Source organism: Ovis aries, chromosome 11 (assembly GCF_016772045.2).
Source record: "Ovis aries strain OAR_USU_Benz2616 breed Rambouillet chromosome 11, ARS-UI_Ramb_v3.0, whole genome shotgun sequence".
Lineage (NCBI taxonomy): Eukaryota > Metazoa > Chordata > Mammalia > Artiodactyla > Bovidae > Ovis > Ovis aries.
This window is the reverse complement of record NC_056064.1, coordinates 40,987,871-41,130,328: the sequence shown is the minus strand read 5'-3', so window position 1 is coordinate 41,130,328 and position 142,458 is coordinate 40,987,871. Positions and strand designations below refer to the sequence as shown.

Sequence of the window (142,458 nt, the reverse complement as noted above, 5' to 3'; positions counted from 1 at the left end):
GCTTCCCAGGGGTGCTAGTGGTAAAGAATCTGCCTGCCAATGCAGGAGACTTAAGAGACATAGGTTTCATCCCTGAAACGGGAAGATCCCCTGGAGGAGGGCATGACAACCCTCTCCAGTATTCTTGTCTGGAGAATCCTATTTACACAGGAACTTGTTGGGCTATTTAGTCCATAAGTTTGCAAAGAGTTGGACACGACTGAAGCAACTTAGCATGCACCCACTCAGGCATACAGTGTTAAACAAAAGAGACAAAACCTTAGATTATCCTGGAACAAGTAAGGGAAAAACCAATTTTCTAGTGATGAATAGATTCGTTTTTCTGTGATGTTCTTGAAAATATAACAATTGTGTTTTTTCAAAGCCATCTGCTTATAGACTGGCTGACCCGTAAAAGTGGGGGGAAGAGAAAGAAAACACTTGTAGATTAATACATAAGTGGTTCAGGATGGGGAACACGCATATGCCCGTGGCGGATTCATGTTGATGTGTGGCAGAACCAATACAACATTGTAAAGTAAAAAAAATAAATAAATAATTTAAAAATACATAAGTGGACATAATATGAAAGAGAGTAGTGGAAAATTAACACAACAATGTAAATCAACTATAATTAAATAGAAATAAGTTAAAAATAAAAAATGATAACATAATATATATGAAAAGTATGTTCCTTACATTCTCCCAATAAGACCAGTGAGCGGCTGAACAAGAATCTGAGTACTTTTCCATATGATTTTAATTCCCGTAACTAAGTGAGTGATAGGTGCTCAGTTGTGTCCGACTCTTTGCAACCCCACGGACTGTAGCCTGTCAGGCTACTCTGTCCATGGAATTCTCCAGGCAAGAAGACTAAGAGCTGTGGTCTTTCCTTCCTTTATAGAGATTTTATGGTTGAAGATAAAATCAGAAGTAAATAAAAGCACAATCTAAGAGTGAGTTTAGTAAAGAAAGTGCGTGCAGGCATGTTAAGTCGCTTCAGTCGTGTCTGACTCTTTGCCATCCCATGTACCTTATCCTGGCAGGTGCCTCTGTTCATGGGATTCTCCAGGCAGGAATACTGGAGTGGGTTTGGGTGCCTTTTTCAAGGGAATTTTCTCTCCCCAGGGATCTCTCATGTCTCCTGCATTGGCAGGCAGGCAGGTTCTTTATCACTAGTGTCACCGGGGAAGTCCAGTACAGAGAGTAGATAATATAAATTAGAAACATCTTAAAAAGGCACAGACACACTCATAAGAATGATAACATATGTTCATGCATTTCAATGGTATTTCATTCCACTACACCATAATCCAGTACATTTAGAATATTTAGAGAAAATATTTAGACTTAATCTTAACACTATAGATCTAGTTGGAAAGTTTAGTGACTGGGCCCTCAGGGAAACATGAACATCTGCAGTCTGTAGGGAAATGCTGGGCATTGTCCAAAATGCACCCTGGGAGGTGGGAAAGTACATGCCAGCGGTTAGTGTGAAACAAATGTGATTTTCCAGTGTGCATATCTTCTACCGGGGAGAGTACTGCTCAGTAACTGCTCAGTAATGCCACTCTGGCTGTCTAACAAGTGATCCCAATAAGCAAAAGATTCAGGAGACCAGGCTGGGAGGGGAATGGGGGATAGATGTTAACATAATCACTGTTGAGAGGAATGTCTGAAAAAGGAATGGGCTACTATGGAGACAAGATATCTCAACTAAACAGCCAGTTGGCAGTAGGAGTATTGTGTCTCTGATTTGCAGCTTCTGTGAGTTAATTCTAGCAGGAGACTATAAGGGTTTCTCCATTACTGAGTCTCTGTGAAGTCCCAACATTCTCTGTCTTGCTCAAACGATGTAACTGACATTGATTGCTGGCATTGCCGTCCTTCTCTGAAATCCACAAGCACTCAAAGGCATAACATTAAAATATTACATGGTGCCATGAAATTATGACATTCATTCACCTGGGCAAAATGTAGCTCTCCCTCCAAGTGCTTTCAAGTTGATTTCTATTATTTTGACAAATACACAGGGTCCAAAATTATTTTTGTAGACTCAGAAATCTGTTCTTATTTACATACAAAGGTTGAACCCCTCTCCTGAGGCATAACAATTTATCTATCCCATTATTTTATGCACATTTATTGATCACAATTATAATTGCAGGAACTATAGTTTTCATAGTTCATTTGATCAGTTATTTCTCTGTGCGTGAATACCTACACGTAAAGTTAAATAATAATCAGCAGGTCATTTTGTGAGCAATCAGAAGAAGTAAATGGAATAACAGAATGCTGAGTGGCATCTAATGCACTCAGGTCGATTATGTAGTCTTTGATAAGGGCGGGAAGACCCAGGTGCAGGGCCCCCTCCCCTGTGCAGTCTTGGTTGCACTGCCACCCTTGATTGTGTGCCTCTGCCGACTGAAATCCCATGGCTGACCACTCCAACCCCATTTCAAAAACACATGTTCATTTTTCAAATCCTTTCCAGGCAAGAGGAAATTCTGCTAGTCTTGATACCACAATTTCTCTATAAGTTCTTTTGTATAAATTGGTTCTAGTCCTACTTGCGTCTTATAAGTTAGACTTTAGAAGGGTCAAGCCATCAGCTGTAGTTGACAATGACTGTGCATGCAAAATTAAAAAGAAAACCCATCTATTGATAAACTATTGGAAGTAATGAGGAAGTTTGGTTATACTATATGAACTAATTGCTGTTTTACATGTCAGAAACAGGACTTTCCCAGAAGCCCAGATGGTAAAGAATCTGCCTGCAATGCAGAAGACCCAGGATCGGTCCCTGGGTCTGGAAGATCCCTGGAGAAGAAGATGGCAATCCACCCCAGTGTTTGTGCCTGGAGAATTCCATGGATAGAAGACCCTGGTGGGCTGCAGTCTATGGGGTCACAAAGAGTGAGACACACATACCCTTACATATGAAAACACACATACACATACATATGAAAACACATATATGCACACACATTTCACATATGTAGAAAACACACATATGCACACACATGTTAGAAACACTGAAAAATTAGCATTTTAAGTTGTACCCTAAAATATCATAAAGTATGAAACACTTAGAAATAAAATGGGAAGACCTCTACAGAGGTCAGTATAAATACTTTCACCAAGCAATTCGACTTGTAGCAACTTCGCTTTCACTTTTCACTTCCATGCATTGGAGAAGGAAATAGCAACCCACTCCAGTGTTCTTGCCTGGAGAATGCCAGGGACGGGGGAGCCTGGTGGGCTGCCATCTATGGGGTCGCACAGAGTCGGGCACGACTGAAGCGACTTAGCAGCAGCAGCATTTTGTAGCTGGGTCAGTGATCTGAGGTGAGACCTCCCACTTATACACAGATTTTTAAAAATTGAGTCAAATACAATGATAGCCAAGGTATATTTGAATTTGGCAATTTACATATTTTAACAGATGCTGAATGTGTGAGACATAATTTCTTAACTTTTTTCCTGTGCTATTCTCTCCTCTCTCTCCTCTAGTTACAAATGTAGGAGTGTAATTTCATGTCATAGGGAAAGAATATGGGCTTCCCTGATAGCTCAGTTGGTAAAGAATCCACCTGCAATGCAGGAGACCCTAGTTCGATTCCTGGGTCAGGAAGATCCACTGAAGAAGCATTAGGCTACCCACTCCAGTATTCTGGCCTAGAGAATTCCATGGACTGTAGAGTCTATGGGTGGCAAAGAGTTGGACATGCCTAAGCTACTTTCACACAGAGGGAAAGAATATAGTCAACAATATTAAAAAGAATAAAACAGTGTTTCAGCATTTCACTACCAGCAGTGTTATGTGCTCTCCTGTCTATTGTGAGCTTTCTGAATTCTACTGGCATGTGTCTCTCTTGTTTTTATAAATTTAGGTATAACTTCATAATACATTATATTAATTTTAAGTGTGAACATAATGACTTGATATTTTTATGTATTGCACAATTACCGCAGTAAGCCTAGTTAAACTCCATCACCAACTTCAGTTCCAAATGTTTTGGAGTGATGAGAGCTTTTAATATTTACTCTCTTAGCAACTTTCAAATATGTAAGAGAGTATTATTAACTATAGTCACGATGCTGTGCATTACCTTCCTCATGAGTGTATTTATAACTGGAAGCTTGTGCTTTTGACCCCTTTACCCATTTTGCCCACCCTCCACCACCCCACTCCAACTCTGCCTACCATTAATGTGTTCTCTCCATCTGAGAGCTCAGGGTTTAGATTTTTGGGTTTCTTTTGCATTCCAAATATAAGTGAGATTATATAGTATTTGTCTTTCTGTCTGACTTGTTTCACTTAGCATAAAGTCTTCTGGGTCCATTTATATTGTCACAAATGGGAAAGCAGCTCATATTTTCCTGCTGAATTGTATTCCATTGCATAATACATAACATATTTTCTTCATTCATCCACTGATGGACACTTTGGTTGTTTCCATATCTTGCCTATCGTAAATAATGCTGCAATGAACATGTGGGTGCTTATATTGTTCCCAGTTAGTGTTTTGTTTTCTTCAGATAAATACCCAGAAGTGGAATTGCTGGATTGGATGGTAGTTCTTCTTTCCATTTTTGAGGAACAGGCATAGTATTTCTCATAGTGACTGTACCAATTTATGCTCCTACAAACAGCCCACAAATGTTCTTATTTTCTCCACATTCTTACCAAGACTTGATGTAGCTCGTCCTTCTCATTATAGTCATGCAAAACTATGAGGTGGTAACTCATCATGGTTTTAATTTGTATTTCCCTGATGCTTAGTAATGCTGAGCACCTTTCTAGTACCTGTTGGCCATCTGTATGTCTTATAAGAAAAAAAATGTCTATTCTGAACGTCTGCCCATTTTTTCAATAAGATTGTGTTTGTTTTGTTTTTTTGTTATTGGGTCAAGTGAGTTCTTTATATATTTTAATATCAATCCTATCATGTATATGATTTGCAAGTATTTTCCCCCAATCAGTAGGCTGCCTTTTCATTTTGTTTCCTGTTCACTTTACTGTGTGGAAGCTTTTTCTTTTGCCATACCATGTGGCTTGTGGGATCTTAATTCCTGGACCAGGGATTCAACCCAGGTCCCCAGCTGTGAAAGCACAGAGTCACACTCAGTGGACCACCAGGAATTCCCGCTCTTTGGTTTGATGTAGTCCCACTTTATTTTCACCTTTGTGTTTAGTGTCTATTTTTTTTTTAAGCACCAAGAGCAATGTTAAGGTCTATGTTTCCTCCAGAAATTTGATGGTTTCAGATTCAGGTTTAATCCATTTTGAGTTTTCTTGTCTTTTTGCCTGTGTTGGTCTTCATTGCTGTGTGCAGACCGTCTCTAGTTGGGGTAAGTGGGAGCTACTCTCTAGTTGAGGTGTGCAGGCTTCTCGCTGTGGTGGCATCTTTCTGCAGAGCACAGACTCGAGAGTGCGGGGCTCCAGTAGATGTGGCAGGTGAGCGTATTTGCTCTGAGGCACCTGGAATCTTCCCAGACCAGGGATCAAACCCTGGTGGATTCTTAACCACCAGACCACCAGGGAAGTCCATTTTGAGTTAATTTCTGTGTATGGTGTAAGAGAGTAGCTCAGTTTTATTCTTTTGTAAGTGGCTGTCAGTTTTTTCAACACCATGTGTTGATAAGAGTGTATTTTCACCATTGTATATTCCTGGCTCCTTTGCTATAGATTAATTGGCTGTAGAATGTATGGGTTTATGTCTGGGCTCTCTATTTTGTTCCATGATGTATGTGCGTTTTTATGCCGAACCATACAGTGTTATTTACTATAGTTTTGTAACACACTTTGCTATCAGCAAGCATTATGTCTCCAGCTTTGTTTGACCTAGAGGGATGGTACGGGGAGGGACGAGGGAGGGTGGTTCCGGATTGGGAAAGCGTGTATACCTGTGGTGGATTCATGTTGATGTATGGCAAAACCAATACAATATTGTAAAGTAATTAACCTCCAATTAAAATAAATAAATTTATATTAAAAATAAATTCATATTAAAATTTTAAAAAGAAAAAAAAGATTGCTTTGGTTATCTGAGTTTTCTAAGCTTCCATACACATATTATAATTTTTTTTTCTTATTTTTGTAAAAATGCCATTAGACTTTTAATAGGGATTGCACTGAATCTGTAAATTACTTTAGGTAGTAAGGATATTTGAACAATATTACTTATTCTAATCCCTGAGCAAAAAATTTGTTTGTATTTTCTTCAATTTCTTTCACCAATGTATTATAGTTTACGGTGTTTACACTGTAGTTTGCAATGTTCTTTCATTTCTGATATTAAATTTGAGGCTTCTCTTTTTCTTAGTGAGTCTAGCTAAAATTTTAAGTTGCTTACCTTTTTAAAATAAAAACAGCTTTTAGTTTTGTTGATCTTCTCTCTTATTTTTTCCCCTTTTAGTCTCTGTTTCATTTATTTCCACTATGATCTTTATTTCCTTGCTTCTGCTCACTTGGGACTTCCTTTGTTCTTCTTTATCTAGTTCCTTGAGTGTAAACTTAGGCAGTTTATTTGAAATTTTTTTGTTTCTCAAGCATTCATTGCTATGAGCTTATCTTTTAGAACTTCTGTTTCTGCACCCCATACATTTTGGTATGCTGTAAATCCATTATCATTTGTCTCAAGGTATTTTAAAATTTCTCTTTTGATTTCTTCTTTGATTCATTAGTTGTTCAGTTGCATTTTATTGAATCTCCACATTGTGAATTTCCAGTTTTCTTTCTAATGTTGGATACTACTGTGGTTTCAAAGTATACTTTGTATACTTTCAATCTTTTTTAACTTACTACGAGTTTGTTTAGTGAGCCAACATATAATCTATCCTGAAGAATGTAAAATGTGTGTTTGAGAAGAATATGTATTATGTTGCCCTTGAAAGCAGTATTCTATATATGTCTGTCAAGATGGATTTATATATGGTGTCATTTAAGCCAATATTCCCCTGTTTATTTTTTGGTCTGGATGATCTGTCCAGTGGTGAAATTAATGTCCTCGAGTGGACTGTTAATGCCCTCAACTATTACCATATACTTGTCTACTTCTTCATTAGGTCTGTAAATATTTGCATTACATTAATATATTTAGGTTATCCAATAGCATAAACATTATGACCACAAAATTCTATAAACAATTCTATAATTAGTGTTTTGCAACAAAAATACAAATATATAAAAATCTTGTAAGTAAATATATATTTATATGTAATATTATTTATATATTTATTAAAAGACATACAAAAATATTTTTAGTTAAACTAGTTTAACATCTTTACTTTTTCAACTGTCTCAAACTGCAAACTATAGATATATGATATACATACATATATAATGGTTTTGGGGCAGAAGCATTTTATAGCTGCAATTTAGAATGCAAAGGGGTTTTTTTTTTTTTGGCTTAGGTGTTGTCCAGCCACTCATGCATTCATCTTCATCAAACGTTTGTAAGCATCCAGTGTGAGAAAGAATATCATCTAAAGAAAATTGTTCTTTGGCTTAAGAATGTGATGACAGAGTAGAAAGAATTAAGTAACTTCTTGCAAAATATATTATGCTCTAAAGAAGTCTCTGAACTGATTCTTGCAAACTCAGAAATCTGCTCTGATTCACATACCCCTCTTGAGGCATAATAATTTTATCCATTCCTTGGACTAATGCCAATTTATTCATCACAATTAGGCTTCCCTGGTGGCTCAACTAGTAAAAAACCCGCTTCCCAATGCAGGAGACACAGGAGACCTGGGTTCAGTCCCTGAGTCAGGAAGATCCCTTGGAGAAGAAAAAGGCAGTCTACTCCAGGGTTCTTGCCTGGAAAATGCCATGGGCAGAGGAGCTAGAAGGCTGTAGTCCATGGGGCTGCAGAGAGCTGGACACAACTGAGCAGGCGTGCACACACACACGCATTAACCACAATCATAACTGTAATGACGACAGTTTGGACAGTCTATTAGACCCGTCATTTCTCTCTGCAGGAGTATCTAAAGGGAAAGTCAAACAGCAACTAGAAGTTCCTTTTATGAGAGCAAAGAATCAAAATAAGTATTAGGAACAACAAACTGTTGAATAGTATCCCATGCACTCATGTCAAACACGTGGTCTTTCCTAAGGGGCTGGAAGACTCAGGAGCAGGGTCCCTCGTGCCTGTGCACTGCCAAACCTTGTATGTGTGCCTCTCCTGACTCTGACCTTCCATAGCCAGCTGTCCCATCCCCACTGAAGAAACACACATTCATTTTTCAAATCCCCTGCAAGCTTGAGGAAATTCTGCTAGTCTTGATATCACATTTTCTCTCTAAAGTGCCTTTGTATAAATTGGTTCTAGTCCTATTTATGTCTGTAAGTTCAACTTTAGAGGGGAAATCCTGTCAACTGCAGTTGATATGACTATGTATGTAAAAAAGATTTTTTAAGCCCATCGATTGGTAAACATTTAGAAATAATTAGGAAGTTTGGTTATAATATCAGCATACATAAATTAACTACTCTTATATATGTCAGAAATACTGAGAAATTAAAATTTTAAGTTGTACTCTATAATAGCATAAACTATCGAGTAACTAAAAGAAGAAATATAATAAAAGTGGGAAAGACCTCTACAGAGGACAGTATAAACACTTTGACCAAGCAGCTCTACTTGTAGATATTTATCCAACAGAAATGTTTATCTATGTGCACCAGAGGACCAGTTCATAACAACATTACTTTTATTATCCCCAAACTGCAACCAACCCACATATATATCAACAGTAAATAAATAAAATGTGTCATATTCAATCACTGGATGACTATACAGCAAGGAGAATGAATGAACTACCCGAAAATGACATGGATGAGCGTGACAATCATAATATAAAAGGAAAGTGACCGATTCTGTACTATTGAGAGTTATATTTGAAAGGGTTGGGCTTAAGTTCTGTTTCTTAACCTGATAATAGTGGCATGCGTTCACTTTGAGACAGTTTATCAAGTTGAAGATTTTCTCACATGAGAAATGGAAAAAATAATTTGTGGGGGATTGTATGAGCTCAGCCTTACATCATGAATTCTGTTGTTGTTTAGTGGCCAAGTCAGGTCTGACCCTTTTGCGACTCCATGGACTATAACCCTCCAGGCTCCTCTGTCTATGGGATTTCCCAGGCAAGACTACTTTGGAGTAAGTTGCTGTTTCTTTCTCCTGATGCTGTATCATAACCAAAAACACAGTATGGGATGAATAGTGGCACAAGATTTATTTAGAAAAAAATTCCCTGCATCTAGAGAGACAACTCAAAGTGATTATGAAAAAGAATAAAGTTAGATATAAAAATAATCAGTATATTGAAAAGATACATGATTATGGAGACTGTTATGAAGATAAGTATCAGAAACTAAAGAAAAAGTCATGAGGATTTTTCCCCTAAAATACATGTAGAGAGAAGGTGAAGATCTAGATTTCAAAGTCAAAGCCAAGATGCTCCATTATAATGATGCAGGAAGCTGGCACATCACCCACTCAGATAAGAAGGGGAGAATCAGGGTGAGGTCCTCTAAATTCCATCAAGCTGATTCATAAGCTTTTATATAGGCAGATGAACAAGAAAAAAAATTGGTAATAGACTGCTGGCTTTCAGCATCATTTGGAAGTGAATTTGTCCTAGGAACAGCAAGGTTGATTTGTGAGATGGTGGTTCTTCGGTGAGATTTTCAGCAGCAGGAAGGCTGGCAGCAGGTGGACACACAGCTGGGGTGGCAGCAGGTGGTCCTACAGCAGACAGGGCGGCAGCAAGGCTGGCAGCAGCTGGATCTGCTGCATATTTGTCCACAACTGCTGGACCCAAAGCACGTGGGCTGGCAGCAGATGGTCACACAAGTAGGTCTGCAGCAGGTGGTCTGACAGCAGACAGGGTGGCTGCAAGCCTGGCAGCAGCTGGATCCACAGCTCTGGGCTTGGCAGCCAGGCAGGCAGTAGCATGTGGGGTGGTAGCAGGTTCTATGGCAGTACACGGGTGCACAGGAAGCTGGCTGACAGCAGTTAGAACCACCGCAGGGTTGTCCACAGCTGCTGGATCCACAGCAGGTGGGCTGACAGCAGCTGGTCACACAAGTAGGTTTGCAGCAGGTGGTTTCAGTGATTTGACAGCAAGTTTGGGGGCAGGAGGGCCGACAGCAGCTGGACTCACAGCAGGTGGGCTGGCAGCAGGTGGTCGCACAAACAGGCTTGAGGCAGGTGGTCCTGCAGCTGGTGGTCTGACAGACAGGGTGGCAACAAGGCTGGCAGCAGCTGGACCCACCGCAGGTGGGCTGGCAGCAAGTGGTCACACAGGTAGGTTTGTAGCAGGTGGTCCTACAGCAGGTGTTTTCACTAGTCTGATAGCAAGTTGGGGGGCAGCAAGGCTGACAGCAGCTGGACTCACAGCAGGTGGGCTGGCAGCAGGTGGTCGAACAAATAGGCTTGAGGCAGGTGGTCCTGCAGCACGTGGTCTGACAGCAGGCAGGGAGACAGCAAGGCTGGCAGCAGCTGGGCCCACCACAGGTGGGCTGACAGCAGGTGGTCACACAAGTAGGTTTGCAGCAAGTGGTCCTGCAACAGGTGGTTTGACAGCAAGTTGGGGGGCAGCAGGGCCGACAGCAGCTGGACTCACAGCAGGTGGGCCGGCAGCAGGTGGTCCTGCAGCAGGTAGGTTGACAGCAAGGGGAGCAGCAGGAATGGGTCATGGTGTCAGGTGTGGAGGGGTGGCTTCTGAGCAGAGACAAATTTCTCAGAATCTGAATACCTCTTCTTCTCTACCAGACCTTTTATACTCCGGTTCCCAAATTTAGGACCAATGAACAGAATTTTCCTTGTTATTATTTATAACTTTTTTCATGATCCATGGAAAATTGCCTAAGGAGGATGTGTTCCCTAACTGTTCTGAAAATAGGATTATTCTCCTAGTTAATATTAAACCATAGGAACTTATTTCCAGAAACGGGAGAAACCATCAACATCCATACCCTTATTTAAGTGTGAATCATCATTTCTCAAGACAGAATTCATCCTTTTGTCACCAGTCAGTTGAGGATAATTTGTAGAAAATTTCAGAGCCGTTGTCCCCACCTACATTTTCCTCTTGGAGCTGCTTATATTGGGATTCACCCCTCAAGATAGGTGAAATAAAAGTGATGAATTCAACTCATATTTTAATACATTCTGAATTAAAGTTACTTTTTAACAAGGCTTTCATCTATTCCACACAAAATTCAATGATTGATAAATCTATGAGTAGGAAGCTTTTCCACTTGGTATCTCATTTCCTAAAAAAAAAGAGACTGAGCACAGAAGAATTAATTCTTTTTAACTGTGGTGTTGGAAAAGACTCTTGAGAGTCTCTTGGGCTGCAAGGAGATCCAGCTAGTCCATCCTAAAGGAGATCAGTCCTGGATGTTCATTAGAAGGACTGATGTTGAAGCTGAAACTCCAATATTTTGGCCACCTGATGCAAAGAGCTGACTCACTTGAAAAGACCCTTATGCTGGGAAAGATCAAGGGCAGGAGGAGAAGGGGATGACAGAGGATGAGACGGTTGGATGGCATCACTGACTCAATGGACATGAGTTTGAGAAAACTCTGGGAGTTGATGGACAGGGAAGCCTGGTGTGCTGCAGTTCATGAGGTCGCAAAGAGTGGGACATGACTGAGCAACCGAACTAAATTGAACTGAACTCACTATATTAAACATTATCTTTCCTTGCTTAACTCCAAATCTGTTGACAGACCCGATAACAAACTTGATCTGGGGACGCTATCTTTATTAATGTATTTAACAGCAAAGGGAAACGTTTCAAAGCTGTTAATTTGACAACTAAAATATTTTTCTTTGAATTGTAGTTTCAAAGAAAGGCTATGGAGGATGGCAAAGTGGGTAAAGTGGACAAATGTATGGTGAAGGAAACCATACCTTTGATGATGATCATTCCGTAGTGTATACAGAAATCTAAATATAATATGTTACAAGCAAAACTCAATGTTATAAGCCAATAAAATATACAAATGTCAATAAATTATACATGCAGGAACAAAAGGGACAACAATGACTCAGTGGAACAAAGCATAATATTTTGGATACTTAGCAATTTCCATATTCGTAACATTTTGAAAGAAAGAGCACATTTATTTCACTGATTAACACTGTGGCTCCTGATACTTCATTGGCTCTGACTTAACTGCAATTATGGATTTCTGATGCCTCTGCTGCTGGGCATCCTGGTCTTGGTGGCAAAGTTGTATAAACCCCCGGTTAGTAGATCCAGTATATGGGTAATAGCACTACCAGTTCATCCAGTCAAATAATCTGCTGCTGTTCATTCAGTCAGAATGGAATCATAGCAGAAGTGGGATGGGTTGAATATTATCTTTCCCTTCTGCGCCTCTGTCCTGAGAATGGCTCTTAAACGATGGGAATCAACATGGACTCACTTGAATAAAGGAGAACTCCACGTTTACTAGCTTGGAACTTGAACTAGCAGTAATTTGTAATAGGGCTGAGTAATTGGGATGTTGGGATGTTGGTTTGAAACAGTGACCACTTTTATTTTAAACAATCTGAAGCCATGTGCCTTAAATCCAGTTATATTGCTTAGCTTCTTCATAAGTTATGAGTGTGTTATATGCTGATTTTGCCACCAGCCACTTTGCTATAGTATATTGAGGTCTGAATTTTGGTGCATTAGCTTATCCATATTTGGATCTAAGTATTGTCCAAATAGCAAGAATTGTTATTGTGTGTCTGTTTTGGGTACAAGAAGTTACACGTCATTAAGGCTAAAGAATGATAATGTTCAGAGTATCAAATAACACATTTTGGAAAGTATAAGAGGGAGCAGATGGGATGAAGATAAAATAAGAAAAGAAAGGCAAATGCTCCTTTTCAGGCATAAATGATTAAATAAAGATAAGTAAGCATACTCTTTAAATACCAAAGCTAACCAGATGCCGCTTCAAAATGTCTGATAATTTCCCATTAAACATGATAAACAGCAGCTAGAAAATAATCTTGGGCATGATGATGACATCTCCTCATCAGGGTATACAGCAGGATTTGGGAAAACCTCACTCTCCTGGAAACCCAGAACCCACACCCTCTGACACCATGGTCAGCTCCTGTTGTAGCTCCATCTGCTCTGACCAGGGCTGTGGCCAAAGTCTCTGCCAGGAGACCTGCTGCCACCCCAGCTGCTGCCAGACCACCTGCTGTCACCCCAGCTGCCATGCATCCAGCAGCCGCATCTCAAGTTGTTGCTACCCCCTGTTGCTACAGTTCCAGTTGCTGTGTCCCCAGCTGTGGAGCTGGGGCCCAGCTGCTGCCCAGACTGCTGCCAGACTGCCTGGTGTCTCCCAACATTAAGGATTTTCTTGTTGTTGAACTTCATTCCTCACCCCAGCCCCGAGTCAACCACCAGTATTCCAGTGTATTCATCTTTTTTTTTTTCATTTCTTTTGACCACAGCATCTGGACTGGCTCTGATCTGTCGCTGTGTTTGTCCATCCCATTGATCGTGCCACCAAAAAACTGTTTTAAAAGAAGCAGTTTAAACTGAGTACCACAGAGACTCTCCAGATTCTGTGCCTATTACCTTGACATTCAGGCAGATGATCAAATGTCTACTCTAGTTCATGGGGACAAGCTCCTAATCTCACGACTGCTGTGCATGACCTGGCCTTTGCAGTGAGTTCTGTGTGATGGAACAACTACGTGGCCATAAACATTTGGTATCAGAAACATTTTTGGCCCTTTATTTTGTTAGTGTTGATCATGAACTGGAGATAAACTTGTATTTCTGTCATGTGAACAAAGAAAACTGACTTTACATAGCAATCAAACCCTGTATTAGAGAAAATGCTAAATAATGACTCCGCCCCCCACCGCCAAAAGTAGATTCCTCTCCTTGCCTGCAAGTTTATTGAGAGAAAACAAGAGCTTCCTTTTTACTACAGGACCACTCTGCAAGGTCCTTTTGGGAAGCATTAAGTCAAATGTGAACCAATTCCCATCACAATGTAACTCACAATGAAATCTTGGATTCAAAAGGAAGACACATGTCAGGCAGAGTGTATTGGTGATGTTGACGAGAAAGAGAAATCATTCTGTTGAAGACAGGTAAAGTATAGAGATTGATTCTTAGAAATAAAACGTGTCATGTATGAAAATTCACGGGATAGTGTATAATTTACAACTGCATAAGACAAAGTGATGGAGTGAATCAGAAGGAAGTAGAGTGTGAGTAATCGTATAATGTAATTATGATTTTAAAACTACTTCCTCAAAACACATTTTGATCATTCTAAGGAGGAGGGGTATTTCCTAGCTGTCTTCCTGCCTTCAGGCAGAACACCAGCCATCTCCAAACAAACAAATGGCTGTAGAACTGTGGCCCAATTAGATCAAAATCTCTAACACCTGTTCTTGTCTTCACTTTGTGACTTCTTACTGTATATGAATTTATGTCTATATAAATTGTAACTTTCTTTTTATCATAAATGCTTTCGAGCTGTGTTGAAACTAAGTGCAAAAAACCTTTTATACATAGTTAAAATTTATAAAACCACAGTTATAGCAGAGACTTTAACACCCTATTTTATTTAATTTATTTATTTTAGAATGGTCATTTGAAGGAGAAAAATAAGGAAATAGAGAATGTGAGTAGAACCATTATCAACTTAGGTGTAATTGATATTTATATGCACTCTCGGGTGACTCAGTGGTAAAGAATCTGCCTGTGATACAGGAACCACAGGAGATGCAGCTTCAATCCCTGGGTCCAAAAGATCCCCTGGAGCATCTTTTCATGTGTTTGTTAGCCATCCGTATGTCTTCTTTGGAGAACATCACTCATTATTAGAGAAATGCAAATCAAAACCACAATGAGGTACCACTTCACACCAGTCAGAATGGCTGCGATCCAAAAATCTGCAAGCAATAAATGCTGGAGAGGGTGTGGAGAAAAGGGAACCCTCCTACACTGTTGGTGGGAATGCAAACTAGTACAGCCACTATGGAGAACAGTGTGGAGATTCATGTTTGGGAATGCATGTAAGAATTAAAGATTTTAAAATTTAAAAAAAAAAAAATTGCAAATAGAACTACCTTATGACCCAGCAATCCCACTTCTGGGCATACACACCGAGGAAACCAGAATTGAAAGAGACACATGTACCCCAATGTTCATCGCAGCACTGTTTATAATACCCAGGACATGAAACAACCTAGATGTCCATCAGCAGATGAATGGATAAGAAAGCTGTGGTACATATACACAATGGAGTATTACTCAGCTGTAAAAAGAAATTCATTTGAATCAGTTCTGATGAGATGGATGAAACTGGAGCCGATTATACAGAGTGAAGTAATCCTTTTATTTTTTTAATATAAATTTATTTATTTTAATTGTAGGTTAATTACTTTACAATATTGTATTGGTTTTGCCATGCATCAACATGAATCTGCCACAGGTATACATGTGTAGCTCCTTCTTTTAAATCCCCCTTCTGGAAAAGATGGCGGAGGAATAGGACGGGAAGATCACGTTCTCCCTCACAAATTCCTCAAAAGAACATTTCAACGCCGAGCAAACTCCGCAAAACAACTTCTGTAGGCTGGCAGAGGACATCAGGCAACCAGAAGAGCAGACCATTGTCTTCAAAATCAGGTAGGAAAAAATATAAAAGACGAAAAAGGAGACAAAGGAGGTGGGGAGGGAGCTCCGTCCCGGGAAGGGAAGCCCGTCCCGGGAAGGGAATTTTAAGAAGAGAGGTTTCCAAACACCAGGAAACACTCTCCCTGCCGAGTCTGTGGCGAGCCTTGGAAACACAGAGGGCAACATAACAGGAAGGAAAAATAGATAAATAATTAAAACCAAGGGATTACAAGCCCACCAGTAACTCCCCCAGCGGAAAAGCAGCACAGACGCCTGCATCCGCCATTGGGAAGTGGGGGCAGGGCAGGGACGCGCTGGAGGCGCGGGCTGCAGAGCTTTGTAAGAATCGGGCACGAACGCCCCACGCTCCACCAGAACGATCTAACTTGGGCTAGCAAACCAGACTGTGGGATAGCTACCACGCGAAAAGCTCGAACATAAGACACCGCCAGGACCCAGCACAGAACAAAGGACGGAACGGAAAAGCCGGCTGCAGACCATTCCCCGCCGGGGACAGGCAGCCAGAGCCGTAAGGACTGGAAAGGGGCAACTGCAGACCCGGAGAGACTTTACTTACCTAACTGCAAGCAGGCTCCTTTGCTAAGACTTCTGGGGGTGCTGAACAGTCACAGTCTGCCTCACGGGGTGCGCCAGCGGTCCACCCAGAGAGCTGAGCAGCAGCGGCGGAAAGGTGACAAGCCGCGGCTATTGCGCTCGCCAAACTCCTGAGCTACTCGGACCTGGGAAGGGCACAAAGCGCAGTCCCAGCTGCATTTGTGCCTCTGAGGGCTGCCTGAGCGCCGAACCTGAGCGGCTTGGACCGGGAAGTGCACGCAGCCTAGGGCCGGCCCCAGACGGTTCCCGGCTGAGCATCGTAGAGCCGGAGCGGTTTGTGCGCCGCAAGAAAGGACAGGTCAAGCGGGGCAGAGATACTGTGTACACACGACAGGGCTATTTGCAGCATCCCCGCTCCCCACAGCGCGACTGAACTAGTGAGCCTAAAAACCAGCAAACAGAAGAAGTTAAACAGAGGGAACCACCTTGGAAGTGAGCCCACACGGCCCATAACATCAGAGAAGAGCCAGATATATTTTTAATTTTTAATATTTTTAAAATCATTCTTTTTTTTTTGCCTTTTGCATTTTTTTTCTTTTTTTCCGAGCTTTTTTTAAAATTGTTAAATCTTCTATTTCTCCTCTAATTTTTATTTCTATAACCTAGTATTACTATTTTTTAAAAAAAAAAAGACTTTTTTTTTTTTTTTTAAGGCAAACACCATATATACTCTTTGGATGGTTGTTGGTGTTTTTTTTGTTTGTTTGTTTGTTTTTTAATAATTCTTTTTTTTCTTTCTTCCTTTTTCCTTCTGCTTTTCTTTAATATTGTATCTTTGAAAATCCAACCTCTACTCCAGATTTTTAATCTTTGTTGTCAATTTTGTACATTTAAAAACCCAAACTTTACTACCCAAGTTTACCTGAGAGCAAGATTACTGGCTTGTCCACTCTCTCCTCCTCTGGCCTCTCCTTTTTCTCCACCAGGTGGCCTCTGTCTCTTTTCTCCCCCATCTCTTCTCTATCCAACTCTGTGAATCTCTGTGTGTTCCAGACGGTAGAGAACACCTAAGGAACTGGTTACTGGCAGGATTTGTCTCTCTCCTACTCATTCCTCTCTCTTATCCTCCTGGTCACCTCTGTCTACTTCCTCCCTCTCCTCTTCCCCGTATAACTCTGTAAATACCTCTGAGCGGTCCAGACTATAGAGCGCACATAAGGAAGTGACTACTGGCTAGCTTGCTCTCTCCTCTCTTGATCTCACCACATCTCATTCCAGTTACCTCTAACTACCCCCTCCATCTTCTCTTCTCCTTGTAACTCAGTGAACCTCTCTGAGTGTCCCTCAAGGTGGAGAAACTTTTCATCTTTAACCTAGATGTTTTATCATCGGTGCTGTATAGATGGAGAAGTCTAGAGGCTACTGTGAAAATAAAACTGAAAACCAGAAGCAGGAAGCTTAAACCCAAAGCCTGAAAACATTAGAGAACTCTTGAATTCAGGGAACATTAAGCAATAGGAGCTCATCAAAAGCCTTCATACCTACACTGAAACCAAGCTCCACCCAAGGGCCAACAAGTTCCAAAACAAGACATACCACGCAAATTCTCCAGCAACACAGGAACACTCCCCTGAGCCTCAATATACAGGCAGCTCAAAATTATCCCAATACCTTTGATGTCTCATAACCCATTATGGGTCACTCCACTGCACTCCAGAGAGAAGAAACCCAGCTCCACCCACCAAAACTCCAACACAAGCCTCCCTAACCAGGAAACCTTGACAAGCCACTGATAGAACCCCACCCAAAGTGAGGAAGCTCCATAATAAAGAGAACTCCACAAATTATCAGAATATAAAAAGGCCACCCCAAACGCAGCAATATAACCAAGATGAAGAGACAGAGGAATACTCAGCAGGTAAAGGAACAGGAGAGTTGCCCACCAAATCAAACAAAAGAGGAAGAAGTAGGGAATCTACCGGAGAAGGAATTCCGAATATTGATAGTGAAAATGATCCAAAATCTTGAAATCAAAATGGAAACACAGATAAATAGCCTAGAGACAAGGATTGAGAAGATGCAAGAAAGGTTTAACAAGGACCTAGAAGAAATAAAAAGAGTCAAAATATAATGAATAACACAATAAATGAGATCAGAAACACTCTGGAGGCAACAAATAGCAGAATAACAGAGGCAGAAGATAGGATTAGTGAAATAGAAGATAGAATGGTAGAAATAAATGAATCAGAGAGGAAACAAGAAAAACGAATTAAAAGAAACGAGGACAATCTCAGAGACCTCCAGGACAATATGAAACGCTCCAACATTCGAATTATAGGAGTCCCAGAAGAAGAAGACAGAAAGAAAGATCATGAGAAAATCCTTGAGGAGATAATAGTTGAAAACTTCCCTAAAATGGGGAAGGAAATAATCACCCAAGTCCAAGAAACACAGAGAGTCCCAAATAGGATAAACCCAAGGCGAAACACCCCAAGACACATATTAATCAAATTAACAAAGATCAAACACAAAGAACAAATATTAAAAGCAGCAAGGGAAAAACAACAAATAACACACAAGGGGATTCCCATAAGGATAACAGCTGATCTGTCAATAGAAACTCTTCAGGCCAGGAGGGAATGGCAAGACATACTTAAAGTGATGAAAGACAATAACCTACAGCCCAGATTACTGTACCCAGCAAGGATCTCATTCAAATACGAAGGAGAAATCAAAGCTTTACAGATAAGCAAAAGCTGAGAGAATTCAGCACCACCAAACCAGCTCTCCAACAAATTCTAAAGGATATCCTCGAGACAGGAAACACGAAAAGGGTGTATAAACCCGAACCCAAAACAATAAAGTAAATGGCAACGGGATCATACTTATCAATAATTACCTTAAACGTAAATGGGTTGAACGCCTCAACCAAAAAGACAAAGACTGGCCGAATGGATACAAAAACAAGACCCCTCTATATGCTGCTTACAAGAGACCCACCTCAAAACAAGGGACACATACAGACTGAAAGTGAAGGGCTGGAAAAGATATACCACGCGAATAGAGACCAAAAGAAAGCAGGAGTGGCAATACTCATATCCGATAAAATAGACTTTAAAACAAAGGCTGTGAAAAGAGACAAAGAAGGCCACTACATAATGATCAAAGGAACAATCCAAGAAGAAGATATAACGATTATAAATATATATGCACCCAATATAGGAGCACCACAATATGTAAGACAAATGCTAACAAGTATGAAAGGGGAAATCAACAATAACACAATAATAGTGGGAGACTTTAATACCCCACTCACACCTATGGACAGATCAACTAAACAGAAAATTAACAAAGAAACGCAAACTTTAAATGATACATTAGATCAGTTAGACCTAATTGATATCTACAGGACATTTCACCCCAAAACAATGAATTTCACCTTTTTCTCAAGTGCTCATGGAACCTTCTCCAGGATAGATCACATCCTGGGCCATAAATCTAAACTTGATAAATTCAAAAAAATCGAAATCATTCCAAGCATCTTTTCTGACCATAATGCATTAAGATTAGATCTCAATTACAGAAGAAAAACTATTAAAAATTCCAACATATGGAGGTTGAACAACACACTTCTGAATAACCAACAAATCACAGAAGAAATAAAAAAAGAAATCAAAATATGCATAGAAACGAATGAAAATGAAAACACAACAACCCAAAACCTGTGGGACACTATAAAAGCAGTGCTAAGAGGAAAGTTCATAGCAATACAGGCATACCTCAAGAAACAAGAAAAAGTCAAATAAATAACCTAACTCTACAACTAAAGCAACTAGAAAAGGAAGAGTTGGAGAACCCCAGAGTGAGTAGAAGGAAAGAAATCTTAAAAATTAGGGCAGAAATAAATGCAAAAGAAACAAAAGAGACCATAGCAAAAATCAACAAAGCCAAAAGCTGGTTCTTTGAAAGGATAAATAAAATTGACAAACCATTAGCCAGACTCATCAAGAAGCAAAGAGAGAAAAATCAAATCAATAAAATTAGAAATGAAAATGGAGAGATCACAACAGACAACACAGAAATACAAAGGATCATAAGAGACTACTATCAGCAGTTGTATGCCAATAAAATGGACAACATGGAAGAAATGGACAAATTCTTAGAAAAGTACAATTTTCCAAAACTGAACCAGGAAGAAATAGAAAATCTTAACAGACCCATCACAAGCACGGAAATTGATACTGTAATCAGAAATCTTCCAGCAAACAAAAGCCCAGGTCCAGATGGCTTCACAGCTGAATTCTACCAAAAATTTCGAGAAGAGCTAACACCTATCCTCCTCAAACTCTTCCAGAAAATTGCAGAGGAAGGTAAACTTCCAAACTCATTCTATGAGGCCACCATCACCCTAATACCAAAACCTGACAAAGATGTCACAAAAAAAGAAAACTACAGGCCAATATCTCTGATGAACATAGATGCAAAACTCCTCAACAAAATTCTAGCAATCAGAATCCAACAACACATTAAAAAGATCATACACCATGACCAAGTGGGCTTTATCCCAGGGATGCAAGGATTCTTCAATATCCGCAAATCAATCAATGTAATTCACCACATTAACAAATTGAAAAATAAAAACCATATGATTATCTCAATAGATGCAGAGAAGGCCTTTGACAAAATTCAACATCCATTTATGATAAAAACTCTCCAGAAAGCAGGAATAGAAGGAACATACCTCAACATAATAAAAGCTATCTATGACAAACCCACAGCAAACATTATCCTCAATGGTGAAAAATTGAAAGCATTTCCCTAAAGTCAGGAACAAGACAAGGGTGTCCACTTTCACCGCTACTATTCAACATAGTTCTGGAAGTTTTGGCCACAGCAATCAGAGCAGAAAAAGAAATAAAAGGAATCCAAATCGGAAAAGAAGAAGTAAAACTCTCACTGTTTGCAGATGACATGATCCTCTACATGGAAAACCCTAAAGACTCCACCAGAAAATTACTAGAGATCATCAATGAATATAGTAAAGTTGCAGGATATAAAATCAACACACAGAAATCCCTTGCATTCCTATACACGAATAATGAGAAAGTAGAAAAGAAATTAAGGAAACAATTCCATTCACCATTGCAACGAAAAGAATAAAATACTTAGGAATATATCTACCTAAAGAAACTAAAGACCTATATATAGAAAACTATAAAACACTGATGAAAGAAATCAAAGAGGACACTAATAGATGGAGAAATATACCATGTTCATGGATTGGAAGAATCAATATAGTGAAAATGAGTATACTACCCAAAGCAATTTACAAATTCAATGCAATCCCTATCAAGCTACCAGCCACATTTTTCACAGAACTAGAACAAATAATTTCAAGATTTGTATGGAAATACAAAAAACCTCGAATAGCCAAAGCAATCTTGAGAAAGAAGAATGGAACTGGAGGAATCAACTTGCCTGACTTCAGGCTCTACTACAAAGCCACAGTCATCAAGACAGTATGGTACTGGCACAAAGACAGACATATAGATCAATGGAACAAAATAGAAAGCCCAGAGATAAATCCACACACATATGGACACCTTATCTTTGACAAAGGAGGCAAGAATATACAATGGAGTAAAGACAATCTCTTTAACAAGTGGTGCTGGGATAACTGGTCAACCACTTGTAAAAGAATGAAACTAGATCACTTTCTAACACCGCACACAAAAATAAACTCAAAATGGATTAAAGATCTAAATGTAAGATCAGAAACTATAAAACTCCTAGAGGAGAACATAGGCAAAACACTCTCAGACATAAATCACAGCAGGATCCTCTATGATCCACCTCCCAGAATTCTGGAAATAAAAGCAAAAATAAACAAATGGGATCTAATTAAAATTAAAAGCTTCTGCACAACAAAGGAAACTATAAGCAAGGTGAAAAGACAGCCTTCGGAATGGGAGAAAATAATAGCAAATGAAGCAACTGACAAACAACTAATCTCAAAAATATACAAGCAACTTCTGCAGCTCAACTCCAGAAAAATAAACGACCCAATCAAAAAATGGGCCAAAGAACTAAATAGACATTTCTCCAAAGAAGACATACGGATGGCTAACAAACACATGAAAAGATGCTCAACATCACTCATTATTAGAGAAATGCAAATCAAAACCACAATGAGGTACCACTTCACACCAGTCAGAATGGCTGCGATCCAAAAATCTGCAAGCAATAAATGCTGGAGAGGGTGTGGAGAAAAGGGAACCCTCCTACACTGTTGGTGGGAATGCAAACTAGTACAGCCACTATGGAAAACAGTGTGGAGATTCCTTAAAAAATTGCAAATAGAACTGCCTTATGACCCAGCAATCCCACTTCTGGGCATACACACCGAGGAAACCAGAATTGAAAGAGACACATGTACCCCAATGTTCATCGCAGCACTGTTTATAATAGCCAGGACATGGAAACAACCTAGATGTCCATCAGCAGATGAATGGATAAGAAAGCTGTGGTACATATACACAATGGAGTATTACTCAGCCGTTAAAAGGAATTCATTTGAATCAGTTCTGATGAGATGGATGAAACTGGAGCCGATTATACAGAGTGAAGTAAGCCAGAAAGAAAAACACCAATACAGTATACTAACACATATATATGGAATTTAGGAAGATGGCAATGACGACCCTGTATGCAAGACAGGGAAAGAGACACAGATGTGTATAACGGACTTTTGGACTCAGAGGGAGAGGGAGAGGGTGGGATGATTTGGGAGAATGACATTCTAACATGTATACTATCATGTGAATTGAATCGCCAGTCTATGTCTGACGCAGGATGCAGCATGCTTGGGGCTGGTGCATGGGGATGACCCAGAAAGATGTTATGGTGAGGGAGGTGGGAGGGGGGTTCATGTTTGGGAATGCATGTAAGAATTAAAGATTTTAAAATTTAAAAAATAAAAAACTAAAAAAAAAAATTATAAAAAAAAAAAAAAAAGAAAAGGAAGCCAAAAAAAAAAAAAAAAAATCCCCCTTCTGTCCATCTATATGAATAACACATGTTTTCAAGGTCAGTGTGTCTTCTTGGATGGTCTAGACAAAATCTTCAGTCATTACACAGACATCTCCTTTATCAAAAACTCAACCCATTTCAGTCCCTGAAGATATGAAGATGAGTAAATCGGAGTCTTCATACAAATGGAGTTTATATTCTAGAGTGAGCCAGATACATAAGTGCATCTCTGGTGGAGAATTATATGATAGAGCCCACGAATACACAAAGCACAGCAGAAGTGCAGCAGAGGAAGGACTTGACTTTTTGTGGCATCAGGGAAGATTTTGGAGAAAGATGGCAGCTGAACTCACTGGTAAAAGGTCACTAGGAGAATGCTGAACTCACAAGATTTTGCAGGAAGAGGGAATATCAAGAAGATTGCCTTCTCTTTCCTAGAATGATGTTTTTCTTTAAATGTCTGTGGCACTAAAGAGACCTCTAATTTAGCAGCCTAATCATATCTGGTTTTGGTTATAAAGCTCTTTATGGATGCAAGTTCTACATAAGCATAGTAAGATAATGAATGTTGTTTATATTCCTCTTAATGCATCTAAGAATATCTTAAGCATAAGTAATACTACAAAAACTGCTAGGCATTTTAGCTCAGAATATTTGAAAAGATTTTAGTAAAATGTCCACAAAGCATAACTATGACATATTTTGATTCAAAACTATTGTGTCAATTACTGTACCCTAGCCTAGAAGACACGTCTGAAGATCAAAGACATTTCTGATTAATCTCCGATGACTGTTTGCTACTTAAAAACACTGAGTCACAGCTAACTGTTTCCAAGTCCATCAGGGTGATGAGAAATAACACAGTTTGGAATGTCATTAGCTCAGTGACCATCCAGAATACACACAATGAATCATAAGTTTTGTCACATTCAAAAAGTAGAGCTTGCTTCCATTTTCTCGACAAATATGCCATCTGATTGAAATGTGAAATTTCCACTAGAGATCCTAATATCCTCAGAAACTCCCCCAAAATCATATCAAGGTGAGAAATAAACAAGGAACAGAGGCCCACCAATGTCACATGATACCCAGGGACTGAAGTCTTGTAACCTTACAAACTAAAGAAGAAACAGAAGAGGTGATTCATCTGAGAACACTGGGGAACTTGAGAAAAGGGAAATGATTATTTTCTATATATTGCCAGATTTTACTAGAAAAACACATATGACTTACTAATTGCATTTTAGTCATATAAACCAAAAGGAGGAACTAGTCTCTTCATAATCACAGAAATCCCTCAGCTGGGTATAAAAGAGGAGATGTGTAAGAGAAACTTCCAAATTTGAGAAACTCACTCTCCTGGAAACTCACCCAGAACCTCCACCCTCTGACACCATGGTCAGCTCCTGTTGTGGCTCCGTCTGCTCTGACCAGAGCTGCGGCCGAAGTCTCTGCCAGGAGACCTGCTGTCGCCCCAGCTGCTGCCAGACCACCTGCTGCAGGACCACCTGCTACCGCCCCAGCTGCGGTGTGTCCAGCTGCTGCCGCCCCGTCTGCTGCCAGCCCACCTGCCCTCGCCCCACCTGCTGCATCTCTAGCTGCTCCCGCCCCTCCTGCTGTGTTTCCAGCTGTGGTTCCAGCTGCTACAGACCAACCAGCTGCATCTCCAGCTGCTGCAGGCCCCAGTGCTGCCAGCCTGTGTGCTGCCAGCCCACCTGCCCTCGCCCCACCTGTTGCATCTCTAGCTGCTACCGCCCCTCCAGCTGTGGCTCCAGCTGTGGCTCCAGCTGCTGCAGGCCTACCTGCTGCATCTCCAGCTGCAGGCCCCGGTGCTGCCAGTCTGTGTGCTGCCAGCCCAGCTGCCCCCGCATCTCCAGCTGCTGCCGCCCCTCTTGCTGTGGCTCCAGCTGCTGCCGCCCGAGCTGCTGCCTGCGCCCAGTGTGCGGCCGGGTCTCCTGCCACACCACTTGCTATTGCCCCACCTGTGTCATCTCCACCTGCCCCCGCCCCGTGTGCTGTCCCTCCTCTTGCTGCTGAGCCACCTCTCTGAACCCACTCTCTCCTCTTTATCCATCTTATCACAGAAGCAGACTCCATGCATCACACAGACACCAGAGGAGAGGCCATTCCCATAGTTTGTGTGTCCACATCCTGGCCTCAGGCCAGACTCTCTCCTTTGTTGGCCTTTTCCTTACTAGCAAATGAAACTAGGTGGTATTTATAGAAATAAATTAGCAGAGTTGCCCCAGTTCTATACTTGACCTTTTGATTTGGGGGTATTGGGTCTTCCAGTCTCAAACATGAAAATTCCCACAGGGCATATAGGGGCCCTGGTGTCACAGCCTCAGATTTGAAAGTCTGGGGGCTACATCCTATAATGCTTTTACAGTGATATTTTTGTATCTTGTTTCTTCTTCTGAATAAAGATCCACTTTCCTGGCCCATACAATGTTCTTGTGTTTGCTGCTTTATAATGATTGTCCTCTTTTCCTGGGAAATGGTATTCAACATATTAATACAACTTTATCAGGCTTACCAATTTCTGCTCTCACCTTTAGGACAAATCCAACATGCAGTGACATAGAAGAAAACAAACAAACCCAGAAATAACACAATATGTAATACAATGTCTCCAAGAGAATTGAAAAATAATAATTTCTTTAAAAAATTTAAGGTTATGGAGGAGAAGGATTATACCCCACAGCAAACTTTTCTTAAATATTTTTAAAGCGTGTGCTGTATGCCCAATTGTGTCCAACTCTTTTCGACCCCGTGGATTGTAGCCCACCAGGCTCCTCTGTCCATGGGATTCTCCAGGCAAGAATACTGGAGTGGGTTTCCATTTCCTTCTCCATTTTAAAGCATATATTTCCCTCAAATTCCACTCCTCTCTTAGTTGCCTCATCCCTCCATTTTTCTTGCTTCTTTCCTTTATTTTCCTTCCCTCTCTCCAAATACACTGCTCTGCCCTTGCTCTTCTCCTTGGAAAACTGGAGTCCTCCCTTGGGTTTATCTATCCCACATGTAACCCAATTTATTACTCTCTTAGACTTCTCATTTCCTCTCCATCCACTGACAACAAAATAATTGTTTTGGGCAAATCAACCTTCCTGAGAAGCTGAGGGCTAACAGAATACTGAAAATATTCAAATTTTAGTATTTTATTACCTTAATGACTTTTCTAGGATGTGTATTTGACAGCATGGGTCTGAGGTACCTTGTCAACATATCCTATAAGAAATGTGGAAACTAGTAGGGAACCCAATTAAAGGACCAATTTTGATCTTAGGTTAACTCAGAACCCTCCCAAATTCCTATGAAGTCTATCCTAGGAAAAAAAGATAAAAACGAATTCCTGATGAATTTATGCTAGTGAAAGTAGGAGAGATATATAGAAAGCTTTGTATATGCATATTCTAAGAGTTATAGGGTAAATAAGTAATTCAATGGTAATGAACCATGAATGTGTTTGGCTTCCATAAATTCTACACATAAATAATAATGAGGTAATACTTTAAGTTGTATGGGGCATTATTGCTCACTCTTTCTCAAAGCACAGAATTCCGAATGGATCTGAGATGGTAGATGAGAGGGGATTGGTTGCACCTTCTCATGGTCTCAGCATAGGAAAAATTTTTTGTTTTATTTTTCTCTGGAGTGAGGGGCTGTTTCAGTACTTTTCTTCACAATAAAGAAAGATTTACTTATTTAATTATTTTTGTTAATTTATTTTTAATTAGGGGACAATTGCTTTATAATATTGTGTTGGTTTCTGCCATATGCTAAGTCACTTCAGTCGTGTCCGACTCTGTGCAACCCCATAGACGCCAGCCCACCAGGCTCCCCCATCCCTGGGATTCTCCAGGCAAGAACACTGGAGTGGGTTGCCATTTCCTTCTCCAATGCATGAAAGTGAAAAGTGAAAGTGAAGTCGCTCAGTCGTGCCTGACTCCTAGCGACCCCATGGACTGCAGCCTACCAGGCTCCTCTATCCATGGGATTTTCCAGGCAAGAGTACTGGAGTGGGGTGCCATTGCCTTCTCCTACATCAACATAAATCAGCCATAGGTATACATATGTCTCATCCCTGTTGAATTTTCCTCCCAGAAACAGAATATGTGAAAAATTGGAAAGAAAATAAACCAATAAATCTATCATTCTTTGCAAATAATGTGATTATCTTCATGGAAAACGCAGTAGACTTTCACAGACCAGGAACTGGTATGTGTATTAGTTACCTAATGTTGGTTAACAAGTTATCCCCCCAAAAAACATTTATTAGCTCCTTGACTTTCTGAGGGTGAGAAGTCTGGAAGTGGCATGTCAAGATCTCTCATGAGGTTGCAGGCAAGTGGTTGGCCAGGACTGCACTCTTATGAAGAGAGGGAAATCCACTTCCAAGCTCACTCACATGGCTGTTGGCAGGAGGACTCAGTTCTTCACTACATGGACTGATCACTCAAGGTAGCTGTCCTCCTTCAGAGTGGGCAACCTGAGAAGGATCAAGAAACAGAAAGAAAACCCAAATCTTACAATAGCCTAGTCTGGAAAGCCCTATGTCCTCATTGCTGCTGTATTCCATTCATTTGAAGTGAATCACTATGTCCAGCCTACACTCAATAGGAAGGCATTACACAGGACATGAGTCAGAGAAGGTGGGGTCCTTGAGAATCATCTCAGTGTCCTTCTACCACAGTCTGCAAGGGAGGCACTTACAAATCTAAAATGCAAACCCTGTACGCGAGACAGCAAAAGAAACACAGATGGATAGAACAGTCTTTTGGACTCTGCGGGAGAGGGAGAAGGTGGGATGATTTGGGAGAACGGCATTGAAACATGTATAATATCATATAAGAAATGAATCGCCAGTCTAGGTTCGATGCAGGATACAGGATGCTTGGAGCTGGTGCACTGGGATGACCCAGAGGGATGGTACGGGGAGGGGGGTGGGAGGGGGGTTCAGGATGGGGAACATGTGTACACCCATGGTGGATTCATGTTGATGTATGGCAAAACCAATACAATATTGTAAAGTAGCCTCCAATTAAAATAAATAAATTTAAATTAAAAAAAATCTAAAATGATTTCTAATGTCATGGGCCATTAGGTGTTTTCTTGAGTCATAAGAAGTTAGATGTCTAAAGAGAGGATACATATGGCCCAAGCTAATGGAAAACATCAACATTTGTAAGTTGAAAGAGGAGCAACAGCAACCACAAGAGAATGGAAAGGGATAAACAGAGAGGTAAAAAGACAACTAGTAGACTGCAGGGTCCAAAAGAGAGGCTTCTTGCAAAATTAAAAGACAGAATGTAACTTCCAGCTATGACAAAGCAGATATAAGACCAAACCTCTCGATGAGAATGGCTGTGAGAAACGGATAAAGTTAAGAAAATAGTCATGTACAGTTGTGAGAGCTGGATCATAAAGAAGGCTGAGGGCTGAAGAATTGATACTTTTGAATTCTGGTGCTGGAGAAGACTCTTGAATTTCCCTTGGGCTGCAAGGAGATCAAACCAGTCAATCCTAAAGGAAATCAGTCCTGAATATTCATTGGAAGGACTGATGCTGAAGCTGAAGCTCCAATACTTTGGCCACCTGATGCAAAGAGCTGACTCACTGGAAAAGAGCCTGGTGTTGGGAAAGACTGAAGGCAAAAGGAGAAGAGGGCAGCAGAGGATGAGACAGTTAGATAGCATCACCAAGTCAATGGACATGAATTTGAGCAAGTTCTAGGTGATGGTGGGGGATAGAGGAGCCTGGCACGCTGCAGTCCATGGGGTCACAAAGAGAGGGGTGGTGTATGACTTAGTAACTGAACAACAACAATTCTTTGGGAGTTGACTTATGCAGGCAGGTAGTATTGAGAACCCACAGTCCAAAGAAGAAAATTAAATCTGTTCCAGGTAGAAGATAAAAAAAATCACCTCAAGCCTCTACATCTTTTTATATATGTTTGGCATTCAATAAAAATAATTACCAGGTATATAAGAATCAAAGGACCAAATTATTAAAAACAAGGAAAAGACAAGAGAAATGGACTCAAGGATTTTTTGTGGGGAATATTTTGTAACATTTTTCCTTTTGGGTAACTCATGAAGTCTATGTGTAGTCTTAGAAGCTTATTTCTATTCACAGTTAATGTTATTTTGTTTTTTAAGGGATTATTTCTCTGTGCTATAATTTCCGCTTTTTGTCTCTTTTGGCCTTTTTGTCTCTTTTGTCCTTTTTCCAAGGATATTCACTATTTTGTTAGAGTTTCTCAACTTGAGATTCCTCCCCTATTCATTTAGTGCGAACTGGAAAGCTTGGTGATACTGCTGTGGTTTGGATGTCCACAGGCACTTTGATTACCACTTACAATTCCTAGTGGGGAGATAAGGTTTTCTTGTCCTCATCTTGCGAGGTTCCACTTTAAGAATGCAAACTATGGATAGAACTCTCCCTTTCCAGACCTTGTCTTGTGAAAGTTTAAAGTCATTTCTTGCACCTACCAGGGTTTCAACTACCAGTCTCCCATTTTGAAAGCTTATAACTAGAGACCAAACCTTCACAGTCCTGGACATCAGCTGTCATATGCAGTTGACATTCTCTTTTTCTTTCTGGAAAATGAGAATTTTTACTTCCCTTTAAGTTTGGCTATGCAATGGAAATATTTAAAAAATATTTCTCAAGCATTTCCATTTGCTTGATCTAGAAGGTGGGTCTGTTAGCATCAGCTTGATCTGCCAGGTTGTTAAAAGTCCTATATTTTCAGGGACCCAAGAAGATTAAAAAGATTATGACATTTGTTAGAAATACAAGAAAGGCTTCTTATAATAGAAGCTCCTATTAAGTAAGATTTATCATATACTGTAATATTTCCTTCCAAAGACACAAACTACTTCCTCTTAATATACTAACACTGCAGGAAAAGACTTTTAATCTTAATTCGTTTAAATATTTTTTTACTTTTTATTTTTTTCACATACCTCTGTTTATTTACTATCATTTAAATAGGCACTTGCTTATTTACCAGGGATGTTGGATTATTTTGTCATATTTTCTTTTTCTTTTAATTAATTAATTTATTTTAGTTGGATGCCAATTACTTTCCAATATTGTGGTGATTTTTGCCATACATTGACATGATTCAGCCACGCGTGTATATGTGTCCCCCATCCCAAACCCCTTAACACCTCCCTCCCCAAAACGCAAATTGAAACCACAATGAGGTACCGTCTCACGCCAGCTAGAATGGCTGTTATCAAAAAAATCTACGTTTTATTTTTAAAAGTATTTCAAATTTACAGAATAGTTCAAAGAGTAATACAAAGAACTTCTTTATACCATATGGTTTTTACCTATATTCAAAACCATGCCACATTTTTTTCCTCTCAGAGATGGATGTAGGTAGGTAGGTAGGTAGGTAGGTAGATGACAGGTAGATATAGATAGACAGATAGATTATGATATGATTTAGATAAAGATAGAGTTAGGATCAGGGCTACATGAATCAAATTTTACTATGAGGATGGTAGACGGTGATTGTTAACTCCCTTTTTATTTCTGTATTTATTAGTTGACATTCTACTGTCATGGATAACTTTCTCTTATGTTTCTACACAATGGGCCTCAGTATAGACTCATGGATTTCTATTTAATAGGTTAAAATTCTTTACTGCCATTTATTCATTGTGTTGTTCAAGTTGCTCCTTATTGGGTCAGTGAGAGTCCCTTCAAGGTGGCTCCAAATACTTTTTAATACTTAAAAAAAATGAGTCATTGGTAACAGTTTCAAATTGGATACAGGAAGTAGTACCTGACACATCCTTTGAAGCACCAGAGGCAGTCCAATATCTAGTCAGCATTCATGACTCACAGATTGGATCTGTCTTCCTCATGGCATACAGGTAACTCACAAGGATGACCATTTTTCTCTCCGTTTGCCTACAATAATTCTGCTTCTCTTTTGACATCAAAAGAGATCTTGGCATCATGAGGACAATCCATCCAAACAACATCGTAGAGTCATACACAGATCACAGGTAAATTCTAGTGATGGAGTCCATGACAAACAGGGAAATAGTAAAAACAATTCTGTACGAAAGGCTGGACTGGAAAATTTTAACACACTGGGAAAAGGAAATCTTATTTTCCTTCATTTTAAAATAGTTAACCAGAAAAACATGATAATCTAACATAATGACTAATGTTTCTTTAGGAAAATGAACTAGGAAACAGTCTAGGACATGAACACAGCAGTCTCAGTAGGGTATAAAAGAGGACAAGCAGCAGAGAAACTTCAGATCGCTAAGTTCACTCTCCTATTAACATCAGAACCTCCACCCCCTGACACCATGGTCAGCTCCTGTTGTGGCTCCGTCTGCTCTGACCAGAGCTGCGGCCGAAGTCTCTGCCAGGAGACCTGCTGCCGGCCCAGCTGCTGCCAGACCACCTGCTGTAGGACCACCAGCTACCGCCCCAGCTGTGGTGTGTCCAGCTGCTGCCGCCCCATCTGCTGCCAGCCCACCTGCCCTCGCCCCACCTGCTGCATCTCTAGCTGCTCCCGCCCCTCCAGCTGTGGGTCCAGCTGTGGCTCCAGCTGCTGCAGGCCTACCTGCTGCATCTCCAGCTGCAGGCCCCAGTGCTGCCAGCCTGTGTGCTGCCAGCCCACCTGCCCTCGCCCCACCTGCTGCATCTCCAGCTGCAGGCCCCGGTGCTGCCAGCCTGTGTGCTGCCAGCCCACCTGCCCTCGCCCCACCTGTTGCATCTCTAGCTGCTACCGCCCCTCCAGCTGTGGGTCCAGCTGTGGCTCCAGCTGCTGCAGGCCTACCTGCTGCATCTCCAGCTGCAGGCCCCGGTGTTGCCAGCCTGTGTGCTGCCAGCCCAGCTGCCCCCGCATCTCCAGCTGCTGCCGCCCCTCTTGCTATAGCTCCAGCTGCTGCCGCCCGAGCTGCTGCCTGCGCCCAGTGTGTGGCCGGGTCTCCTGCCACACCACTTGCTATCGCCCCACCTGTGTCATCTCCACCTGCCCCCGCCCTGTGTGCTGTCCCTCCTCTTGCTGCTGAGCCCGCTGCCCTGTGACCACTGTCTCCGTTTACCCCTGTCCCCATAGATGCAGACCCTCCTTTGGGGTTGATGTTGCTCAGATAAACAGGGCTTCATAATTGAAGCAGATGGATAAGGCATGGAGCATTTCTCCAGTAACAGATTTTCCCCTTTCACCTGACAATTGGTAAACTCATTCTTCTAACTTCTTTTCCTAAGACTTTTCTATAACCTGATCTATTTCTGTACCAAAATAAAGTGATGCTTTCTGTATTAAAAATTCATTGTGATTTTTTTCTCCTTTAAGATTTTGTCTTTGGTTGCTAGACAAGTGTATTTGAACTGCACCAGCAGGACACATAGAAGAGCCTTGCCACTTCTCAGTGAGAAGTTCTATTATTCACTGTCTAATTCTTTCCTAGGTGCCTGCTAATTTCATGAGCATATCAGCTAACACTATAAATCCTAGCTCTAGGAAAAGAACAAAAAAAGTGAAAAGTAGTTTGGAGAACTTCTTGTATGTAAAAGCAAAAAGAACACAGTATATGGTTCAGGCATCACATCAGCTATGATAGCTACACAATGTGCTATTGAACACAGTCTGCAAGTTTATATTCAGACTTGCACTCAATGCGATAGGTGTCATCCACGCAGCAAACCAAGTGTGCACTGATTCTCCCCTATTTACAATAGGACCTCAGTTGTGATTCTTTTTTTTTTTTTTTTATTGAAGGAAGTTTCAAATCCACACGCACTCAAAGGACAGATAGGTGACCTAGACAAGTGAAGCAGGTCTTTGATAAGACAGCATGTTTGGTGGAAACTGGCAAATTGCCGTCTACGTGACTACATCTGAGAGTAGCATTGAGCTTCTGTCCACTGTTTCTGTAGGAAAATGGGAGCCAATATTTTCGCTGAAAAGTTTGTCTGCTTTCAGTGGTTCCTTCCAAACGTCATTCTCTTCTTCCGTTCATTATTGAATATTTATTAAATGTGAGACGCTGTTAAAGGCACTGAAGTATTTGGGGAAAACAACACAGAACAAACTCTCTGCACTAATGGAGTGACATTGAAGTGGACTTTCTCAGCAAAAATCACTGTTTGATGTGTTTACTTGTAAATATTTTTTCTATACATTTATCCACTCTAATTTATGCATAGTTATTTTCTCTATGCTTTTACTTATACAAATAAGATGAGCTTTGGAGCCATTCTTTAGATGCAGGTATTAGTGTTACAAATGGGGACAGAGTCCCCTTTTAAAAGGTTTTCTGAAAGTAGAGAATCAATGACAGTAGCCTATAAATTGGGCTCATAGAATATTATATAAAGATATTTATATAAAGGCAGTTGTCAGTGCAAAATACATACTTTCCTAAATATTAAAAGACATACTAAGAGAGAAAGAAAATAAAACAAATAAAGAAAGATTATATATAAAGATACAGAGATACATGTGTTAATATATACATTAAATATATATATATAATTCACCGTACATTATACATCACCATTCGTTATATATTTTGTTGTTGTTCAGTTGCTATGTTGCATTTGACTCTTTGTGTCCCCATGGACTCAGCACTCCAGGCTCCCCTGTCCTTCACTATTTCTGGGGCTTTGGTCAAATTCATGCCTATTGACTCAGTGATGTTATCTAAATATTTCATCCTCTGCCACCCTCTTCTCCTTTTCCCTTCAATATTTCCCAGCATCAGATGACTCTTTTCCAATGAGTCAGCTTTTCTCAATCAGTGGCCAAAGGATGGGAACTTCAATTTCAGCATAAGTCCATCCAGTGAATATTCAGGATTGATTATCTTTAGGATTGACTGGTTGAATCTCCTTGCAGTTCAAGGGACTCTCAAGAGTCTTCTCCAGCACCACAATTCAAAAGCATTAATTCTTCAGTGCTCAGCCCTCTTTTTTCTTCAGTGCTCAGCCCTCTTTATGGTCCAACATTCACATATTGAAAAAATCATAGTTTTCACTATGTGGACCTCTGTCAGCAAAGTATGGCTCTACTATCTATTAATAATACACTCTCTAGGTTTGTCATAATTTTCCTTCCAAGGAGCAAGCGTCTCTTAATTTCATGTCTTCAGTCACCATCCACAGTGATACTGGAGCCCAGGAAAATAAAAGCTGTGACTGCTCCACTTTCCCCTCTTCTATTAGACATGAAGTTATGGGACAAAATGCCATGATCTTGGTTTTTATAATGTTGAGTTTTAAGTCAGCTTTTTCACTCTCCTCTTTCACCTTCATCAAGAGGCTCTTTAGTTGCTTTCATCTTCTGTCATTAGAGTGGTATCATCTGTATATCTGAGGTTGTTGTTATTTCTCCCTGCGATCTTGACTCCAGCCTGTGATTCATCCAGCCTGGCAATTTGCATGATGTACTCTGCGTATAAGTTATATAAGCAGAGTGACAATATACAGCATTGATGTACTCTATTCCCGATTTTGAACTAGTCTGTTGTTCCACGCCCAGTTCTAATTGTTGCTTCCTGACCCTCATACAGGTTTCTCCAGAGATAGATTATGTGGTATGTTTTTCTCATCTCTTTAAGAATTTTCAACAGTTTATTGTGATCCACACAAAGGCTTTAGCATAGTCAATGTAGCAAAAAGTAGATGCTTTTCTGGAATTCCCTTGCTTTTTCTCTGATCCATAAATGTTGGCAATTTGATCTCTGGCTCTCCTGCCTTTTCTAAATCCAGCTTGTACATCTGGAAGTTCTGAGTTCACTAACTGCTGAAGCCTAGCTTGCAGGAGTTTGAGCATAATCTTGCTAGCATGTGAAATGAACACAATTGTACAGTAGCTGGAAGATTCTTTGGTATTGCCTTTCTCTAGGGTTGGAGTGAAAATGGAACTTTTCCAGTCCTGAGGCCACTGCTTTTTCCAAATTTGCTGGCATATTAAGTGCAGCACTTTAACAGCATCATCTTTTAGGATTTGAAATAGCTCAGTTGAAATTCCATCACCTCCACTAGTTTTATTCATAGTAAATATTCTTAAGGCCCACTTGTCTTCACATTCCAGGAGGTCTGACTCTAAGTGAGTGACCAAACCATCATGGTTATCTGTGTCATTAAGACTGTTTATATACAGTTCTTCTGTGTTTTCTTGCCACCTCTTCCTGAATCTCCTCTGCTTCTGTTAGGTCCTTACTGTTTCTGTTTTTATCATGTCCATCCTTGCATGAAATGTTTCCTTGATATCTCCAGTTTTCTTGAAGAGATCTCTAGTCTCTCTCCTTCTATTGTTTTTGTGTGTTTTCTGCAATGTTCACTTAAGAAGACCTTCTCATCTCTCCTTGCTATTCTCTGGAACTCTGCACTCAGTTGGGTATATCTTTCCCTTTCTCCCTTGCCTTTCACTTCTCTTCTTTCCTCAGCTATTTGCAAAGTCTCCTCAGACTACCACTTTGCCTTCTTGTATTTCTTTTTCTTTGGGATGGTTTTGGTCATTGCATCCTGTACAATGTTACAAACCTCATTTCACAGTTCTTCAGGCACTCTGTCTACTGGATCTAATCTCTTGAATCTATTCATCACTTCCACTGTATAACCATAATGGATTTGATTTAGGTCATTCCTGAATGGCCTAGAGGTTTCCCCTACTTTCTTCCATTTAAGCTTGAATTTTGCAATCAGGAGCTGATGATCTGAGCCACAGTCAGGCTCCAGGTCTTGTTTTTGTTGACTGCATAGAACTCGCTGCAAAGAATATAATCAATCTGATTTTGATATTGACCGTTCAATGATGTCCATGTGTAGAGTCATCTCTTGGGTTGTTGAAAAAGGGTGTTTGCTATGACCAGTGTGTTATGTGTTCTCTTGACAAAACTCTGTTAGCCTTTGCCCTTCTTCATTTTCTACTCCAAGGTCAAACTTACTCCCGGTATCTCTTGACTTTCTACTTTTGCATTCCAATCCCCTACAATGAAAAGTACATCTTTTATTTATTTATTTTCTTTTTGGTGTCAGTTCTAAAAGGTCTTATAGGTCTTCATAGAAAGAGTCAACTTCAGCTTCTTTGGCATCAGTGGTTGGGGCAAAGCCTTGGATGGTTTGCTTGGAAATGAACAAAGATCACTCTGTCATTTTTGAGATCACACCCAAGTACTGCATTTCAGACACTTTTGTTGACTATGAGGGCTACTCCATTTCTTCAAAAGGATTCTTGCCCACAGGAGTACATATGATGGTCATCTGAATTAAATTCACCCATTCCCCGTCCATTTTAGTTCACTCACTGATTCCTAAGATGTGGATGTTCACTCTTGCCATCTCCTGCTTGATCACATTCAATTTATCTTGATTCATGGACCTAACATTCCAGGTTCCTATGCACATTGTTCTTTACAGCATCAGACTTTACTTTCACCACTAGTCACATCCACAACTGAGTGTCATTTCCACTTTGGTCCAGCTGCTCATCTTTCTGGAGCTATTAGTGATTGCCCTCTGCTCTTCCCCAGTAGCATATTGGATACCTTCCCACCTGGGGTCTTAATTCCAATGCCATATCTTTTTGCCTTTTCATACTATTTGTGGGGTTCTTCTCATAACAAGAATAATGGAGTGGTTTGCCATTTCCTCCCCTGGCAGGCCATATTTTGTCAGAACTCTTCACTATGGCCCGTCTATCTTGGGTGGCCCTGCATGACATGGCTCATAGCTTCATTGAGTTATGCAAGCCCCTTCACCATGACAAGGCTGTGACCCATGAAGACATCAGTATATTTTATATATATTATACATTATATGTTACTGTATATATTATGTATATAGTAAAAACTACTTGATTAAAGCCAACAAATTGATCAATTGATGATACCAATATATGTAACAGGCTAAATAAGCCACATTATGTCCAGAGAATGGGCTACTTTGTGGCTGAGAATGGAATGAATATCTGAACATACTACTATAAAGTAATCTCTGGGATAAATTGTTAAATGAGAAAAAGCAACTTGGAGTTAAGTGTGTATATTATATAATCATTTATCTAAGAAGCAAAGGAGCTACAGATATGCAAAAATGTTTTTGAAATAGCATAAGAAGGAAAATTTTAAATTATAAAAATGACTATCTATGGGGAGCAAGGGAATGCATAGAGGGATTAGGAATAACTTCCTTGGATAAGCCTCGCTTTGTAGAATTTACTTTGGAGCCACACATACTTTGTGTAATTACATAAATTTAGAAAGTGATTCCTAGAAATGCAAAAAAAACACTGGTGATGTGCTCCATTCCCTGCATGTTGATGATGATATATGGTCCAAGTGTTCACCTCAGGTAGTTACTGTCCAGCTGGAGACAGACATTTAGGTATAGTTCGATGTGCGAAACTCTAGTGTTGCAAATGTAATCAAGTAGAATGGAGGAGCAGATGATTTTTCTTTAAATGTGTCAAGGAAAACCATAAGAAGAGACTTCTAACCTTGAACTCAAAGGAAAAATAAAAAGTCCTGAGTTGTTATAGGAAAAGGAACATTCTAAGGAGATACAACAGCATGATCAAAGGTGTGGAATTAGTGCTATGTATACTTCATAGACTGGCTTCCACCGTGGCTCAGCTGGTAGAGAAACTGCCTGCCAGTGCAGGAGACACAAGAGATGTAGCTCAGTCCCTGATCAGGAAGATCCCCCGGAGAAGGCAATGGCACCCCACTCCAGTACTCTTGCCTGGAAAATCCCATGGGCGGAGGAGCCTGGTAGGCTGCAGTCCATGGGATCGCGAAGAGTCAGACACGACTGAGTGACTTCACTTTCATCTTTCACTTTCATGCATTGGAGAAGGAAATGGCAACCCACTCCAGTGTTCTTGCCTGGAGAATCCCAGGGATGGGGGAGCCTGGTGGGCTGCCGTCTATGGGGTCGCAGAGTCGGACACGACTGAAGCGACGCAGAAGAAGAAGAAGAATACTTCATAGACTGGCTTCCACAGTGGCTCAGCTGGTAAAGAAATTGCCTGCCAATGCAGGAGGCACAAGGGAGGTAGCTCAGTCCCTGATCAGGAAGATCCCCTGGAGAAGGAAATGGCACCCCACTCCAGTACTCTTGCCTGAAGGATCCCATGAACAGGAGCCTGGTGGGCTACAGCCATGGGGTCACAAAGAGTTGGACAAGACTGAGTGTTCATGCACACATACACATACTTTATAGATGATTAATATTATAGGATTTGCAACCTTCATTCATTCTTATGTGGACTCATAGAGAATACCAAGTACCTCATGGTGTCTTTGAGAAGAAAAATCAAGATAATAATTGCAAAACATTCAGCAGAATATTGGGCACATGGCAAGCACTTATAAATAGTAGCCATCTATATTATCTCATTTTTCATTAAAAGTATGTAATGCTTGTTTTATTTATTTTTGGCATTATTCTGGCCTTTTAATAGATGACATATTATTGGAAAGAAAGAAATAACAAATATAAAATATATAATTTTAAGGCAAAAATAATATTTTAAGATTTAATGAGGTACCACTTCACACCAGTCAGAATGGCTGTGATCCAAAAGTCTGCAAGCAATAAATGCTGGAGAGGGTGTGGAGAAAAGGGAACCCTCTTACACTGTTGGTGGGAATGCAAACTAGTACAGCCACTACGGAGAACAGTGTGGAGATTCCTTAAAAAATTGCAAATGGAACTGCCTTATGACCCAGCAATCCCACTTCTGGGCATACACACCAAGAAAACCAGAATTGAAAGAGATACATGTACCCCAATGTTCATCGCAGCACTGTTTATAATAGCCAGGACACGGAAACAACCTAGATGTCCATCAGCAGATGAATGGATACGAAAGCTGTGGTACATATACACTATGGAGTATTACTCAGCCATTAAAAAGAATACATTTGAATCAGTTCTAATGAGATGGATGAAACTGGAGCCGATTATACAGAGTGAAGTAAGCCAGAAAGAAAAACACCAATACAGTATACTAACACATATATATGGAATTTAGAAAGATGGTAATGATGACCCTGTATGCAAGACAGCAAAAAAGACACAGATGTGTAGAGTGGACTTTTGGACTCTGAGGGAGAGGGTGGGATGATTTGGGAGAATGGCATTGAAACATGTATACTGTCATGTAAGAAACGAATCACCAGTCTATGTCTGATGCAGGATACAGGATGCTTGGGGCTGGTGCGTGGGGATGACCCAGAGAGATGTTATGGGGAGGGAGGTAGGAGGGGGGTTCATGTTTGGGAACTCATGTACACCCGTGGTGGATTCATGTCAATGTATGGCAAAACCAATACAGTATTGTAAAGTAAAATAAAGTAAAAATAAAAAATGAATGCATGTAAGAATTAAAGATTTTAAAATTTAAAAAATAAAAAAAAAATAAAAAAAAAGAATATGACTGAAAGGAGAACAGCATGCCTAACTCCCTCATAAATACAAAAAAATAAAAAAAAAATAAAAAAGAGTAATCAGAGAACTGTTTAAGCTAAGGCCAAGGATCTATAACTATTATGAAAAAGAAATATTAGTTCCAATATATTGGGCAGAAGGTTTTCCCAGGATATTTTTATTATAATATTTTATTGAAGTATAGTTGATTTACATTGTGTTAGCTTCTGTTGTACAGCAAAGTAAGCCAGTTCCACATACACTTACGAAAGTGAAAGTAAAATTCACTCAGTCGTGTCCAACTCTTTGCGACCCCTTGGACTATACAGTCCATGGAATTCCCCAGGCCAGAATACTGGAGTGGGTAGCCATTCCCTTCACCAGGGGATCTTCCCAACCCAGGGATCTAACCCATGTCTCCTGCATTGCAGGTGGATTCTTTACCAGCTGAGCCAGTAGGCAAGACCAAGAATACTGGTGTGGGTAGCCTGTCTCTTCTCCAGCGAATCTTCCTGACCCAGGTATCAAACCAGGGTCTCCTGCATTGCAGGCAGATTCTTCATCAACTGAACCATCAGGGAAGCCCACACATACACATATATCCACTCTTTTTTAGATGCTGTTTCCTTACAGGTACTACAGAGTATTGTGTAAAGTTTCCTGTGCTATTCAGTAGGTCCTCTTTATGTTAGTTATCTATATACAGTAGTGTATATGTAACAATCTCAATTTCCCAGTTTATCCTTGTTTTAAACACATAATGCTTGTTTTGGAAACTCATGCTTTGGTGTTTTGACTACTTGTCAAAATCTTGCCTTTTAACATATTTGACTGTCTGTAGGATAATGAGCATGGAGAAGAAAATGGCAACCTACTCCAATAATCTTTTCTGGAAAATCCTATGGACACAGGAGCCTGGAGGGCTACAGTCCAAAGGGTCACAAACAGTTGAACATGACTGAGCGACTAAGCTTGAGCAGGAGGATAAAAAGCAAGGCTTGCCTATTTATAGCCTCTTTAACCAGAATGACTTGAATTCAAAATTTTGAAAGAGTACAAGGAAAAGATGCTTTAAATGAAACCTTCTGTATCATGCAGAATTCATTGTATATGTTGGCTTATGAAGACAGGTCAAACCCACTTGCTTTTGGCACACTATAGGGAAAAGTTCTTACCACTGAAAAGGAAAAATTAGAAGCTAACTCTTGGGGCAGTCATTACAATGAGACTGGAAGTCTTTTGTAACCCCTGACTCTCTAATCAGCCAGGAAACACATCCTAGTCTTCTCTCATTGTACAAAAGTGTGTCAATAAGCCTACCTCCCCACCACAGTCTCCCCACACTGTACATAAACTCCCAACAAGAGTCTTTCCTCTTATTTCCTTATCAGCACTCTACCTGTCAGTAGTGTGCATTATTTCCACTTTGACATAAAAAGAGACAGGGCCATTCTCAAAGTAGTATCATAGAGTTATACACAAAGAAGGAAAAAACTTGACACATAAAAACTCAGTGATAGAATATCACATGATGTTTCCAACTTAGAAGGCACATTAGAGGAAGAAAAACAAAGTGGTTACGCACGGTTTAACAAGATTAGAAACAATACAACAATTATAACAGTAGGAAAAGGAAATGAGGCTTTAGATATTGATGCTTAGATATTGGCATAATTAACTTCATAAACACAATTATGAACTTAGTAGTAATGTTAGTTGATTATCCAGTAGGAAAAATAACAAGGAAAAAGCATTGCTCACGGTAAGACCAGCTAAAAGCAGAGTATAAAAAGAGACAGGGGTAAGGAAACAGTCAAAAACAAGAAACCACCCTTTCGCAAGCCCACTCGTGAACACCACTCCTTCCATTGACACCATGGTCAGCTCCTGTTGTGGCTCCGTCTGCTCTGACCAGAGCTGCGGCCGAAGTCTCTGCCAGGAGACCTGCTGCCGCCCCAGCTGCTGCCAGACCACCTGCTGCAGGACCACCTGCTACCGCCCCAGCTGTGGTGTGTCCAGCTGCTGCCGCACCGTCTGCTGCCAGCCCACCTGCCCTCGCCCCACCTGCTGCATCTCTAGCTGCTCCCGCCCCTCCTGCTGTGTTTCCAGCTGTGGTTCCAGCTGCTACAGGCCGACCAGCTGCATCTCCAGCTGCAGGCCCCAGTGCTGCCAGCCTGTGTGCTACCAGCCCACCTGCTCTCGCCCCACCTGCTGCATCTCTAGCTGCTACCGCCCCTCCAGCTGTGGGTCCAGCTGTGGCTCCAGCTGCTACAGGCCTACATGCTGCATCTCCAGCTGCAGGCCCCGGTGTTGCCAGTCTGTGTGCTGCCAGCCCAGCTGCCCCCGCATCTCCAGCTGCTGCCGCCCCTCTTGCTGTGGCTCCAGCTTCTGCCGCCCGAGCTGCTGCCTGCGCCCAGTGTGTGGCCGGGTCTCCTGTCACACCACTTGCTATCGCCCCACCTGTGTCATCTCCACCTGCCCCCGCCCCGTGAGCTGTCCCTCCTCTTGCTGCTGAATCTCTGCTTTGAACATACTGCTTCCTCATTTCCTCCCTCCCCACAGCTGCAGAGCTTCTCTTTAAAATGCGGAGGGTTCAAGAGAACTGGTCTCTTGAATTTCATAAGTAAACATCAGGCATACTGAGCACACGTTCTAACTTCTCTCCAAACTTCCCCCACTTCTAAATGTAATCACTCAGAATCTCCCAGCAAAGTATTTCTCCCAACAGTCCTCCCTTTTTCTTCAGCACATCTATTTTTCATGCTTAAGGAACTTGTCTAAATCACTTGTGAGGCCACTGAATTTATCTCTCTGACATGGAAATCCAGTGAAGATTTTTTGGTGATTTTCTTATGTCTTGTTATTTCCATGAACCTAAATAAATGTCCTCCTACTGGCACTGAAAATTGAATCTGATTGTTACTCTCTTTCTTTAAGGATTTACATTTTGATCCAAAGTAATTGTATTTTGCCTGCACCTGCCAAAGAACACAAATTAATCAACTTTCAGTTCAGTTCAGTTCAGTCGCTCAGTCGTGTCCGAATCTTTGTGACACCATGGACTGCAGCACGCCAGGCCTCCCTGTCCATCACCAACTCCTGGAGTTTACCTAAACTCATGTCCATTGAGTTGGTGATGCCATCAAACCATCTCATCCTCTGTCGTCCCCTTCTCCTCGCACCCTCAATATTTCCCAGCCTCAGAGTCTTTTCAAATGAGTCAGTCAGTCCATCACATCAGATGCCCCAAAGGATTGGAGTTTCAACTTCAACATCAGTCCTTCCTATGAATATTCAGGACTGATTTCCTTTAGGATGGACTACCTGGATCTCTTTGCAGTCCAAGGGACTCTCAAAAGTCTTCTCCAACACCACAGTTCAAAAGCATCAATTGTTCGGTGCTCAGCTTTCTTTATAGTCCAACTCTCACATCCATATATGACTACTGGTAAAACCATAGATTTGACTAGATGGAACTTTGTTGAGAAAGCAAATTTCTGCTTTTTAATATGCTGTCTAGGTTGGTCATAACTTTCCTTCTAAGGAGTAAGCGTCTTTTAATTTCATGGCTGCAATCACCATCTGCTGTGATTTTGGAGCCCCAAAACAATAACATCTGCCACTGTTTCCATTGCTTCCCCATCTATTTGCCATGAAGTGATGGGACCAGATGCCATGATCTTAGTTTTCTGAACGTGGAGCTTTAAGCCAACTTTTTCATTTTCCACTTTCACTTTCATCAAGAGGCTCTTTAGTTCTTCTCCACTTTCTGCCATAAGGGTGGTATCATCTGCATATCTGAGGTTATTGATATTTTCCCGGCAATCTTGACTCCAGCTTGTGCTTCATCCAGCCCAGCGTTTTTCATGCTATACTCTGCACAGAAGTTAAATAAGCAGCGTGACAATATACAGCCTTGACGTACTCCTTTTCCTATTTGGAAACAGTCTGTTGTAATACTGGTGTGGATTGCCATTCCATTCTCCAGGGATCTTTCTGCCACAGGGTTCAAACCCAGATCTCCTGCACTGTGGGCAGATTCTTTATCTCTGAGTCACCTTGGAAGTCCCTACACATACAGGGGAGTTCTGCTTTATTCTGGTAGCCAGAGTTTCAGTACATTTGGTTTTCTATTTTTATTCAGAATATTCAGTTTATTCTGCCTTATAGAGGGGCTACCTTCAGTGCCGAGCAGATGATATAAATGAATGAAACAGCCTGGTGACAGTTCCTAGGTATTCCTGGAGACTGTGATTTCATGTTCAAGACAAAAAGGGACCTTTCCAGTGCAACTTCTGCTCACTTCCCTTCCCTTTCCTTCTAGAAGTGCTAATCCCGGGAACACTTCTCAATAAACATCCTGTTTGCTAATTTTTACCTCTGGGTCTGCTTGCTAGGGATCTCAAACAGTCCCGAAAAGCAATTTGTAATTCACAACAGTTAATCTAAGAGCTGGAAAGACTGATTGAAATTTATTTTTCATCTTTAGTGTATAATAAGTAGGAGCTTAAACATAAACATAGAAAACTTACGGAAATGAATCTGTAGAGAGAACTGTGAATTTTATCTAAAATACATTTATTCTTTGCTAAGGATTTTAGGTCACTTATACATCAATATCTGCTTTATTTAAAAATTTAAATAACACAAAAGAATGTGTTCAGAAGTGGGTTTCCTATTATTAGTTTTTGCCGATCCCACTGAAAACCTATTTATACAAACAGAGATACATTCTTATTGAATACATTTGTATCACATTTATGTCTTTATTCACAAACCTAGCTTTAGTTGCACAATTTTTTTGTTCTGATGTTTATTCAAATATTATTTTTTGGCCTTCAGGCAATGTTACATCCCTCCAATACAAGGGAAGTATATTATTTGACAGATTTGCTTACATATTTTTTATATTTATTGTTGAGAACTGTGAATACATGTTTCCCATCAGTTTTTATGAAGAAATCTTGCTAAGTGCATAAGAAATCTATCACTTTTCTAAGTCAGCCAACTTCACTGTTAAAAATAATATTCAGGTGATTCTTGGGATTTTCTAGACATATAATCATGGTGGTGAATAGCCTCCAGCCTCAGGTATGCCCCAGATTAATTCCCCAGTTACCCAGGTGGTAATCGCATTATTAAGTCAGACTTATGGGTATTCTTTCGTCCCTGCCTTGCTTTCCCACTTCCTCATGTGTACCTCCCAGAATTTCCCCCCACTCCCAAGTGAGCTACTTGCACTCACATCTTTGTCTCAGTATCTACTTTGGGTGCAATTCAAACAACAACGATAGATGTTCAGCAAATATTTTTAGCTGATTGATACTACCTTGACGGTGGTTACTTCTCACAAAAGAGGGCTAACTTGGGATGTCTGCAAGTGAAGAGAAACAGTGTCAACATATGTGTTCACCTCTTTTCTATCATATCTGTTTCTGTGTTTATACAGCACATGTATCCATGGTGTCCTACAGGTAAGTTCCACGCTATGGATCAAATTTGAACTTCCACAAATGTGTTCTATCAGGTGACACGTTGCTTGCCACATGAGCAAATGTGGTTTTCCTCAAGTGTAACTTTGTTTGGAATGTTTCTCCCACTTTTCTCAACCAGGCAAAACAGATGTATTTTTTAAAGGACCATTACATACCCTTAAGTCATCCAAAAGCCTTCATTTACTCGACAAACATTCGTCACTAATGTGCTCTGTCTCAGTGACACAATTAAATTGTATAGTTCATGCCTTCAGGGTATCTGCATCCCAGAACTGAAATGACACAAAGTAACTGTGGTACAGCAGAGAGTGCAAAATTCGGAGCACAATGCAGGGACAAATTGTATTTGAACAGGGTAGTTAATCACTGGGAGGAAGCATCAGGGGAAACCTGGGGTATTGATAGAGGAATATAGTTTGCAAAGATAACGACAAAGATGAAACATTCCAGGAAGATGGAACAGCTTCAGCAAAGGCTTGCAAGCTTTATTCTCCACCTCTTCCTCAGCTGTCCTAAAACAGCTTGACTTCTGTTTAATCTTACACAAGTTTTTTTTTTTCTTTTTTCCTCAACAGTTCTATGCTTCTTTGGCCTATTGCTTAAAGAAGTATTAAGAATATACACTGTATTATATGCTGTATTAAAGATTCAAAACAAATATAAGATATTCAGCATAATGCTTAGTGAACTCAGCATAATGCCTAGTGAATTTAGCATAATGCATAGTAAATACAAATGATAAATATCATTATTCCTCAGATTTTATTGAAGATGTATGGAACATATCCACATACTATATATGCTAATTCTACTTCAGTTAAAAATAACATATGAAGCTCAATCTGGTGCTCAATGAAATCCTAGAGGGGTGGGATGGGATTGGGGTGGAGGGCAGATCAGAGGGAGGGGACATATATATTTATGGCTGAATCATATTGTTGTACTGCAGAAAGCTACACAACCTTGTAAAGGATTTATCCTCCATTTAAAAAATAAAGACTTAAAAAAAATAATGTTGATGTATGGCAAAACCAACACAATATTGTAAAGTAATTAACCTCCAATTAAAATAAATAAATTTATATTAAAAAAATAACTGTCATTCTTTTGAAAATGAAAGTCGCTCAGTCGAGTCCAGCTCTTTGTGATCCCAATGACTACACAGTCCATAGAATTCTCCAGGTCAGAATACTGGAATGGGTAGTCATTCCCTTCTCCAGGGGATCTTCCCAACCCAGAGATCAAACCCAGGTCTCCCACATTGCAGGTGGATTCCTTTCCGGCTGAGCCACCAGGGAAGCCCTTCTTTCAGCTATTGCCAGACTGTTTCTTATGCATGCGTCTCATTCAAGGATCTACAGGAAAAAGATGAGGAGTTATCGGTCAGGTTCTCTTACTACCCAACAGAATGTCTTGGATGCATATTATTGGAGGCTTAATAACTCCAAACATGTTTGTAATTACTGAATGCTTTTGTAATGAAATATCCTGTGTACAAGTTTGACAACTAAAAGATAAATCAAAATATCCCATTCTTGTTTCCAAGCCTGGGAGACACAGTAAAAATGTGTTTCTTCTACTTAAAAGCTGTGACTATAGCTAAGTGCTTCTGACAGTAAAGCCCAAACAGACACAGAATTTGAAAACTTGTTGTGGTCTAACTATCTTCCTGACCATCAAAATGCCTACAGAGTATCACAATCATCCCTATTATTTGTGGGACAAACTCCCCACAAACATCTTTCTTTCCATATCCTTTCTAGTGCTTCACCTTATCAGCACATGTTCCCCTCACCCTTGACACCAAAATATACATGAGTCATATAAGAAACTTTTTCTCTCTGATGTTCAGAGAGCAGTGACAGGAGAGAATATCACATTCAAACAAAAATGTTGGAGTTATATGACTAATGCTTTGTTAAGACATTGAACACACCAAGAGCAAAACTGACACCCACTAAGGAGAATTTGGATATGGCTTTCAATTGGACACACAGGAGCAATATCAGGAAAAGGAAAAGTTTTATTTTCTCCAATTTGTAATACTGCATGATAAACACACAATTATGTAATTAAATGATCAATTTTCCTAGGAGGGTAAACAATAACAAGGAAATAATGATGTCATGATAGCAGCTCTTCAGCAGGGTATAAAGGGAGCTGTGGGCAGAGGAGACACTCAGACTCAAGAAACTCACTCTCCTGGAAACTCACCCAGAACCTCCACCCTCTGACACCATGGTCAGCTCCTGTTGTGGCTCCGTCTGCTCTGACCAGAGCTGCGGCCGAAGTCTCTGCCAGGAGACCTGCTGTCGCCCCAGCTGCTGCCAGACCACCTGCTGCAGGACCACCTGCTACCGCCCCAGCTGTGGTGTGTCCAGCTGCTGCCGCCCCATCTGCTGCCAGCCCACCTGCCCTCGCCCCACCTGCTGCATCTCTAGCTGCTCCCGCCCCTCCTGCTGTGTTTCCAGCTGTGGTTCCAGCTGCTACAGGCCTACCGGCTGCATCTCCAGCTGCTACAGGCCCCAGTGCTGCCAGCCTGTGTGCTGCCAGCCCACCTGCCCTCGCCCCACCTGCTGCATCTCCAGCTGCTACCGCCCCTCCAGCTGTGGGTCCAGCTGTGGCTCCAGCTGCTACAGGCCTACCGGCTGCATCTCCAGCTGCTACAGGCCCCAGTGCTGCCAGCCTGTGTGCTGCCAGCCCACCTGCTCTCGCCCCACCTGCTGCATCTCCAGCTGCTACAGGCCCCAGTGCTGCCAGCCTGTGTGCTGCCAGCCCACCTGCCCTCGCCCCACCTGCTGCATCTCTAGTTGCTACCGCCCCTCCAGCTGTGGGTCCAGCTGTGGCTCCAGCTGCTACAGGCCTACCTGCTGCATCTCCAGCTGCAGGCCCCGGTGCTGCCAGCCTGTGTGCTGCCAGCCCAGCTGCCCCCGCATCTCCAGCTGCTGCCGCCCCTCTTGCTATAGCTCCAGCTGCTGCCGCCCGAGCTGCTGCCTGCGCCCAGTGTGTGGCCGGGTCTCCTGCCACACCACTTGCTATCGCCCCACCTGTGTCATCTCCACCTGCCCCCGCCCCGTGAGCTGTCCCTCCTCTTGCTGCTGAATCTCTGCTTTGAACATACTGCTTCCTCATTTCCTCCCTCCCCACAGTTGGAGAGCTTTTTAACATGTGGAGGGTTCAAGAGAACTGGTCTCTTGAATTTCATAAGCAAATACCAGACATATTGAGCCCATGTTCTAACTTCTGTCCTAGCTCCCTCTCTTCTAAATGAGATCACTCAAAATCTCACAGGAAATTACAGTCTCCCAAAAACTCCTCCCTTTTTCTTCAGCACATCTATTTTCTGTACTTAAGGAATTTGTCTCCATCGCTTCTGGGGCCACTGATTTTTCTCTCTCTGACACAGAATTCCAATGAACTTTTTGAGTATTCTTTCTTATGTCTTCTTATTTCCATGAACCAAAATAAATGTCCTCCTGGAACTGAGAATTGAATCTGATTGTTACTCTTTTTCTTTTTGTTTAAGGATTTACATTTTGATCAAAAGTGATTGTATTTTACCTGCACCTGAGAAACAGCACTAATTAATCAACCTTCAAGAGAGGTCAAATGACATTGACCACTGCCTACTTATATCTAGAAAACAGATAAATTAATCATTTTCTAGTCATTAGCGGGGAAAGGAGTTAAACAGAAGTGATAGAGCATCTATGAATATATTAACAAGAGGAAAGTTTTGAAAAGACTTAACACAATTTATGATTTTAACAATACCAGCTTTCAGAGTTTTTTCACCTATAAAAGCATTGCATAGATAGTTTAGTAAAGTCTATGTATATTCTACTTCGGGTCACATGCAATGATTCCTTCATCCATATACAGAGTGAAAATGTTAGTCATTCAGCTGTGTCCAGCTCTTTGCGACCCCATGGATTATAGCCCACCAGGTTGCTCTGTCCATGGAATTCTGCAGGCAAGAATACTGGAGTGGGTTGCCATTCCATTCTCTGGGGGATCTTTGTGCCCCAAGGATTGAACCCAGGCCTCCTGCACTGCGGGCAGATTCTTTATCTTCTGAGCCACCCTGGAAGCCCCTACATCTACAGTAGAGTTCTGCTTTATTCTGGTAGCCAGGGCTTCAGTACATTTGGTTTATTATTATTACTATTCAGAATATTCAGTGTATTCTGCCTTATAGAGGGGCTACCTTTAGTGCCAGGCAGGTGATATAAAGCAATGAAACAGACCTGGTGACAGTTCCTAGGTATTCCGGAGACTGTGATTTTATGTTCAAGACCTTTCCAGCGCCATGCTTAGATGTCCGCTGAAACTCTATCCCAGCTTGATTTCTCCAGCTGTCCACTTCTGCTCATTTCCCTTCCCTTTCCTTTCCTTCTAGAAGTACTAATTCCAAGAGCACTTCTCGATAAACATCCTGTTTACTAATTTTCATCTCTGGGTCTGCTTCCTAGGGAACTCAAACAGTCCCAAAAAGCAATATGTAAATCACAACAGTTAATCTGAGAGCTGGAAAGACTGCCTGAAATCTAGTTTTCATCTTTTAGTGTAAAATAAGTAGGAGCTTAAACATAAATGTAGACAACTTATGGAAATGAATCTGTAGAGAGAACTGCGAATTTTATCTGAAGTACTTTTATTCTTTTCTAAGGATTTTATGTCACTTATACACATACACATGCTTTTTCTGAAAATCTAAATAACAAAAGAATGTGATCAAGTGAGTTTCCTATCAATAGTTGCCAGTCCCATTCAAAACCTATTTTTACAGAGATACATTCTTACTGAGTGCATTTGTATGACATTTATGTCTTTATTCATTAACCTAGCTGAATATTCATTAACCCAGTTGAATATTATTTTGTTCTGATGTTTATTCAAATAATAATTTTTGGCATTCAGGCAATGTTAATGCATTTCTCCAATAGCAAGTAAGTGTATTATTTGACAGATTTGTTTACGTGTTTTTTATATTTCTCATTAAGGACTGTGAATACATGTTTCCCGTCACATTTTATGAAGAAATATTGCTAAGTGCACAGGAAATCCACCCATTTTCTAAGCCAGCCAACTTCACTGTTAACAATAATATTCAGCTGATTCTGCGGGATTTTCTAGACATACAGTCATGGTAGCTAATATCCTCCAGCCTCAGTATGTCCCCATATTCATTCCTCAGTTACCCTGGTGGTAACTGGTAACCACATAATTAACTCAGAGTTGAGGGTTTTTCGTCATTGCTGCCTTGTTTTCCAACTTCCTCATGTGTACTTCCCAGGATACCTCCCCGCAAAGTCTCAATATCTACTTTGGGTGAAATTCAAACAAAGACAATGGATGTTCAGCCAACAACTTTAGCTGATTAACATTAAACCAGTCGTGGTGGTTACTTCTCACAAAAGAGGGCTAACTTGGGATGTCTGGAAATGAAGAGAACCATTGTCAATACTTGTGTTCACCTCTTTTCTATCATATCTGTTTCTGTGTTTATACAACAAATGTGTCCATGGTGTCCTATAAGTAAATTCCATTTTATGGATCGAATTTGAACTTCCATAAATGTGTTCTATCAGGTGACACGTTGCTTGCCACATGAGCAAATGTGGTTTTCCTCAAGTGTAACCATGATCCCTTTGTTTGGAATGTTTCTCCCACTTTTCTCCACCAGGCAAAACAGACTATTTTTTAAAGGACCATTATATACCCATAAGTCATCCAAAAGCCTTCATTCACTCGATAAACATTTGTCACTAATGTGCTCTGTCTCAATAACAAAGTTAAATTTTATAGTTCATGCCTTCACGGGATCTGCATTGCAGAAGTGGAATGATAGATAGTAACTGTGGTACAGCAGAGAGTGCAAAATTCAGAGCACAATGCAGGGACAAATTATATTTGAATGGGGCAGTTACTCACTGGGGGGAAGCAGTCATGGGAAACCTGGGGTATTGACAGAGGAATAGGAGTTTGCAGAGATAACGACAAAGATGAAACGTTCCAGGAAGATGAAACAGCTTCAGCAAAGGCATACAAGCTTTATTTTACACCTCTTCCTAGCTGTCCTAAAACAGCTTAACTTCTGTTTAATCTTACACGAGTCTTTTTTCTTTTTCCTCTTAACATTTCTATGCTTCCTTCCCTACTGCTTAAAGAACTAGTAAGAATGCACACTATATTATATGCTGTATTAAAGATTCAAAACAAATATAAGATATTCAACACAATGCTTAGTGAACTCAGCATAGTGCCTAGTGAATTTAGCAAAATGCACAGTAAATACTCTACAAATGATAAATATCATTATCCCTCACTTTTATTGAAGATGTATGGAACTTGTCCACATACTGTATATGTTGATTTCAGTTCTTCAGTTAAAAAAAAACATAGGAAGCTCAGTCCGGTGCTCTATGAAAACCTAGAGGGGTGGGATGGGATTGGGTTGGGAGGGCGGATCAGAGGGAGGGGACATATATATACTTATGGCTCAATCACATTGTTGTACTGCAGAAAGCTACACAACCTTGCAAAAGAATTATCCTCCAATTAAAAAATAAAGACTTAAAAAAATAACTGTCATTCTTTCGAAAATGAAAGTCACTCAGTCGAATCTAGCTCTTTGTGATCCCATTGACTACACAGTCCATAGAATTCTCCAGGTCAGAATACTGGAATGGGTAGCCGTTTCCTTCTCCAGGGACCTTCCCAACCCAGAGATCAAACCCAGGTCTCCCACACTGCAGGCGGATTCCTTTCCAGCTGAGCTATCAGGAAAGCCCTTCTTTCAGCTATTGCCAGACGGTTTCTCATGCATGCGTCTCATTCAAGTATCTACAGGAAAAAGATGAGGAGTTATCGGTCAGGTTCTCTTACTATCCAACAGAATGTCTTGGATCCATATTATTGGAGGCTTAATGACTCCAAACATGTTTGTAATTACTGAATGCTTTTGTAATGAAATATCCTGTGTACAAGTTTGACAACTAAAAGATAAATCAAAATATCCCATTCTTGTTGCCAAGCCTGGGAGACATACAGCAAAAATATTTTTCTTCTATGTAAAAGTTGTGAGTATTGCTAAGTGAAACAGTGGAATGAAATCAGACACAGAATTTGAAACTTCCTTGTGGTCTAACTATCTTCCTTACCATCCAAGATGCCCACATAGGATATCAGTCGTCCATATTATTTGTGGGACATCATCCCCCCAAACATCTTTCTTTCTGATTCATTTCCAGTGTTTCACCTGACCAGCACTTTTTCTCCTTGTCCTTGACAACAAAATATACATGAGCCATATAAGAAAATTTTTCTCTCTGAAGTTCAGAGAGCAATGATAGGAGAGAATGTCACATTCTAAAAAAAAGTGTTAGAGTCATACGACTAATGCTTTGTAAGACATTGAACCCAGCAGGAGGAACAGAGACACCCACTACGGAAGAAGTGAGATAGGGCTTTCAATTGGACACACAGGAGCATACCAGGAAAAGGGAAAGAACTATTTTCTCCACTTTCAAATACTGAATGATAAACAATTATGTAATTAAATGATCAATTTTCCTAGGAGGGTAAACAACAACGAGGAACTAATGATGTCATGATAGCAGCTCTTCTGCAGGGTATAAAGGGGCCGCGGGCCAAGAAGAGTCTCAGACTCGAGAAACTCACTCTCCTGGAAACTCACCCAGAACCTCCACCCTCTGACACCATGGTCAGCTCCTGTTGTGGCTCCGTCTGCTCTGACCAGAGCTGCAGCCGAAGTCTCTGCCAGGAGACTTGCTGCCGCCCCAGCTGCTGCCAGACCACCTGCTGCAGGACCACCTGCTACCACCCCAGCTGCGGTGTGTCCAGCTGCTGCCGCCCCGCCTGCTGCCAGCCCACCTGCCCTCGTCCCACCTGCTGCATCTCTAGCTGCTCCCGCCCCTCCTGCTGTGTTTCCAGCTGTGGTTCCAGCTGCTATAGGCCTACCGGCTGCATCTCCAGCTGCTGCAGGCCCCAGTGCTGCCAGCCTGTGTGCTGCCAGCCCACCTGCCCTCGCCCCACCTGCTGCTTCTCTAGCTGCTACCGCCCCTCCAGCTGTGGGTCCAGCTGTGGCTCCAGCTGCTACAGGCCTACCTGCTGCATCTCCAGCTGCTGCAGGCCCCGGTGTTGCCAGTCTGTGTGCTGCCAGCCCAGCTGCCCCCGCATCTCCAGCTGCTGCCGCCCCTCTTGCTGTGGCTCCAGCTGCTGCCGCCCGAGCTGCTGCCTGCGCCCAGTGTGCGGCCGGGTCTCCTGCCACACCACTTGCTATCGCCCCACCTGTGTCATCTCCACCTGCCCCCGCCCCGTGTGCTGTCCCTCCTCTTGCTGCTGAATCTCTGCTTTGAACATACTGCTTCCTCATTTCCTCCCTCCCCACAATTGCAGAGCTTTTTAACATGTGGAGGGTTCAAAAGAAATGATCCCTTGAACTTCATAAGCAAACACCAGACATACTGAGTCCATGTTCTAACTTCTGTCCAAACTCCCTCCCTTCTAAATGAGATCACTTAGAATGTCCTAGGAAATTACAATATCGCAAACACTCCTCGCTTTTTCTTTAGCACATCTGGTTTTCATACTTGAGGAATTTGTCTCCATCACTTCTGGGGCCACTGATTTTTCTCTCTCTAACACAGAATTCCAATGAAGACTTTCTGAGTACTCTTTGTTAAAGATTTTCTTATGTCTTCTTATTTCCATGAACCAAAATAAACCTCCTCCTACCAGTACTGAGAATTGAATCTGATTGTTACTCTCTTTCTTTTTTTTAAAGATTCACATTTCAATTCAAAGTAATTGTATTTTGCCTGCACCTTCCAAATAAAACACATTAATCGACCTTCAACAGAGGTCAAAGACATTGATCACTTCCTAGTTATGTCTAGAAAATAGATAAACTAATCATTTTCTAGTCTTTATGGGGGAAAGGGGTGAAACTGAAGTGATAGAGCATCATGACTATAATGACAGGAGGAAAGTTTTGAAAAGATTTAACACAATTCATGATTTTAAAGAGCACCAGCATTCAGGGTTTTTTTGTTTTTTTTTTTCACTTTTATAAAAGCTTTATTCTTAAATAAATTGTGTTTGAGAGTATTTTATTCACTGTTATCAGGGATCCAATACAGTATTGTAAAGTAAAATAAAGTAAAAATAAAAAATAATAATACAGGGACATTTCCCTATGAAGATGATCCTGATGTACCATATAATATTGCTTGAAAATATAGAACAAAATTTTTGTTTGTTTGTTTGTTTTTTTACCTATAAAAGCATTGCACAGACAGTTTAGTAAAGTCTGTGTATTTTCTACTTAGGGTCACATGCAATGATTCCTTCATCCATATACAGAGTGAAAATGTTTCTCACTCAGCCGTTTCCAACTCTTTGCGACCCCATGGATTGTAGCCCACCAGGTTCCTCTGTCCACCTAATTCTGCAGGCAAGAATACTGGAGTGGGTTGCCATTCCATTCTCTGGGGGATCTTTCTGCCCCAAGGGTTGAACCCAGGTCTCTTGCATTGAGGGCAGATTCTTTATCTTCTGAGCCACCCTGAAAGCCCCTACATATACAGGGGAGTTCTGCTTTATTCTGGTAGATATTTGGTTTATTATTATTATTCTTATTATTCAGAATATTCAGTTTATTTTGCCTTATAGAGGGGCTACCTTCAGTGCCAGGCAGGTGGTATAAAGCAATGAAACAGATCTGGTGACACTTCCTAGGTATTCCTGGAGACTGTGATTTTACGTTCAAGACAAAAAAGGGACCTTTCCAGTGCCATGCTTAGACGTCCACTGAAACTATCCCAGCTTGATTTCTCCAGCTGTCCACTTCTGCTCACTTCCCTTCCCTTTCCTTCTAGAAGTACTAATTCCAAGAGCACTTCTTGACAAACATCCATCCTGTTTGCAAATTTTCATCTTTGGGTCTTCTTCCTAGGGTACTCATACTGTCCCCAAAAGCAATTTGTAATTCACAAGAGTTAATTTGAGAGCTGGAAAGACTGACTGAAATGTAATTTTCATCTTTAGCGTATATAAGTAGGAGCTTAAACATAAATGTAGAAAACTTATGGAAATGAATCTGTAGAGAGAACTGTGAATTTTATCTATTTATTCTTTTCTAAGGATTTTATGTCACTTATTAATGTCAAGGTATGGCAAAACTAATACAGTATTGTAAAGTAAAAAAATAAAATAATAATAATAATAATTTAAATAATGCAAAAGTATGTGTTCAGAAGTGAGTTTCCTATTATTTAGTTTTTCCCAATCCCATTGAAAATCTATTTATACAAAGAGAGATACATTCTTATTGAATGCATCTGTATCACATTTGTCTTTACTCACAAACCCAGCTTTAGTTGTACATTTTTTTGTTCTGATGTTTGTTCAAATATTATTTTTTGGCCTTCAGGAATTGTTAATACATTCCTCCAATACCTGGTAAGTATATTATTTGACAGATTTGTTTATGTATTTTTTATATTTATTGTTGAGAACTGTGAATACATGTTTCCCATCAGTTTTTATGAAGAAATCTTGCAAATCTATCAGTTTTCTAAGTCAGCCAACTCCTCTGTTAACAGTAATATTCAGGGAATTCTTGGGATTCTTTAGACATATCATGGGTGAGAATAGCCCCCAGCCTCAGGTATGGCCCATATTCATTCCCCAGTCCTCTAGGTGATAACCGTATTATGAAGCCAGACTTCCCGGTTTTTCTTGCATTCCTGCTTTGCTTTCCCACTTCCTCATGTGTACTCCCCAGAATTCTCCCCTACTCCCAAGTGAGCTACTTACACTCACATCTTTGACTCAGTAACTACTTTGGGTGCAACGCAAACAACGACAATAGATGTTCAGCTAATATTTTTAGCTGATTGATATTAAACCAGTGATGGTGGTTTCTTCTCACAAAAGAGGGCTAAATTGGGATGTCTGCAAGTGAAGAGAACCAGTGTCAACATATGTGTTCACCTCTTTCCTATCACATCTGTTTCTGTCTTAATACAGCATATGTATCCATGGTGTCCTATAGGTAAGTTCCACGCTATGGATCACATTTGAACTTCCGCAAATGTGTTCTATCAGGTGACACGTTGCTTGCCACATGAGCAAATGTGGTTTTCCTCAAGTGTAACCATGATCCCTTTGTTTGGAATGTTTCTTCCACTTTTCTCCACCAAGCAAAACAAACATTTTTTTAAAGGACCATTACATACCTGTAAGTCATCCGAGAGCCTTCATTCACTCGACAAACATTCGTCACTAATGTGCTCTGTCTCAGTGACACAATTAAATTGTATAGTTCATGCCTTCAGGGTATCTGCATCCCAGAACTGAAATGACACAAAGTAACTGTGGTACAGCAGAGAGTGCAAAATTCGGAGCACAATGCAGGGACAAATTGTATTTGAACAGGGTAGTTAATCACTGGGAGGAAGCATCAGGGGAAACCTGGGGTATTGATAGAGGAATATAGTTTGCAAAGATAACGACAAAGATGAAACATTCCAGGAAGATGAAACGGCTTCAGCAAAGGCTTGCAAGCTTTATTTTCCACCTCTTCCTTAGCTGTCCTAAAACAGCTTGACTTCTGTTTAATCTTACACAAGTTTTTTTTCTTTTTTCCTCAACAGTTCTATGCTTCTTTGGCCTATTGCTTAAAGAAGTATTAAGAATATACACTGTATTATATGCTGTATTAAAGATTCAAAACAAATATAAGATATTCAGCACAATGCTTAGTGAACTCAGCATAATGCCTAGTGAATTTAGCATAATGCATAGTAAATATAATGATAAATATCATTATTCCTCGGATTTTATTGAAGATGCATGGAACATATTCCATACTATATATGTTGATTTTAGTTCTTCAGTCAAAATAACATAGGAAGCTCAGTCTGGTGCTCTATGAAAACCTAGGGAGTGGGATGCGATTGGGGTGGAGGGCAGATCAGAGGGAGGGGGCATATATATACTTAAGGCTGAATCATATTGTTGTACTGCAGAAAGCTACAAAACCTTGTAAAAGAATTATCCTCCAATTTAAAAAAGAGACTTAAAATAATAACTGTCATTCTTTTGAAAATGAAAGTCGCTCAGTCATGTCCAGCTCTTTGCAACCCCAGGGACATGGAATTCTCTATGTCAGAATACTGCAATGGGTAGCTGCTCCCTTCTTCAGGGGATCTTCCGAAGCCAGGGATCAAACCCAGGTCTCTGACATTGTAGGCAGATTCTTTACCAGCTGAGCTATCGGGGAAGCCCTTCTTTTAGCTGTTGCCAAACTATTTCTTACACATGTGTCTCATTCAAGCATCTACAGGAAAAAGAAGAGGAGTTATCTGTTAAGTTCTCTTACTACCCAATAGAATGCCTTGGATCCATATTTTTGAAGACTTAATAATTCCAAACATGTTTATATATAATGAATGCTTTTGTAATGAAATATCCTGTGTACAAGTTTGACAAATTAAAGATAATCAAAACATCCCATTCATGTTGCCAAGCCTGGGAGACACAGTAAAAATGTGTTTCATCTACTTAAAAGCTGTGACTATAGCTAAGTGCTTCTAACACTTAGAGAGTGCTTCTAACACAGTAGACCCAAACAGACACAGAATTTGAACATTTGTTGTGGTCTAACTATCTTCCTGACCATCAAAATGCTTGCAGAGTATCACAGTCATCCATATTATTTGTGGGACAACCTCCCCACAAACATCTTTCTTTCCATATCCTTCCCAATGCTTTACCTTATCAGCACATTTCCCCCTCACCCTTGACAATAAAATATACATGAGCCGTAAAAGAAACTTTTCTCTCTGATGTTCAGACAGCAGTGATAGGAGAAAATATCACACTCAAAGATAATTTCAGAGCCACATGACTAATGCTTTGTTAAGACATTGAACACACCAGGAGCAAAACTGACACCCACTAGAAAGTATTGGGATAGATCTTTATACTGGACACAAACAAACATATCAGAAAAAGGAAAACTGTTATTTTCTCCAAATTGGAATACTGCACGATAAACACAAATTATGTAATCAAATGATCAATTTTCCTAAGAGGGTAAACAATAACAAGGAAATAATGATGGCAATGATAGCAGCTCTTCAGCAGGGTATAAAGGGGGCTGTGGGCCGAGGAGACTCAGACTCAAGAAGCTCACTTTCCTGGAAAATCACTCAGAACCTCCACCCTCTGACACCATGGTCAGCTCCTGTTGTGGCTCCGTCTGCTCTGACCAGAGCTGCGGCCGAAGTCTCTGCCAGGAGACCTGCTGCCGGCCCAGCTGCTGCCAGACCACCTGCTGTAGGACCACCTGCTATCGCCCCAGCTGTGGTGTGTCCAGCTGCTGCCGCCCCATCTGCTGCCAGCCCACCTGCTGCATCTCTAGCTGCTCCCGCCCCTCCTGCTGTGTTTCCAGCTGTGGTTCCAGCTGCTACAGGCCTACCTGCTGCATCTCCAGCTGCTGCAGGCCCCAGTGCTGCCAGCCTGTGTGCTGCCAGCCCACCTGCCCTCGCCCCACCTGCTGTATCTCTAGCTGCTACCGCCCCTCCAGCTGTGGGTCCAGCTGTGGCTCCAGCTGCTGCAGGCCTACCGGCTGCATCTCCAGCTGCTGCAGGCCCCAGTGTTGCCAGTCTGTGTGCTGCCAGCCCAGCTGCCCCCGCATCTCCAGCTGCTGCCGCCCCTCTTGCTGTGGCTCCAGCTGCTGCCGCCCGAGCTGCTGCCTGCGCCCAGTGTGTGGCCGGGTCTCCTGCCGCACCGCTTGCTATCGCCCCACCTGTGTCATCTCCACCTGCCCCCGCCCCGTGTGCTGTCCCTCCTCTTGCTGCTGAATCTCTGCTTTGAACATACTGCTTCCTCATTTCCTCCCTCCCCACAGTTGCAGAGCTTCTTTTTAAAATTGGAGGGTTCAAGAGGACTGATCCCTTGAACTTCATAAGCAAACACCAGACATACCGAGCCCACGTTCTAACTTCTGTCCAAACTCCCTTCCTTTCTAAATTAGATCACTCAGAATCTCATAGGAAATTACATTCTCCCAACACTCTTCCCTTTTTCTTCAGCACATCTATTTTTCATACTTAAGGAATTTGTCTCCATCACTTTTGGGGCCACTGATTTTTATCTCTCTAACATGGAATTCCAATGAATATTTTTTTGAGTACTCTTTGTTAAAGATTTTCTTATGTCTTCTTATTTCCATGAACCAAAATAAACCTCCTCCTACCAGTACTGAGAATTGAATCTGATTGTTACTCTTTCTTTTTTGTAAGGATTTCTATTTTGATCCAAAATATTTTGCCTGTACCTTCCAAACAACACACATTAATCGACCTTCAAGAGAGGTCAAAAGACATTGATCACGTCTTAGTTATGTCTAGAAAATAGATAAATCAATCATTTTCTAGTCTTTATGGGGGAAAGGGCTGAAACTGAAGTGATAGGGCATCTATGAACATAATTACAGGAGAAAAGATTTGGAGATTGAACACAATTCATGGTTTTTAACACCACCACCTTTCAGGGTTTTTTAACCTATAAAAGCATCACACAGATAGTTTAGTAAAGTCTATGCATTTTCTACTTAGGGTCACATGCAATGAGTCCTTCATCGGCATACACAGTGAAAATGTTAGTCACTCAGCTGTGTCCAACTCTATGTGACCCCAAAGATTGTAGCCCAGCAGGCTGCTCTATCCACGGAATTCTGCAGGCAAGAATACTGGAGTGGGTTGCCATTCCGTTCTCCGTGGATATTTCTGCCCCAAGGATTGAACCCAGGCCTCCTGCACTGTGGGCAGATTCCTTATCTTCTGAGTCCCCATGGAAGCCTCTGCATATTCACTGGAGTTCTGCTTTATTTTTGTAGCCAGAGCTTCAGTAGATTTGGTTTATTATTATTATTCAGAATATTCAGTTTATTCTGCCTTATAGTGGGGCTACCTTCAATGCCAGGCCGGTGGTATAAAGCAATGAAAGAGACCTGGTGACACTTCCTAGGTATTGCTGGTGACTGTGATTTTATGTCCAAGACAAAGAAGGGACCTTTCCAGTGCCATGCTTAGATGTCTACTGAAACTCTATCCCAGCTTGATTTCTCCTGTCCACTTCTGCTCATTTCCCTTCCCTTTCCTTCTAGAAGTGCTAATCCAAGAACACTTCTCAATAAACATCCTGTTTGCTATTTTTCATCTCTGGGTCTGCTTCCTAGGGAACTCATACAGTCCCCAAAAGCAATTTGTAATTCACAACAGTTAATTTGAGAGTTGGATAGACTGACTGAAATGTAGTTTTCATTTTACAGTGTATAAAAAGTTGGAGCTTAAACATAAACTTGGAAAACTTACGGAACTGAATCTGTAGAGAGAACTGTGAATTTTATTTAAAGTACACATATTCTTTTCTAAGGATTTTATGTCACTTATACACCAATATCAGCTTTAGTTAAAAAAATTTATATAACACAAAAGAATGTGTTCAGAAATGAATGAATGTCCTGTTATTGGTCTTTGCCAATCCCATTCAAAACCTATTTTCACAAACAGAGATACATTCTTACTGGATGCATTTGTATGACGTTTGTCTTTATTCATTAACCCAACTTTAGTTGTACATTTTTTTGTTCTGATGTTTATTCAATATTATATTTTGGCCTTCAGGAAATGTGAATACATTCCTCCAATACCAGATAAGTATATTATTTCACAGATTTGTTTACATATTTTTTATATTTATTGCACAGGTCTTTGAATTCATTTTTCCCACTACATTTTATGAAGAAATCTTGCTAAATGCATGGGAAATCCTTCAGTTTTCTATATCAGCCAAGTTCACTGTTAACAATAATATTCAGTTGATTCTGTGGGATTTCCTGATGTACAATCATGGCAGCTAAGAGCCCCAGCCTCAGGATGTCCCCAGATTCATTCCCCAGTTACCCACGGTGGTGACCGCATTATTAACTCAGACGTTTAGGTTTTTCTCTCTTTCCTGCCTTCGTTTCCACTTCCTCATCTGTACTTCCCAGAATCGCTCCGCAAAGTGAACTACTCGCACTCACATCTTTGTCTCAATATCAACTTTGGGTGAAATTCAAACAAAGACAATGGATGTTCAGCAAATATTTTTAGCTGATTGATATTAGACCAGTGAGTGAAGTGCTCAGTCGTATCCGACTCTTTGCGACCCCATGGACTGTAGCCTATCAGGCTGCTCCGTCCATGGGATTTTCCAGGCAAGAGTGCTGGAGTGGATTGCCATTTCCTTCTCCAGGGGATCTTCCCGACCCAGGAATCGAACCCGGGTCTCCTGCATTGTAGGCAGACGCTTTACCGTCTGAGCCACCAGGGAAGCCTGGTTAATTCTCACAAAAGAGATCTAAATTGTGATATCTGGAATTGCTGAGAAGTGTCAACACTTATGTTCACCTTCTTTCTATCATATCTGTTTCTGCGTTACTATACCACATGTATCCATGGTGTCCTACAAGTAGGTTCCATTCTATGAATCAAGGTTGAACTTGCACAAATGTGTTTTATCGAGTGACACGTTGCTTTTCACATAAACAAATGTGCTTTCCCTCAAGTGTAACCATGATCCCTTTGTTTGGAATATTTCTCCCACTTTTCTTGACCAGGAAAACATACATATTTTTTAAAGGAACATGACATACCATTAAGTCATCCAAAAGCCTTCGTTCACTCGACAAACATTTGTCACTAATGTGCTCTGTCTCAGTAACAAAATCAAATTTTATAGTTCATGCCTTCAGGGTGTCTGCATCACAATAGTGGAATGACAGAAAGTAACTGTGGTACAGCAGAGAGTGCAAAATTCAGAGCAAAATGCAAGGACAAATTATATTTGAACAGGGTAGTTATTCATTGGGAGGAAGCATTCAGGGGAAACCTGGGGTTTTGAGAGAGGAGTAGTAGTTTGCAAAGATAACGCCAAAAATGAAACATTCCAGGAAGATGCTTCAGCAAAGGCTTGCAAGCTTTATTTTCCACCTCTTCTTCAGCTATCCTAAAACAGCTTAACTTCTGTTTAATCTTACAGAATTTTTTCCCCCTCTTAATGTTTCTATGCTTCTTGGCCTATTGCTTAAATAAGTAGTAAGAATACATACTATATCATAGCTGCATTAAAGATTCAATACAAATAAAAGATATTCAGCACAATGCTCAGTGAACTCAGCACAATGCCTGGTAAATTTAGCATAATGCATAGCAAATACTCTATAAATGATAAATGTCATTATTCCTCACCATTTACTAAAGATGTGTGAAACTTATCCACGTACTATATATGTTGATTTTAGTTCTTCATTTAAAAATAGCCTAGGAAACTCAGCCCGGTACTCTAAGACAACCTAGAGGGGTGAAACGAGGTTGGGGTGGGAGGGCGTATCAGAGGGAAAGGATATATATATAGTTAAGGCTGAATCACATTGTTGTACTGCAGAAAGCTACACAACCTTGTAAAGGAATTATCCTCCATCTAAAAAATAAGGCTTAAAAAATAACTGCCTTTCTTTTGAAAATGAAAGTTGCACATTCATGTCTAGCTCTTTGCGACCCAATGGACTATACAGTCCATGGAATTCTCCAGGTCAAAATACTGAAATGGGGGGGCCATTCCCTTCTCCAGGGGATCTTCCCAACCCAGGGATCAAACCCAGGTCTCCCATATTGCAGGTAGATTCTTTCCCAGATGAGCTATCGGGGAAGCCCTTCTTTTAGCTTTTGCCAAACTGTTTCTTAGGCATGTGTCTCATTCAACCATCTACAGGAAGAAGATGAACAGTTCCATGTCAAGTTCTCTTACTACCCAACAGAATGTTTTTGCTCAGTTGAAGCCTTATTAATTCCAAACATTTTTATATATAATGAATGCTTTTGTAATGAAATTTCCTGTATACATGTCTGACAGCTAAAAGATAAATCAAAATATCCCGTTCTGGTTGCCTGACCTGGGAGGCATAAAGCAAAAATGTGTTTCTTCCATTTAAAAGCTGTGAGTACTGCTAAGTGCTTGAGACAGTGGCGTGAAATCAGGCACAGAATTTGTAACTTCCTCATGGTTACCATTCAAGAGGCCCACAGAGGATCACATTCATCCATATTATTTGTGGGATGTCCTTCCCCCAAACAACTTGTTTTCTAATTTGTTTCCAGTGTTTAACCTCGCCAGCACTTGTTCCCCTCACCCTTGACAGCAAAATATACATGAGTCATATAAGAAACTTTTTCTCTCTGAAGTTCAGAGAGCAGTGATAGGAGAGAATATCACATTCGAAAAATAAGTGTTGGAGTCATATGACTAATGCTTTGTAAGTATTGAACCCACCAGGAGCAAAGGTGACACCCACAACAGGAGAACTGGGACAGGGCTCTCAATTGGACACACAGGTGCTTACCAGGAAAAGGAATGGTATTGTTTTCTCCATTTTCGAATACTGAATGAGAAACACACAATTATGTAATTAAATGATGAATTTTCCTAGGAGGGTAAACAATAACAAGGAAATAATGATGTCATGATAGCAGCTCTTCAGCAGGGTATAAGGGGGTCTGTGGGCTGAGAAGACTCTCAGACTCAAGAAACTCAATTTCCTGGAAACTCACCCAGAACCTCCACCCTCTGACACCATGGTCAGCTCCTGTTGTGGCTCCGTCTGCTCTGACCAGAGCTGCGGCCGAAGTCTCTGCCAGGAGACCTGCTGCCGCCCCAGCTGCTGCCAGACCACCTGCTGCAGGACCACCTGCTACCGCCCCAGCTGCGGTGTGTCCAGCTGCTGCCGCCCCGTCTGCTGCCAACCCACCTGCCCTCGCCCCACCTGCTGCATCTCTAGCTGCTCCCGCCCCTCCTGCTGTGTTTCCAGCTGTGGTTCCAGCTGCTACAGGCCTACCAGCTGCATCTCCAGCTGTAGGCCCCAGTGCTGCCAGCCTGTGTGCTGCCAGCCCACCTGCCCTCGCCCCACCTGCTGCATCTCTAGCTGCTACCGCCCCTCCAGCTGTGGGTCCAGCTGTGGCTCCAGCTGCTGCAGGCCTACCTGCAGCATCTCCAGCTGTAGGCCCCGGTGTTGCCAGTCTGTGTGCTGCCAGCCCAGCTGCCCCCGCATCTCCAGCTGCTGCCGCCCCTCTTGCTGTGGCTCCAGCTGCTGCCGCCCGAGCTGCTGCCTGCGCCCAGTGTGTGGCCGGGTCTCCTGCCACACCACTTGCTATCGCCCCACCTGTGTCATCTCCACCTGCCCCCGCCCCGTGAGCTGTCCCTCCTCTTGCTGCTGAATCTCTGCTTTGAACATTTAAGAAGCGAATTGCCACTCTAGGTTCAATGCAGGATACAAGATGCTTGGGGCTGGTGCACTGGAATGACCCAGAGAGATGGTATGGGGAGGGAGGTGGGAGGGGGGTTCAGGATTGGGAACTCATGTACACCCATGGCGGATTCACGTTGATGTACGCAAAACCAGTACAGTATTGTAAAGCAAAATAAAGTAAAATTTAAAAATAAATAAATAAAATAATAAAAAATAAAATAAAATGTGGAGGGTTTAAGAGAGCCGGTCCATTGAATTTCATAAGCAAACATCAGACATACTGAGCCCTTGATCTAACTTCTCTCCAAACTTCCCCACTTCTAAATGAAATCACTCAGAATCTACCCAAAAATTACATTCTCCCAACACTCTTCCCTCTTTCTTCAGGACATCTCTTTTTCATACTTAAGGAATTTGTCTCCATTACTGGTATGGCCACTTGATTTTTATCTCTCTGATATGGAAATCCAATTAAGATTTTTTTGCTGTACTCTTTGGTAAAGATTTAGTTATATCTTGTTATTTCCATGAACCTAAATAAACGTCTTCCTACTGGTACTGAAAATTGAATCTGATTGTTACTTTCTCTCGTTTTTTAAAGGATTTACATATTGATCCAAAGTAATTGAATTTTGCCTGCACCTGCCAAACAGCACAAATAATCAGCCTTCAAGAGGAGGTCAAGTGACGTTGACCACTGCCTAGTAATGTCAAGGAAATAGGTATATCAATCATTCTCTAGTCTTTATGGGGGAAAGGGGTGAAACTGAAGTGATAGAGCATCTCTGAATATATTAACAGGAGGAAAGATTTGGAAAGATTGAACACAATGCATCATTTTTAACAACACCAGCTTCCAGGGTTTTTTCACCTATAAAAGCATCGCATAGATAGTTGAGTTAAGTCTATGCATTTTCTACTTCGGGTCACATGCAATGAGTCCTTCGTCCACATACACAGTGAAAATATTAGTCACTCAGCCGTGTCCAACTCTATGCAACTCCGTGGATTGTAGCCCACCAGGCTGCTCTGTCCACGGAATTCTGCAGGCAAGAGTACTGGAGTGGGTTGCCATTCCGTTCTCCAGGGGATCGTTCTGCCCCAGGAATTGAACCCAGGTCTCTTGCACTGCGGGCAGATTCTTAATCTTCTGAGCCACCATGGAAGCCCCTACAAGTATACAGTGGAGTTTTGCTTTATTCTGGTAGCCAGAGCTTCAGTAGGTTTGGTTTATTATTATTATTATTCAGAATATTCAGTTTATTCTGCCTTATAGTGGGAGAAGGCAATGGCAACCCACTCCAGTACTCTTGCCTGGAAAACCCCATGGATGGAGGAGCCTGGTAGGCTGCGATCCATGGGGTCGCTAAGAGTTGGGCACGACTTGAGCGACTTCACTTTCACTTTTCACTTTCATGCACTGGAGAAGGAAATGGCAACCCACTCCAGTATTCTTGCCTGGAGAATCCCAGGGATGGAGGAGCCTAGGGGGCTGCCGTCTATGGGGTCACACAGAGTCGGATGTGACTGAAGCGACTTAGCAGCAGCAGCAACATAGTGGGGCTACCTTCAGTGCCACGCAGGTGATATAAAGCAATGAAACGGACCTGGTGACAGTTTCTAGGTATTCCTGGTGACTGTGAGTTTATGTCGAACAGTAAAAAGGACCTTTCCAGTGCCATGCTTAGATGTCCACTGAAACTCTATCCCAGCTTAATTTCCCCAGCTGTCCACTTCTGCTCACTTCCCTTCCCTTTCCTCCTAGAAGTACTAATCCCAAATACACTTCTTGATAAATATCCTTTTGCTAATTTTCATACCGAGGTCTGCTTCCTAGGAAACTCAAACAGTCCCCAAAAGCAATTTGTAATCCACTATAGTTAATTTGAGACCTGGGAAGACTGACTGAAATGTAGTTTTCATCTTTAGGTGTATAGTAAGTAGAAGCTTAATCATACTCTGAGAAAACTTATGGAAATAAATCTGTAGAGAGGACTGTGAATTTTATCTAAAGTACATTTATTCTTTTCTAAGGATTTTATATCACTTATACACAGACACATGCTTTAAAAAAAAAATGAATAACACAAACAATGTGATCAAAATGAGTTGCTCATCATTTAGTCTTTGCCAATCCCATTCAAAACCAGTTTTTACAAATGGAGATACATTCTTATTGAACATATTTGTATAACATCTATATCTTTATTCACAAACCCAGGTTTACTTGTACATTTCTTTCTGAAATTTATTCAAATATTATTGTTTTGCCTTCAGGCGATGTTGATACATTCCTCCAATACTTGGTAAGTATATTATTTGACAGATTTGTTAATATATATTTAATATTTATTGTTGAGAATTGTGAATACATTTTTCAGATTAGATTTTATGAAGAAATATTGCTAAGTGCATAAAAAATCTATCAGTGTTCTAAGCCAGTCAACTTCACTGTTAACAATAATATTCAGATAATATTATCTGAATAAATATTTGGATCAGATAACTCAGATAATAAGATTCTTTGGGATTTTCTAGACATGTAATCATGGCGGTAAATAGCCCCCAGCCTCAGGTATGTCCCCAGATTCATTCCTCAGTTACCCACAGTGGTAACCGCATTATTAACCCTGACTTAAGGGTTTCCCTTTCATTCCTGCCTTGCTTTCTCATTTCCTCATGTGTACTTCCCAGAATCCCCAAGCCCACCCCCCCAAGTGAATTACTTGCACTCACATTTATGTTTCAGTATCTATTTTGAGTGCAACTGAAACAGAAAACAGATGTTCAGCAAATTTTTTTTTTTTTTGATTGATAGTAAACCAGTGGTGGTGGTTACTTCTCAAAAAAGAGAGCTAAACTGGGATGTCTGGAAGTGAAGAGAACTAGTTTCAGCATTTGTATTCACCTCCTTTCTATCATATCCGTTTCTGTGTTAATACAGCATATGTATGGTGTCCTATAAGTAAGTTCCATTTTATGGATCAAATTTGAACTTCCACTAGTGTGTTTTATCCGGTGACACGCTGTTTGCCACATAAACAAATATGGTTTTCCTCAAATGTAACCATGATCCCTTTGTTTGGAATGCTTCTCCCACTTTTCACTACCAGGCAAATGAGGAATAATTTTTAAAGTTCCATTACCTACCCATAAGTCATACAAAAGCCTTCATTTGCTCGATAAACATTTGTCACTAATGGGCTCTATCCCAGTAACACAATTAAATTTTATAGTTCATGCCCTCAGGGTGGTCTGCATTGCCATAGTGGAATGATAGAAGGTAACTGTAGGACAGCAGAGAGAGCAAAATTTGGAGCACAATGCAGGGACAAATTGTATTTGTACAGGGTAGTTAGTCATTGGGAGGAAGCATTCAGGGAAACCTGAATTTGCTGTACAAAGAGTACACCCAAATATCTTAATTGGATTTCCATGTCAGAGAGATAAAATCGGTGGCCCCACAAGTGATGGAGACAATTCCTAAAGCATGAAAAACATATGTCCTAAAAAAATAGGGAAGAGTATTTCTCTGTATTGACAGACAAATAGTAGTTTGCAAAGATAATGATAATGATAAAGATGAAACATCCCAGGAAGATGAAATGGCTTCAGCAAAGGCTTACAAGCTCTATTTCCACCTCTTCCTCAGCTGTCCTAAAACAGCTTGCTGCTGCTGCTGCTGCTAAGTCACATAAGTCGTGTCCGACCCTGTGCGATCCCAGAGACGGCAGCCCACCAGGCTCCTCCATCCCTGGGATTCTCCAGGCAAGAACACTGGAGTGGGTTGCCATTTCCTTCTCCAATGCATGAAACTGAAAAGCGAAAGTGAAGTCGTGTCCGGCCCTCAGCAATCCCATGGACTGCAGCCTACCAGGCTCCTACGTCCATGGGATTTGCCAGGCAGGAATACTGGAGTGGGGTGCTATTGCCTTAACTGCTGTTTAATCTTACAGATTTTTTTTCTGCTCCTCTTAATGTTTCTATGCTTCCTTAGACTATTTCTTAAAGAAGGAGTAAGAATACACACTATACTATATGCTGTAGTAAGATTCAAAACAAAGATAAGATATTCAGCACAATGCTCAGTTAACTCAGCACAATGCCTGGTAAATTTAGCATAATCCACAGTAAATACTCTACAAATGATAAGTATCATTATTCCTCACCTTTTATTGAAGATGTATTAAACTTATCCACATACTATGTATGTTGATTTTAGTTCTTCATTTAAAAATAGCATAGGAAACTCAGTCTGGTGCTCTATGACAACCTAGGGGGTGAGATAGGATTGGTGTTTGAGGGCAGCTCAGATGGAGGGGACATATATATATATATACTTATGGCTGAATCACATTGTTGTACTGCAGAAACCTACTCAATCTTGTAAAGGAATTATCCTCCATTTAAAAAATAAAGACTTAAATAACTGCCATTCTTTTGAAAATGAAAGTCACTCAGTTGAGTTCAGCTCTTTGCGACCCAATGGACGATACAGTCCATGGAGTTCTCCAGGTCAGAATACTGGAATGAGGGGCCTTTCCCTTCTCCTGGGGATCTTCCCAACCCAGGGTTTGAACCCAGGTCTCCCACGTTGCAGGCGGATTCTTTCCCAGCTGAGCTATCAGGGAAGACCTTAGTTTAACTATTGCCAAACTGTTTCTTATACGTGTCTCATACGAGCATCTACAGGAAAAAGATGAGGAGTCAAGTTCTCTTATACCCAACAGAATTCTTGGATCCATATTTTTGAAGGCTTAATAATGCCAAACATGTTTGTAATTAACGAATGCTTCTGTAATGAAATACCTGTGTACGTGTCTGACAACTAAAAGATAAATCAAAACAACCCATTCTGATTGCCTAGCCTGGGAGACATACAGCAAAAATGTGTTTCTTCTATTTAAAAGCTATGAGTATTGTTAAGTGCTTGAGACAGTGGTGTGAAATCAGACCCAGAAGTTGAAAATTCCTTGTAGTCTACCTATCTTCCTGACCATCCAAAACGCCCACTTAGGATCACATTCATCCATATTATTTGTGGGACACCCTCCCCAAACATCTTTTCTTTCTAATTCCTTTCCAGTGTTTCACCTGACCAGCACTTGTTCCCCTCACCCTCGACAACAAAATATGCATGAGCTGTATAAGAAACTTTTCTCTCTGAAGTTCAGAGAGCAGTGATAAAAGAGAATATCACATTCAAAAAAAAAGATGCTAGATTCAGATGATAAAAGCTTTGTGAGACATTGAACCAATCAGTAGAAAAGGTGATACCCAAAGGAAGAACTGGGACAGGGCTTTCAATTGGACACACAGGCACTTACCAGGAAAAGGAAAGGTATTGTTTTCTCCATTTTGGACTACTGCATGAGAAACACACAATTATGTAATTAAATGATCAATTTTCCTAGGGGGTTAAACAATAACAAGGAAATAATGATGTCATGGTAGCAGCTCTTCAGCAGGGTATAAAGGGACCGCGGGCCAAGAAGAGTCTCAGACTCAAGAAACTCACTCTCCTGGAAACTCACCCAGAACCTCCACCCTCTGACACCATGGTCAGCTCCTGTTGTGGCTCCGTCTGCTCTGACCAGAGCTGCGGCCGAAGTCTCTGCCAGGAGACCTGCTGCTCCCCCAGCTGCTGCCAGACCACCTGCCGCAGGACCACCTGCTACCGCCCCAGCTGTGGTGTGTCCAGCTGCTGCCGCCCCATCTGCTGCCAGCCCACCTGCCCTCGCCCCACCTGCTGCATCTCTAGCTGCTCCCGCCCCTCCTGCTGTGTTTCCAGCTGTGGTTCCAGCTGCTATAGGCCTACCGGCTGCATCTCCAGCTGCTGCAGGCCCCAGTGCTGCCAGCCTGTGTGCTGCCAGCCCACCTGCCCTCCCCCTACCTGCTGCATCTCTAGCTGCTACCGCCCCTCCAGCTGTGGGTCCAGCTGTGGCTCCAGCTGCTGCAGGCCTACATGCTGCATCTCCAGCTGCAGGCCCCGGTGCTGCCAGTCTGTGTGCTGCCAGCCCAGCTGCCCCCGCATCTCCAGCTGCTGCCGCCCCTCTTGCTGTGGCTCCAGCTGCTGCCGCCCGAGCTGCTGCCTGCGCCCAGTGTGTGGCCGGGTCTCCTGCCATACCACTTGCTATCGCCCCACCTGTGTCATCTCCACCTGCCCCCGCCCCGTGTGCTGTCCCTCCTCTTGCTGCTGAATCTCTGCTTTGAACATACTGCTTCCTCATTTCCTCCCTCCCCACAATTGCAGAGCTCTTTTTAAAATGTGGAGGGTTCTAGAGAACTGATCCCTTGAATTTCATAAGCAAACATCAGGCATACTGAGCCCATATTCAACTTCTGTCCAAATCCCTCCCTTCTAAATGAGACCACTCAGAATGTTCAAGAAAATTACGTTCTCCCAACACTCTTCCCTATTTTTTTAGGACATACGTTCTTCATGCTTTAGGAATTGTCTCCATCACTTGTGGGGCCACCGATTTTTCTCTCTCTGACATGGAAATCCAATTAAGATTTTTTGGTGTACTCTTTGTTAAAGATTTTCTTATGTCTTGTTATTTCCAAGAACCTAAATAAACGTCCTCCTAGTGACACTGAAATTGAATTTGATTGTTACTCTCTTTTTTAAGTATTTACATTTCATTCCAAAGTAATTGTATTCTGCCTGTACTGCCAAACAGCACAAATTAATCAACCTTCAAGAGAGGTCAAATAACACTGATCACTATTAGTTATGTTAAGAAAATAGATAAATAATCATGTTCTAGTCTTTCTGGGGCAAAAGGGTGAAACTGTAGTGATAAAGCATCTATGAATATAATGACAGGAGGAACGTTTTGGAAAGAATGAACACAATTCATGATTTTTAACAACACCACCTTTCAGGGTTTTTTCCACCCATAAAAGCAGTGGATAGATAGTTTAGTAAAGTCTATATATTTTCTGCTTCGGGTCCATGCCATGAGTCCTTTGTCCACATACACAGTGAAAATATTAGTCACTCAGCTGGCTCTAACTCTATGCAACCCCGTGGATTGTAGCCCAGCAGGCTCCTCTGTCCACAGAATTCTGCAGGCAAGAATACTGGAATGGGTTGCCATTCCGTTCTCCAGGGGATCTTCCTGCCCCAGGGGTCGAACCCAGGTCTCCTGCATTGCTGACGGATTCTTTATCTTCTGAGCCACAATGGAAGCCCCTAGATATACAGTGGAGTTCTGTTTTATTTTTGTACCCAGAGCTTCAATAGATTTGATTTATTATTATTATTCAGAATATTCAGTTTATTCTGCCTTATAGAGGGGCTACCTTCAGTGCCAAGCAGGGGATATAAATGATTGAAACAGACTTGTGACAGTTCCTAGATATTGCTGGAACGTGTGATTTTATGTCCAAGAGAAAAAAGGGACCTTTCCAATGCCATGCTTAGATGTCCACTGAAACTTTTTCCTAGATTGATTTCTCCAGCTGTCCACTTCTGCTCACTTCCCTTCTCTTTCCTTCTAGAACTGCTAATCTCACGAGCACTTCTCAATAAACATCCTGTGTGCATATTTCAATCTCTGGGTCTGCTTCCTAGGGAACTCAAACAGTCCCCCAAAGCAACTGGTATTTCACAATAATTAATCTGAGAGCTGGAAAGACTGCCTGAAATGTAGTTTTCATCTTTTAGTGTATAATATGTACGAGCTTAAACATAAACATAGAAGGCTTATGAAACTGAATCTGTAGAGAGAACTGTGAATTTTATCTAAATTACATATATTCTTTTCTAAAGGTTTTATGTCACTTATACATAAACACAAGGCTTTTCAAAAAATTTAAATAACACAGAAGAATGTGGTCAAAATTTAGTTTCCTATCATTAGGCTTTGGCAATCCCATTCAAAACCTAGTTTTAAAACGTAGATACATTCTTACTGAATGCATTTGCATGACATTTATGTCTTTATTCACTAACAAGCTTTAGTTATACATTTTTTTGTTGTGATGTTTACTCAAATATTTTTTGGCCTTCAAGAAATGTTAATACATTCCTCCAATACCAGGTAAGTATATTATTTTACAGAATTATTTACATATTTTTATATTTATTGCTCAGATCTGTGAATTCATTTTCCCATTACATTTTATGAGGAAATCCTGCTAAATGCGTAGGAAATCCATCAGTTTTCTATATCAGCCAACTTCACTGTTGACAATAATATTCAGTTGATTCTGTGGGATTTTCTAGACATACAGTCATGGCGGCTAATAGCCCCCAGCCTCAGGTATGTCGCCAGATTTATTCCCCAGTTACCCACAGTGTAACAGCATTATTATAGACGTATGGGTTTTTCTTTCATCCCTGCCTTGCTTTCCCACTTCCTCAGGTGTACTTCCTGGAATCGCCCCCCAAAGTAAACTACTTGCACTCACATCTTTGTCTCAATATATACTTTTAAACCAGGGATGGTGGCTAATTCTCACAAAAGAGAGCTAAATTGGGATGTCTGGAAGTGAAGAGAACCAGTACCAATATATATGTATTCACCTCCTTTCTATCATGTCTGTTTCTGTGTTAATACAGTATATGTATCCACGGTGTCCTGTAACCATGATCCTTTTGTTTGGAATGTTTCTCCCACTTTTCTCCACCAGGCAAAACAGACATATTTTTTTAAAGGACTATTACATACCCTTAATTTATCCAAAAGCCTTCATTCACTCGACAAACATTTGTCACTAATGTGCTCTGTCCCAGAAACAAAATTAAATTTTATAGTTTATGCCCTCAGGGTGTCTGCATTGCAGAGAGTGCAAAATTCAGAGCACAATGCAGGGACAAATTGTATTTGTACAGGGTAGTTAATCATTCGGAGGAAGCATACAGGGGAATCCTGGGTTTTGAGAGAGGAATAGGAGTTTGCAGAGATAACGACAAAGATGAAACATGGAATGAAGCAGCTTCAGCAAAGCCTTGCAAGCTTTATTTTTCACCCCTTCCTCAGCTGTCCTAAAACAGCTTAACTTCTGTTTAATGTTACAGAAGCGGTTTGTTTTTTTTTTTCTGTTAACGTTTCTATGCTTCTTTGGCCTATTGCTTAAAGAAGTAATAAGAAAACACACTATATTCTATGCTGCATTAAAGATTCAAAACAAATATAAGGTATTCAGCACAATGCTCAGTGAACTCAGCACAGTGTCTAGTGAGTTTAGACTAACGAATAGTAAATATTTCCCAAATGATAAATATTATTATTCCTCACCTTTTATTGAAGATGTGTGGGACTTTTCCACATACTATATATGTCGATTTTAGTTCTTCAGTTAAAAATAACATAGGAAGCTCAGTCCTATGCTCTATCACAACCGAGAGGGGTGGGATGTGATTGGAGTGGGAGGGCAGATCAGAGGGAGAGGATATATATATACTTATGGCTGAATCATATTGTTGTACTGCAGAAAGCTACACAACCTTGTAAAGGAATTATCCTCCAATTAAAAAATAAAGACTTAAAAAAATAACTGTCATTCTTTTGAAAATGAAAGTCGCTCAGTCATGTCCAGCTCTTTGTGACCCCATGGACTATACAGTGCATGGAATTATCCTGGTTAGAATACAGGCATGGGTAATTGTTCGCTTCTCCAGGGGATCTTCCCAACCCAGGAATTGAATCCAGGTCTCCCACATTGCAGGCGGATTTTTTCCCAGCTGAGCTATTGGGAAGCCCTTCTTTCAACTATTGCCAATCTCTTTTTAATGCATGTGTCTCATTCAAGCATACACAGGAAAAAATAAGGAGTTATCTGTCAAGTTCTCTTACTACCCAACAGAGTGTCTTGGATCCATATTATTGAAGGCTTAATAATTCCAAACATGTTTATATATAATGAATTCTTTTGTAACGAAATATCCTGTGTAAAGCCTGACAACTAAAAGATAAATCAAAATATCCCATTCTGGTTGCCTAGCCTGGGAGACTAGCTTGGGGAAAATGTGTTTCTTCTATTTAAAAGCTGTGAGTACTGTTAGCAGTGCTTGAGACAGTGGAATGAAATCAGACACAGAATTTGAAACTTCCTTGTAGCGTAACTATCTTTCTCACCATTAAAGATGCCCACATAGGATCACATTCATCCATATAATATGTGGGACACCCTGCCCCCAAACATCTTTCTAATTCCTTTTCATGTTTAACCTCACCAGCGCTTATTCCCCTCACCCTTGACAACAAAATATACACGAGTCATATAAGAAACTTTTTCTCTCTGAAGTTCAGAGAGCAGTGATAGGAGAGAATATCACATTCAAAAAAAAAGTGTTAGAGTCATACGACTAATGCTTTGCAAGCACTGAACCAACCAGGAGTAAAGGTGACACCCACTAGGGAAGAACTAGGACAGGGCTTTCAATTGGACACACAGGCGCTTACCAGGAAAAGGAAAGGTTTTTCCATTTTCGAATACTGAATACACACAATTATGCAATTAAATGATCAATTTTCCTAAGAGGGTAAACAATAACAAGGAAATGATGTCATGATAGCAGCTCTTTTGCAGGGTATAAAGGGGGCTGTGGGCGGAGGAGACACTTAGACTCAAGAAGCTCACTTTCCTGGAAACTCACCCAGAACCTCCACCCTCTGACACCATGGTCAGCTCCTGTTGTGGCTCCGTCTGCTCTGACCAGAGCTGCGGCCGAAGTCTCTGCCAGGAGACCTGCTGCCGCCCCAGCTGCTGCCAGACCACCTGCTGCAGGACCACCTGCTACCGCCCCAGCTGTGGTGTGTCCAGCTGCTGCCGCCCCGTCTGCTGCCAGCCCACCTGCCCTCGCCCCACCTGCTGCATCTCTAGCTGCTCCCGCCCCTCCTGCTGTGTTTCCAGCTGTGGTTCCAGCTTCTACAGGCCTACCTGCTGCATCTCCAGCTGCAGACCCCAGTGCTGCCAGCCTGTGTGCTGCCAGCCCACCTGCCCTCGCCCCACCTGCTGCTTCTCTAGCTGCTACCGCCCCTCCAGCTGTGGGTCCAGCTGTGGCTCCAGCTGCTGCAGGCCTACCTGCTGCATCTCCAGCTGCAGGCCCCGGTGTTGCCAGTCTGTGTGCTGCCAGCCCACCTGCCCTCGCCCCACCTGCTGCTTCTCTAGCTGCTACCGCCCCTCCAGCTGTGGGTCCAGCTGTGGCTCCAGCTGCTGCAGGCCTACCTGCTGCATCTCCAGCTGCAGGCCCCGGTGTTGCCAGCCTGTGTGCTGCCAGCCCAGCTGCCCCCGCATCTCCAGCTGCTGCCGCCCCTCTTGCTATAGCTCCAGCTGCTGCCGCCCGAGCTGCTGCCTGCGCCCAGTGTGTGGCCGGGTCTCCTGTCACACCACTTGCTATCGCCCCACCTGTTTCATCTCCACCTGCCCCCGCCCTGTGTGCTGTCCCTCCTCTTGCTGCTGAATCTCTGCTTTGAACATACTGCTTCCTCATTTCCTCCCTCCCCACGGTTGCAGAGCTTCTTTTTAACATGTGGAGGGTTCAAGAGAACTGGCCCCTTGAATTTCATAAACAAATACCAGACATACTGAGCCACGTTCTATCTTCTCTCCAAAGTCCCTCCCATACAAATGAGATCACTCAGAATCTCCCAGGAAATTACAATTTCTAAACACTCCTCCCTTTTTCTTCAGGACATTTCTTAATGATGCTTAAGGAATTTGTCTCCATCACTTGTGGGTCCACCGATTTTTATCTCTGATATGGAAATACAACAAAGATTTTTTGGTGTACTCTTTGGTAAAGATTTTCTTATGTCCTGTTATTTCCACGAACCTAAATAAAGGTCCCCCTACTGGCACTGAAATTTAAATCTGATTGTTACTCTCTTTTTTTTTAAAAGGGTTTACATTTCGATCCAAAGTCATTGAATTTTGCCTGCACCTGCCAAACAGCACAAATTTATCAACCTTCAAGAGAGGTCAAATGACACTGATCACTACTAGTTATGTCTAGAATATAGACATATTAATTATACATTAATATAATGATTAATATACATTAATCATATTCTAGTCTTTATGGGGGAAAGGGGTGAAACTGAAGTGATAGAGCATCTGTGAATATAATAACATGAGAAAAGATTTAGAAAGATTGAACACAATTCATGATTTTTAACAACACCAGCTTTCAAGGTTTTTTCACCTATAAGGCAGTGGATAGATAGCTTAGTAAAGTCTATGTATTTTCTACATTGGGTCACATACAATGAGACTTTCGTCCACTTACACAGTGAAAATGTTAGTCACTCAACTGGCTCTAACTCTATGCGACCCCGTGGATTGTAGCCCCGCAGGCTCCTCTGTCCACAGAATTTTGCAGGCAAGAACACTGGAGTGGGTTGCCATTCCATTCTCCAGGGGATCTTTCTGCCCCAGGGATCAAACCCATGTCTCTTGCATTGAGGGCAGATTCTTTATCTTCTGAGCCAATGTGGAAGCTCCTACAGGTATACAGTGGAGTTCTGCTTTATTCTGGTAGCCAGGGCTTCAGTAGATTTGGTTTATTATTGTTATTACTACTATTCAGAATATTCAGTTTATTCTGACTTATAGTAGGGCTACTTTCAGTGCCCAGCAGGTGGTATAAAGCAATGAAACAGACTTGGTGACAGTTCCTTGGTATTGCTGGTGACTGTGATTTTACGTCCAACAAAAAAAAAAGGGACCTTTCCAGCGCCATGCTTAGATGTCCACTGAAACTCTATCCCAGCTTGATTTCTCCAGCTGTCCACTTCTGCTCACTTCCCTTCTCTTTCCTCCTAGAAGTACTAGTCCCAAGAGCACTTCTCGATAAATACCTTTTGCTAATTTTCACCTCTGTGTCTGCTTCCTAGGGAACTCAGACAGTCCTGAAAAGCAATTTGTAGTTAACAACAGTTAATCTGAGATCTGGAAAGACTGCCTAAAGTGTAGTTTTCATATTTTAGTGTATAGTAAGTAGAAGCTTAACATAATCCAAGAAAATTTATGGAAATGAATCCATAGAGAGAACTGTGAATTTTATCTAAAGTACTTTTATTATTTTCTAAGGAATTTATGTCGCTTATACACACACATGCTTTTTCAAAAATTTTGAATAACACTAAAGAATGATCAAAATACTTGCCCATCATTTGTCTTTGCCAATCCCATTCAAAACCAATTCTTATTGAATCCTTTTGTATGACATGTCTTTATTCAGAAACCCAGCTTTATTTATACATTTTTTTGTTCTGATGTTTATTCAAATATTATTTTTTGGCCTTCAGGCAATGTTAATACATTCCTCCAATACCTGGTAAGTATATTATTTGACAGATTTGTTTACATATTTTTATATTCATGCTGAGAACTGTGAATACATATTTCCCATTAGATTTATGAAGAAATATTGCTAAGTGCATAAGAAATCTATCAGTGTTCTGAGCCAGTCAACTTCACTGTTAACAAGAATATTCAGGTGATTCTTTGGGATTTTCTAGATGTATAATCATGGTAGGGAATAGCCCCCAGCCTCAGGTATGTCCCCGGAATCATTCCTCAGTTACCCACAGTGGCAACCTCATTATTAACACAGACTTATGGGTTTTTCTTTCTCCTGCCTTGCTTTCTCATTTCCTCATGTGTACTTCCCAGAATCCACCCCCACCGCGCCCCCCTCCCCGCCCCCTTACCCCCCCAAGTGAACCACTTGCACTCACATTTATGTTTCAATATCTATTTTGGGCGCAATTGAAACAAAGACAATAGATGTTCAGCAAATATGTTTTGTTGATTGATATTAAACTAGTGGTGGTGGTTACTTCTCCCAAAAGAGAGCTAAATTGGGATGTCTGCAAGTGAAGAGAACCAGTGTCAACACTTGTGTTCTCCTCCTTTCTATCACATCTGTTTCTTTGTTAATACAGTATATGTATCCATGGTGTCTTAAAGGTATGTACGATTCTATGGATCAAAGTTGAACTTCTACAAATGTGTTTTATCAGGTGACATGAAGCTTGCCACATAAACAAATATGGTTATCCTAAGGTGTAACCATGATCCCATTGATTGGAATGTTTCTTCCACTTTTCTCTACCAGGCAAAATAGACATTTTTTTTTAATTTTTTTAAAATTTTTACTTTATTTTACTTTACAATACTGTATTGGTTTTGCCATACATTGACATGAATCCACCACGGGTGTACATGCGATCCGAAACATGAACCTCCCTCCCACCTCCCTCCCCACAACATCCCTCTGGGTCATCCCTGTGCACCAGCCCCAAGCATGCTGTATCCTGCATCGGACATAGACTGGTGATTCAATTCTTACATGATAGTATACATGTTTCAATGCTATTCTCCCAAATCATCCCACCCTCTGCCTCTCCCTCTGAGTCATATTTTTTAAAGGACCATTATATACCTGTAAGTCATCCAAAAGCCTTCATTCACTCGACAAACATTTGTCACTAATGTGCTCTGTCCCAGTAGCAAAAACAAATTTTATAGTTCATGCCTTCAGGGCGTCTGCGTAACAATAGTTGAATGACAGAAAGCAACTGTGGTTCAGCAGAGAGTGCAAAAAACAGAGCACAATGCAGGGACAAATTGTATTTGAACAGGGTAGTTAATCACTGGAGGAAGCAAGTAGGGTAAACCTGGGGTTTTGAGAGAAATAGGAGTTTGCAAAGATAACGACAAAGATGAAACATTCCAGGAAGATGACATGGCTTCAGCAAAGGCTTGCAAGCTTTATTTTTGACCTCTTCCTCAGCTGTCCTAAACAGCTTAACTTCTGTTTAATCTTACACAATTTTTTTTTTCCCTCTTAATGTTTCTATGCTTCTTTGGCCTATTGCTTAATGTATGGCAAAACCAATACAGTATTGCAAAGTAAAATAAATTAAAAATTAAAATTAAAAAAAAAAAGAAGTAGTAAGAATACACACTATATTATATTTTGCATTAAAGATTCAAAATAAATATAAGATATTCAGTGCAATGCTCAGTGAACTGAACACAATGCCTGGTAAATTTAGCATGCTGCTGCTAAGTCGCTTCAGTCATGTCCGACTCTGTGCGACCCCATAGATGGCAGCCCACCAGGCTCTGCCGTCCCTGGGAATCTCCAGGCAAGAACACTGGAGTGGGGTGCCATTTCCTTCTCCAATGCATGAAAGTGAAAAGTGAAAGTGAAGTCGCTCAGTCGTGTCTGACTCTTCAAAACCCCATGGACTGCAGGCCACCAGGCTCCTCTGTCCATGGGATTTTTCAGGCAAGAGTACTGGAGTGCGGTGCCATCGCCTTCTCCACATAAAGCATAGTAAATACTCTACAAATGATAAATATCATTATTCCTCACGTTTTATTGAAGATGTATAGATGTATGTTGATTTTAGCTCTTCATTTAAAAATAACATAGGAAGCTCATTCTGGTGCTCTGTGAGAACCTAGAGGGGTGGGATGGGATTCGGTTGGGAGGGCGGATCAGAGGGAGGGGACATATATATACTTATGGCTGAATCACATTGTACTGCAGAAAGCTACACAACCTTGTAAAGGAATTATCCTCCAATTAAAAAATAAAGACTTAAAAAAATAACTGTCATTCTTTTGAAAATGAAAGTCGCTCAGTCATGTCTAGCTCTTTGTGACCCCATAGACTATACAGCCCATGGAATTTTCCAGGTCAGAATACTGGAACTGGTACCATTACCTTCTCCAGGGGATCTTCCAAACCCAGAGATCGAACCAAAGTCTCCCACATTGCAGGCAAATTCTTTACCAGCTGACTTACCAGGGAAGCCCTTTTTTAAACTATTGCCGTGCTGTTTCTTAGGCATGTGTCTCATGCAAGTATCTACAGGAAAAGGATGCGGAGTTATCCGTCAAGTTCTCTTACTACCCAACAGAATTCTTGGATCCATATTTTTGAAGGCTTAACCATTCCAAACATGTTTATATACAATGAATGCTTTTGTAATGAAATATCCTGTGTACAAGTTTGACAACTTAAAGATAAATCAAAACATCCCATTCTGATTGCCTAGCCTGGGAGACATACAGCAAAAACGTGTTTCTTCTATTTAAAAGCTGTGAGTATGGCTAAGTGCTTGAGACAGTGGAGTGAAATCAGACACAGAAGTTGAAAATTCCTTGTAGTCTACCTATCTTCCTGACCGTCCAAAACGCCCACTTAGGATCACATTCATCCATATTATTTGTGGGACATTCACCCCAAACATCTTTCTTTCTAATTCCTTTCCAGTGTTTCACCTGACCAGCACTGGTTCCCCTCACCCTTGACAACAAAATATACATGAGCTGTATAAGAAATTTTTCTCTCTGAAGTTCAGAGAGCAGTGATAGGAGAGATATCACATTCAAAAAAAAGATGCTAGATGCAGATGATAAAAGCTGTATAAGATATTGAACCAACCAGTAGAAAAGGTGACACCCAAAAGGAAGAACTGGGACAGGGCTTTCAATTGGACACACAGACACTTATCAGGAAAAGGAAAGATATCATTTTCTTCATTTTGGACTACTGCATGAGAAACACACAATTATGCAATTAAATGATCAATTTTCCTAGGAGGGTAAACAATAACACGGGAAAAATGATGTCATGATAGCAGCTCTTCTGCAGGGTATAAAGGGGCCGCGGGCCAAGAAGAGTCTCAGACTCAAGAAACTCACTTTCCTGGAAACTCACCCAGAACCTCCACCCTCTGACACCATGGTCAGCTCCTGTTGTGGCTCCGTCTGCTCTGACCAGAGCTGCAGCCGAAGTCTCTGCCAGGAGACCTGCTGCCGCCCCAGCTGCTGCCAGACCACCTGCTGCAGGACCACCTGCTACCGCCCCAGCTGTGGTGTGTCCAGCTGCTGCCGCCCCGTCTGCTGCCAGCCCACCTGCCCTCGCCCCACCTGCTGCATCTCTAGCTGCTCCCGCCCCTCCTGCTGTGTTTCCAGCTGTGGTTCCAGCTGCTACAGGCCGACCAGCTGCATCTCCAGCTGCTGTAGGCCCCAGTGCTGCCAGCCTGTGTGCTGCCAGCCCACCTGCCCTCGCCCCACCTGCTGCTTCTCTAGCTGCTACCGCCCCTCCAGCTGTGGGTCCAGCTGTGGCTCCAGCTGCTGCAGGCCTACCTGCTGCATCTCCAGCTGCAGGCCCCGGTGTTGCCAGTCTGTGTGCTGCCAGCCCAGCTGCCCCCGCATCTCCAGCTGCTGCCGCCCCTCTTGCTGTGGCTCCAGCTGCTGCTGCCCGAGCTGCTGCCTGCGCCCAGTGTGTGGCCGGGTCTCCTGCCACACCACTTGCTATCGCCCCACCTGTGTCATCTCCACCTGCCCCCGCCCCGTGTGCTGTCCCTCCTCTTGCTGCTGAATCTCTGCTTTGAACATACTGCTTCCTCATTTCCTCCCTCCCCACTGTTGCAGAGCTTCTTTTTAAAATGTGGAGGGTTCAAGAGAACTAGTCCTTGAATTTCATAAACACACACCGGACATACTGAATCCACATTCTAACTTCTCTCCAAACTCCCTCCGTTGCAAATGAGAACACTCAGAATCTCCCAGCAAATTACATTCTCCCAACACTCGTCCTTATTTCTTTAGGACATCTGTTTTTCATGCTTAAGGAATTTGTCTCTATCACTTGTAGGGCCCCTGATTTCTCTCTCTCTGATATGGAAATCCAATGAAGATTTTTTGGTGTACTATTTGGTAAAGATTTTCTTACGTCTTTTTATTTCCATGAACCTAAATAAACGTCCTCCTATTGGCACTGAAATTTGAATCTGATTGTTACTCTCTTTATTTTTTTAAAGGATTTACATTTCGATCCAAGTAATTGAATTTTTCCTCTACCTGCCAAACAGCACAAATTAATCAACTTTCAAGAGAGGTCAAATGACATTGATCGCTGCCTAGTTATGTCCAGAAAATAGATAAATTAATCATTTTCTAGTCTTTTGGGGGAAAGGAGGTGAAACTGAAGTGATTGAGCATCTGTGAAGATAACATGAGAAAAAATTTGGAAAGATTGAACACAATTCATGATTTTTAACAACACCAGCTTTCAGGGTTTTTTCACCTATAAAAGCAGCAGGTAGATAGGTTAGTAAAGTCTATGTATTTTCTGCTTCGGGTCACAGGCAATGAGTCCTTCGTCCACATATACTGTTGAAATGTTAGTCACTCAGCCGTGTCCAACTCTATGTGGCCCCGTGGATTGTATCCCACAAGGCTCCTCTATCCACAGATTCTGCAGGCAAGAATACTGGAGTGGGTTCCCATTCCGTTCTCCAGGGAATCTTTCTGCCCCAGGGATTGAACCCATGTCTCTTGCATTGAGGGCAGATTCTTTATCTTCTGAGCCAGCAAGAAAGCCCCTGCAGGTATACAGTGGAGTTCTGCTTTGTTCTGGTAGCCAGGGCTTCAGTACATTTGGTTTATTATTATTACTATTCAGAATATTCAGTTTATTCTGCCTTATAGTGGGGCTACCTTCAGTGCCAGTCAGGTGATATAAAGCAATGAAACCGACCCAGGGACAGTTCCTTGGTATTACTGCTGACTGTGATTTTATGTCCAAGAGTAAAAAGGGACCTTTCCAGTGCCATGCTTAGATGTCCACTGAAACTCTATCCTAGCTTGATTTCTCCACCTGTCCATTTCTGCTCACTTCCCTTCCCTTTCCTCCTAGCAGTACTAATCCCAAGATCACTTCTCAATAAACACCCTTTTTGCTAATTTTCATCTCTGGGTCTGCTTCCTAGGGAACTCAAACAGTCCCAAAAAGCAATTTGTAATTCACAACAGTTAATTTGAGAGCTGGAAACACTGACAGCAACATAGTTATCATCTTTTAGTGTATAATAAGACTTCCCTGGTGGCTCAGACGGTAAATCGTCTGTCTACAATGCAGGAGACCTGGGTTCAATCCCTGGTTCGGGAAGATCTCCTGGAGAAAGAAGTGGCAACCCACTCCAATATTCTTGCCTGAAAAATCCCATGGACGGAGGAGTCTGGTAGGCTACAGTCCATGGGGTCGCAAAGAGTTGGACATGACTGAGCGATAGTATATAATAAGTACAAACTTAAACATAAATGTATAAAACTCATGGAACTGAATTTGTAGAGAGAACTGGGAATTTTATCTGAGGTACTTTTATTCTTTTCCAAGAATTTTATGTCACTTATACACAAACACATGCTTTTTAAAAAAATATTTGAGAGTGTTTTGCCTATGTTCTCCTCTAGGAGTTTTATAGTTTCTGATCTTACATTTAGATCTTTAATCCATTTTGAGTTTATTTTTGTGTGCGGTGTTAGAAAGTGATCTAGTTCCATTCTTTTACAAGTGGTTGACCAGTTTTCCCAGCACCACTTGTTAAAGAGATTGTCTTTACTCCATTGTATATTCTTGCCTCCTTTGTCAAAGATAAGGTGTCCATATGTGTGCGGATTTATCTCTGGGCTTTCCATTTTGTTCCATTGATCTATATGTCTGTCTTTGTGCCAGTACCATACTGTCTTGATGACTGTGGCTTTGTAGTAGAGCCTGAAGTCAGGCAAGTTGATTCTTCCAGTTCCATTCTCCTTTCTCAAGATTGCTTTGGCTATTCGAGGTTTTTTGTATTTCCATACAAATCTTGAAATTATTTGTTCTAGTTCTGTAAAAAATGTGGCTGGTAGCTTGATAGGGATTAAAGATTTAAATGTAAGATCAGAAACTATAAAACTCCTAGAGGAGAACATAGGCAAAACACTCTCCGACATAAATCACAGCAGGATCCTCTATGATCCACCTCCCAGAATTCTGGAAATAAAAGCAAAAATAAACAAATGGGATCTAATTAAAATTAAAAGCTTCTGCACAACAAAGGAAAATATAAGCAAGGTGAAAAGACAGCCTTCTGAATGGGAGAAAATAATAGCAAATGAAGCAACTGACAAACAACTAATCTCAAAAATATACAAGCAACTTATGCAGCTCAATTCCAGAAAAATAAACGACCCAATCAAAAAATGGGCCAAAGAACTAAATAGACATTTCTCCAAAGAAGACATACGGATGGCTAACAAACACATGAAAAGATGCTCAACATCACTTATTATTAGAGAAATGCAAATCAAAACCACAATGAGGTACCACTTCACACCAGTCAGAATGTCTGCGATCCAAAAATCTGCAAGCAATAAATGCTGGAGAGGTGTGGAGAAAAGGGAACCCTCCTACACTGTTGGTGGGAATGCAAACTAGTACAGCCACTATGGAGAACAGTGTGGAGATTCCTTAACAAATTGCAAATGGAACTGCCTTATGACCCAGCAATCCCACTTCTGGGCATACACACCAAGGAAACCAGAATTGAAAGAGACACATGTACCCCAATGTTCATCGCAGCACTGTTTATAATAGCCAGGACATGGAAACAACCTAGATGTCCATCAGCAGATGAATGGATAAGAAAGCTGTGGTACATATACACAATGGAGTATTACTCAGCCGTAAAAAAGAATTCATTTGAATCAGTTCTGATGAGATGGATGAAACTGGAGCCGATTACACAGAGTGAAGTAAGCCAGAAAGAAAAACACCAAAACAGTATACTAACACATATATATGGAATTTAGGAAGATGGCAATGACGACCCTGTATGCAAGACAGGGAAAGAGACACAGATGTGTATAATGGACTTTTGGACCCAGAGGGAGAGGGAGAGGGTGGGATGATTTGGGAGAATGACATTCTAACATGTATACTATCATGTAAGAATTGAATCGCCAGTCTATGTCTGACGCAGGATGCAGCATGCTTGGGGCTGGTGCATGAGGATGACCCACAGAGATGTTATGGGGAGGGAGGTGGGAGGGGGGTTCATGTTTGGGAACGCATGTAAGAATTAAAGATATCAAAATTTTTAAAAAAATAAAAATTAAAAAAAAATTTGAATAGCACAAAAGAATGTGATCATACGTGAGTTGTCCATCATTTGTCTTTGCCAATCCCATTCAAAACCAATTTTTACAAATGGATATACATTCTTATTGAATCCTTTTGTATGACATTTATGTCTTTATTTATAAATACCTTTACCTGTAAATTTTTTTTCTGATGTTTATTCAAATATTATTTTTTGGCCTTCAGGCAATGTTAATATATTCCTCCAATACCAGATAAGTATATTATTTGACAGATTTATTTACATATCTCTTTATATTTATTGCTCAGATCTGTGAATTCATTTTTGCCATTTTATTTTGTGAAGAAATATAAAAGTGCATAAGAAATCCATCAGTTTTCTAAGATAGCCCGCTTCACTGTTAACAATAATATTCAGTTAATTCTGTGGGATTTTCTAGGCTTATAACCATGGCAGCTAATAGCTCCCAGCCTCAGGTAGGCCCCAGATTCATTCCTCAGTTACCCACAGTGACAACTGCATTATTAACCCGGACTTACGGGTTTTCCTTTTTTCCCTGTCTTCTTTTCCCACTTCCTCGTGTGCACTTCTGAGAATCGCTCCCCCAGGTAAACTGCTTGCACTCACATCTGTGTTTCAATATCTACTTCGGGTGCAACTCAGACAAAGACAATAGATGTTCAGCAAATATTTTTAGCTGATTGACATTAAACCAGTGATGGTGGTTATTTCTCACAAAAGAGAGCTAAATTGGGATGTCTGGAAGTGAAGAGAACCAGTGTCAACATATGTGTTCACCTCCTTTCTATCACATCTGTTTCTGTCTTAATACAGCATATGTATCCATGGTGTCCTATAGGTAAGTTCCACGCTATGGATCAAATTTGAACTTCCACAAATGTGTTTTATCAGGTGACACGTTGCTTGCCACTTAAACAAATGTGGTTTTCCTCGAGTGTAACCATGATCCCTTTGTTTGGAATGTTTCTCCCACTTTTCTCCACCAGGCAAAACAGACATATTTTTTAAAGGACCATTACATACCCTTAATTTATCCAAAAGCCTTCATTCACTCGACAAACATTTGTCGCTAATGTGCTCTGTCCCAGAAACAAAATTAAATTTTATAGTGCCCTCAGGGTGTCTGCATCGCAGAGAGTGCAAAATTCGGAGCACAATGCAGGGACAAATTGTATTTGAACAGGGTAGTTAATCATTGGTAGGAAACATTCAGGGGAAAGCTAGGATTTTGACAGAGGAATAGTAGTTTGCAAAGATAAAGACAAAGATGAAACATTCCAGGAAGATGAAGCAGCTTCAGCAAAGGCTTGCAAGCTTTATTTTTCACCCCTTCTCAGTGTCCTAATACAGCTTAACTTCTGTTTAATCTTACACACAAGCTTTCTTTCTTCCCTCTTAACGTTTCTATGCTTCTTTGGCCTATTGCTTAAAGAAGTAATAAGAATACACACTATATTATATTGCCGGGGGCCAGCGTGAGGAACTCCGCCCATGGCAAAGGTCATGAGGAAGGAGGCTTGGCATACGCAAAGGCATGATCAAGCCTCAGGAAACCCCCTGTTCCCGAGCATCTACCCCAAAACTGGAGTCTGTTTTATGCTCTCACCTATACCTCTGACTTTACGGGGGCTCTCCCCCATAACCATTTCTCTCGGAGAAGGAGTTAACTTGCAGCTCCAAGTCAATAAAAATTCCTGGGCATGACAAGAGTGTTTCAGCTTACGAACTCCTCTGAAGGTTATCTAGCCCACCTGTATAGGTTCGTCCGGCCACATGTGATTGTTAACAGCCTCCCAATCTGAGAGGCACGAGATGTTTTAGACTTACTAAAGGCAAATTCTTTTGGGGAGTTGGAAATTATTAGTATAGCGGGTTGGTTAGGAATTATATTGGTGAAGGGTTTTTCATTTGTTGTGCCAATAATTGCTGCTAATTCCCTGCCCTGGGTGTGACAAGGGTGTCTTAGGTCAAACCTCTCTGCTGACAGACTAGCTTGTGTGACAGGATATCCATACTCCTGCCACTAAGCACATGACTGTTTACTACCTCTCAACCATAAACAGCACAGAGAGTTTTGGAGTATTTTGAAAGTCTTAATTAGCATAGGGCTTTTCTCATTGTTGAGTCAATGATTGCCGCCAGGCCTCCATATCCTTAGGCACCTGGGAATATATTAATCAATGTATTTGGAATATAGAAAAGGAAATATAGTAGTTTTTAAGGTTAGCAATACTAGACTTTTTGAGTTAATGGATTTTCTCTTTTGTAATAGATCACTGTACTTTGTTATAAATCGCTGTGTCCTTGCTATGTAAAAATGTAACTTTATCACTATCTTCAGCCTAAATAGATCTTAAGGGGAGCATTGGTGAAAGGATTTTCATTTGTTGGGCTGATGTTTGCTGCTAAATCTCCATGTTCCCTGCCCTTATAATGAATATAACTAGCATATAGGAGAAATAAGTATTAACCTTTAAGCATATAGGAGAAAAAAGTATTAACTTTAAGATTAATCATGTTAACCTTGGGTTAAGTAAATTCCTTTCTTGATTGTAACTCACTACACCCTCACCCTATAGGAATGTAACTTTATTTGGAGGGTGGTGCCTGGTTTAAGAAAAAACACCCTTGGAAGAAATAAGTTTTTTGGTTTTCAGAAAGAAAGGATAATAAAATGTCAGCAGGTCTCACTCATGGCCAGAAGATGATGTAAAATCCCTAAGACCTTTTTATGTGAAGCACCTGGTTTTGATAAAGGTCAGGACTGCTGACCCCCGTGTGACTCTGTATTCATCCCTAGGTGTAACAAAAGGTATATACGCAAACCCAAAAATAAAGAAATTGGATCAGTTTCCGGAAAGACTGATACCCCCATGTCGTTCTTTCTTGCTCCCCGTTTTTCAGGCTGAATTCCCATCTGGAGCATGGATTCTATTCCACGTAAACCAAGTTATTCAGCCTCTTTTTCTCCACTAATTTTCCTACTACACTATCCATTTCTTATCTCTGTATATATCTGTAATTAAATATGTATTTTTCCAAGGACGCCGACTCCGTCCCCACCTTCGAATCACCCTGGATCCACCGGGGCTGGACCTCCGCATTATATGCTGTATTAAAGATTCAAAACAAATATAAGATATTCAGCACAATGCTTAGTGAATACAGCACAATGCCTAGTGAATTTAGCATAATGAATAGTGAGTACTGTACAAATGATAAATGTCATCATTCCTCACCTTTTATTGAAAATGTATGGAACTTATCCACATACTATATATGTTGATCTCAGTTCTTCATTTAAAATAACATAGGAAGTTCAGTTCAGGGCTCTATGACAACCTAGAGGGGTGGGATGGGATTGGGGTGGGAGGGCAGCTTAAAGGGAGGGGACATATATATATAATTATGGCTCAATCACATTGTTGTACTGCAGAAAGCTACACAACCTTGTAAAGGAATTATCTTCCAACTGAAAAGTAAAGACTTAAATAACTGTCATTCTTTTGAAAATGAATGTCATTCAGTCATGTCCAGCTCTTTGCGACCCCATGGACTATGTAGTCCATGGAATTCTCCAGGTCAGAATATTGGAATAGGTAGCCATTCACTTCTCCAGGGGAACTTCCCAACCCAGGGATCGAATCCAGGTCTCCCACATTGCAGGCAGATTCTTTTCCAGCTGAGCTTTCAGGGAAACCCTTCTTTTAACTATTGCCAAACTGTTTGTGTTCATACTGTTCATGGGGGTCTCAAGGTAAGAATACTGAGTGGTTTGCCATTCACTTCTCCAGTGGACCATGCGTTGTCAGAACTCTCTACCATTACCTGTCTGTCTTGGGTGGCCCCTACACAGCATGCCTCATAGTTTGATTGAGCTAGACAAGGCTGTGGTCCATATGATGAGATTCGTTAGTTTTCTGTGTTCAGTTTTCAGTCTGTCTGCCCTCTGATGGAGAAAGATAAGAGGCTTATGGAAGCTTCCTGATGGGTAAGACTGACTGAGGGAAAAACTTGGTCTTGTTCTGATGGGTGGGGCCATACAATTTTCTGTTGATGGGCAAGGCTATGTTCCCTCTTTGCTATTTACCTGGGACCAAACTATGATGGAGGTAATGAAGATAATGGCTTCCTCCTTCAAAAGGTCCCATGCACACACTGTTACACTCAATGCCCCCAACTCTGCAGCAGGCCACCACCAACCTCCGCCTCCGCCAGAGACTCCTGGATACTCACAGGCAAGTCTGGGTCAGTCTCTTGGAGGGTCACTGCTTGTTTCTTCTGGGTCCTAGTGCACACAAGGTTTTGTTTGTGCCCTCCAAGAGTCTGTTTCCCCAGTGTTGTGTAAGTTCTGGTGGCTCTGTGGTGGGGTTAATGGTGACTTCCTCCAAGGGGGCTTATGTCATACCCAGGTCTACTGTACCCAGAGCTCCTGCCCCTTCAGCAGTCCACTGATGAAGCGTAACTCCTCAGGAGACACTCAGACACAGTTCTGTCTCAGTCTCTGTGGGGTCTGTAGGTCCTGGTGTGCACATGGAGCCCTCTAAGCGTCTCTAGCATGTATGGACTGTGATTCTAAATGCAATTTTGCCCCTTCTACCATCTTGTTGGGACTTTTCCTTTGCCCTTGGACATGAGGTATCTCCTTAAAGTCACTCCAGCACCACACAGCCACCACTCCAGTGTCAGCTACCATCTTGCAGGTGCTTCTCTGCCCTTGGATGTGGGGTATCTCCTCACAGTCACCCCAGCACCACATAGCAAATGCTCCAGGGCCTACGACGGTCTTGCTGGAGCTGCTGAGTGCTGAAGAATTGATGCTTTTGAACCGTGGTGTTGAAGAAGACTCTTGAGAGTCCCTTAGACAGCAAAGAGATCCAACCAGTCCATCCTAAAGGAAATCAGTCCTAAATATTCATTGGAAGCACTGATGCTGAAGCTGAAACTCCAATACTTTGGCCACCTCATGTGAAGAACTGACTCATCTGAAAAGACCCTGATGCTGGGAAAGATTGAAGTCCGGAGGAGAAGGGGATGACAGAGGATGAGATGGTTGGATGGCATCACCGACTCAATGGACATGAGTTTGAGTAAGCTCCGGGAGTTGGTGATGGACAGGGAGGCCTGGCGTGCTGCAGTCCATGGGGTCGCAAAGAGTCAGACACAACTGAGCGACTGAACTGAACTGACTGAATCTGTTTCTTATGCATGTGTCTTAGTCAAGAACCTATAGGAAACAGTTGAGGAGTTATCTGTCAAGTTCTCTTACTACCCAACAGAATGTCTTGGATCCATATTTTTGAAGGCTTAATCATTCCAAACATGTTTATATACAACAAATGCTTTTATAATGAAATATCCTGTATACAAGTTTGACCACTAAAAGATAAATCACAACATCCCATTCTGATTGCCTAGCCTGGAAGACATAAAGCAAAAATGTGTTTCTTCTATTTAAAAGCTATGAGTATTGCTAAGTGCTTGAGACAGTGGAGTGAAATCAGACACAGAATTTGAAACTTCCTTGTGGTCTAACTATCTTCCTGATCACCCAAGATGCCCGCATAGGATCATACTCATCCATATTATTTGTGGGACATCCTCCCCGCAAATATCTTTCTGTCTAATTCCTTTTCAGTGTTTCATCTGATAAGCCATGTTCCCCTCACCCTTGACACCAAAATATACATGAGCTGTATAAGAAACTTTTTCTCTCTGATGTCCAAAGAGCAGGGATAGGAGAGAATAGCACACTTAAAAAAAATGTTAGCATCATATGACTAATGTTTCATAAGACATTGAACCCACCAGGAGCAAAGGTGACACCCAAAAGGAAGAACTGGGACAGGGCTTTCAATTGGGCACACAGGAGCACACTAGGAAAAGGAATAGTGTTATTTTCACCATTTTGGAATACTGAATGAGAAACACACAATTATATAATTAAATGATCAATTTTCCTAGGAGGGTAAACAATAACGAGGAAATAATGATGTCATGATAGAAGCTCTTCTGCAGGGTATAAAGTGGGCTGTGGGCCAAGGAGCTCTCAGACTCAAGAAACTCACTCTCCTGGAAACTCACCCAGAACCTCCACCCTCTGACACCATGGTCAGCTCCTGTTGTGGCTCCGTCTGCTCTGACCAGAGCTGTGGCCGAAGTCTCTGCCAGGAGACCTGCTGCCGCCCCAGCTGCTGCCAGACCACCTGCTGCAGAACCACCTGCTACCGCCCCAGCTGTGGTGTGTCCAGCTGCTGCCGCCCCGTCTGCTGCCAACCCACCTGCCCTCGCCCCACCTGCTGCATCTCTAGCTGCTCCCGCCCCTCCTGCTGTGTTTCCAGCTGTGGGTCCAGCTGCTACAGGCCGACCAGCTGCATCTCCAGCTGCTGCAGGCCCCAGTGCTGCCAGTCTGTGTGCTGCCAGCCCAGCTGCCCCCGCATCTCCAGCTGCTGCCGCCCCTCTTGCTATAGCTCCAGCTGCTGCCGCCCGAGCTGCTGCCTGCGCCCAGTGTGCAACCGGGTCTCCTGCCACACCACTTGCTATCGCCCCACCTGTGTCATCTCCACCTGCCCCCGCCCTGTGTGCTGTCCCTCCTCTTGCTGCTGAGCTCGCTGTCTTGTGACCACTGTCTCCACTTACCTCTGTCCCACACATGTAGATCCTTTTTCGCGCTGACCCTTAGGACTCACGGAGTCTAGCTGACATCATTCGTTTAGTTGGATCTCATGATTACAGTGGGTCCACCACTGTTCTTCTGACTCCGTGAACATATGCTGGCTCATTTATAATTCTCCCTTGTCATATTTTCCTTTCTATATCAGCACCAAATAAGAATTAAATTGCAATCCATCAGATAAGAAATGATCTCAGTCCTCTGAATGTTTCATTCTTCCTGATATTTTGGTCATGCTCTGCAGGTGGTCCACAAGGTGGCTATTATCTGCAGGTGCTGAGTGGCACTGACTTGACACCCTGAGATCGGGGGTAGGGGGGTCCAATTTACCCTTATTTTCTCCTCAAGTGAATTTCTTTTGTTTTGTCATTTCTCTGCTTTCTAATAAACTTCCCTGCACATAAAAATTCACTGGCATTTTTTCCTATTATTTTCATGATCATTTTACTTACTAACTAGGCAATTTATATTGTATATGAAGATACAGGAAGAATAACCCATGTTGAAATCACTTTGACAATAGATACTACATCAGATTTAGATGATTTAAGATTTTAGAATAAAACTGGCATGTATGTATATGTGCACGTTCATGTGACTTAATATACTAAATTAGGACAGAGTTCATTAAAACACATTATACCCTTTAATACCACTAGCTCCCTTTTGGAAAAAAGGATAAAATTTCTGAGCGTGGAGTACATGTCAAAGAAATTTTTTTAATTGCCTGTAAAGAATTTAATGTATTCAATTCCTTTCACTTAATAAACAATATTTCCAAGTTATAATCATAGATGGGTTATATGTCCCATTGAGTTCAGTTGAGGAGATACCATGTTTCATCGTATTAAAAAAAAACTTTATTAAGGTCTGATTGATGTATTAAAAAGTTATATATATTTAGTGAATACAACTCAATGAGATATATTACTGTATTTTTAAGAAAATATGCCGGATCTGGATGGTGTGCTGTGTTTCTGAGTATATCTCTCAGAGTTTTCCTCATAATTCAAATGTCTCCTCACTTAACAAATGTCTCCTCACTTAACAATTCAAATGTCTCCTCCTCCTCACTCACTTAACATAACTTAAATGTCTCCTCCTAGGAGGTTGGAATTTCAGAGTTCACTTTTTAAAAAGATTCTTTTAACTAAGGCTAATTTGTAGTTTTGAGTAGTTCTCAGTTGGGGTACACACTGACTCGGGGTGGGGGGCACATTGATACTGAATTCTACAAAGAAGATTGAAACCTACCCAATGAGTAAGTAATGGCGAGATTTCCTAACCCCTGATTTAGAATTTGAAATAGCAACACCTTTGGATTATGTCCACTCCAGTATTTTGGGGTTTCCCTGTGGCTCAGTTGGTAAAGAACCTGCCAGCTGGTAAAGAACCCGCCTGCAATGTGGGAGATCGGGGTTTGGTCCCTGGGTTGGGAAGATCCCCTGGAGAAGGGAACAGCCCCCCACTCTAGTATGCTGGTCTGGAGAATTCCATGGACTGTAGAGTCCATGGGGTCGCAAACAGTCAGGCAGGACTGAGTGACTTTCACTTTCACTTTTGGATAGTGTCAGAAATTACTTTCCAAAATAATGTTCTATGACTTGTCTATAAAAATATTTAAAAATTGAACTAAAATTTAAAGCATCATTAGAGCATCAGACATTCTCAACTACTAAAACACTTTCTATGCTGGCTACTTCCAGGATGAGGAAAGTAAGGGGAGCTCATCTGAAGGAAACACACAGACCACCTTCTTCACAGGGGTAATTATCACATGTAGAAATAAACTGAATATATATTGTCTCAGTTGCCAATTGCTGCATCACAATGCATGCCAAAGTCTAATAGCCAAACACTGCAACAATTTTTTATTCCTCACAATTCTGTGCATTGACTGGGTATTCTGATGATCTTTCCTGTTCTCACTCATACCACCGTGCTGATCTCAAAATTTAACTGGGACTCAAAGTTCCAAGACTTACATGTCTGGTAGTTGACTCTTCCAGGAAGGAAAGGAAGATGCTTGAAGACTTCTTTTTTAATTTAATTTTTTAATATAAATTTATTTGTTTTAATTGGAGGTTAATTACTTTACAATATTGTATTGGTTTTTCCATACATCAACATGAATCTGCCACAGGTATACAAGTGTTCCCCATCCTGAACCCCCCTTCCTCCTCCCTCCCCATACCATCCCTCTGGGTCGTCTCAGTGCACCAGCCCCAAGCATCCAGTATCATGCATCGAACCTGGACTGGCGATTCATTTCATATATGACATTATACATGTTTCAATGCCATTCTCCCAAATCATACACACTGAGGAAACCAGAATTGAAAGAGACACGTGTACCCCAATGTTCATCGCAGCACTGTTTATAATAGCTTGAAGACTTCTTTTTTTATTTTTATTTTTACTTCATTTTACTTTATAATACTGTATTGGTTTTGCCATACATTAACATGAATCCACCACGGGTGTACATGCGTTCCCAAATATGAACCCTCTTCCCACCTCCCTCCCCATAACATCTCTCTGGGTCAGGCTTAGATTCCAAAACTCATGTAACACTATTTCCACTGTATGCTATTGGTCAAGGCAAGTCATAAGGCCAAACCAGACACAAAGAGTAAGGAAACAGAATCCACCTCTTGATAGGAAGAACTGCAAGACATGCTGGCCAGTTCAGGGCTGAGGCAGAATGTGGGAGCTCTACTAAGTCAATATCAGTCCTGAGGATCCCTTCCTTCCTGTCTTCCACTTATTTGAATACAAAGTAAGAACATTGATTCATGCAGGTAATACGGATTCCCACCTCTATGAATTACAATGAGAAAGTTTTGGCTACAATCATTGGCAGAGATGGGGCTCAATGTAATGAAAGCTCTCCATATTTAAGAGAAGAGAAATAAGGAAAATGAGAACTTCCAGACTGCAGAACAGTCCCATGTGTGCACCTGACATTAGTTGCTCACGGGTTGTGAAAATTTGTCATCTAGTAACAAAAGAGACTGTATGACCCCTACACACTTTAGATTTGATATGATGGAAAAAGTCAAAAGAGATTTTTTACTTAAAAAAGCAAAAGTGAAAATGTCAAGAGGCAATGCTCCTCTTGCAATCTGTCCCACCTTCTCCTTCCCCCACTGTGCCCACAAGTCCATTTTCTATGTCTGCATCTCTATTCCTTCCCTGCAAAGAGACAGCAGCATTGACATATATACACTACCATGGGTAACATAGATAGTGGGAAGCTGCTGTATAGCACAGAGAGCTCAGCTCAGTGTTCTGTGAGGACCTAGAGGGCTGAGACGGTGGGAAGGGAGATTCAGGAGGGAGAGGATATACGTGTACATATAGCTGACTCACTTTGTTGTACAGCAGAAACAGACACAACACTGTAAAGCAATTATAGTCCAATAAAAATAATAATAACTAACAAAACTACAAACTACCAGCCAAAAAATAAATGTCAAGTGGCAGAGAGTGCTATCTCTTTCACTTCTTTTATCAAGAGACTAAGACCACTGAAGCTTTGCAGAAGACGTGGAAAGAGACTCTGAAGCTAAAGAGTTCAGTGTTATTGGCTTGATCTCAAAAGACAGAGAACCCAGAACATCTCTTTGATTTAGGAGGAGGTATGGCAGCTTCCCTGGTTGCTCAGACGGTAAAGCGTCTGCCTGCAATACGGGAGACTCGGGTTCAATTCCTGGGTTGGGAAGTTCCCCTGGAGAAGGAAATGGCAATCCACTCCAGCACTCTTGCCTGGAAAATCCCATGGACAGAGGAGCCTGATAGGCTGCAGTCCATGGGGTCACCAAGAGTCGGACATGACTGAGCGACTTCACATTCACGTGGCAGTTGGACAAATTCTCCAGTCATCTCCTGCTAAAGCTAATATTTACTATGGATTAATGGAATATTTACTCTCCAGTGCCCTCCATCCCCCCTCCCACCCTGCCCCAGCTGAAAAAGCAATTTCACCAAACCAAAGTCCCTAAAAGACTTTGGAAGCCACCATTTCCACTGTTATACAGATGAACGGTGTGGTTTCTGGTGTTAGGTAACCACATGGTTGAAGGAGTGGAGGAAAGTATTATTTGTCATCATAACATCAAACTGACAAGAGTAGAACCCCCACTATTCATGGGCAACCAAGACCAATAGCTGGTTAGCAAATAAAAAATAAAGTCATAGAGCACTTCCACACCCAAGGAACACGGAAGTTCTAAGGCAAAAACAATTCCTGAAGAACATAAACTCATGATAAATAATGACACATCACAAGAGGAAATAGACCTCCACTGGTTCACCCACATAATGGTTTAGACCTTGCTATTGCTGGGAGTCCCATGGATTTCTCTGGCCCAAGACAGATGATTTTCTCAGCCTGATATTCCAACACCATAGCAAAGACTGAAATTGGATTTTAAACTCATTTATATTATAAGCAGTTCTACATATAGATTTTGTGTTTCTTCTATCAACATTCACATAGAAGAAGATTCACTGGGCTTCTCTTGCTAAGAATTTCCAGTTCTGGCTATCTCAGATGAGAGATCCTTCCAGACTCTTTTGTAATCTTTTGGGCCCAGTAAGGGAGTTAAAACCCTTGCCCAGAGTCATTGGTTCCTATCCTGAAGAAGCTTCAGCATCAGTTCACAGATTGAAAAATTTGATCTTAAATTCCAGTTTCATTTTGGAATCTGGAAATGTGTGTTTTCTTTCTTTTTAAATTTTTATTAATTTCTATATTTTTCACTGGAGGATAACTTCCTTGCCACCAAAAGTTGGACATGACTGAACAACTAACATTTTCAAAATTTCTTTACAATAGTGTGTTGGTTTCTGCCATATATCAGCATCAGTCAGTCATAGGCATACAAATGTCACCTCCCTCTTGGAACTCGCTCTCACTTCCCACCCCATCCACTCCTCTAGGCAGTCACAGAGCACTGGGTTTGAGCACCCTGCATCATACAGCAAATTTTCATCAGCTGTCTCTCTTACATATGGCAGTGTATATGTTCTCTCTGTTCATCCCACCCTTTCCTCCCCCCATTGTGTCCGCAAGTCTGTTATCTATGTCTGCATCTCCACTGCTACCCTGCAAATAGGTTCATGAGTACCATCTTTCTAGGTTCCATATATATGTGTTAACATATGGTATTTGTTTTCCTCTTTGACTCACTTCACTCTGTGTAATAAGCTATAGGTTCATCCACCTCATTAAAACTGACTCAAATGTGTTCTGTTTATGGCTGAGTAATATTCCATTGTATATATACACCACAATTTCTTTATCCATTCTTCTGTCGATGGGTATCTAGGTTGATTCCATGTCCTAGCTTTTGTAAACAGCGCTGCAATGAACATTGGAGTACACGTGTCTTTTTGAATTATAATTTCCTCAGAGTATATGCCTAGCGGTGGGATCGTTGGGTCATATCGTCGTTTTATTTCTAGTTTTTAAAGGAATATCCATACTGTCCTCCATAGTGGCTGTATCAGTGTACATTCCCAAAACAATGCAAGAAATTCATTACTTTAAAAATTATATCCAGGGACTTCCTTGGTGGTTCGGTTTAAGACTCTGTGCTTCCACTGCAGGGGACACAGTTTAATCCCTGATTGGGAAACTAAGATCTTGCATGTCATGGCACAGCCAAAAAATAAAAGTGATGTGGAGAATGGGAATTCTTCTGCAGTCCAGGGATTAGGACTCAGTGCTATGGACTTGGGTTTGATCCTGCAAGCCACTCAGTATGGTCAATAAACAAATAAATAAAACAAATAATTATATCCAGAATCCATATATATGCATATATATAGTCAGGGGGGAGATTTCATACCAGTTTGGTATCCGGGTTGCTGAAGTCCTTCAATTAACTTTCCCAAGAGAAAATTTTGTCTGCTAGTCATTGAAATAATTGGCACACAATGAAATATGATTTCTAATGAAATCTTTGATTAAATCAATAGCTACTTTCATCAAATCAGTGCCATTCCCAGACTTTTCCCTGTTGAATACCTAATTGAAGACAAACTATTAGGAGATAGATAACATGAATTTCTTATGGAGAAACCAAGCAGCTTAAACATAATCAATGACATTTCTTGGTTGATCAGGATGAAAAGAGTAAGTGAAACGAAAATTACCCACATGAATGGAGATCCAGAGGATGAAACCCAATTGGACTTTCTAAAAGTCTTTATCCAAGCTTCATGACAAAGGTTATACAGATTAGATCACTGTTCACTAATATTTACTGTCTGCCTCTCCTACGTCTTCGGGAGACGTGTCCTCTCCCCATTTCCTATCCATGATTTGGACTTCACCGTGTGATTTGCTTTGGCCAATGGTGTATTAGAAGACACAACCCTAGCCAAGATTTGGAATGTGTTTGCATGACGAGAATTGCTCCCTTGTGCTGTCAGAAATAGGGTTACCAGGTAAAATGCAGGATGCCTCCTTACTCTGGAATTTCAGATAAACAACAAATAATTTTTTATGTAAGGATGCCCTATGCACACTTACACATACTTACACTAAACTATTATATACTTACACTAAAATATTGTTTGTTGCTTATTTGAAATTCAAATTTAACTGAGGGCTGTGCATTTTTATTTGCTGAATCTGGAAACATGAATTCAGAAGGAAGTCCAAAACTAATCCATGGCCAGAAACCAAGGCCAGCCTTAGAAATCAGCCAAACTCAACTGAACTGCAGACAAGTGGCCAAGAAATAAATACTTGCTATTGTATGTTGTAAGAGTTTGTGGTTATTTGTTATACAGCAAGAGTTGACTAATTCAACTGTGGTGGCAATGAAAAACTAGTAAATATATCAATTAGTATGAAAAGATTAACCAGATAGTTTTCCATAAATGAAATAACAATAGGGGAGTGCCCAAGTGTTTTGCTGGACTTGATTTTATCTCAACAAACTTTCTGGAAGACTAGGTTAATAATAATCTCAGGTTTATAGATAAAATTATGTTCTTACAATTTGTCGCTGATGGCCCAGGCAAGATGGCTGCCTCTTTGAGAGTTCATGTGGCTGCACACTGTTTGAGAGCTCCACTACTGGTGTCCCCATAACTAGGGAGAGCCACAGGCACACCCTACCTCCCCAGGAAACACTCCAGGACCAGCAGTGCTGCACACAATTGCTCCATGGCCCAGAAGAGAAGAGCTGGGAAACAGGCTTTGGGGGACCCGGTCAACAAGAGAAAGTTCCTGCCCACAAAACTCCAGCACAACAGCCCCAACGTGGACTGCAAGGAAAGGCTGCTGACCAGACAGAGGTGGAGAGTCAGGAAAACCCCCTGGAGACCAACCATCACCCTAGCACATGGAGCAAAGAGGAGTGGCCCTAACTTTAGTTCATCTTTGGCACCACAGACCCAGTCTTACTTTATGGAGAACATGCAGTTTGTGTAGTGGGAAAAGCACACGCTAATGTGTAAGCAGAGCCAGATATTTATTTCCCTCAGCATGCACTAGAGAGGACGGGTTTTCCTTCCATAGCTGTGGAGAGTCCAAACACAATCCACAGAGCATCTTCAACCCCAAGCCAAACAGGAGCACAGGTTTGGACTGTCCCTCTGTCTGAAGAACATGAAGGGTACCAAGCCTCACAGTTGAAGGGGATCTTGACTACCTAAAAAAAAAAAAGAAAAGAAAAACCCTGCAAAATAAGCTTTAAGACATTTATGATATGCCATATGAGAAGCAGTCTCTATTTTGAAATTTTGTTTTATTTTTTATTGAAGTTTAGTTGCTTTGCAATATTATATTGGTTTGGGGTGATCAGCATGGTGATTCAATATTTTTATAGATTATACTCAATTACAGGTTGTTGGTTATGGTCCTCTGTATTGTATGATATATCCTTGTTGCTTATCTTTTTTATACAAAACAGTTCATATCTCTTAATCCCCTGAAAGGGAAAGTGTTAGTAGCTCAGTAGTGTCCAACTCTTTGTGATCCTATGGACTGTAAGCCTGCCAGGCTCCTCCATCCATGGAACTTCCTAGGCAAGAATACTGGGAGTGAGTTGCCATTTCCTTCTCCAGGGGATCTTCCTGACCCAGGAATCGAACCCAGGTGTCCTTTATTATAGGCAGATTCTTTATTGCCTAAGCTACCAGGGAAGCCCCTTAATCCCCTACCCCTAATTTTATTTTGAAATGTTAGGATGTGCTTCTCCCCAGTTCATGGTAACCCCCACTAGTCCCTGATAGACGTAGTGCTTTCAGGAACAGGACCATCACAGACCACTTTGTGCATGAAGCTGAAATTGAAGGACATGCAAGATATCTCAATAGTTTATTTAAAAATAAGTGGAAATATTTTTAAAGCACTTAAGAATAGTAAAAAGTGAAATTATTCATCTTAAATTGAAGAAAAATCCCATTGGATTTTGTAAGCATGTTTGTTAAAATGTAAGTTTAAGGGTCAGACATACTTGGGATGAACCCAGACTCTTGAGAGCTGTGTTATTCCAATTATTTAAGAACTGTATAACCTTGGGCAAACTAGTTAAACTCGCTGAGGTTCAATTCTTATTCTACAGAGGTAATAATATGTAACTCATTTGACTGCTATGATGACTAACAAGGTAGGTAAAGACACCTATTATAGTCCCTGGACTGTACATGTGTGTGTATGTGTGTGCATGTGTGTATATGTGTGTGCATGTATGTGTGAATGCACATGCTCAGTCATGTCTGACTCTTTGAAAACCCATAGACTTAGTCCACCAGGTTCTGCTGTCCATGGAGTTTTCCATGCAAGAATACTGGAGTGGGTTGCCATTTCCTACTCCAGGGGATTTTCCTGAACCAGGGATCAAACACTCCTCTTCTGTGTCTCCTAGTACTCAGTACATATAGTAACTTAAAGCTCTTACATACTGAGAAGAAAAATGAGTGCTCACAGCATCAGCAAATGAGACAATACATCCAGAGGGAACTATTATAAACTGTTCTTAGGGGGAAATGGGTATAAGCTTCCGGTAAGGGCCTAGTGAAGAAATTCCTTGTAAAACTATGATACATTAGTTCAAAGGTGTGTTGAGGCCAAAAATGTCCACAGAATGTAAGTCATAAACAAAAATGCTATTTGTAAGCATCAGAATATACTACCCTTATATCAAACTAAAATGTGACTTTGCCCACAATATTTCATGTAATTCTAGCCACATTATGTCAGAGAACATTTAGTCTGTACAGTAAAAATCAACTAATATTATAAAAGGAGCCAAGAGGGTATCTTGGCATGAGGAATATAGAGAATGAACTTGATATAATTCATATTCATGATATCTTTCATGATGTCATTGAAGCAAAAATAAAACTGATACCCTCATGACAACAACAAAAAGCCTCCTCCTTATAGCTCAAGGGGGTAATTTTAGGACAAATGTCATTTTAAAAGCATTTGATTAGTGATTTGCAAGCTCTTGGCCCTTCTTTTTCCATTTAGTACATGGCTGACAGGACAGGATTCTTTTTTTTTTTTCAAATTCAAAGGAAAAGTGTAAATTTACTTCATACATCAGTTCAGTTCAGTTCAGTCGCTCAGTTGTGTCCTACTCTTTGTGACCCCATGAATCGCAGCACGCCAGGCCTCCCTGTCCATCACCAACTCCCGGAGTTCACTCAGACTCACGTCCATCGAGTCAGTGATGCCATCCAGCCATCTCATCCTCTGTCGTCCCCTTCTCCTCCTGCCCCCAATCCCTCCCAGCATCAGAGTCTTTTCCAATGAGTCAACTCTTCGCATGAGGTGGCCAAAGTACTGGAGTTTCAGCTTTAGCATCATTCCTTCCAAAGAAATCCCAGGGCTGATCTCCCTCAGAATGGACTGGTTGGATCTCCTTGCAGTCCAAGGGACTCTCAAGAGTCTTCTCCAACACCACAGTTCAAAAGCATCAATTCTTCAGCGCTCAGCTTTCTTCACAGTCCAACTCTCACATCCATACACGACCACAGGAAAAACCATAGCCTTGACTAGACGGACCTTAGTCGGCAAAGTAATGTCTCTGCTTTTGAATATACTATCTAGGTTGCTCATAACTTTTCTTCCAAGGAGTAAATGTCTTTTAATTTCATGGCTGCAGTCACCATCTGCAGTGATTTTGGAGCCCCCAAAAATAAAGTCTGACACTATTTCCATTGTTTCCCCATCTATTTCCCATGGAGTGATGGGACTGGATACCATGATCTTCGTTTTCTGAATGTTGAGCTTTAAGCCAACTTTTTCACTCTCCTCAAGATTTAAATTTATAGAATTCATTATAAAGGGTAAAGTATAGGGTGAAGATACAATTGAAAAACAATAAAAGGAATTAGACAAGTGCATATCTCACAGAGCCACAACGTGCTACCAAGGGAAACCAGACTATACTTTAAGACCTGGGAAAAAGCAGCAACCCCACCCCATCCGAGCTCTAATAAGTCAACCTCTATTGATCCTCTGTGCTGGTGCACAGATCTGACCTAGCAAGCAAGCCCTGAGGCCCTTTTGGATTATCTGTCATTGGGGTAAGTTGTTTCCTCATTCATTTTTAGTTGGGGACTTCCCCGGTGGTTCAGGGGTAAAGAATCTGGGTCGAGAAGATGCCCTGGGGAAGGAAATGGCAATCCACTCCAGAATCCCATAGACAGAGGAGCCTGGCAAGGTCTCCAGCCCATGGGGTCACAAAGAGTCGGACACAGCTTAGCGACTAAACAACGGCAGCAATCACTCTAAGTGATCCCTACTTGAGATTGTCAATTATATTCCAGTAAAACTGGGGAAGGAAAAAATACTTACGATATTCTCTCTCCTGCCTGACAACTGTATCATCTGCAGAGCCTGATAAACAGAAAAGTCAGAGTAGACATTGTTTACTGAGGAATGAGGAGACTGGGGCCCCATTAGGTGACCATGGTGAAACCACATGGCCCTTTTTATGAAATGAGGAGATATTTGTATAAGTTCTCTGCCATCTCCTCACAGAATCTACACATGCAATGACAACCCCAAGAAATTACACAGATAAAAATTGCAGTGGATGCTTGATGAGGGTGCTATCGTTAAGCGAGAGGTTGAGTTTGGTTTGGAAGGTGAGGAGGGAAACCACCTGGAGGTGAATGGGAAGACACCAGCAACCAAGGCAGGACCACCCAGGCCCTCCTGGGGAGGAGTGATTAAACCATGTGGCAGCCATCCTGGGTGCCATGTGGCCCTCCTCATATGGAAAACCACAAGCTTGCCTTTCAGTGAGTCATGGACGGAGACACCTAGGCAACAGGTGACTCTGGGATGCCTGGAGTGCTACTGTGAGCCTGTTAGCTTCATGTGCACGGTTGTAAATACCAGGTCACTGTTTGGGTGGAAATTATGGGAGTCTTTGAAGTCCAGAAATAAAATGCTAACTACAAGGCCAAAGGGTAATTAGATACTAGCATAATTTGGAAAACACATTCTTCTTTATATGGATTAGAATATTTCAAAGGAAATTTCACTAGCTTCAAATCATGTAGCTAGATTTGGTGAATATAAACAAAACAAGAAAACAGAAAATATCTGTGGGGTGTGTGCATGGATATAGGGGTAGAGGGTTACCAAAACTGATATTAGTCAATGCTAAATCCTCACTTAATTGGCCAGAATATTAACAAGGAATGGCATGAGTCTCTGGGGATCATCAGCTCCCGGCCAGGGTATATAAAGGGCCCCGAGCAGGGGGAAGACACTCACACCTGAGAACACTCAACTCCGCTCACCACCTCAGCCCCACTCGGCCCCACACACCACCATGACCGGCTCCTGCTGCGGCCCCACCTTCTCCTCCCTCAGCTGTGGCGGAGGCTGCCTCCAGCCCCGCTACTACCGTGACCCCTGCTGCTGCCGCCCAGTATCCTGCCAGACCACCGTGAGCCGCCCCGTGACCTTCGTGTCCCGCTGCACGCGCCCCATCTGCGAGCCCTGCCGCCGCCCGGTCTGCTGCGACCCCTGCAGCCTGCAGGAGGGCTGCTGCCGCCCCATCACCTGCTGCCCCACATCCTGCCAGGCCGTGGTGTGCCGCCCCTGCTGCTGGGCCACCACGTGCTGCCAGCCCGTCTCTGTGCAGTCCCCGTGCTGCCGCCCCACCAGCTGCCAGCCGGCCCCCTGCCGCACCACCTGCCGCACCTTCAGGACCTCCCCCTGCTGCTGAGACCCCACTTTCCTATAAAGCAACATCCTGCATTTTAAGCATCCACTCTGCATTTCAATTACGTTGAAAGAAAAATAGACATTTTTTCATAAGGTGACAATCGTCATTTTATATTTTACCATCTGGATATATAAGCAGATGTCCAATCAAATGTGCAGGTGTCTCCATCAGCAGAAGTCACAATGGATGCTAAAGCCATCTTTAAAAGTCCCCAGAGTGGGTGTTGCAAACCCATTCTGAATTCCAGAGGCTGCTCAAACTCTCCCCTCCATCTTTTGTAATGTGTTGCCTGCTTATTTTTCAATAAACTATTTTTTTTCCTGTAACCCCCCCCCTGCTACCTGATTCATTCATTAGTGCACGTTTATTAGTGTACACAGATGAGCAAACAATGAAAAGGAAGACAGATGGAGAGGATGAAGGAGACATTAGAGGGAAAGGAGAGGTACAGGGATCCAGGTATGAGTCTTAACCAGTGGTACAGGACTGTGAGACCAGTCCTCAGACTGCCCACGTGCATAGGAAATCTGAGCACACTAGGTCCTGTGTGGCTTGTCCTTTGCTCACATCTCCAGGTTCATGTCTCAACATTCCCCAACTGTTTCACTCTAAACAACTCTGAACTTCTCACAGTAACTGACACAAGTCACGAAGTTCCCTGTCTTTGCTTTTGTCATGTTCTTCATTTAATCTGGAATATCTTTTCATCTATTCCTTCCCTCCACCGTCTCCATCTACCTAACCCTGAGTCATTTCCAAGATTCAGCTCAGTCCTCTCCAATTGTTCTAAGCCCTCCATCATGTATGGATGTGAGAATTGGACTGTGAAGAAAGCTGAGCGCCAGAGAATTGATGCTTTTGAACTGTGGTGTTGGAGAAGACTCTTGAGAGTCCCTTGGACTGCAAGCAGATCCAACCAGTCCATTCTGAAGGAGATCAGCCCTGGGATTTCTTTGGAAGGAGTGATGCTAAAGCTGAAACTCCAGTACTTTGGCCACCTCATGCGAAGAGTTGACTCATTGGAAAAGACTCTGATGCTGGGAGGGATTGGGGACAGGAAGAGAAGGGGACGACAGAGGATGAGATGGCATCACCGACTCGATGGACATGAGTCTGAGTGAACTCCAGGAGTTGGTGATGGACAGGGAGGCCTGGCATGCTGCAGTTCATGGGGTCACAAAGAGTCGGACACGACTGAGCGACTGAACTGAACTGAAGCCCTCCATCACACAAACACGCATGCATGACATTCATGAACACACATGCACACACCCACAAGCTAGGTTAGGTGCCCATGAGTTGTGCCAATAACATCCTATACTTCCTTGCCTCTTCACAAGGCACAGTATTGTGATTATCTATTTCTCTACCTCCAAAGAAGGAGCCACAATTTGCCTGGTTCCCATTACTGAGGCTGATGTTTAGAATATAGCTGGTAGTCAATTTCTACTTATTGAATCAAAATACATGAGAAGCGAATTGTCTTTATGAAAAGAATTCTAAAAGGTATATATTTACTTAAAGCAAAAAATTCATCAGTTTAACTTAAATTTTCTGACCTCCAGTTTTCCCTGTCTACAAAATGAGAAAATTAATATTTATCAATGTAAATTTCTGGGTAAGTTAAGCAACTTAATGTATATAAAGTGCCTGGCACATAGGAAGCACCCCTACTGTTACCAAACCAATTTAGATCTGCTCGCTCACACACAGTAAAACAAATCTTTTGACACTGCATTGTGGTGAAGAAAAGTACAGAGTTGACTGCAAGGATACCAACATGGAACCAAGCAAGGAGAATTGGCAGCTTGGGCTCAAAAGACCTGAACTCCCCAATGGATCTCAGGGAAGTGTTTTTAAAGACAAGGTGAAGAGGAGGGTCTTAGGGTCCAGGATCAGCTCACACTCAGTTTTCTGATTGGTTGATGGTGAGGTTAGTAGGGTGATATTTTAGGAATCTGCCTTCAACCTTCTGATTCCAATTGGTCTGGGGTCTCTGCACTTGTGATCAGCATGCAATTAATTTCTTCCGCCTGATGGGGGGTTCAGTGTCTGCAAAACAACTGAAAGGTATGGCTCAGAATAGTATCCTTGACAAGGAACTGAAAGTCCTTGACTTTGTTTTATGGCTGAACTATCATGATTTTATCTTGCTTGACTGTCTTCCTTTGTTTCTGTGTTTTCTCATTTCTTCAATTAAATTTGCTCTTTGGAACTTGGGGGAGGCTTAGGAAGCTAAAGCTTTTCTGCAAACAAAAAGTAGGCAGGGGACATGGGGGCCCCACAGCGTCCTGGCCTGTTTCAATACCATTCATATTTGTTGAACATTTGATCATCGCTATAACAAACAGGCTCAAAAAATGTGCTACTTATTACATATCATGTTATTTTGAGTTGGAAGGCATTCAGGGGAAGACTTTTTTCAGCAGGATAATCCATAACCATTGCCAGAGGCTAATTTTCTAATAAATATAAATGGCACAAAAAAATTCGTCATTAGGTCAGGGCTGTTTCAGGATGAAAGGGCTCTTTAAAGGCTGATTTACAGTATGTAGGAAAGAGTCCTTGATGGCAGGGTTTATGAATATGAATAGGGGTTTATCATCAGGGGTAATAAGAACTGGGGATATACATGCATTTAATAGTTATACTTTCCCTTTCACCCTAACCCAAAGGAATTAAACACAAAGCTGTAGGAGACTCCAAAAGATTACTTGTTTAGTCTTCCTTAGATTTAAGGAGATAAATACTTAAACCACTTAGAAGAGATACTTTTTTTAATTCCAGAAATAAATCCCACTAGTTCCATGATCACACAGACCTTTTGTCTTTTCCAAATTAAATATTTTCTCTTTTCAATTAATAATACCTGTATCTTCTGTCTTCTACATTTTTATGGATTTCATAATAAACTTGGATTATGAAGAACATCAGAGACTCTTATTACAGATGGGGAAACTGGGGCTACTAGGGTTAAAGTGTTTTCTCTAAATTTCAAAATTGACAGGTGGTGGAGGAAGAATTTATTTTTTAACTTTTCATTTTTATATTGGCATATAGCCAATTAATAATGTGGTGATAGTTTCAGGCGGATGGCAAAGGGACTCAGACATACATATATACATATCCTTTCTTTCCCAAACTCCCATCCCAACCAGACTGCCACATAGCACTGAGCAGAGTGCCCTTTGGTATACAGTAGGTCCTTGTTGGTTAGCCCTTTTAAATAAAGCAGTGTGTACATTTTGATCCCATACTCCCTATCTCTCCCTGCTATCCTTCCCTCCTGGTAACCATAAGTATTCCATTCTCTAAGTCTGTGAGTCTGTTTCAGTTTTATAAATAAGTTTACTTGTATTATTCCTTTTTAGGTTCTGATATTTCTCTTTCTCTGACTTCTTTGTGTTCCCCACCCTCCTCCTGCCCTTTTTCCCTCAATCTTCCCCATTCCCATCTCTGACACTTATGATTGGAGGCTATTTTAAGGATCATTTTGGAGAACACAGAATGCATTTTCTATTTTCAGAACTTGCAAAATGTCCCAACATCCAGGGCCCCCAAATTAGTTTCTAAAAAAAACATAACTCATGACACTCATACCAAAACACAACTCGTGAAACTACTGAGATGAGGGCATGGCTTTTTCTGACCATCAGAAAATGTCATCATCACTACATGCTTTTTCAATCCAACTAAAAAATCCCCAAATTTATCACCACCTTGGATAATGTTTACTTGTTTCCACTCTAACGATTATGCTCTTGCAGAGCATCTGGAATTTGCACAATGTAACTAAAAAAGCCCATGAGATAAAGGCCAGGGACACATCCCTTTTCTAACAAACTTAGGTCCATTAGTGTGCTATAGCAAGGGAGACCACACGGCATTAGGAACACAGGACATCCCACCAAGGGAAGGTAAAGGTTTTTTATAGGGTTTAGAGGAATGGGAGAATTTAGGTAAAATTACATGAAATGGTAGGTTCAAAGCAAAATGTGGCTTTGTGTAAAAGAATTAACAGCAGCACTGGGCAGTGAAATGGACTTAATGTCTCCTTTCTCTGGAAACCACATAGTTAAGACAACTGCAGAATGTGGTATCTGAAAATCTCGTATCTGATTCTCTGCCCCCTGGATTGGATATTGAGACTGCTTTTGTGTTAAAGTGATTAAGGTCCTATCCAAGCAATAGTGGGATGTCCCCTTATTACTTGGGATTCCCAGGTGGCTCAGTGGTAAACAATTCGCCTGCCAATGCAGGAGATGCAAGAGAAACAGATTCCAGCCATGAGTCAGAAAGATCTCCTGGCGTAGGGAATGGCAACCCACTTCAGTATTCTTGCCTGTAAAACTCCACGGACAGAGGAGCCTGACAGGCTACAGTCCATGGGGCCACAGAGAGTCAGACATGACTAAGCATAGCACAGCCCTTGTTACTATTATTACTTCAAATAGCAAAGTTTCTGACAGTCCATAATCACAGAACACAAGATTTCTTAGGACTATGTCCATTTGTCAGTTAAAATAAGCAATGCATTTACAGACGTATTCCTATTCCTAATGTTTGAATCTCTGTATATATTCTAAGGGCTTCCCTGGAATCCCTTAGGTAAAGAATCTGCCTGCCAATGCAGGAGGTGTGGGAGACTCAGGTTTGATTCTTGGGTGGGGAAGATTCCCTGGAGGAGGAAATGGCAACCCATTCCACTAGTCTTCCCTGGGAAATCCCATGGACAGAAGAGCCTGCTGGGCTACAGTTTATAGCATCGCAAAAGAGTTGGTCACAATTTAGTGACTAAACAAACAACAATATATTCTAAGCCAAATAACAATATGCTAAAATAAACCATAAATTAAGCAAGTTCTTTTTTTATTTCCTTATATGAGACAGAAGTTTTGATTACTACTACTACCTGTTCACGCTTTTAAAATGACTCAGAGTTGGAAAAAGACCAGAAGTTATGCATCAGTGTTTGTGCTCAAAAGATGCTGTGCAGTATTGCTGAAGCTTTGCCACTCTTTTACCTCTACTTCTCTGGAGAAATCATTTCACCAATTTGGCTTTCCACAAATTGGGATAAACTATCATGGATCAGAAACTCAAAGGCCTTTAAGAACCAGAATTATGGTGGACCAAAGTGTGTCAGTTGCCTCAGCAACCTTTGTTCAATGTTATCTTTTTTTAGCATTTATTTATTTATTGTCACATTTTTTGAAGTATAGTTGGTTTACAATGCTATGCCAATAGAAAAGAGTACAGTGTTATTTTTAACCTTTTTTCCAATTTATGTTTATTTTCTGTACCCCCATTTTTCTTAGCTGAGACTGAAAAAGACAAAACAATTTTATCAATCACCAGCTCACTTACTTCCCTTTGTCATTTTTTAAATTATTATTTTTTTTTTGGCTGTACCATGTGTCATCTGGGATTTTCTTTCCCCAACCAGGGATGGAACCCATGCCCCCTGCAGCGGAAGCACAGAGTCTTAACCACTGGACCACCAGGGAAGTCCCTCCCCTTGTCTTTCTTAGAAGCCCACCTTCACACTTGATGTGTAAGCAAGCAAAATCTTCAGCCAACAAACCAAAGCATCTACAACAGAAAGATAATTAGTCCCTTTATAAATATTTTAATGTGTGTTGAAGAACTCGGTGCAAGTGCTTATGTCACGCTTAGGAAGCAAGAAATATTCCAATTTCGGTGTTATTTCTAAGACTCAAGAAGGAATACTCAGAAGGGCATAATATGAATAAAATCTTTACTTCGTTTGGCCTTACTGTTGCATGAAAAGTTTGTCTCCTTTAATTGGTTTCCTTGCCTTTGTCTTGCCTTTCTAAAATTTGCAATTACTCTGTGATAAGAAACTACAGTATAGCACTGTTTACTTAGCAAGGGTCCCGTATGTTGCTATGAAGTGATAGGCCAATTCAGGCCTCGAAACAGCATTACTTGAGTGACTTAGGTGGTGATTTCCTGATAAACAAGGTGAAATAACACATTATTTTGCAGAAGCACAGACTGGGCCATTTGCTCCATTGCAGAAGCAGTACACGTCACCTTTTTAGTTTGTGTAAAACCAAAACCAAGCCATTTTGGTTTTCCAGAAACTCATCCTTCATTTCAGTGTCAATCAGAAACCAGGCTTATGACTCATGACCCTTATGATCCCATGCTTAGTCATGGATGATGAACAGAGGAAAGTGGGAGGGTGCCAACACTGGACTCCTCCAACTTTCAGCTCGTCTGTCGCATGACATGGTCTAGAAGGATTAGCTATTCAACGAGTAATTTTTCAGATGATGCAAATCATCAAGTATTCATTTCAAGGAGAAAAGCAGACAGGAAGAAAGAAAAGCACCTATCAGTGATGCTGGTATTGCTGCCTCAGCAGTTGAATCCACCAATCTGGGGTTTTCATTTCAATGGGCAACCACAACTCCAGGAAACAACAGCTTCTCATGGGGATCATCAGCTCCTGTCCAGGGTATATAAAGGGCCCCGAGCAGGGGGAAGACACTCACACCCGAGAACACTCAACTCCTCTCACCACCTCAGCCCCACTCGGCCCCACACACCACCATGACCGGCTCCTGCTGCGGCCCCACCTTCTCCTCCCTCAGCTGTGGCGGAGGCTGCCTCCAGCCCTGCTGCTACCGCGACCCCTGCTGCTGCCGCCCAGTGTCCAGCCAGACCACCGTGAGCCGCCCCGTGACCTTCGTGCCCCGCTGCACGCGCCCCATCTGCGAGCCCTGCCGCCGCCCGGTCTGCTGCGACCCCTGCAGCCTGCAGGAGGGCTGCTGCCGCCCCATCACCTGCTGCCCCACGTCGTGCCAGGCCGTGGTGTGCCGCCCCTGCTGCTGGGCCACCACGTGCTGCCAGCCCGTCTCTGTGCAGTCCCCGTGCTGCCGCCCCACCAGCTGCCAGCCTGCCCCCTGCCGCACCACCTGCCGCACCTTCAGGACCTCCCCCTGCTGCTGAGCAGCCCTGCAGGATATCACCCCAGGTATTCAGAAACATGTGGCAGCCCTTCAGATCAGATGCGAGACACTACTTTTGAAACCCACGTGCCTGCAACAATTAACTGAGCAGTAACTCTTGATCCATTTTCCCACATAAATATGTACCTAAATCTGGCCTTCTTTGACAGTCTTTAGAAAAATTCCAGCTTTCAGGATTTGAATTCTTGGCTTTAAAAAATGAATAAACAAAGATTAAAATTGCTCTTGAATAGAGCCCTAGTCCACTGACTCATCATCACTTCTCTACTATTTCAAGATGAGATATTTTTCTAGGACAATATTACATTTATCCTGGGGCTTTGCATGGTAAAATAATAAATTTTTATTTCTCAGAAGCAAATGTGTTTCTTTATTGTTTATTAATCTTCAAAAGTTCATTTTTTAGCTTATGTTATACTATGGGGGGTCAGAAGTAACAAGTGAAGAAAGATTTTCCAAGGGCCATTTATTTTTTAATTTTAGGAACAATTCATGAACAAGGTCTCTAATTTTAATAGCAATCCAAATACTTTAGAACCTCTTACATGGACCACCTTCATATTTCAAGTCAAAGTTTTCATTCATGCTGAGGAAGTGCAGAGTTGACAGGAAGTCTCTCTGATCCCAAACTTGACTAATGAATCATTCTCACATCTGTGATAAGGGGGAGGAAACCTAAGTCCTAAATATTCATTGGAAGGACTGATGCTGAAACTTGAGCTCCAGTGTTTTGACCACCTGGTGCAAAGAGCTGATTCATTGGAAGAGATCCTGATGCTGAGAGAGAGACTGAAGGCAAAAGGACAAAAGGGCAGCAGAGGATGAGCAGTTAGGTAGCATCACTGACTCAATGGACATGAATTTGAGCAAACTCTGGGAAATAGTGAAGGACAGAGTAGCCTGGCGTGCTGCAGTCCATGGGTTCACAGAGTGAGACTAAACTTGGTGACGGAACAACAACCGCCTAAGTCAGAATCCCATTTGTTCCCTGACCTAGAAAACTGCAGTGAGTTGATACCTGGAATTCCTAACCACTGAAATGCCTGTCCTAGAAGAGCCAGTATGCCATATTTTCCAGAATCCCTCCAGCCAAGGAAGGAGAAATGTAGCTTGGCTAGAACCATTTCTAATTTAGAACTCTAAACAATTTTACTATCCAAACCATGCTAATGTATTTGAAATAATAACATTAATCCACAGTAGATATGTTTTTGTGGCTTTTACATACTTGTAGGCTGGTCAGGAAACTAGCCCCTATTGTTATCCTGAGAAATAATGTATTGACTTCCTGACATCTGATCTTAAAGAGTTTTTGGAATGTGCTGTTTACACACCTGGCCTCATCTACCTGACCAGCTACAGAAATCAGGCAAGGAAATCTTTGTGAAGACCCAGAACTTGACTGACTTTGTTCACTGCTGGATTCCCATTGACCAGCACAATACTTGACACATGGTATATGATCAGAAATTAGCTACTACATAATTGAATGAAAAAATTCGAAGGGGTTGGAAGACAGAAAGATTTCATTACACCCCAGTTCTCTTCTCAGGCTGGACATGTGCATTCTTACAGTCAAACAATAAGCCACCGCTTGAAGAGAAGTAGTTTTCTTGGAATAAAGTTTTCTCAACAAGTAGCTCATTATTTTTAAAACCTTTACATTGTCAGTATGTACAATGGAATTTCCTCTTAATTAAGTTTGACACTTTTGTTGTTCTTTAGTTGCCAAGTCATGTCTGACTCTTTGTGACCCCATGGACTACAGCACGCTAGATTTCCCCGTCCTTCAATACCTCCCAGAGTTTGCTCAAATTCATGTCCATTGAGCCAGTGATGCTACTTAACTCTCTCATCCCCTGCCTCCCTCTTCTCTCTCTTCTCCTTTTGCTTCCAATCTTTCCCTAGCATCAGGGTCTTTTCCAGCGAGTCAGCTGTTTGCATCAGGTGGTCAAAGCATCTGACAGTTTACTGGTTGACAGTTCAAACATCCAATTTCTATCTATATATTCTTGATCATTGTTTTTTTATTAATAATTTTAAAAATTATTTTCTTTAATTCTCTCACTACACTTTGTTTTCCTTTTGTCAGAATTTTCCTCCTTAACCTTCTAGAGACTTGCTCATCTTGTAGCGTTTTCTCAGATGTAGAATGTTCTGTTTGATCCCAAGCTCATCATTATTATTGGATCATGTTTGTTGCACTGTAACACCACACCCTGGTCAGCCACAGTGGCTGGTGCAGGTCTGGATAAGCCTGCAAGGGATTCTGTGGACAGAATGCTTGAAAAGAAGGCTTAAATTGCAGCCTTCAGTCACAGATCTAGAACAGACTTAATTGTAAAGCACAGGTCAGAACCAAGCACATCCAGAGACAGAGGGAAAAAAAAAAACCTGCTGAGTGACATGATTTTCCTGCAGACCCTGACAATTTTAAATAATTGAAAATCACAAGGGGTCTGTAAGCAGAAGGAAGCCTTCTGAATGAGGAGACACTGAAGCAAGAGACAGTGGGGTAAAGGCAAGGTGGGCTTGAGACCACCTAGGGCTGTAGGACCTATACCTGGTGGGTGGGAGGGGAGTTCATCGTGCTGGCAGGCTGCTACCTTCATCTAGATGGTGGTTCTGTTTATAGCACCTCAGGACCACTCAACTATGTCCAACTTTAATACTTTTTCCTTAAAGTGTGCTTTGGAATTCTGAGAAGGCTCTGAGGGGGATAATTCCTCACATTCCTGAGGATACTGATTAAGACATAGAGTTCTTCCAGATGACTCTCAAAATTAGCCATTTCACACACAACAACAATTTTAAAAATAATTTGTCATTAAAATTCCTAAATAAAGCAGACATTCCTTATTGACAGGGAATGAAGTTTCCACAATTTCATTCTTCAACTCCTTAGGCTTCCAATGTTGCCATAGATTGGAATAAATAATAACTGTTGGAATAACTACTGGCTCCAACACTAGCAGATGACTTTAGGCAAGTCACTTATCTGGTGTTATGCGTAAAATAAGAGATATAACAACAACTACTGCATAGGATTTCTTTTTATTGAAGTATAGTTAATTTACAATGTTCTATCATTTTCAAGTGTACAGCAAAGTGGTCCAATTATACATTTATATAGATATATATTCTTTTTCAGATTACTTTCCTTTATAATTTATTGTAAGATATTAAGCATAGTTCCCTGTGCTATACAGTAGGCCCTTGCTGTTTACATATTTTATATAGAGTATTGTGTATATGTCAGTCCCAAACTCCTAATTTGTCCTCCTCTGCCTGCTATCCAGGCTTTCCCAGATGATGCTAGTGGTAAAGAACCCATCTGCCAATGCAGGGGACATAAGAGAGGAAGGTTCAATCCCTGCATCAGGGAGGATCCCCAAGGAGGGCATGGTAACCTATTCCAGTATTCTTGCCTGGGAAATACCATGGACAGAGGAGCCTGGCAGGCTACAGTCCATAGGGTCACAAAAAGTCAGACACAACTGAAGCAATTTAGCACAGTATAACACAGCACCTGCTATCCCCTTTGGTAACCATAAGTTTGTTCTCTAGTATCATAAGATATTTTGAAGAATAAATTAATCCATTTATTTCTTTTAGTATAATGCTTAGAATGTGGTTAGAATGCAATAATTCTGGCTATCACAAAAATTACATGAAATTTACCATGATTTGGAAAGATACAACTAATAGAAATTAATAAACATGGACCTAAGACCAAAAAAGCTTAACACATAACAACAGTAGAATGGTGCTTTCCAGAAGCTGGGTTTATATTCCACATTTTACATATAAGATACCAGATAACTGACTTGACTACAGTCCTTTAGCTAGGACCAATATTTGTGTTGGAAACAATATTTATGGGATGTCAGGGGGGAAAGGGGAGATTTTTTTAAAGTTACACTGAAGATTTCCAGGGGCTGGGGAGAGAGGGTCATGGGGAGCCATTGTTTAATGGGTACAGGATTTCAGTTTTGCAAGATGAAAGAGTTCTGGTGATGAATAGTGCTAATGGTGGCAAAACAATGTGGGTGTACTTAATGCCACTCAACTGTACACACAAAAAAAATGATTAAAACAGTAAATTTTATGTTCTGTGTATTTTAGCACTAAAAAACTTGGGGGAAAAACTACTGATGATAGAGTTTTACTAAGATGCATTGCTGTAGCTCCAAAATGTAGACAGAAAACTTCTTCTTTTGCTGACAAACAAAATATCTCTATAGTATTTTTCTGAACTTGCTTTACCCAGGAAGCTTAACAGTGTTAAAGGACACTCATAAGTTGGGGAATCCACTTCCACTATTAGTAAGAGCATGACAACCAGTCTCATGTTATCAAAACATCAACTGGCAAAAGCATCACCGAATTATGATGATAATTGGACACTTTGAAGTCAGTGTCATTAAATTCATACTTGAACCGTAAATAGAAAAATATAATGAGTCTTCATTAAATAAGGAAAACAGTCTTTTATGAGCACTTGAGCATCTGGAAAAAATGTCCAGGGAACTTACTAAACTTACCAGGGCTATTTCAGAAGGAATAAACAAATACAAGGAAATGATTATGTGTCGTGGGGGCCATCAGCTCCTGGCCAGGGTATATAAAGGGCCCAGAGCAGGAGGAAGACACTCACACCTGAGAACACTCAACTCCTCTCACCACCTCAGCCCCACTCGGCCCCACACACCACCATGACCGGCTCCTGCTGCGGCCCCACCTTCTCCTCCCTCAGCTGTGGCGGAGGCTGCCTCCAGCCCCGCTACTACCGCGACCCCTGCTGCTGCCGCCCAGTGTCCAGCCAGACCACCGTGAGCCGCCCCGTGACCTTCGTGCCCCGCTGCACGCGCCCCATCTGCGAGCCCTGCCGCCGCCCGGTCTGCTGCGACCCCTGCAGCCTGCAGGAGGGCTGCTGCCGCCCCATCACCTGCTGCCCCACGTCGTGCCAGGCCGTGGTGTGCCGCCCCTGCTGCTGGGCCACCACGTGCTGCCAGCCCGTCTCTGTGCAGTCCCCGTGCTGCCGCCCCACCAGCTGCCGGCCGGCCCCCTGCCGCACCACCTGCCGCACCTTCAGGACCTCCCGCTGCTGCTGAGCAGTGCTTCCTGGGCGCTCGTCATCACTAAGTAGAGGGCGGGGCCTGTCCTGTTGTCCCACAGCTTCACAGCAGAAACACCTCTTTTCTTGAGAAGCCCCTTCTTCCTCTCTTCAAACTAGGCGGCACCCTTTTCAAACTAATTACTGATGAAAACTATCCTGTCCTCCCAAGACCACCCCTGCTCACTCCTATATTGCGTTGCTGGTTCTCTAATAAACGTAACACTTTGGGCATAGAAATCATGGTCTCTGTGATATTTCCTTTCATTAGATTCTGTCTCTATTTTCCAGAGAAATCCAAAGCAAGACAGGAAATAATCCTCTTGTTGTTCTCTAAAATAACTGAAATCTGGGCAGTTTCCTCATTATCGTTGTAAATGGCATTTATAGGACACAGTAGCTGATTATAAAGACAAAAACGGCTATATCTCCAAGTCACCAATGCCCACAGTTCAGACAGGTAGGTACCAAACACCTGAGAAATGGTCTTCAGTAGTGACCAGTAAGGAGTCTACATCAGGTTACCACTTACATTCCCAGTCTGAGTATTCATTCACGGAAATGACACCTGTTAAAATCCCATGGACAGAGGACCCTGGTAGGCTGCAGTCCATGGGGTCGTGAAGAGTCAGATACAACTGAGCGACTTCACTTTCACTTTTCACTTTCATGCATTGGAGAAGGAAATGGCAACCCACTTCAGTGTTCTTGCCTGGAGAATCCCAGGGACGGGGGGAGCCTGGTGGGCTGCCATCTATGGGGACACACAGAGTCGGACACAACTGAAGCGACTTAGCAGCAGCAGCAGCAGCAATGGCATAAAGTAAGGTCCACTTTCAATATGTACCAATAAAAATTGTTGAAAATTGCTAGCTGTTTTTGATTACATGTATAATTGCTTTTCTCCTTTTGTATAGCAACTGAGAATTGAGAATTCAAGACAGTATTTTTCATGTTAAAATTTGCTCATAATGTGGTTGTTGAATGATACTGTTAAATAAAGCCCTAGCATTCATTATGCAAAATATGTTGTCCATCATCACTAAGAATCTGACTAAATTTTACGCCTTTTCTTTTATGATTGTTTTTTAGGACCTCCCTCTGTTGCATGGGCTGTGGGACTCTCACACATTGTGATAGTTAGCGTGACAATCCACAATTCTGACACACGTTCTTCTCATCAGTTCTACAGTAGCCTGGCTCCCCTTTACAGAGATTGGTGCTCAAATAGAGGGAATGATAATATCTTCCTTCAAGATATTTTTATTTTACATGATTAATGAAATCCCCCACTGAATAATCCTATTTAATATGTATTTTCTGGTGACAGAGCAGAGAACTGGCTACTTAGCACTTCAAACACCATTCATCTTTGTTCTAAATTCAAAATTTAGAGCTTATAAAGCACCACTGAAACAATACCTATTAAAATATATTTATTAACTCAACAAATATAAGACACTAAGTGCCAGGCACTGTTCTTAGTGCTTGACAAAATTATTAGCTCATTTAACCTTCACAACAACCTTAATTACACATCTATTATTATCCCATATGGCCCAAAGACACATAGTAAGTTGCAAAGTTTTCAATGAGTGTTGTCTGGTTTTAGAATAAGTGGCATCAGAAAATAGCACATAACTTGCCACCAGTGTCAAATCACAGAGCTCAGTGGCATGAATTATTCACACATGACCCATATTTTCTCTGCCAGGAAATGAATCTTGGGTGTGGGGTAGAATGAGTATCCTCAACTGAAAACACTGGAATTACTTACTGAAGGGCTCATGGCCTCTCATTCTTTGTATATCTTTATAAAAGAAAGAAAAAAGTCATCTTAGAACAGTTTGGATCAGAAGTGTTTAGAGTAGAGACATGAGTCTTCTTACCTGAGATTGTCCCCTGAAGAGGTTCTCCATGCCCAAAATGTGACCATTATGAAGACACCTCACCTCTAGCAAGAGGAAAAACTGATTGTTAGACAATGTGCCTTGAGAAGAATCTAGCATAAGCAATAAAAGCAAAAATTAGCAGACGGGACTACATCAAACTAAAAAGTTTCTATGGAACGAAAGAAGCAAACTACAAATGAAAAGGCAACCCACCAAATGGGAGAAACTACTTGCAAACTGTCTATCTGATAAGCAGTTAATATCCGCAAAACACAAGGAACTCCTGCAACTAAATAGCAACAGACCAAAACAAAAGACAGCAGAAACCCAATCCACTTAAAAAATAAGCAGAGGATTTGTAAACATTTTTTCAAAGAAGGCATATAGATGGTCAACAGTACATGTTGAAAAGATGTTCAACAATGCTAATCACCAGGGAAATGCAAATCAAAACCACAATGTGATATCACCTCACGCCTGTTAGAATGGATATTATCAAAAAGACAACAGATAACAAATACTAGTGTGATGATGTAGAGAAAAGGGAACCTTGGTACACTGTTATTTGGGAGGGGGGTGTAAATTGCTACAGCTACTATGGAAAACAGTTTGGAGGTTCTTCAAAAAACTGAAAATAGAACTACTCTATGATCCAGCAATTCCACTTCTTGGTATACATCCAAAGAAGATGAAATCACTATCTCAAAGAGATTTCCACATGTTCACAAGAGTAATTTACAATAGCTAAGACATTGAGACAACCAAATGTCCAACAGATGAATGACTAAATAAAATTAGTTGTTAATTAGGCTAAATTATATATATATATATAATAGCCACAAAAAGAAGGAAATCCTGCCTTTTGTGATAACAGGGGTGAAACTTAAAGGCATAATGCTGAATGAAATAAGTTGGACATGAGAAAAGCATATATTGTAATGATTTCACTTATACATGGAATTAAAACCATCAGACTCAAAGAAACCTAGAGTAGAAAAGTAGTTACCAAGGGCTGAGGGGTAGAAGAAATGAGGAGATTTGGGTCAAAAGGCACAAACTTTCACTTATGAGATGAATAAATTCCAAGGATCTAATGTACAGCATGGTGACTATAGTTAACAATACTATGATTGACCCTTGAACTACTCTGGGGTTAGGGGCACTGACTCTGCACAGTCAAAATCCAAGTACAACTTATATTCTGCCCTCCATATCCGAGACTTCATATCTGTGGTTCCTCTGTACTTGCAGTTCCTCCATATCCATGATGAAACCAACCACAGGTCATATGTCACTGTAGCATTTATGACTGAAAAAGATTTCCATATAAATAGACCTATGCAGTTCAAACCTGTGTTGTTCAAGAGTCAACTGTATACTGTATACTTGAAAGATACTCTGAGAGTAGAGCTTTAATATCCTCATCATAACAACAACAAAATGACAATTAGGTAAGGGAAAGAATGTTAACTAGCCTTACTGTGGTAAACATTTTGCAATATAGACATATATCAAATCATCACAACATGCACCTTAAAATTACAGAGCTATATGTCAGTTAAGTTCTGTCGCTCAGTCATGTCGGACTCTTTGTGACCCCATGAACTGCAACACACCAGGCTTCCCTGTCCATCACCAACTCCCAGAGCTTACTCAAACTCCTGTCCATCAAGTTGGTGATTCCATCCAACCATCTCACCCTCTGTTGTCCCCATCTCCTCCTGCTTTCAATCTTTCCCAGCATCAGGGTCTTTTCCAAAGAGTTAGTTCTTCGCATCAGGTAGCCAAAGCATTGGAGCTTCAGCTTCAGCTTCATCAACAGTCCTTCCAGTGAATATTCAGGACTCATTTCCTTTAGGATTGAGTGGTTTGATCTCCCTGCAGTCTAAGGGACTCTCAAGAGCCTTCTCCAATACCACAGTTCAAAAGCATCAATTGTTCAGTGCTCAGCTTTCTTTATGGTCCAACTCCCACATCCATACATGACTACTGGGAAAACCATGGCTTTGACTAGATGGACCTTTATCAGCAAAGTAATGTCTCTGCTGTTTAGGTTGATCATAGCTTTTCTTCCAAGGAGCAAGTGTGTTTTAATTTCATGGCTACAGTCACCATCTGCAGTGATTTTGGAGCCCAAGAAAATGAAGCTTCTCACTGTTTCCATTGTTTCCCCATCTATTTGCCATGAACTGATGGGACCAGATGCCGTGATCTTCGTTTATTGAATGCTGAGTTTTAAGCCAGGTTTTTCACTCTTCTCTTTTACTTTCACCAAGAGGTTCTTTAGTTCCTCTTCACTTTCTGCCACGAGGGTGGTGTCATCTGCATATCTGAGGTTATTTATATTTCTCCCAGCAATCTTGATTCCAGCTTGTGCTTCATCCAGTCCAACATTTTACACGATGTACCCTGCATATAAGTTAAATAGGCAAGATGACAATATATTGTGTTGACGTACTTCTTTTCCAGTTTTGAACCAGTCCATTGTTCCATGCCTGGTTCTGTTTCTTTCTTCTTCTTCCTTTTTTTTTTTTTTTTTGATGGATAATTGCTTTACAGAATTTTGCTCTTTTCTGTCAAACCTCAACATGAATCAGCCATAGGGATACATATATTCCCTCCCTTTGAAACTCCCTCCCATCTCCCTACCCATCCCACCCCTCTAGGTTTTTGACCTGCATAAAGATTTCTCAGGAGTCAGGTAGGAGGTCTGGTATTCCCATCTCTTTAAGATTTTTCCACGGTTTGTTGTGATCCACACAGTCAAAGTCAAACCTAGACAAGCAATGAGGCAGAAGTAGATGTTTTTCTGGAATTCTCTTGCTTTTTTTCCTATGATCCAATGGATGTTGGCAATTTGATCTCTCGTTCCTAAGCCTTTTCTAAATCCAGCTTGAACATCTGGAAGTTCTCGATTCATCTACTATTGACGCATAGCTCAGAGGATTTTCAGCATTACTTTGCTAGCGTGTGAGATGAGTGCAATTCTGCTGTAATTTGAACATTCTTTGGCATTGTCCTTTTTTGGGATTGGAATGAAAACTGACCTTTTCCAATCCTGTGACCACTGCTGAGTTTTCCAAATTTGCTGACATATTGAGTACAGCACTTTTGGGACTTGAAATAGCTCAACTGAAATTCCATCACCCCCACGAATAGTGATGCTTCCTAAGGCCCACTTGACTCCACCTTCCAGGATGTCTGGCTCTAGGTGAGTGTTTACACCATCATGGTTATCTGGGTCATTAAGATCTTTTTTGTATAGTCCTTCTGTGTATTCTTGTCACCTTTTCTTAATATCTTCTGCTTCTGTTTCTGTCCATTACTGTGCCCATCTTTGCATGAAATGTTCCCTTGGTATCTCTAATTTTCCTGAAGAGATCTCTAGTTTTTCCCATTCTATTGTTTTCTTCTGTTTCTTTGCACTGATCACTTAGGAAGGCTTTCTTATCTCTCTTTGCTCTTCTTTGGAACTCTGTATTCAGTTGGATATATTTTGTCTTTTTCTCCTTTGCCTTTCATTTCTCTTCTTTTCTCAGCTATTTGTAAGGCCTCCTCCAACAACCATTTTGCCTATGGCAAGTAGATCAAGAAACAATGGAAACAGTGACAGACGTTATCTTCATGGGCACCCAAATCACAGCTGATGGTGACTGCTGCTGCTGCTAAGTTGCTTCAGTCGTGTCCGACTCTGTGCAACCCCATAGACGGCAACCCACCAGGCTCCGCCATCCTTGGGATTCTCCAGGCAAGAATACTGGAATGAGTTGCCATTTCCTTCTCCAATGCGTGAAATTGAAGGCACTCAGTTGTGTCTGACTCTTTGCGACCCCATGGACTGCAGCCTACCAGGCTCCTCTGTCCATGGGATTTTCCAGGCAAGAGTACTGGAGTGGGGGCAACCATGAAATTAAAAGATGCTTGCTCCTTGGAAGAAAAGCTATGACAAACCTAGATAGCATATTGAAAAGCAGAGACTTTACTTTGCCAACAAAGGTCTGTCTAATCAAAGCTATGGTTTTTCCAGTAGTCATGTCTGGATGTGCGAGTTGGACCATAAAAGAAGCTGAGCGCCAAAGAATTGATGCTTTTTAAAACTGTGGTGTTGGGGAAGGCTCTTGGGGGTTCCTTGGACTGCAGGGAGATCAAACCACTCAATCCTAAAGGACATCAATCCTGAATGTTCATTGGAAGGACTGATGTTGAAGTTGAAGCTCCAATACTTTGGCTACCTGATGTGAAGAAGTGACTCTTTGGAAAAGATCCTGATGTTGGGAAAGATTGAAGGCAGGAGGAGATGGGGATGACAGAGGGTGAGATGGTTGGATGGAATCACCAAATGATGGACATGAGTTTGAGCAAGCTTGGGAGTTAATGATGGACAGGGAAGCCTGGTGTGCTGCTGTCCATGGGGTTTCAAAGAATTGGACATGACTGAGTGAACTGAACTGCTGATTTCTTTTTCTTGGGGATGCTTTTGATCACAGCCTCCTATACAATGTTATGAACCTCCATCCATAGTTCTTCAGGCACTCTGTCCATCAGATCTAATCCCTTGAATTTATTGTCACTTCCACTGTATGTAAGGGATTTGATTTAGGTCATACCTGAATGGTCTGGTGGTTTTCCCTACTTCCTTCAATTTCAGTCTGAATTTTGCCATAAGGAGTTAATGATTTGAGCCACAGTCAGCTCCCAGTCTTGTTTTTGCTGACTGTATAGAGCTTCTCCATCTTCAGCTGCAAAGAACATAATTAATCTGATTTTGGTATTGACCATCTGGTGATGTCCATGGATAGAGTCATTTCTTGTGTTGTTGGAAGAGGGTGTTTGCTACAACCAGTGCATTCTCTCGGCAAAACTCCGTTAGTCTTTGCCCTGCTTCATTTTGTACTCCGAGGCCAAACTTGCCTGTTACTCCAGGTATTCTTGACCTCCTCCTTTTGCATTCCAGTCCCCTATGATGAAAAGGACATCCTTTTTTGGTATCTCAGTAAAGTTGAAGTGGGGGGAAGGGAAAAAAGATCAGAATAACAAGTTTCTTTCTAGGCTCTGGTTATGGCTTTGAAGAAATCCTGAGTGTACATGGACAACCAAATGTAAGCAAGAGAGTTGAGGATCTACTTCGATGAGATTGCGCTTGGCTTTCTCCCAAATGTGACTGTATGTTCGGTCAATTTACATTCCTTTTAAAGTTTTGAAATTATGTTTGAAACTCCATTTTGGGAGCCTTAGTTCTTGAGGCCTGAGTCACTTTCTTTTGAATGATGGAAATGATACTAAAGTGATCCAATACCTTGTCTGGTGAATCATAGGAAGAGTAAAGCTGAAAAATAATGAGGATGTTTCCCCCATGCAATTCCTCAACTGCCATGGCAATGATTCCTGAAGAAGCATGCCCATTAATCACATTTCAGACTGTGTCGTCACAGAACAGCTGCATAGTCTCCCAGCCCACCACCTCTGAACAGTGTATCAATATGCACACAATGTTTATGGGAAAAAACTTCTTTTAAATTAATTTTTATTGGAGTATAGCTGCTTTACAATGTTGTGTTAGTTTCTGTTGTACAGCAAAGCGAATCAACCATATGTATACATATATCCCCTCTTTATTGGATTTTCTTCCCATATGTTATCACAGAACATTAAGTAGAGTTCCCTGTGCTATACAGGAGGCTTTTATTAATCTATTTTACACATAGTAGTGTATATATGTCAATCTCAATCTCCCAATTCATCCCACTCCCCACTTCCCACCCTTGTATCCATAAGTCCACTATCTATATGTGTCTCTATTTCTGCTTTGCAAATAAGTTCATCTGTATCATTTTTCTAGATCCCACATATAATCAATATTATACAATGTTTGTCTTTCTCTTTCTGACTCTGTATGACAGTCTCTCTGTCGCCAGTGTCTCTGCAAACTTCACAATTCCATTCCTTTTTAGGACTGAGTAATACTCCATTGTACACATCTTCTTTATCCATCCTTCTATTGGCGGACATTCATGTTGCCTCAGTGCCCTGCCTCTTGTAAATAGTGCTGCAATAATCGTCGGAATGCATGTATTTTTTGAATTATAGTTTTCTCCAAGTATCCTCTCAGGAGTCGGGTTGCTGGATCATATAGTGGTTCTATTTTTAGTTTTTTAAGGACCCTTCATGCTGTTCTCTATATTGGCTGTATCAATTTGTATTCCCACCAACAGTGTAAGAGGACTCCCTTTTCTCCATACTCTCCCCAGCATTTATTGTTTGTAGACTTTTCGATGATGGCCACTCTGACTGCGATTCCTCACAGTAGCTTTGATCTTCGTTTCTCTAATAATGTGTGATGGTGAGCATCTTTTCATGGGCTTGTTGGCCATCTGTGTATCTTCTCTGGATAAATGCCTATTTAGATCTTCCACCCATTTTTTGATTGGGTTGTTTGTTTTTTGATACTGATTTGATTTTGATAGTAAGTGATATCAGTATTGTTTGTGTATTTTGGAGATTGATCTGTTATCGGTTGCTTCATTGCAAATATTTTCTCCCATTCTGAGGGCTGTCTTTTCATCTTGTTTATGATTTTCTTTACTGCACAAAAGCTTTTAAGTTTCACTATGCCCCATTTGTTTATTTTTTGTTTTATTTCCATTACTCAAGGAAATCAATCAAAAAAGGTCTTGTTGTGATTTATGTCCAAGAGTATTCTGCCTATGTTTTCCTCTAAGAGTTTGATAGTGTCTGGCCTTACCTTTAGGTCTTTAATCAATTTTAGGTTTATTTTTGTATATAGTGTTGCTGCTGCTGCTAAGTCACTTCAGTCGTGTCTGACTCTGTGCGACCCCATAGACAGCAGCCCACCAGGCTCCGCTGTCCCTGGGATTTTCCATGCAAGAACACTGGACTGGGTTGCCATTTCCTTCTCCAAAGCATGAAAGTGAAAAGTGGAAGTGAAGTTGCTCAGTCGTGTCGCTCTTAGCAACCCCATGGACTGCAGCCCACCAGGCTCCTCAGTCCATGGGATTTTCTAGGCAAGAGTACTGGAATGGGGTGCCATTGCCTTCTCCAGTATATAGTGTTAGGGAGTGTTCTAATTTCATTATTTTACATGTAGCTTTCCAGTCTCCCCACCACCACTTATTGAAGACACTGCATTTCTCTATTATATATTCTTGCCTCCTTTGTCAAAGATTAGGTGACCATAGGTGTGCGGGTTTATCTCTGGGCTTTCTATCTGGTTTCACTGATCTATATTTCTGTTTTGTGCCAGTACCATGATGACTGTAGGTTCATATTATTGTCTGAAGTCAGGGAGCTTGGTCCTTCCGCCTCCGTTTTTCTTTCTCAAAATTGCTTTGCCTATTTGGGGTATTCTAATTCTGTGGAAAATGCCCTTGGTAATTTGATAGGGATTGTACTGAATTTTTAGGTTGCTTGGGGCAGTACAGTCATTTTCACAATGACTTCTTCCAAGCCAAGAACATGGTGTATCTCTCCATCTGCTTGTGGCATCTTTACTTTCATTCATCAGTGTCTTATTGTTTTCTGAGTACACATCTTTTGCCTCCTGGGGTAGGTTAATTCCCAGGATTTCATTCTTTTAGTTACAATGGTAAATGAGATTGTTTCCTTAATTTCTCTTTTGATCTTTCGTTGTTAGTGTATGGAAATGGAAGAGATTTCTGTGTATTAATTTTGTATCATGCAACTTTACCAAGCTGCTTGATTAGCTCTAATAGTTTTCTGGTGGCATCTTAAGGATTTTTTATGTATAGTATCATGTCATCAACAAACAGTGACAGTTTTACTTCAGTTTGAATTTCTTTGATTTCTTTTTCTTCTCTGTTTGCCATGGCTGGGACTTCTAAAACTATGTTGAATGAAAGTGGTGAGAGTACATACCGGTCAGAATGGCCATTATCAAAAAATCTACAAACATAAATGCTGACGAGGGTTTGGAGAAAAGGGAACCCTCTCACACTGTTGGTGGGAATGTAAATTGATACAGCCATTACAGAAGACAGTATGAAAATTCCTTTTAAAAGTAGGAATAAAACTACCATATGACCCAACAAGCTCACTACTAGGCAAATACCCTGAGGAAACCATAACTGAAAAAGACACATGTACCACAGTGCTCACTGAGGCACTATTTACAACAGCTAGGACTTGGATGTCCATCAACAGATGAATGGATAAAGAAGCTGGAGTACATATATACAATGGAATACTGCTGTTGAGTCCCCAAGTCATGTCTGACTCTTTGTGACCCCATGGACTGTAGCAAGCCAGGCTTTCCTGTCCCTCACCATCTCCCAGAGTTTGCCAAGGTTCATGTCCATAGAATCAGTGATGCCGTCCAACCATCTCATCTTCTGTCACCCTCTTCTTCTATCTTCAATAATTCCCAGTGTCAGGGTCTTTTCCAATGAGTCAGGTGTTCACATTGGGTAGCTAAAATATTGAAGCTTCAGCGTCAGCATCAGTCCTTCCAAAGAGTATTCAGGGTTGATATCCTTTAAGACTCACTGGTTTGATCTCTTTGCTTCCCAAGGGACTCTCAAGAGTCTTCTCCAGCAGCAAAGTTCGAAAGCATCAGTTCTTTGGAGCTCTGCCTTCTTTATTGTCCAGCTCTCACATTTGTACATTACTACTGGAAAGATCATTGCTTTGACTATATGGACCTTGGTTGACAAAGTGAAGTCTTTGCTTTTTAGAATATGTACTGCCAAAGCAAGCACTATCCACTCTTTTTTAGATTCTTTTTTCATATAGGTCATTAGAGAGTATTGAGAAGAGCTCCCTGGGCTATACAGTAGGTCCTTAAAGTGAAGTCATTCAGTCGTGTCTGACTCTTTGTGACCTCGTGGACTGTAGCCTACCAAGCTCCTCCATCCATGGGATTCTCCAGGCAAGAATACTGGAGTGAGTTGCCAGTGAATTGAGTGGGAATTTAATTCATATAGTGGTGTGTTTATGTCAATCCCAATCTTCTAATTTATTCCTCCTCCACTTCCCCCTGGCAAACAAGTTTGTTTTCTACATCTATTATGTAGGGAAAAAAACCTCTGCCTTATTACTTCATAGTTGTAGCAACCATGTCAAGGTACAGTAAGAAAAAATTTATTACACAATTTCATATCACATACACAAGAAAGACAAGTATAAAAAATATCATGCCTCAGGGAAAACCAATATTAAGAAAAACCAGAAAAATCAGAGTTGCCACAACGTGAGCTGGAAAAAAAGAAAAAAAATAGATGTCAGTCTTGGGTATTTTATTCTAATGCTCAGTGTATGAAAGTCAACTTTAACCTTTTCAATACAAATCTATGAGCTGCAGTACTATTCAAGGCATGTACATTTCACCATGCTGTTCAGTTGCTCAGTTGTGTCCAAGTCTTTATGACCCCATGGACTGCAGCATGCCAGGTTTCCCTGTCCTTCCTCATCTCCCAGAGCTTGCTCAAACTCATGTCTATTGACTCCGCAATGCCATCCAACACCACAGTTCAAAAGCATCAGCTCTTCTGTGCTCAGCAGTCCAACTCCATATGAAATGAAACACAAACGTTTTCCCAAGGAATCCACACCAAAGACTGTCTAACACCTGTCTGATTCACATGCAGGCTTTTCTGGGAATCTCTTGGGGGTCAAGGGTAGGATCTAGTCAGTGGTCTAGAAACTCTTATGCCTTTAATGTCTTTAAAAATTGTAGCCCCTTCAGCACTGTTTTGCCCAGGTTTTGTCAGATGCCATCTACTCAAAATAAGCATCAAGAGCTGCTTCACCTCCAACGTTCCAGAGTACTTAGATTTTGATGATGAGCAGCATGAATACATCCATATTTAGGGATGCAACAGATGTTCTTTAATGAGATTATGTCACCAACAATGCAACCATTAGTCAAAACAAATTTCTATTTAATTGAGCAAAAAATAAACAAGAGGCGGCGTCATTATCTCCTGGCCACGGTATATAAAGGGCCCCGAGCAAGGGGAAGACACTCACACCTGAGAACACTCAACTCCTCTCACCACCTCAGCCCCACTCGGCCCCACACACCACCATGACCGGCTCCTGCTGCGGCCCCACCTTCTCCTCCCTCAGCTGTGGCGGAGGCTGCCTCCAGCCCTGCTGCTACCGCGACCCCTGCTGCTGCCGCCCAGTGTCCAGCCAGACCACCGTGAGCCGCCCCGTGACCTTCGTGCCCCGCTGCACGCGCCCCATCTGCGAGCCCTGCCGCCGCCCGGTCTGCTGCGACCCCTGCAGCCTGCAGGAGGGCTGCTGCCGCCCCATCACCTGCTGCCCCACGTCGTGCCAGGCCGTGGTGTGCCGCCCCTGCTGCTGGGCCACCACGTGCTGCCAGCCCGTCTCTGTGCAGTCCCCGTGCTGCCGCCCCACCAGCTGCCAGCCGGCCCCCTGCCGCACCACCTGCCGCACCTTCAGGACCTCCCCCTGCTGCTGAGCAGTGCACTGCCTGCGCAGAGCAAGCAACCGACCGTCTGAAAAAGTTCAACCCCCATTTCTCTACCTAACAAACTTCTTGCCCTGAGCCCTTAAGACCTCGCATCAACTAGGAACTGGAGATGCAGGCTCATCTGTTAAGGCTTGGGCTATTCTCAAGTAACAACTTCCTTCTTCCCTTCTTATATCTTAAGTCTTGAAGCATGTTTGTTTTCTAATAAACTTCTTTTTTGGCCCAGCAAACACAACTTTGGTTTTACTTTTTCATTCTATTTTTTGTATTAAATGTAAGCATAACAAAAATAGACAGATTGCCTACCGTCTGCAAACCATAGACTGTATTAAAGTTGGGTTAATGTCATCTTATTCAAGAAATTTCCAGGAGATGAAACAAACTCACAGTAATTAACCAACAATTAGAATATGAAAATGTACAACAGACTGTCAACAGAGAAGTGAAGTCGCTTAGTCGTGTCCGACTCTTTGCGACCCCAGGGACTGTGGCCCACCAGGCTGCTCCGTCCATGGGATTCTCCAGGCAAGAATACTGGAGTGGGTTGCCATTTTCCGTCAACAGAGAAGTTACTATCAATTGGGGAGAACAAGAAAGGCTGAAAAAGAAGCTAACATTTCATATGAGTTAAGATTTAGGTGTCCAGATCTCAGGGAAGATGGCATTTTCAATAATGGAAACAGTATTGACAAAGGTATAAAGAAGTTGTTCAGAGATTATTAGAGTGGGATATAGATAAAATGCTAATGAAAGATCATTTTCAAAAGTTGGTGTGCTTTTAGAACTAGCCAAAGGAATATGCTATTTATTCAACAAACACAAAGAACTGTTGAAAGCCTTAGGGCAGGGGAACGGCATGGCAGGAGTTGGGCATAAGGATGATTTCTGTGTTAGATGTTTATAAAAACAAGGGGCCAGAGGCTAGACATGATAATGACTATACAGAAGCAATCAAGAGACTGCTGCCATGGTCTAAGTGATACACAGTAAGAGTTAACTGAGACATTGCCATGGAATAAAAAAGACACAAAGAATATGGCAGACACAGAAACCCAGGTGGAGAATTAACCCATCTGAATGTAGGAAACAAGAAACAACTAGGGATAAAATAATTAGAAATTGCAGATCTATGGGAAACGCTTCTGGTCAGAAGATACTTAGAACAATTTTTACATATTTATACTTACTTGCTGTGTGTTTAAAACCACACAGAAATGTTAGAAGAAAACAGAGAAGACAGTGAGTTTTACTAACTTTAATTGATCCTGGAAAGCAACACAGTGTAAAATAAAATGAACTGATCTAGGAATGAGGAATAGAAGTTTTATACCCATCTCTTCTGACTGTGTACTGGCTGTGTGAATGGAGCAAGTTACTAGCCTCTCCAAGTGCAGTCAATCCTAAACTCCATAGCATTCTAATATCAACTGATGCTAAGAGGAAATTAGAAATAGTTCACACCACAACAATAATATTTCAATTTAGAACTTTGAAGCTGAATGTTTCCTTCTTTTTTTCTGTTTCACATCAATCTTTTTTCAAATTTATTTATTTTTAATTGGAGGATAATTTCTTTGCAATATTGTGTTGGTTTCTGCCATACATCAACATGAATCAGCCATAGGCACACGTAGGTCCTCTCCCTCTTTAACCTCCTTCTCACTTCCCACCCCATCCCTCCTCTCTAGGCAGTCCCAGAGCACCCAGTTTGAGCTCCCTGTGACATACAGCATATTCCCACTGGCTATCTGTTTTACGTATGGTAATATAGATGTTTCAATGCTAGTCTCTCTATTTGTCCAAACCTCTCCTTTGCCCACTGGGTCCACAAGTCTGTTTTCTGGTCTGCATCTCCATAGGAACATCCTGTTCCTATGTTCAAGTCTGGCTTATTGCTACTATGCCAATTTGTGCGCTAGAGTAAAACATGAGGCAGCAGATTGAGTCTTGCCTTCTACATAATCCTTCAGTGCCCCAGGCATAATAGTATTCAATAAACATGTGCTATTTATAAAAAGAATGATGTCAGTTTCCAAACCTATAAAATTAAATGGTTGGACAAAATGATATACTAAGTTTTTGATCTCTAACATTCAGTGATTCCCCTAACCATCCTTTAACATCATACTTGTAGTCATGGTTACCATGATGTGGACATCTTTATTGACACTGCCATGAATCACTCTTTACTGGAATTCTATCGCTGTACAAACCAAACCTCCACCTCATAAAAGCTAACTATGTGCTTCTATTCAGGGTTGGACAGCAAGAACAAACCTACCACAATTAGCAAAAACATATGCTTTTGACCACCGCTTTTTTCTCCAAATTTCTAATGGAAAATAGCAAATTTTGGAAACCACCAAGAATTGTTGACCTTTGTTTTGCTGAAATTTATCTTAATCTCTTTGCACTTTATCTACTGAATGACATTTGATCATCCATTCCCTTCGCTGAGTTCAGTCGCTAAGTACTGTCCAACTCTAATCTGCCTTATAAGACTGTGATCCAAAAAAAAGTGTTTCCTAGCTTCTGCTTCTTCTTTTATTGGTTCTCTTTCCTAAACTCAATTGTCATGCTCTTTGGTCCAATATCATCCTTTCATAGGAAACAAGTTGTAGTTACATAAAAATTGACATAAATTGAAAATGAATCCCACCTTTGAGAAATAAATACTATTCAGATAATCCACAGAGAAGTGATTCTTATCCTTCAGAGAGAAATGTCAATTACACATAAAATTTTTGTGACTTTTTTTCCTAATTACTGGGTATGAATTTTAGTCCTTCTTTTAAATTTGTGTTATTAATATTAACAACAAAATATAGTAAATTGGGATGGAGATTTCATACTCTCCTCAGTGATAAGTATTTCATCAAGTCTGAATGTGTGAAGTTCAAGAGAGATCATAGAAAGTGGAGAGATCCAATTTCTGGAAAGATCTATGAATTCCTATGAATGTGAAGTTTATCAGTTTCTATCTGGCTGCTTGTAGAAACTATAATTTCAATTACTTAAAAAAAGTAGGAAGGCTTAGACACGGGACAATCAATGGTTAATAATTTTATTCTGGAGACTGAAGGTTTGGAAAATATGATCCCATAGTCACATTGTCTTATGAGTGACAGTGATGTAATCATAAGCATAATACAAAGGCTGAGACTTGAGAAATTACAGCATTATTTGAAAACAAAACATCAGTATTTTTACCAAAGACAAACACGTTTGGTGAGTATTAGCTGAGTAATAAGGAAAATCCAATTTGGAGATATATTTAAAATAACTCATTATTTCAACAATCAGAGGGGCCTATTACCGTGGAAAAGATCGTTTAAAAGAGTAATAAGATAAAAATGCTGTCCATCACAAAAACAGGAAGTGGCAAAATTCTATAAAAGGCCTGGGTGGAACAAGCAGACCAAACTCAGAAACTTCTCCAAGCATCCCAGCTCTCAGCCTAACCCCTGACACCATGGCCTGCTGTTCCACCAGCTTCTGTGGATTTCCCATCTGTTCCACTGCTGGGACCTGTGGCTCCAGCTGCTGCCGATCAACCTGCAGTCAGACCAGCTGCTGCCAGCCAACCTCCATCCAGACCAGCTGCTGCCAGCCAACCTGCCTCCAGACCAGTGGCTGTGAGACCGGCTGTGGCATTGGTGGCAGCATTGGCTATGGCCAGGTGGGTAGCAGCGGAGCTGTGAGCAGCCGCACCAGATGGTGCCGCCCTGACTGCCGCGTGGAGGGCACCAGCCTGCCTCCCTGCTGTGTGGTGAGCTGCACATCCCCGTCCTGCTGCCAGCTGTACTATGCCCAGGCCTCCTGCTGCCGCCCATCCTACTGTGGACAGTCCTGCTGCCGCCCAGCCTGCTGCTGCCAGCCCACCTGCACTGAGCCCGTCTGTGAGCCCACCTGCTCCCAACCCATCTGTTAAAAACCTACTGATGGAAATTCTAAGACAATGGCACTTCAAAATTAGCCAGTGTACAGTCCCAACAAACTTCTAAGGACTAGTACCCATAACCCAGCTTACCACCTCATGTCAGAAGGCTACATAATTTCCCTAACATGGAAAATTGATTTATAATAAAAAACCAAAAATATTTCATAGATCTGGATATCAACAGAAGTCTTACAGTGTGAAAAGAAATGTGTAATACTTTACTATAAATATCTTCTGAAATGTTTCACCAACTCACTGGCTTTTGGGTTTAATAAAATTTTTCATTCTTCAGTGATGAAATCATTGTTGGAGCTTTCTTTTCTTTGGTGTCCATTATTGATATTGGGGTACTGGGATTTCTCAAAATGTCAATAAATGTAGTGTAGCACTGCGGTTTTTCTTTATTACTGTGCTTTTAGCAGTGGCCTTTAAAAGGTGGTTTTCCTTGTCTATCTACAGTCAAAATATATGATTAAAAGAATACATCAGTATTTAGACACTATTCCCTGAAGTCCTCAAGTATGCAAATTAATGGGTTAGGTGTCCCAGAATACCAATTTTATGTCATTTGGCTTCTTGAGGTGTCACCAAAAATATTCAGTTCATTCATATATGATTCTGTGGACAGTTCTTTAAACTATCAAGGATATAAAAGTAATGCATAATTGGAAAGACAGTTATTAGGATAAGATGTGGGCTTCCCTGGAAGCTCAGCTGGTAAAGAATCTGCTTGCAATGCAGAAGACCCCTGGGTCTGATTCCTGGGTCAGGAAGATCCCCTGGAGAAGGGACAGGTTATCCTCTCCAGTATTATTAAGCTTCCCTGGCGGCTCCAATGATAAAAAAAATCTGCCTGCATTGTGAAAGACCTGGGTTCAATCCCTGGGTTGGGAAGATCCCCTGGAGGAGGGCATGGCAACCACTCTAGTATTCTTGTCTGGAGAATCCCCATGGACAGAGGGGCCTGGTGGGCTACAGTCCATGGGGTTGCAAAGAGTTGGACAGGACAGAGTAACTAGGCACAGCACAGCACATCATAAGGTGTAAGGCGTCCTGAACTCTAGTCCCCACTTTGTAACCCACAATCCATGACCTCTTGAACAAGTCCCTTTGCTTGCCTAGGGCCCTGTTTCTAACCTGGAGAATGATATAATTGAATTTTATTTCTTGCAATGTCCCTTACAGGCATAGGATATTAGATCATTTCCTACATACATGACACATTGATAATTAGTCCCTTCACATGCCCAAAGGGGAAAGAATATTCAATGGTCAAATAGTGTTACATGTGTTATCAACATATGGAAGGTATATACAGCACCTGAGAAAATTAAAAGGACTGAGATGCCCTATGATGAAGGAATCTCTATAACCATCACTCACTGGTTCCCATAGAATCCTTGAGTCATTTATTACCAACTATTGAAGCTGAAGCTCCAACACTTTGGCCCCCTGATGCAAAGAACTGACTCACTGGAAAAGACCCTGATGCAGGGAAAGATTGAAGGCAGGAGAAGAAGGGGATAACAGAGGATGAAATGGTTGGATGAAATCACTGACTTGATAGATATGAGTTTAGGCAAGCTCCAGGAGTTGATGATGGACAGGAAAGCCTGGAGTGCTGCCATCCATGGGGTCGAAAAGAGTTGGGCACAACTGGGAGACTGAACTGACTGACTCTGAACATCCTGTTAGCAGTTAATTCTAGTACTCCTCAAAATATTCTTTGGAAAGTGAGGAAAGGGAATTATAACTGATGTATTTTGTAATATCTACACAATTCCCTCCTGTATGGTGAAGCAAAAAATAAATGGCCATTGCAGGGCTGGGTTTATATGAACACGAAGTTGGTATCCACCATCCTCATGCTAACCTCCAAGGAGCGTTCCAGAATGAAGCAAAGATGAAATAAAAGACACTTCGTGGAACTTCTGTGCTAAAGGATGAAATCTTTGGTCATAAAATCAAAGTGGTGAGTCAATCACTGGAGGTAGAGGAGAATGGGAATGACTTGTTGTTGTTCAGTCACTAAGTCATGTCTGACTCTTTGTGACCCATAAACTGAAGCAGGCCAGGCTTCTCTGTCCTTCACTATCTTCCTGAGTTTGTTCAGACTCACATCCATTGAGTCAGTGATGCCATCCAATATTTCATCCTCTGTTGCCCCCTTCTCCTCTTGCCCTCAATCTTTCCCAGCATCAGGGTCTTTTCTAATGAGTCAGCTCTTTGCATCAGATGGCCAAAGTATTGGAGCTTCAGCTTCAGCATCTGTCCTTCCAATGAATATTCAGGGTTGATTTCTTTTAGGATTGACTTGTTTGATATCCTTGTAGTCCAAGGGACTCTCAAGAGTCTTCCCCAGCACCAAACTTTAGGAATGTTTACCTAAGGGTTATTAGATGTTCTTCTGGGGGATGAAGAAGTTTTGAAACTGGAGGGAGGTGTGGTGGTTACACAATATAATGAATGCACTAAATACCACTCAGTTGTACACTTTAAAACAGTTCATTGTCTATTATGTGAATTTCACTTCAATTAATCCAAGAGATGGGGTCTCCATTAGTGCAAATTTCAAGAATTAGAAAAAGGCACCACCTTGAGGTAGACGCAACGAGGAATATACATTTTGTTGAGACATAGCTCTGTGTAAAGAAAGAATCTACTTCCTCTGAGTAGGCAAAGTCCCTCATCGGGACACAACCTACACACTCAAACACAGTGGCTCCAAAATGTGGTCATCACTCTACCCACTCAAATACCACTCTCTTGTCTCCCATAAGGTTGGTAAGATTTAGCTTGGATTCACCTTTCATTTAGAAGGACCTCAGTTTCAAAGCAAAAGAAAGAGCTTGTTGGCACTGAGGAGAGAAGAGAAGGGTCTTGTTTGTGTGTGTGTTAGTCACTCGGTCTTGTCCTACTCTTTGCGACATCATGGACTATAGCCCATCATGCTCCTCTGTCCATGGAATTCTCCAGGTAAGAATACTGGCTTGGGTAGGCATTCCCTTCTCCAGGGAATCTTCCCAACACAGGGGTCGAACCCAGGTCTACCACATTGCGGGCAGATTCTTTACTGTCTGAGCCACAAGTTGGGGATGAGATGAAGTCCTTGAAGTTTATGTGCTATCTAGTCTTGGTCACTGGAATGAGAGCCTAGAAACACAGAATCCCAGGTAGGATAGACTGTTCATTTGGTTGGTACTTCAACCATGTCTCATGTCTGAGGAATCTAAGAAAGGTAGACGCAACTGAATTTAAAAACTGGTAAAATAGAGTTTAAGAAATTGGAAAGAACCCCTTACACTTTAACTAGAAAACTGGAACCCTAACATCTTAACGAATAATAACTCAAAACTTTAATATCTGTGAACAAAGGCCAACATTGAAGCATAACAGACAAACACATTTTATGCATAACAAACACACATTTATGATTCTGGTATTGTCTGGGCCCCATAGCTTCAGTGAAGTAATCAGAACCAAAGAGAATAAGCACAGCAATAAAGAAGTGTTAGTGATAAAGGACCTGGCATTTTTTTTCCCCAAAGAAGACTACAGATAGGGGTACCCAGGATAGAAAATTTACACAGGGAAGCATCGCAAATCATTACAACTTCTTACTCTATTTCTATGGAAACTAATCAGGAAGACATGGGTTTAAGTGGTAGGAAGAAAGATTCTGATTAAACTTTATTTTCTTGATTTATTTAGAGAGGGTGAAGAAATGGTAATATTAGTTTTCATTCTGTAGCAGAACAGTAGAATTCTCAAATTTAAGTGTCATATCTTGCAATGGTTAACCTTATGTAGCAACTTTGACAGCTAAGGAATCCCTAAATAGCTGGTAAACATTTCTGGGTATATCTGTGGTGGGTATTTCTGAAGAGACTGGCATTTGAATTGATGGATTGAGTAAAGATTGCCTATCACCATATCAGTAGGCACTGTTCTGTTCACTGAAGGCCTGAATAGAACAAGAAGGGTGCTCTCTCTTGCTTGCGCATATCCGTCTTCCCCAGCCCTCGGGCATGGGGCCCTGACTCTGCAGGCTTTGGACTTGAACCGGAACTTACACCATTGGCTCCCCTGGTTCTCAGGCCTTCAAGTTTGAACTGAAATTATAATACTGACTTTCCTGGGTCTTCAGCTTGTAGACAGCAGATCATAAGACTTCTCGGCTTCCAAAATTGCCTAATAAATCCCTTTCTACATATTTGTATCTATGTAACCACTTCTGTTTCTCTAGAAAACACTGACTAATACATCTTACTCTTAATTCTATAAGTGTAACTAAAGACAGAAACACGAAAACTGAGCTAAATTTTGCACTGAGAGAGTTGTTGCAAATAATGCCACAGTAGAAAAGTATAGAAATGGAAGGCTGATATGCAATTCTACTGTCTCCAGTGCCCTGCATTTCAACTCTTCAAACATCTAAACTTTTTGCAAGGGGAGAAAAATACTTTTAGTATCAAAGATTCTGCTGAGTTTCACTATGAATTAAATAGCTGGTGAGATCATAATAATGACGATTATTACAATTAGCATATTACAAACATCCAAGGTGAAAAAAATAGCTAATCAAAGAATCTATGTTATATAGATTTGCTTAAGGAGAAAAAGCAAAATAGTCACAAAGAAATATACCAAATTCAATGTGGGATTTGAAAATACTTAATTCAGACGAAGGAAGAGTTAGGGCATAAACTCAAAGCTGTCATACCTGGAGAAGCACAACAAGCATTTATTGTTCTGGTTTAAGCCTCATAAGTCCAGATTACCTTTCACTGTCCCTAAACAAAACCTTTATCTTCACCTTATCAGTTGCCTCATTCAAACTGTACAGTTACACAAACTTTATAGCTAACTAGATTACTCTCTAACATCTGAAATAAACTACGCACTGAAGCTCTAATGCATTATAGTATGCTACATACTCCAGGATTAATGTATTGAGTGTGGTTTTTCTTATGGCTACCAAAGGGGAAAGGTGGGGGAGGTGTATAAATTAGGGGTTTCGGATTAACATATATACACACACATATATACACACTACGAAATAATCAACAAGGACCTGCTGTATAGCACAGAGAACTGCTCAATGTTTTGTAGAAGCCTGGATGGGACGGAGTTTGTGGGAGAATGGATACATGTATATGTATGGTTGAGTCCCTTTGCTGTCCATCTGAAACTATCACACCATTGTTAAATGGCTATACTCTAATACAAAATAAAAAGTTTATTAAAAAAACCTTCAGTTCTGGTTTCCTCAGGATTCATGTTGATGTATGCCAAAACCAATACAATATTGTAAAGTAACTAGCCTCCAATTAAAATAAATAAATAAAAATAAAAATAAAAAAACCAAGGACCTACTGTATAACACAGGGAACTCTGCTCAATACTCAATAATAACCTAAATGGGAAAAGAATCTTTATGTATATATATATGTTGAATCACTTTGCTGTGCACCTGAAACCGATACAACATTGTAAGTCAACTATACTCTGATACAAAATTTAAATTTTAAAAAAAAATTTTAAAGAGTGTGATTTTATGCAGTTAAGAACATTGAAATCTATAGAAAATCCTAAAATCAAAGATTAAAGTCACAAATCAAGTAAGTTAACTTTTTAGCACTTGCTATTTCCTTGAAGTGTGCTTTTGTATAGTTAAAAAATAAAATCTCCAGAAATGTCTCTACTGAAGAGCATTACTACTTACCCTATGGTTTATCTTTCTTCCCTTCACCCTAAAAAATGCCTAAGAAAGTGGTCAAATTGTAACATCTTGTCACTCACTCTTTGATTTTCCCTAGGACAATGGCTTAGCTAGGAAAGAACAAATTGACTATAGTGGTACAAAGAGCTTAGTGTGGGGACTTCCCTGGAAGTCCACTGGTTAAGACTGTGCTTCCATTACAGGAAGAGTAGCTTTGATCCCTGGTTGGAGAACTAAGATCCCACTTGCAGCATGGTACGGGCAAAATAGTTTTAAAAGTTAGTTTAGTCTGGAAGCCCATGGTGTGGATTCAAATCGCAGATTAGGCACTTCTTAGTGTGAACTTGGACAATTACTTAATCTGTGACTCGGTATTATCACATGGATGATGGGAATAGCAATGGTACCTCCCCTATAGAATTGCTATGAAGAATAAATGAACCGATACATGCACCGCTTCAGAACCTCTTGGGCATATAATAAGTGCTCCAAAAATATTATCAGTGGTAAATCATCCATATTTCCTAGTCCTAAAGACAGAGTCTTTTTCTTTCTGACCAACTTCACTGTCAAGGTGAAGATGAAAAAAGCAGAGAATGCGCAGCAGTTAACATTGGAGGCCACTTGGCTGGGAGTTAAACTGTCATATGAGACTCGAGAGCTCAATTATAAGGGTCAACACTGAGTAACATTGACACTCCCTTTAAAGGTGAAGCATCACTCAATTATTCTTTGGGCGATAAGCATATTTTAACAAATATGTGGAATTAGGGGTTACGTATGCAGTGAATGCTAATGACTACTTGACCATAGTGAAAAATGCTAATTGAAGACCAAATAAAATTAACTTTCAAAGCTTTCAGAGAAAAACAAATAACTCAGGGACAGGCCAATTACCATTCAGAGACAAGTTGTTTTAAAGCAAACAAGGAAGAGACATTAAGAATTATGCAAATAGCAGCCAGTAGAGGCTTATAAAAGGCCCACTGCGGAAGTGTCCATCAAAGCTCAAAAACTTCTCTTAACAACCCTCCTCTCAATCTAACCCCTGACACCATGGCCTGCTGTTCCACCAGTTTCTGTGGATTTCCCATCTGTTCCTCTGTTGGAACCTGTGGCTCCAGCTGCGGCCAGCCAACCTCCTGCCAGACCAGTTGCTGCCAGCCAACTTCCATCCAAACCAGCTGCTGCCAACCGATCTCCATCCAGACCAGCTGCTGCCAGCCAACCTGCCTCCAGACCAGTGGCTGTGAGACCGGCTGTGGCATTGGTGGCAGCATTGGCTATGACCAGGTGGGTAGCAGCGGAGCTGTGAGCAGCCGCACCAGGTGGTGCCGCCCTGACTGCCGCGTGGAGGGCACCAGCCTGCCTCCCTGCTGTGTGGTGAGCTGCACATCCCCGTCCTGCTGCCAGCTGTACTATGCCCAGGCCTCCTGCTGCCGCCCATCCTACTGTGGACAGTCCTGCTGCCGCCCAGCCTGCTGCTGCCAGCCCACCTGCATTGAGCCCGTCTGTGAGCCCACCTGCTGAAAGCAAGGCTGCTGATTTTCAACTTGAAAGTTCAACTTCAGTCCATGAAGTAATTATCTCTTCCACAATCCTTGAACCATTAACAAGTTCTTGAACTTTAATCAAAATTTTATGAGGGGTTACCAAATATTTGGGCTTCATAGACTTATCTGATTCCATTCAATATTAAAAAGATGTTGATTTCTCCTCTAAGCTGACCAAAATACAAATATGACCCAGTAAATGGGAAAACCAGTTTGAGTCAGGATTGACTTTCAGCAAGCCTCCTCTTCACAGCTCATTGCTGCCAAGGCTGAGGAAGAACCATCTCTCCTTCTCAGATACATTCACCTCCTAAACTCCACCATTTTGCAAATTGCACTTCTTATGAAAAGGGAATAATATACAAAGATCTAATAAAATATATACATTTGATACAGCAAACTTATCTCTTTTTCTTCATTGAGTGTTGCACAAAAGATTCTAATCTGACTATATTCCATGCTATTCTTCTTATACCATGTTAGGAAATATGATCAAATCCCAGAGAGGTTAATCCCCATAAAAAGCACAAACTAAAAAAAATTGAGGGTTTATCAATAGGGGGGTGATTGAATAAAATGTTGTATGATCATACTCTGGAATATTACTGCTGCTTAAATGACTAATATGCACAATCAAGATGAAATGGATAAGTTTCTAGAAACACACAACATACTGAAACTGAATCATGAGTAAATAGAAAATCTGAACAGATGTATAATTAATAAGGAGATGAAATCAGTAATAAAGTTTCTCAACAAAGAAAATTCTGGTACCAGAAGTTTTCACTAGTGAATTCTGTAAAACATTTAAGGAAAAATTAAGCACTAGTCCTCCTAAGATTCTTCCAAAAACTTGAAGATAAAGAAACTCTTCTAAATTCATTCTGCTAGACCAGCATTACTCTAATACCAAAGCCAAACAAAGAAAATACAAGAAAGGAAAGTTACAGACCAATATCCCTGATGAATTCTGACACAAGAAATATCAGTGAAATATTATCAAACAGGCTTCAACAGCACATTTAAAAAGACTATACACCATGACCCAATGAGATTTTGTCCTAGGATACAAATATGGTTTAATATATGAAAATCAATCAATGTAATACATCATATAAACAGAATTAAGTGAGGGAACATTTGGTTATCACAATAGATGCAGAAAAAGTATTTGAGGTAATTCAATAACCTTTTGTAATAAAAAAAAAAAAAAACCACTCAACAAACTAGAACTAGAAGGAAACTGCCTCAGCACAACAAAAGCCATACATGAGAATCCCATGTGAATATCATACTCAACACTGAAAAACTGAAACCTTTCTTCTGGATCAGGGACAAGAGAAGGATGTCCACTTTCACTTATTCTATTTAATCATAGTACTAGAAGGCATAGCCAGAGCAATTAGGCAAGAAAAAGAAATGAAAGTCATAAGATTTACAATTGTCTCTATTTGCAAATGATGTGATATTATAAACAGAAAATCTTAGATTCTACCAAAAAATGTTACAAATTTAGTGAAGTTTTTGGATATGAAATCAATACATAAAGTTTCTTGCACTTCTATACACTAACAACATTCTGTCAGAAAGAAAAATTCAAGAAACAATCAAATTAACAATAGCATTAAAGAGAATAAAATACTTATGAATAAACTTATCCAGGATGTGGAAGGTCTGTGCACTGAAAAGTGTAAGACGTGAATGAAAGGAACTAAAGAAGATACAAATAAATTAAAGGTAGTCCATGCTTGTGGCTGGAAGAATTAATATTGCTTAAATGTCCATACTACCCAAAGCAATCTATAGATCAAGGCAATCCTTATTAGAATATCAATGGCATTTTCCTCAGAGATAGAACAAACTATCCTAAAATTTGTGGAACCACAAAAGGCCCTGAATATCCAAAGCAATCTTGAGAAAGAAGAACAAAGCTGGAGGCATCTTACTCCCTGATTTCAAACTACACTACAAAGCTAGAGTAGTCAAAACAGCATGGTGCTGACACAAAAGCAGGCATAGAGACAAACATGAAACAGAACAGAGAGCCCAGAAATAACCCTCATCTATATTGTCAAGAGATTTGCAAGAGAAGTGCCAAGAACATTTAGTAGGAAAGGACAATCTTTTCCACAAATGGTGTTGGGAAAACTGGATATCAACATGCAAAAGAATGAAGTTGGACCTTTATCTTAAAACTTCTACAAAAATTAACTCAAAATGGATCAAAGACTTAAATAAGAGTTAAAGCTATAAAATTATCTAAAGAAAACATACAGCAAAAGCTTCATGATACTGGATTTGATGATTTCTTGCATATGACACCAAAAGAACAGGCAACAAAAGTTAAAAATAAACTGAACTACATAAAAATTAAAAACTTCCCTGCATCAAAGGACACGCAAAGAGTCAGACACAACTTAAGT

General features: G+C 41.3%; 15 protein-coding genes and 1 long non-coding RNA gene across 24 annotated transcripts; 14 read left to right on the top strand and 2 right to left on the bottom strand.

Annotated features, from left to right (window-relative positions):
- Positions 1 to 9,679: 9,679 nt before the first annotated feature.
- LOC101115634 (keratin-associated protein 9-2) lies at positions 9,680 to 10,690 on the bottom strand. 4 transcript variants are annotated; one of them, XM_042255940.1, is made up of 5 exons: positions 10,629 to 10,690; positions 10,521 to 10,556; positions 10,269 to 10,421; positions 9,819 to 10,079; positions 9,680 to 9,716 (listed from the first exon to the last, which is right to left on the bottom strand). In XM_042255940.1, the coding sequence occupies exons 1-5, from the start codon at positions 10,688 to 10,690 to the stop codon at positions 9,680 to 9,682; spliced, it is 549 nt and encodes a 182-aa protein (XP_042111874.1). The 4 variants fall into 4 exon arrangements, with proteins under 4 accessions (XP_042111874.1, XP_042111873.1, XP_042111875.1 ...); XM_042255939.1 differs by lacking the exon at positions 10,521 to 10,556 and having other exon boundaries at positions 10,269 to 10,442; positions 10,614 to 10,690; XM_042255941.1 differs by having other exon boundaries at positions 9,819 to 10,067; positions 10,386 to 10,556.
- A 13,881-nt stretch (positions 10,691 to 24,571) lies between these two features.
- Positions 24,572 to 25,489, top strand: LOC105616373 (keratin-associated protein 4-11-like). 3 transcript variants are annotated; one of them, XM_027974555.3, is made up of 2 exons: positions 24,572 to 24,765; positions 24,892 to 25,489. In XM_027974555.3, exons 1-2 carry the CDS (start codon positions 24,629 to 24,631, stop codon positions 25,268 to 25,270), a joined length of 516 nt encoding a protein of 171 aa, XP_027830356.2. In that variant the 5' UTR covers positions 24,572 to 24,628; the 3' UTR covers positions 25,271 to 25,489. The 3 variants fall into 3 exon arrangements, with proteins under 3 accessions (XP_027830356.2, XP_027830355.2, XP_012041475.3); XM_027974554.3 differs by having other exon boundaries at positions 24,572 to 24,795; positions 24,883 to 25,489; XM_012186085.5 differs by having other exon boundaries at positions 24,572 to 25,489.
- Positions 25,490 to 31,519: 6,030 nt separating this feature from the next.
- LOC101114537 (keratin-associated protein 4-9-like) lies at positions 31,520 to 32,538 on the top strand. The gene has a single exon (XM_027974547.3). It carries the CDS (start codon positions 31,573 to 31,575, stop codon positions 32,281 to 32,283), a length of 711 nt encoding a protein of 236 aa, XP_027830348.2. The 5' UTR covers positions 31,520 to 31,572; the 3' UTR covers positions 32,284 to 32,538.
- An 8,990-nt stretch (positions 32,539 to 41,528) lies between these two features.
- Positions 41,529 to 48,249, top strand: KRTAP4.3 (keratin associated protein 4.3). Its single transcript, NM_001161382.1, is given in 2 exon segments — positions 41,529 to 41,878; positions 47,667 to 48,249. Coding segments are annotated over 2 exon segments (933 nt in total).
- A 4,564-nt stretch (positions 48,250 to 52,813) lies between these two features.
- LOC106991427 (keratin-associated protein 4-9-like) lies at positions 52,814 to 53,912 on the top strand. Its single transcript, XM_027974556.3, has one exon. It carries the CDS (start codon positions 52,871 to 52,873, stop codon positions 53,513 to 53,515), a length of 645 nt encoding a protein of 214 aa, XP_027830357.2. The 5' UTR covers positions 52,814 to 52,870; the 3' UTR covers positions 53,516 to 53,912.
- Positions 53,913 to 58,355: 4,443 nt separating this feature from the next.
- On the top strand, positions 58,356 to 59,042 carry LOC114116852 (keratin-associated protein 4-9-like). 3 transcript variants are annotated; one of them, XM_042256742.2, is made up of 2 exons: positions 58,356 to 58,549; positions 58,652 to 59,042. In XM_042256742.2, the coding sequence occupies exons 1-2, from the start codon at positions 58,413 to 58,415 to the stop codon at positions 59,040 to 59,042; spliced, it is 528 nt and encodes a 175-aa protein (XP_042112676.1). In that variant the 5' UTR covers positions 58,356 to 58,412. The 3 variants fall into 3 exon arrangements, with proteins under 3 accessions (XP_042112676.1, XP_042112674.1, XP_060251586.1); XM_042256740.2 differs by having other exon boundaries at positions 58,356 to 58,579; XM_060395603.1 differs by having other exon boundaries at positions 58,356 to 59,042.
- Positions 59,043 to 63,821: 4,779 nt separating this feature from the next.
- On the top strand, positions 63,822 to 71,124 carry LOC101114287 (keratin-associated protein 9-1-like). The gene is made up of 2 exons (XM_042256744.2): positions 63,822 to 64,472; positions 70,000 to 71,124. The coding sequence occupies exons 1-2, from the start codon at positions 63,861 to 63,863 to the stop codon at positions 70,729 to 70,731; spliced, it is 1,344 nt and encodes a 447-aa protein (XP_042112678.2). The 5' UTR covers positions 63,822 to 63,860; the 3' UTR covers positions 70,732 to 71,124.
- Positions 71,125 to 75,107: 3,983 nt separating this feature from the next.
- On the top strand, positions 75,108 to 76,356 carry LOC105616374 (keratin-associated protein 4-8-like). The gene has a single exon (XM_027974565.2). It carries the CDS (start codon positions 75,165 to 75,167, stop codon positions 75,945 to 75,947), a length of 783 nt encoding a protein of 260 aa, XP_027830366.2. The 5' UTR covers positions 75,108 to 75,164; the 3' UTR covers positions 75,948 to 76,356.
- Positions 76,357 to 81,191: 4,835 nt separating this feature from the next.
- On the top strand, positions 81,192 to 92,535 carry LOC101115138 (keratin-associated protein 4-8). Of its 2 annotated transcripts, none has more exons than XM_060395602.1 (2): positions 81,192 to 81,443; positions 81,501 to 82,299. In XM_060395602.1, exons 1-2 carry the CDS (start codon positions 81,249 to 81,251, stop codon positions 81,888 to 81,890), a joined length of 585 nt encoding a protein of 194 aa, XP_060251585.1. In that variant the 5' UTR covers positions 81,192 to 81,248; the 3' UTR covers positions 81,891 to 82,299. The 2 variants fall into 2 exon arrangements, with proteins under 2 accessions (XP_060251585.1, XP_027830364.2); XM_027974563.3 differs by adding an exon at positions 91,617 to 92,535 and having other exon boundaries at positions 81,233 to 81,865.
- Positions 92,536 to 99,599: 7,064 nt separating this feature from the next.
- On the bottom strand, positions 99,600 to 103,001 carry LOC121820698 (uncharacterized). The gene is made up of 2 exons (XR_006061388.2): positions 102,957 to 103,001; positions 99,600 to 99,798 (listed from the first exon to the last, which is right to left on the bottom strand). It is a non-coding gene; the product is annotated as an uncharacterized LOC121820698 (long non-coding RNA).
- An 879-nt stretch (positions 103,002 to 103,880) lies between these two features.
- Positions 103,881 to 104,669, top strand: LOC101112657 (keratin, high-sulfur matrix protein, IIIA3). Its single transcript, XM_004012881.4, has one exon. The coding sequence runs from the start codon at positions 103,945 to 103,947 to the stop codon at positions 104,341 to 104,343; it is 399 nt and encodes a 132-aa protein (XP_004012930.2). The 5' UTR covers positions 103,881 to 103,944; the 3' UTR covers positions 104,344 to 104,669.
- A 6,189-nt stretch (positions 104,670 to 110,858) lies between these two features.
- Positions 110,859 to 111,697, top strand: LOC105610157 (keratin, high-sulfur matrix protein, IIIA3A). The gene has a single exon (XM_027974571.3). The coding sequence runs from the start codon at positions 110,923 to 110,925 to the stop codon at positions 111,319 to 111,321; it is 399 nt and encodes a 132-aa protein (XP_027830372.1). The 5' UTR covers positions 110,859 to 110,922; the 3' UTR covers positions 111,322 to 111,697.
- Positions 111,698 to 115,992: 4,295 nt separating this feature from the next.
- LOC106991399 (keratin, high-sulfur matrix protein, IIIA3-like) lies at positions 115,993 to 116,697 on the top strand. Its single transcript, XM_015098351.3, has one exon. The coding sequence runs from the start codon at positions 116,057 to 116,059 to the stop codon at positions 116,453 to 116,455; it is 399 nt and encodes a 132-aa protein (XP_014953837.3). The 5' UTR covers positions 115,993 to 116,056; the 3' UTR covers positions 116,456 to 116,697.
- An 11,648-nt stretch (positions 116,698 to 128,345) lies between these two features.
- Positions 128,346 to 129,050, top strand: LOC114116854 (keratin, high-sulfur matrix protein, IIIA3A). Its single transcript, XM_027974572.3, has one exon. It carries the CDS (start codon positions 128,410 to 128,412, stop codon positions 128,806 to 128,808), a length of 399 nt encoding a protein of 132 aa, XP_027830373.1. The 5' UTR covers positions 128,346 to 128,409; the 3' UTR covers positions 128,809 to 129,050.
- A 3,242-nt stretch (positions 129,051 to 132,292) lies between these two features.
- On the top strand, positions 132,293 to 132,751 carry KRTAP1-3 (keratin associated protein 1-3). Its single transcript, NM_001159761.1, is given in 1 exon segment — positions 132,293 to 132,751. A coding segment is annotated over 1 exon segment (459 nt).
- Positions 132,752 to 139,485: 6,734 nt separating this feature from the next.
- On the top strand, positions 139,486 to 140,435 carry LOC114116855 (keratin, high-sulfur matrix protein, B2B). Its single transcript, XM_027974573.2, has one exon. The coding sequence runs from the start codon at positions 139,539 to 139,541 to the stop codon at positions 140,010 to 140,012; it is 474 nt and encodes a 157-aa protein (XP_027830374.2). The 5' UTR covers positions 139,486 to 139,538; the 3' UTR covers positions 140,013 to 140,435.
- Positions 140,436 to 142,458: the final 2,023 nt, after the last annotated feature.

Coding starts and splice junctions, on each gene's coding strand:
- LOC101112657 (XM_004012881.4), top strand. CDS start 103,945: ATGACCGGCTCCTGCTGCGGCCCCACCTTCTCCTCCCTCAGCTGTGGC.
- LOC101115138 (XM_027974563.3), top strand. CDS start 81,249: ATGGTCAGCTCCTGTTGTGGCTCCGTCTGCTCTGACCAGAGCTGCAGC. Junction 81,866..91,616: donor TCCACCTGCCCCCGCCCCGT/GTGCTGTCCCTC, acceptor CTGTGGCCGAAG/TCTCTGCCAGGAGACCTGCT.
- LOC106991427 (XM_027974556.3), top strand. CDS start 52,871: ATGGTCAGCTCCTGTTGTGGCTCCGTCTGCTCTGACCAGAGCTGCAGC.
- LOC101114287 (XM_042256744.2), top strand. CDS start 63,861: ATGGTCAGCTCCTGTTGTGGCTCCGTCTGCTCTGACCAGAGCTGCGGC. Junction 64,473..69,999: donor TCTCCACCTGCCCCCGCCCC/GTGAGCTGTCCC, acceptor GCTCTTCAGCAG/GGTATAAAGGGACCGCGGGC.
- LOC101114537 (XM_027974547.3), top strand. CDS start 31,573: ATGGTCAGCTCCTGTTGTGGCTCCGTCTGCTCTGACCAGAGCTGCGGC.
- LOC105616374 (XM_027974565.2), top strand. CDS start 75,165: ATGGTCAGCTCCTGTTGTGGCTCCGTCTGCTCTGACCAGAGCTGCGGC.
- LOC106991399 (XM_015098351.3), top strand. CDS start 116,057: ATGACCGGCTCCTGCTGCGGCCCCACCTTCTCCTCCCTCAGCTGTGGC.
- LOC105610157 (XM_027974571.3), top strand. CDS start 110,923: ATGACCGGCTCCTGCTGCGGCCCCACCTTCTCCTCCCTCAGCTGTGGC.
- LOC114116852 (XM_060395603.1), top strand. CDS start 58,413: ATGGTCAGCTCCTGTTGTGGCTCCGTCTGCTCTGACCAGAGCTGCGGC.
- LOC114116855 (XM_027974573.2), top strand. CDS start 139,539: ATGGCCTGCTGTTCCACCAGTTTCTGTGGATTTCCCATCTGTTCCTCT.
- LOC114116854 (XM_027974572.3), top strand. CDS start 128,410: ATGACCGGCTCCTGCTGCGGCCCCACCTTCTCCTCCCTCAGCTGTGGC.
- LOC101115634 (XM_015098428.3), bottom strand. CDS start 10,690: ATGACCCATTCCTGCTGCTCCCCTTGCTGTCAACCTACCTGCTGCAGG. Junction 9,747..9,860: donor CCTGTCTGCTGTCAGACCAC/CTGCTGCAGACC, acceptor CTGCCGCCCTGT/CTGCTGTAGGACCACCTGCT.
- LOC105616373 (XM_012186085.5), top strand. CDS start 24,629: ATGGTCAGCTCCTGTTGTGGCTCCGTCTGCTCTGACCAGAGCTGCGGC.